The 144,179-nt window shown below is 41.4% G+C and overlaps 3 protein-coding genes, 1 long non-coding RNA gene and 1 pseudogene across 12 annotated transcripts; 2 read left to right on the top strand and 3 right to left on the bottom strand.

Annotated features, from left to right (window-relative positions):
* Window positions 1-5,144: 5,144 nt before the first annotated feature.
* LOC140634675 (uncharacterized) lies at window positions 5,145-7,807 on the bottom strand. Its single transcript, XR_012032069.1, has 2 exons — window positions 6,039-7,807; window positions 5,145-5,957 (listed from the first exon to the last, which is right to left on the bottom strand). It is a non-coding gene; the product is annotated as an uncharacterized lncRNA (long non-coding RNA).
* Window positions 7,808-11,198: 3,391 nt separating this feature from the next.
* MOCOS (molybdenum cofactor sulfurase) lies at window positions 11,199-64,644 on the bottom strand. 2 transcript variants are annotated; one of them, XM_072829308.1, is made up of 16 exons: window positions 64,471-64,644; window positions 57,892-57,981; window positions 53,915-53,981; window positions 52,044-52,422; window positions 51,781-51,929; window positions 49,576-49,652; window positions 47,165-47,364; window positions 41,840-41,956; window positions 39,848-40,306; window positions 33,819-33,981; window positions 27,952-28,030; window positions 26,680-26,801; window positions 21,622-21,727; window positions 18,357-18,495; window positions 13,676-13,780; window positions 11,199-11,390 (listed from the first exon to the last, which is right to left on the bottom strand). In XM_072829308.1, the coding sequence occupies exons 1-16, from the start codon at window positions 64,610-64,612 to the stop codon at window positions 11,259-11,261; spliced, it is 2,526 nt and encodes an 841-aa protein (XP_072685409.1). In that variant the 5' UTR covers window positions 64,613-64,644; the 3' UTR covers window positions 11,199-11,258. The 2 variants fall into 2 exon arrangements, with proteins under 2 accessions (XP_072685409.1, XP_072685408.1); XM_072829307.1 differs by having other exon boundaries at window positions 51,781-52,422.
* An 8,719-nt stretch (window positions 64,645-73,363) lies between these two features.
* On the bottom strand, window positions 73,364-122,011 carry ELP2 (elongator acetyltransferase complex subunit 2). Of its 8 annotated transcripts, none has more exons than XM_072829299.1 (22): window positions 121,812-122,011; window positions 119,148-119,226; window positions 114,779-114,849; window positions 110,611-110,767; window positions 110,121-110,198; window positions 108,297-108,361; window positions 107,439-107,505; window positions 106,801-106,941; window positions 104,749-104,844; window positions 103,211-103,311; window positions 102,879-103,010; window positions 99,267-99,416; window positions 96,291-96,479; window positions 94,054-94,123; window positions 92,792-92,887; window positions 92,585-92,642; window positions 91,717-91,789; window positions 83,606-83,798; window positions 81,905-82,026; window positions 80,012-80,145; window positions 79,352-79,465; window positions 73,364-74,612 (listed from the first exon to the last, which is right to left on the bottom strand). In XM_072829299.1, exons 1-22 carry the CDS (start codon window positions 121,947-121,949, stop codon window positions 74,456-74,458), a joined length of 2,481 nt encoding a protein of 826 aa, XP_072685400.1. In that variant the 5' UTR covers window positions 121,950-122,011; the 3' UTR covers window positions 73,364-74,455. The 8 variants fall into 8 exon arrangements, 7 of the variants coding, with proteins under 7 accessions (XP_072685400.1, XP_072685401.1, XP_072685406.1 ...); XM_072829300.1 differs by having other exon boundaries at window positions 94,054-94,120; XM_072829305.1 differs by having other exon boundaries at window positions 121,563-121,983.
* Window positions 106,125-106,498, top strand: LOC140634821 (protein LLP homolog pseudogene; annotated as a pseudogene).
* Window positions 122,012-122,158: 147 nt separating the features above from the next.
* SLC39A6 (solute carrier family 39 member 6) lies at window positions 122,159-143,367 on the top strand. The gene is made up of 10 exons (XM_072829306.1): window positions 122,159-122,792; window positions 124,665-125,399; window positions 127,141-127,324; window positions 128,128-128,297; window positions 129,548-129,766; window positions 134,918-135,023; window positions 137,775-138,152; window positions 139,414-139,494; window positions 140,652-140,842; window positions 142,153-143,367. The coding sequence occupies exons 2-10, from the start codon at window positions 124,674-124,676 to the stop codon at window positions 142,303-142,305; spliced, it is 2,208 nt and encodes a 735-aa protein (XP_072685407.1). The 5' UTR covers window positions 122,159-122,792; window positions 124,665-124,673; the 3' UTR covers window positions 142,306-143,367.
* The last annotated feature ends 812 nt before the right edge of the window (window positions 143,368-144,179 follow it).

Genomic DNA, 144,179 nt, shown 5'->3' with positions numbered 1-144,179 from the left:
GTAAAACAATATTTTATTTGTTCTTAGTTCTGTGGGTTAGCAATTTGGGCTGGGCTCAGCCGGGGTCACTCACACAGTTGCAGTCAGCTGGAAGCTTTACTGGGGCTGGTTGGACTAATAATAGCCTCTGTCTGAATCTAGTAATATGTGTGGGCTGTCAGTCTAGAGGACATCAGATGGTTCATCTCTCCTCCATGTGGCTTCTCACCCAGTAAGGTAGACCTGGCTTCTGCCCACGGGTGGTGTTAGCATGGCATTCTAAGAATTCAAAAGCAAAAGCTATAGGGTCTCTTGAGCCTTAAGAGCTTGTGCTATGTCCCTAAAGAACGCCTAGATATCAGAAACTGTTGTGGTCCACTCTGCAACAATCTAACACACATGATCTATAATTCTAGGTTGAAAATGACTTTCACTCAGAATTTTGAGGCATTGCTGCATTGTTGACTTTGAGAAAATTATCAGTTTATGTAACCTTTTCTTTTCTCTATATCTGGAAGACTTGGAACCTTCTCACTTATACACTGAAGTTTCATAATGAGTCACCTTGATATGAGTTCTTCTCCATTCATTTTATTGACACTTCCTTGGTATTTTCCACCTAGAAATCTGGTTCTTTGTTTTGTGGGAATGTTCTTGTTTCATGTCTTTGATCACTTTCTCTCCATAGTTTTCTCTGTTTGCTCTTTCTAGAACTCCTATTATTTGGATGTTGGACCACTAAATGGATCCTCTAATTTTCTTAACTTTCCCACTTGTTAATCTCTTTATTTTGTTCCACATTTTGAGGGATTTCCCTAACTATATGTTCCTTCTCTTTTACTGAATTTTTAATTACGGTGTTCATGTTTTTAATTTTCAGGAAATCTTTCTTGTTCTCTAATTTTCCTTTTTTTAAAGATTTTATTTATTTATTAATGAGAGACACAGAGAGAGAGGCAGAGACACGGGCAGAGGGAGAAGCAGGATCCATGCAGGGAACTTGAACTCGATCCCGTGACTCTGGGATCATGCCCTGACCTGAAGGCAGACACTCAACTGCTGAGCCAGCCAGGTGTCCCTCTAATTTTCCTTTTTAAAAGTATCATATTCTTGTTTGCAGGATTTCCCTGATACTATTTATTACATCTTCTTTAAAGTTTTATTTCATTGCATTGTTTATATGTTCTTTGAGGTGGGGTTTTTTTCCCCTTCTTACTTTCAGTCTTTTTATTTTGTAACAGAGGTCATTCTCAAATTCTTGTGATCCTCATCTGCTTGTTCATATTAAAAACTGCCAGAATGTGAACTGGTGCAGCCACTCTGGAAAACTGTGTGGAGGTTCCTCAAAGAGTTAAAAATAGATCTGCCCTATGACCCAGCAATTGCACTGCTTGGGATTTACCCCAAAGATACAGATGCAGTGAAACGCCGGGACACCTGCACCCCAATGTTTATAGCAGCAATGTCCACAATAGCCAAACTGTGGAAGGAGCTTCGGTGTCCATCGAAAGATGAATGGATAAAGAAGATGTGGTCTATGTATACAATGGAATATTACTCAGCCATTAGAAACAACAAATACCCACCATTTGCTTCGACGTGGATGGAACTGGAGGGTATTATGCTGAGTGAAATAAGTCAATAGGAGAAGGACAATCATTATATGGCCTCATTCATATGGGGAATATAAAAAATAGTGAAAGGGAATAAGGGGGAATGGATAAAAAATGAGTGGGAAATATCAGAAAGGGAGACAGAACATGAGAGACTCCTAACTCTGGGAAACAAACAAGGGGTGGTGGAAAGGGAGGTGGGCGGGGGGTGGGGGTGACTGGGTGACAGGCACTGAAGGGGCACTTGATAGGATGAGCACTGGGTGTTATGCTCTATGTTGGCAAATTGAACTCCAATTAAAAAAAAAAAGAAAAGTAAACATTAAAAAAATCAATAAATAAAAATTAAAAAATAAAACAAATAAAAACTGCCTGGAAGCTCTAGAGTATAGAAAAGACACTTTGCTTGGTGGGCTCCACTGTAGACCAAGCTGGTAGGCAAATGGCTTTTCCCTTGAGTATCTTTGGGTATTCTCTGGGGTATTTTACTTTATCCAGAAAAGTTCTTACCAGTACTTCCCTTGGCCCAGAGCAAGAGAAGCCCCTGCCTTAGGCTCTGTGCTTTAGAGGGCCTCCCTCTGCCCACCCCTCCCTAAAGGGCAAGTTCATGCCCACCTGGCTCTTCTCTCTCTAGATTGTTCTCCAGCCACCTGAGATCACAGAATTCCCTGCCCAAATGACACTGAATATATTTCTAAGGCCTGTGTGTGCTTTTTCCCTAGAGGCACCCCAAGGCCTGAGAAGAGGTTAAATAAAGGGTAGATGTTTGTTGTGGAGCATAGGCAAGGTTTAGCTGTATGGGATCAGGCGTCCACACATCTGGGGTTCGTGGTGCAGGACTGAGAAGAAAAAGGGTATAGGCTCTGGCTGGCAACCAGCCAGCTCTCTTCATGTCATCCTAGTCCTGTGCAGAGTGCCAAGGAGTCAGAATACTAAATTCATGTCTAAGTCCTTCTAAGTTGTTATAAAGGTATTTTTGTCAAAGTTGGTAGAACATATCTTACTTAACGTTTTGTTTGATTTATGAATTTGCAATATTTAGACATATGGCATATGGGCACCCATATGAACTTCGCCCAAGGGCCCTACATATGTTGAAAATGGACCTGCATCTTTCTGCCTCCTCACCTCACTTTCTGGGGTGCGTGGGGGAAGGGGTGGGGTTACTTGCTCACTCTGCAGAGTTTCCCTTATTCTCCCCACTTCCCATTGCTGGACACACTGCTACTTTCTCTAAACCCTGAAGCTACTCTGGCTGATATTCTTCAGACTATGCCTGCTGCCTCCTTGGAATGAACAAGTTGCCATAAACACAAGAGGCTACACCAAGGAAAACAACGGAGTATAGTTTTCATGTGATACACCTGGGAGCCCAAGACTAGGGAACCTGAAATGGCTGGGCCAGCATGCTATTGAAATACTACAGTTATAAATTAGTACATTTCTGGGCGCCTGGGGGGCTCAGTCGGTTAAGCATCTGCCTTCTGCTCAGGTCATGATCCTGGGGTCCTGGGATCCAGCTCCCAGACTCCCTGCTCAGCGGGGAATCTGCTTCTCCCTTTGCCTCCACTCCCCACCCCACCACCACCTTATGCTTGCTCTCTTGCTCGCACTCTCTCTCTCTCAAATAAGTAAATAAAACCTTTTTTAAAAAATAAAAATAAATTGGTACATTTCTATTGGAAAACGTTATGACTATACCTAGCAATATCTTCATAGTTATTGTCTTGGAATCCCACTCAGGTTTTTAGAGAATTAATTTAGCAGAAGCAAAAATAAATAAGTAAATACAGAAATAGCCATGTTTAAAAGCAGAGTATATTGCTGTCTTACTTATAAAATTAAAAACTGGAAACATCCTTCAATAGGGGCATATTTTAATTACTTATAATACATAACTGCAACTAGGCATCCACTTAACATTGTGAAAACCATTTTGAGGTATGCCAAATGTTTAGAGTACGAAAAGTGTGCACTGACTTCAGCCACTGGAAAGCAATTGTGCTTCAGGGGTAGAGGGTCGAATTTCCAATCCTTCTCCATAAGCTGACTTCATCTTTTCTGCTTAAAAAGTTTTAACTAGCTCCCTAGTTAGCCTTAAAAAAAAAAAAAAAAAAAAAAAAAACACAACAACAACAACAAACAAAAACCTGTATTTTACCAGACTGTGGATAAACGTGAGGTAATATTTCCTTGTCCCTCAGTAGGAGATGACAGAGTAACACTTTTTGATAACTACACATGAGTCTTAGTCCATTCTGGCTGCTATAACAAAATATTACAGGCTGGGTGGCCTATAAACAACAGAAATTTATTTCTTATAGTTTTGGAGGCTAGAAGTCAACGATCAAGGTGCTGGCAGGTTTGGTGTCTGGTGAGATCTTACTTGCTGGTCATACATGGCCATCTTCTCGCTGTGTCCTCACAGGGCAGATGGGGGAAGAAAGCTCTCTGAGGTCTCTTTTATAAGGGCACCAATCCTATTCACGAGGCTCTGTTCTCATGCTTCCAAAAGGCCTCCCTTCCTAATGCCATCACATTAGGGGTTAAGTTTCAACACATGAAAGGGGGGGATGGGCACAAAAGCATTCAGTCTATAGCAATACACTTCCTGCAACATCAGACACTAGCTGGGAAGGAAATCCGGGATCTTGGTCCCAACCAGAGCCTATAGTGTCCAGGGCGAGTCAATATCTCAGAGTGATGATGACACAATTTGTTTCCAGCCACAGGTGGGAGAGAAAAACCAGGACAGGTCCTTACGCGGCTATTTTAGAAAGTGAATAAAATGTGGTTTATCCTGTAAACTACAAAAAGCAGGAACAAAGCAGCCCTTGAGAGTTAGAGTGGTGCTCAGTTGCAGTGGGAAAGGAGAGCTGCAAGTAAACCAGGCAAAGGTGGATTCCTTGCAAAAGTCACAGGGCTTAAGCCTCTCATCTGCACAGATGCCTTCCAAAGCCCTTTCCTTTCACATGCATAGTAACGTCCCTTTTTGTGCCTATTTTTTTTTAAGGTTTTCTTAAGAATGATTTTTACATTGCTCAAGCTTCACGCACACAAAATCCGGATCTTCTATGAAGCCCAGTTTCTAGATATTAAAATAAGAGAGAGAGAGAGAGAGGCAGGTAGACAGAGATCTGCTTGACCAAACAGCCAATTCAAAGCAACGTACTTAAGGAGCACCCAGGTGGCTCAGTGGTTAAGTGTCTGCCTTCAGCTCAGGTCATGACCCAGGGTCCTGGATGGAGTCCCACATCAGGCTCCTCGCAGGGAGCCTGCTTCTCCCTCTGCCTATGTCTGTTGCCTCTCTCTGTGTGTCTCTCATGAATGAATAAATAAATAATCTTTAAAACAAACAAACAACAGGGATCCCTGGGTGGCGCAGCGGTTTGGCGCCTGCCTTTGGCCCAGGGCGCGATCCTGGAGACCTGGGATCGAATCCCACGTCGGGCTCCCTGTGCATGGAGCCTGCTTCTCCCTCTGCCTCTGTCTCTGCCTCTCTCTCTCTCTCTCTGTATGACTATCATAAAAAAATAAAAAATTAAAAACAACAACAACAACAAAAGCAGAGTATTTTTAAAAAGATCCTAAGAAAACAGGAGACTCCAAAAGAATGGTTGATGTCACATCAGTATGAAACTTAATCTGACCAAGAAATAATTCAGGAACTAACTTTTAGAGGATTCTAACGTCAATAATGAAAAGTTTCTCAGAGCTTCCACTAAAGCAAGCCAGGCTGAGAGAAACGGGCTAATGTTGGCCATCTTTTGGGATTTGCCCATCCAAGGTGAACTAGTTTTCAGCCTCCGTTAAGTAACAAAATCTGCAGTGACTGAAAGCTGCCACGTGGTGGTAGACGTGGCTTACTCAACACAATTACTTTGAGGCATGCGAAACACAAATGTTTCATTCTCAGATTTATGAAGTTTCGTGATTTTTCTCACTTTTCAGAGAAGGCTTAGCACTGTTCAACAGCTTGCTCATAAAGGATGAGGTTTGTTCTGACTTTATTTTGGGAGTTTGCAAGGTGAGATGCATAGAATTTAATTCTGTTAGCACAAAACAGGTGAATTGCAAAAAGAATGGCTAGAAAGCATCTGCCAGCTTTCTTTCTGCTTCCAGTTGTGCCCTGAACTCTCCCTGCAGTGAGAGGAGCCTTGGCTATTCTCAGAGATGTCAGGTGCACAGAGCTCTGCCTGCCTGGGGAAGGTTTTATCCACTGCCGGGCCCCCAGCAGGTGCCCTGCCTGGGAACATTCGAGTGCCCGCTGGTGTTCAGTTCTGGTGGGGGTCTCTGCATGTATTGGATCCTCGCAGCCTGTGCTCTCCTTGGCCACTCACCACTTCTCACCTGCATAAATAAAAGCTGAGAAAGGTGGAGCATATTAGTCCCAATGACTTCTTCTGAGTACAGCAAGATTCACTCTAAAGAGCAAAAGGCACTCACTGGAGTGGGCCTTGCAGGGCTTAACTTCTCTTGCTGCAGTTGCAAGTTTGAGGCAGGTTCCAAATGGTCTTTTCAAAAATAAAAATAATAATAAAATTAAATTAAAATTAAATTAAAAAATAAAAATAAAAACAAAATGGTGTTTTCATCTCTTTCTTTGCCAAAGGCCCTGGAGGCCAGAGATGCTTGTGAGTAGGAGTGGACATTCTGCTTTAGTCCGGACAGCTTTCTGTCACACAGAGGAGATGGCACTGTTCTGATCTTCTTTGCAGAGCATTCCCTTCCACTCTGCACTCCCCCAGACCAGCCCCCACACTCCCAGATGTGCCCCTGACCCTTGGACCTCCTTCAAAGCACTCTGGTCTGCTGATCCTCTGATATGAACCACCATGCTCACTGAGCATAGAACTGAGGCTTTTCCTTTCCTCACAATCACCATTCAGTGCAAGGGGAGGCATCACTAGCCACCACAGATCATGAATGGTACTTTTTTTGCTAATAATGTTTTTACTTGTATCAAATGCAAAATAATTTGTTTAATAAAGAACATGGCTTTCCTAACTTTACACACCAAGAAGCTAGAAAAAAAGCAAAAAAGCCCAAAGTTAGCAGATGGGGGGAAATAACAGACTAGAACCAGAATAAATGAAATAGAAAATAGAGAAACGGGCGCCTGGGTGGCTCAGTGGGTTAAGCCTCTATCTTAGGCTCAGGTGATGGTCGCAGGGTCCTGGGATGGACCCCTGAGTTGAGCTCCCTGCTCAGAGGGGGGTCTGCTTGTCCCTCTTCCTCTGCCCCTCCCCCTGCTTATGCTCTCTCTTTTCCTCCCCCAAATAAATACATAAAATCTTTTAAAAAAAGAAAATAGAGAAACACTAGAAAAAATCAACAAAACTAAGAGTTGGGGCTTTGAAAGGATAAACAAAATTGAAAAACCCTTCACTAGACTAAGGAAAAAACAGAGAAGACTCAAATATAAAATTAGAAGGAAAGAAGAATGATTACAACCAATGGCACAGAAATAAAATGGATCATCAAAGACTGCTATTAACAACTATACTCCAACAAAATGAATAGCCTGGAAGAAGTGAATAAATCCCTAGAAACATACACCTTAATGAGAGTAAATCATGAAGAAATATAAAGCCTGAACAGACCTATAAAAATATAGATATTTAATCAGTAATCAAAAAAACCTCTCAACAGAGAAAAACCCAAGACTAGATGGTTTCACTGGTAAATCTTAATATTTAAAAAGAATTAAAGCCAATTCTTTGCAAACTGCCCCCAAAAAATGAAGATGAGGGAGTTCTAAACTCATTTTATGACACCAGCATTACTCTTATCCAAGACAAATAAAGACACCACAAGAAAAGAAAACTATAGAACAATATCCCTAATGAATATAGATGTAAAATACCTCAACAAAATATTGGCAAAATGAATCCAAAAGCACATTAAAAGGATTATGCACCATGACCAAGTGGGATTTATCCCTTAAGTGGAAACATGGTTCAATATACAAAAATCAGTTAATGCAATATAGTAACAGAATAAAGTCTAAAAATCACATGATTATCTAAATAGATGCAGAAAAAGCATTTAATAAAATGCAACACCCTTTCATGATAAGAACTCTCAACAAACTAGGAATAGAAGGAACATGTATCAACACAGTTAAGGCCATATATGAAAAACCCACAGCTAAAATCATGTTCAATAGTGTGAAATTGAAAGTTTTTCCTCCAAGTTCAGGAACAAAGCAAGGATGCCCACACTTGCCACTTCCATTTAACACAGTCCTAGAAGGCCTGGCCAGAGCAATTGGGCAATAAAAAATTATAAAAGACAGCCAAATTGTAAAGGCAGAAGTAAAATTATCCCTGTTTAGAGATCACATGATACTATATAGAGAAAACCCTGAAGATTCCATTAAAAATCAATTAGAGTAAGTGAATTTAGTAAAGTTGCAGGATACAAAGTCAACATACAAAAATAGCTGCATTTCTATACTCTAAAAATAAACAATCTGAAAAGGAAGTTAGGAAAACAATTCTACTTACAATAGCACCAAAAAGAATAAAGTACTAGGGGGGCATCTGAGTGGCTCAGTCAGGTAAGCTTCTGCAGCTCAGGTCATGATCCCAGGATCCTGAGATGGAGCCCTGAGTCAGGGCTCTCACTCTCTCTCATTCTCTCTCTCTAATAATTTTTAAAAATCTTTTTTAAAAAAGAATAAAATACTTAGGAATAATATTTTTGAGAGAGAGAGAAGAAAAGAGAAATAGAGAGTGTGTGTGTGTGTGTGTATGTGTGTGTGTGTGAGCATGTGTGCATGCAAGGTGGGGGACGCAAAGGGAGAGGGAGAGAGAGAATCTCAACCAGACTCCATACTCACTGTGGAACCCAATGCAGGGCTCAATCTCACAACTGTGAGATCATGACCTGAGCTGAAATTGAAAGTCAGGGGATCCCTGGGTGGCGCAGCAGTTTGGCGCCTGCCTTTGGCCCAGGGTGCGATCCTGGAGACCCGGGATCAAATCCCACGTCGGGCTCCTGGTGCATGTAGCCTGCTTCTCCCTCTGCCTGTGTCTCTGCCTCTCTCTCTCTCTCTCTCTCTCTCTCTGACTATCATAAATAAATAAAAATTTAAAAAAAAAGTCAGACACTTAACTGACTGAGCCACCCAGGCACCCTAGGAATAATCTTAATTAAAGAGATGAATGATTGTACATTGAAAATGCAAAACAATGGTGAAAGGCATTAAAGAAAACACAAACAAACACACACACACACACAAAAGAAAAGAAAACACAAACAAATGGAAATGGATGTTTCCCATGTTGATGGATCAGGAGACTTAATATTGTTAAGATGCCACACTACCCAAAGCAATCTACAGATTCAATCCAATCTTTATCAAAAAATACTAACAGCATTTTTTTTGCAGAAATAAAAAAGCAATTATATCATTGATATGAAACCATAAAAGACCACAAATAGCCAAATCACTCCTGAAGGAGAACAAATCTAGAGGCTCCACACAGTATATCCTGATATTAAAAATATATTACAAAGCTACAGTAATTAAAGCAATAGGATACTGGCATAAAGACAGACATATGGGCTGATGGAACAGGACAGAAGACACAGAAATAAACCCACATGCCTACAGCCAACTGATGTTCAATACAGGTGCCAAGATATACAATGAGGAAAGGATAGTCTCTTCAACAAAGATGTTGGAAAAAGTAGATATCTAAATGCAAAAGAATAAAAGTGGGCCCTGATCTTACACCATAGACAAAAATCAACTCAAAATGGATTAAGAACTTAAACATAAGACCTTAAACTATAAAACTCCTAGAAAAAAAACATAGGGGCAAAGCTTCATGACACTGGTCTTGGCAGTGATTTCACAGATATCACATCAAAAACACAGGCAACAAAACAAAAAATGTTCAAGTGGGACTACATCAAATTAAAAAGCTTCTGCAAGGCAAAGGAAACAATCAAGAGTGAAAAGGCAATCTACAGAATGGAAGAAAATATTTGCAAACTGTATATTTGGTAATGGGTTAATCTTCAAAATAGATAAGGAACTCCTACAACTCAGTAGCAAAACAAAAAACTAATAACCTGATTTTAAAAAGGGTTGAGAACTTGAATAGACATTTCTCTTATTTTTTAAAAATTTTTTAAATTCCAGTATAGTTAACATACAGTGTTATATTAGTTTCAATTACACAATATAGCAATTCAACGATTCTGTACACTCCTCAGAGCTCATGACCATAAGTGTACTCTTAATCCCCTTCATCTATTTCACTCAACTCCCCCCACACCTCTCTTCTGGTAACCATCAGTTTGTTCTCTCTAGTTTAGATTCACAGAATCTAAGAGGTGATGGTGTTTGCCAGGGGCTGGTGGGAGGGGAAATAGGGAGTTACTAATCGACAGGCATAAAGTTTCAGTTAAGCAAGATGAGTAAGTTCTCAGAGATCTTCTATATAAATATTGTACCTACAGTCAACAATAATTATTGTACACATATTTGTGAAGAGGTTAGATTTCATGTTAATTGTTCTTACTACCATAAAATAATATCTTCTTTTTTAAAAAATGCAATTCAGGGTACCTGAGTAGCTCTGTTGGTTGTTTGCCTTCAGCTCAGGTCATGAACTTGGGGTCCTGAGATTGAGCCCCGTGTTGGACTCCCTGGTCAGTGGGGAGTATGCTTCTCTCTTTCCCATTACCCCTCCCCACTGCTCTCTGTCAAATAAATAAATAAAATCTTAAAAAAGAAAAGAGAAAAGCACCCAGAGATTCTTTCTAAAGACAAGATAACAGTGTGGAGAAATGGCAAAACAGACGTTCAGTATTCCCAGGGAGCTTCATTAAAGATCTCACCTAATTACTTCCAGTATGGAAAGAGATAAGTCACTAGGATAAAAGGTCCAGCATAGGGAATATAGTCAATGATATTGTAATAGTGTTGTACGGTGACAGATGGTAGCTACACTGGCGGTGAGCACAGTATAACATACAGGGTTGTTGAATCACTCTGTTGTACACCTGAAACTAACATTGTCTGTCAACTACACTTAATCTAAAAAAAAAAAAAAAAAGTAGTGATCAAAAAAAAGAGCAAGAGAGAATTATAATAGGAAAAAAAAAAAAAACCTCACCTGGGGCGCCTGAGTGGTTCAGATGGTTAAGTGTCTGCCTTTGGCTCAAGTCATGATCCCAGGGTCCTGGGATGGAGCTCCCTGCTGAGCAGGGAGTCTGCTTCTGTCTCTCTCTCTCTGTTCTCCCTCTGCTTCTGCTCTCTCTCTCTCTCTCTCTCAAATGAATAAATAAAAACAAAAAACAAAAAAAAAAAAAGAAAGAAAAAGAAAAAACCTCATCTAAATAAAGTTATCATACTTAAAACACATAGGGGAAGATTTCTGGGTGCAACCTAGTCCCTGTGCTGCATTTGCCTCATGGAAAGCACAGAGGCCTCAGAACATTCCCTCCCCCAGTGTGGCCAGTGCACACGGGAAGAGTAGGAGCTCCACAAAGCCCACAAGAGCTCTCTCTACCCTCAAGAGAACTCTCCTTGTTCAAAACATGGAGTTCTACTGAACCATGTGCCAATCTGAATAAAAGCAGACATCATTGTAAAAGAGAAACTTTAATTTATGCTGAAAAAACTTTTTAGGAGATAACATCCTGATGTTAGTCAGAAGCAGGTAAATCAGGGCATTCTGCATTTTCTTTCAACACAGGACACACCTGAGATCCTACAGACAGGAAACGTGGGGAGGATAAATCCAAAGACATATGCATCAGGTACACTCCGAAGTTCACCTGTGAATAAGACAGTGGCAACAAGCTCGATTATTTGAGCAGTTGAAATAATTCTGTAAATAATAATGTTCAACTAAAATCAAGACAAATATCAGGGATCCTGGGGGCTCAGCAGTTTAGCCGCTGCCTTCGGCCCAGGGCGTGATCCTGGAATCCTGGGATTGAGTCTCACATCAGGCTCCCTGCATGGAGCCTGCTTCTCCCTCTGCCTGTGTCTTTGCCTCTCTGTCTCTGTCCCTCTCTCTCTCTCTCTCTCTCTCTCTGTGTCTCTCATGAATAAATAAATAAAAATATTTTAAAAAATAAAATAAAATAAAGTCAAATCTTTAAAGACATGTCCGAGAATCCAGTGGGAAACAAGAATCCCAATTTCAGACACCAAGGATTCTCGTTTCAAATGTCCTTTCCTGGGCGCCTGGGCAGCTCATCAGTTAAGCATCCAACTCTTGATTTTCGCTCAGGTCATGATCTCAGGGTCATGAGATGGAGCCCTGAGTCAGGCTCTGTGTTAAGTGTGGACTCTGCTTGGGATTCTCTCTCTCCCTCTTCTTCTGCCTCTCCCTTCTCCCCACCCCCGTGATCTCTCTCTTAAAAATACATACATACAGGGCAGCCTGGCTGGCTCAGCGGTTTAGCACCACCTTCAGCCCAGGGCCTGATCCTGGAGACCCAGGATGGAGTCCCATGTCGGGCTCCCTGCATGGAGCCTGCTTCTCCCTCTGCCTTTGTCTCTCTCTCTCTCTCTAATAAATAAATAAAAAATCTTTAAAAAATACATATATATATACATACTATCCTCTCCTAATAGTCACCCCACACCTGTTTATTGCTGGACCCATTCTTTTTTCTCCTTCCTCTATACCCTGAGCTTCCAGTAGGAGGGCTTGCATCCTGCTCTTTGTTTTTCACCACTGTCAGGCCAGTTTCTGCTCTGTTCCCTGATGTAAAAACTATTTTGTGAAAATAATAGCAAAACTCTGTATTTTCTTGTTGTGATTTTTTTTTTTTATATCATGTAGGTTAAGTTCTCCAAACTCTCTAGGATAAAGATGGAAAGTCCACAATAAAGAGCTGTGTGAGTCTACTCAAAGTTTGCCATCAATGCAAGTGAGCCAAAAAGGACCTTTTGGAGCATGTGACATGCTCCCAGAGCTGTTCATTGCTGTGATAACATCAGCTGGACGCCCCCAATGTTCCAGGCCTCAGGCTAGAGGCTGAGGCCAAATTAATTCCTTAAGATTTGTGCACATGTGGGTGAAGGGTACACAAGAATTCTCTGTACTCTCTTTGCAATTTATCTGTAAATCTAAAATTATTCCAAAAATTATTTTAAAAAAGAAAAGATATGTGCACATGAGAATTACAGTGATTCTAAGAAGTATTATTTCCTTGCATGCCCACCATCCCCTCCCCTAGCACCCTTGGCATGGCAGGCCCAAGGTCCCCACACCCCCAGGGGAAATGACTTGCCTCACTGAGCACATAGACATGTTGGTAAAACACTCAAGTGCAGACCATATCTATCCTGTACCTGTAGGGAGACTGTGGCAATTACATACTGTAAACAAATCCCAGTTTTGGAGAAAGAACAAGTCCCAGTTTTGGAGAAACACAGGAAACAGTGCAGAACATTTTACTATGAGTTAACTTTCTAACTTACTATTGGAGAGAGATTAAATATTTACATTATTTCAGTTAACTTTCAAGAAATGCTCCATGCAGGCTGACTACTTACCTGGCTTCCTATAATTCTTGGGAAACAAAACCAGAAAGTACTAGCCTAGACACAGATCTTCCTAAAGAATCAATCTGTGAGAAATTCAGTTTCTATAATCTGGCCTCCACAAAAACAATATTTGGGCATATGAACCCTCAAGATGATTTACAGGCTTCTGAGAGTAGAATTTACTGAATTTGTGCAGCTCCACTACTTACCAGGGGGCATTTTACCCTCATGAGACATCCATGGAGAAGAAAATAATGATCAATACAAAAAAATTACTTTGCTTATTTCCTTATTTCTTATTTACACCCAATATCCCTTTAATGAAATTTGACAGCATCAAAAATACACATAATAAGACCCAAAATAGTAAGGAAGTGATAGAAAGGAAAAATAAGATGGGTCCGTGGATGAGGTCAGAACCTTAATGGTAGCCCATCAGCCTTAGGATGTGTCCCCACTTCTAAAACTTAACTCAGCACTATTACTCAGAACTACAGTTCTGGTGTGGATAATGAGCCAGGATCTTAAAACAGGTGCCATGGTTCACAATCATGCTTACCTTTCTCTCGCACCTCTCAGAAAGCTTTTGAAAAACATTTTGGTTTCGCTGCCCAGTTTGCTGGTCGATGCAGATCATCTGGCATCTGTGACAAGGCCCCGAAACCTGGGAGGTGAGAAGGGAAAAGAGAGTGTTGCCATGAAAATGACCAGACACTCCTGCTGTGCAGGTAGGAAGCTGAGTCCGGAAGACTGGTTGTAAGAGGTAGAGTCTCCAGCCCCACTCACAGAAATGCTCAATATTCTAACAGCAAGGAGCCAGAAAGTGGCACCTCCTCAGGTCATTGGTCATCTACTGAAAGGCTCCCACCTCAGGGCTTTGTAGAGAAAAAAAAGAGGGGTTGTGAATCTTGGATGGCTTTCAAATGAATCCTGGGGATCCTCCCAGGAAGAAAAGAAATAACTGATTGGAGGGGTAAAAGGGGAGAAGATCAATACCTACGGACACAGCACTGAGTCCTCTGAAAGAACCTTACAATGTCCATGCCCTTTGACCCAGAAATTTCAATCCTAGGAATTTCACCTAAGAAAAGAACCACAAGTACAAACACAGATTCACATACAAGGATCCTTCTCACATTACTTGTAGTAGGGGAAATCTGGGAGTGTCTTAAACATCAAAGAGTAGAAAAGGATGGCCACACTCCATGTATGTATCATGCAGGTATTAAAATTACCTCTATAAAGGGCTTTATTTTTTTTTAAGATTTTATTTATTTATTCATAACAGACAGAGAGAGAGAGGCAGAGACATAAGCAGAGGGAAAAGCAGGCTACCCACAGGTTGCCCCATGAGGGACTCAATCCTGAAAATCCGGGATCAGGCCCTGAGCCAAAGGCAGCTGCTCAACCGCTGAGCCACCCAGGCATCCGTATAAAGAGCTTTAAATGAAAGGGGAAATATTTACGTTTATAAGTGAAATAAGCAGGAAACAAAACATATATATATACACAGTGTTTTGACAGGGGTCATACCATATGGTAGAACTTCTATTCTGCTTGGTCTGCCATGAACATGAATTGCTTTAAAGCGAGAAAATCTCCCATAAGTGTTAACACAAAAAAAAGAAAGTATGCACTCAGCGGTGACAAGACGCTTCTTTTGTCTCACATATAAAAAGAGCAAAGGCACTTGATTTTCTCCTTTGCTCCTCTGCTCACCCATGGGCGCAAAGTAAGCACTGAAATCAGAAACAACTAAATCTGGATGTGTCTTGGCCTTTCCTATCCCTCGCTCCTGGCTGGTGGGCACTAAACCAGGGGAAGCGTGCCCTCACCGTGGTGCAGAAGTCAAGGTCCGCAGGCCTCCATAAGCAGCTGGAGTGCGCTGTACGGGCCTCCGCCCAGCACTTGCCTCAATACAGGGTAGACCTACGACCTCTCAAAGCCCTATTTCCTCATCCAGCCCCTTAGCTTGATTTGGTGATTTCTAAGATGTCAAGCCCAGGCCTGGCACTTAGTCATGCTCAAAAGTGGAAGCTCTCATTATAACACACAAGAATCCCCAATATGGAACAAGACTTCCAAAAGATCAGAACACTAAGCCCTCCAGAATCAAATACAGAACATTTTACCTTCTCTGCCTAGAACATTATGATTGCCAGGCCAGGCTCCCTCTGACTCTGCAGAGCCATGTCCCTCAGAATAGATGTCCCACAGAAGGGATGTCCCACCAGCCCCGGGCCCCAGCGGCCACCTGACAGACAACACTTGAAGTAAAAATCCTGTCACTTTGGTGAAAAGACTCTCTTAAGACAGTTTCTCAAGCTGGCAGAAGGAAAGATATTTTCCAGGCACTTTTTTCAAACACTAAGACAGAGAAATCAACTTTCTTACAAAACTGTAATTTTTGGGACGTCTGGGTGGCTCAGTGGTTGAGCATCTGCCTTCGGCTCAGGGCGTGGTCCCAGGGTTCTGGGATCAAGACCCATATCGAGCTTCCTGCGTGGAGCCTGCTTCTCCCTCTGCCTGTGTCTCTGCCTCTCTCTCTCTCTTTGTGTGTGTCTCTCATGAATAAATAAACAAAGTATTTTTTTAAAAAACACTGTAAATTTAAGCTTTTTTTTTCTAGTACTCTTATCCATTGGGATTGCAGAAAATTGTTTACTAGCATACAGGTTCTTTGAAAAATAACTCAAATGATACAGAAGCTTTAAGAAATGAGAAAGCACTTAGCAGTAGCCTCTCTATCCATCCTCAGAGGCAAAGGCCACTAACATGGCTGTAGGTCACTCCAGACTGCAGCTTATAGCTGGACACGACACCCCATGCACCTGCATAGCACACTCACTGCACTCTGAAAGACCACTGAGTTTCCTCCCTGTTGGCATCACTCCACAATACATCTTGGACATCCTTCCATGTCTGTACAGAGACGACCCCATCCCTGAGCTTTGCAATGTTCAGGATGGCTGGCATTCCTGGGAGGTGATGTTCTTCACTGTTCTACAAAGCCATATCAACAGTTTCTTAACTCTTTGCTGTTATCGATAATTTTGCAATAAAGGTCTTAATCCACATAACCCTCTTTGAGCTCTAACGTTTTTTGTTTTTGTTCTTTTTTTAGCATCAATCTCCCTAAATGTGACTCTAAAACCAACACATATCCAAGTTTCTATGACCTGATGATCCCCAGTGCTCTCTTTAGCACAGAGATGTGCTAAAGCTTTTTGCATTGCAACGGCCTCAGCCTGAGTATTAGCAACAGCAAACGTCTTTTAAGCATTTAGTTTTTGAAAGGCACAGTACTAACTATAGTTTATACTTTTTAGTGTCTGCACAGGACCACATTGTGTGAAGATAACATAATTTATTTAACCAGTTTCCCTTTTTGTGCATATGTAGGATAGCCTCCAATTCTTCATATTTAACATCATAAGCACTACAATAAGTTTGTAACATAGCTCTGCATACATGTATTACTGTATTTTGTGGAATAGATTGCTACCCGTGAAAGAATTGAGCCAAAGGGCAGGCAAAGTCTCACTCTTATTAATGAATGTTTATTAAGTGACCTAAAGAAAACAAAGCATCTCATAAAAGTATCTTAAAGAATCTTCCCTGTATGCACATCTCTGGGGGTACCTGAAGAGCCACAGTGCTATGGTTTCTGGGTGAGTTTCTGACAGTGACAACAAACTAGTTCTAGTTCTTTCGTTATCCTATTCTTTTCTTCCTTTATTTCTCCCTCCTCTTCATTTATCAAACAACATAGACTAGCACCTACTCAATATCAGGCAGGATACCTAAGAGCAAGTGTTTTAAAGACATGACAAGGACACAGCAACAGGAAATAAGAGGACATCAGGAGTCAGGGATAAGGGGGTGGGGGAGGCGGCAGTAAGGCTAGTGCCAGTGAGAAGTCTGTGGGAGTGAATGTCACAGAGAGAAGAGATTGTTTTTTTCAAGAGGGAGCAGCTGCCAGGATAAGAGGAAGTTTGGGGAGTTAAATGGATAAAAGAAGTTCTCTAGGACATTTTAGCGTCATGCAGATTGAATCACCCTCCACAACCTCAGACCTCTGACATTCTTCAAAAGATTTATTGTTTTAATTTACTGCTTTTCTGGATATTACAGTGGTGTCCCTTCCAAGTGCAGAGCCAGGACACAAGGTAGCCCAGTATAGTCATTATACCATTGATTAATAACACTACTATCAAAATAGTTTCATGCCCCCACTAAAGAACTGGGCACATTCTGTGCAGATGCCCTATCCTTCCGTCCCTAGCTATTCCTTATCTTTCCTGTCAATTCATTCTCTCAACAATTACTGAGCACTGACTCCCAGCCAGGACTGTTCTGGGCCCTAGAGGGACAGCAGGGAACAAAGCCTACTTAAGCCCCACCCTTGTATGCCCTGAAGGAATAAGCAGGTAGTATGCAGACTCAGAGTTTTTCAAGGAAGTGGTATCTGAGCAGAGGTCCTGAAGTGGTGGCAGGAAGAACATGCCAGGCCTAAGGGACAGCAGGGACAAAGGTGCTGAGACAGGACACTTGGCCTGTTTAGAGAGTGGAGAGAACGGTGGTATGGCAGGTAGGGGTGAGGGCTGGCAAGCTCGGAGAGGTTGGAGAGGTCAGAGGGCTCAGGGCTCTGAGGCCTTTACTGGCTCCAAGAAAGAATGCAGGTTTTAACCTAAGACTTCCTCACATCTTCCATGCCCATTGCACAATTTGGGGAGCTCAGAGCCTGGGGAGAGACAGCAAGCCATGGCTTTGCCTCTGACTACGAGCTCCTCCACAATAACCAGTGAGGCCAGAGGGCAGAGCGTGGGAAGAGGGTGGAGTGGCCATGGGCACTGAGGGACTGCTAGGCATCTGGGACCTTCTCCACCAGACAGCAGTAAAGTCCAACAGGTTTCAAGAGGATAAAGTTCTCATAGACACAGCATTCTAAGAAAACAGAATCTAAGCCTGAACATAGTGAGGGGGTGGAGGTGGCACTGAGCTTGCAATCACCTGTATGGGGCATATTCTCTCTGCCCCATGTGAAACTGACTGTTGCTGCCCTCGTGGGGAATAAACAACAGATCCTTCCCAGGGGAGTCCCAAAATGTAGATGTCAAAGGACTCTCCTTTAAGAGTCAAAGAGAGGCATTCCCGCCTACCACCACCCTGGCCTTAGATAAAGGTCAGTTTCCATTTGCAACCCTTGAGGAAGGGTAACTGAACTTCCCTCAACTCACCTGGAAACGCAAGGAACCAATAGAGATCTCATCCCACTTCTCTTCTTCAAAAGCCCTTGTTCCATTGGTAATAATATTGGCACGGAAACGTGAGATGAGGTCTTTCATTGGGAATAACTCCTCCTTTCCATTCTCATCACTGTTTAAGACATACCGAAGGGGGGGGGGGGTAAGTGAGGAGAAGTGGGTAAGTGCATTGTTTTATTTATTAAACATTTCTAGCACTTGATGCCTGACTTCATCAACTGCACTCTGGCCTGAGGCCTAGATGATCAGAATAAGCTTCTGCCATGAGTATAAGGCCAACAGACACCCATCTGTTTAATAGACCTTGATGGTGTCCCCTGGGAGATAGTCCCATCTCCATGAAGAGGCCTACTAGAGGCAGCACAAAGGTGAGTAGATCTTAGCAAAAAAGCTGAAGGATTCTAAAAACCAAGTGAACAGGGTCAAGTGAACAAACATCTATGAAAATACCAGTTCTATGAGGTGAGTCCAGACAAGGCATTTAAAGAGTGTCAATAGGCTTAGTTACCAAGGACCTAAAATGTTGCAAGACCTCATACTCTTTTTCTAATATCATAAAGCAACAGGTACCTATGGGAGGTTTTAGTATTTATTTCCTATAGAGAACAGACTGGTGGTTACAAGAAGCAGGCATGGGAGCAGTCGAAATGGGTAAAGGGAGTCAAAAGATACAAGCTTCCAGTGCTAAAATAAATACATCATGGAGATGTACAGCATGATGACTATAGTTGTTACTACTGTACTGCCTATTTGAAGATTGGTAAGAAAGAAAATCTTAAAAGTTCTCATCTCAAGGAAAAAATTTGTATGTGGTGACAGATGTTAATTTGACTTATTGTGGTGATCATTTGTTAATATATACAAATAGTGAATCATTATATTGTACATCTGAAGCTAATGTAATATTGTATGTCAATTATATGTCGATAAAAACAAATTTACTTCTTAACTTTTATCCTGTTTGCAGTTTTAACTAGCATATGCTATATTTGTAATTCTTGTTTACAATCTCTGCTTACTGACACAAGGCCCCATACAAGGGCTCTTGGCACCTCCATGCACCCCCTCCCCCAAGTGAAAAAGCACTGAAAAAAAGCATTTAAAAACTTCAGCAAAAGAACACATTGTATGATCCCATTATACTGGGTTCAAGAATAGGTGAGACTATCTCTGGTGAATGAAGGCAGAATAGTGATGACCTTTGATAAGGCTAAGAGGGGATACAAGGAAAGTTTCTGGTTTACTAGAAATGTTCTCTATTTGATCTGGGTGGTGGTTACATGGGCATATACATCTGTAAAAATTCATTGAGCTATGTCCTTATTATTTTCCTGCTTTGTTGTGCCTCAACAAAAAATAAATAAATTTTAAGTTGGGGGGGGGGGGATCCTTAAGTATGATTGAATTTTCCCTGGAAACAGAACTGAAAGTCTCTAGTGGAGGATACGGCTATATCTCAATTCCCTTCCAAATGGGGAATGGTGTGTGAAAAGCTGGGAGCCAGGAGAACCACCTCTAGCTTTGCCCCTATGTATAACTCCCATGACTGATGAACTGAGAACTACAGTTTCCTCATCTGAAATGCAAGAGCTAGTACTTTCCAGTCCTAAAATCCTTTGATTCTGGATTTACCCTCCAGGTTACAAACCTTTCTTTTGTCCTCTGTAAAAAGAAAAACTGTATGTTTAAAAGCTAATGTGGTCAGCATATATAACATAGAGTCCGTCAGATTTGAAAGTAGAACAGAGATACAGCAACCAGAGCCTCTAGCGACCCTCTCAGGTACTAGGCACAGGCTGGTCCTCTTACCTTCTCTGCCTACTTGCTGCTTGTCAGCCCAGCATTAAACCAACTGGTAGGAAACATGGTCCCCTCCTGGTAGGAACCAGGACTGCAGCAAGCCTGTCTCCATCTCCTAGTTTTCCACACCAAGAATCCTAGAAAACTGCTGACCTGCCCTCCCCAAGGGCTCTGAGTACCTGAAGAGAAGTGTCACTCTGTGCCAGGCTAGCTCAGTGAACACCCAGGGCCCATGCGCTTGGGCTCTTATGAACCCAAGGAGGGTGAGCTGGGCCACAGCCAGGGAACTGTGTTGTATGTTTTTGCCAATGACTATAAAGAGGAATTACTACAAACAGTCCATATTTGTCATTTTTATTAAGCTATATTTGTCCATGTTTGTGAGTATGCACACATGTGCCCAGGACCACATGGCATGTGAGAGTTACAGGATCCCTGGCTCATGGTGACAGGCATATACACACCCCTCCTAGCCTGTGGACCAGGGATGAGCAGTCCATCCAGCTCTCACAAAACAACGGGGTAATTCTTTTTGCCCTAATTGTCTGATTACCTTGAGACTTCAATTTCCTCTAAAGAACAATGAAGGGAGTTGAACTAATCCTTTCTAGAGCTGACCCGCTAATATGTCAGGGCCCTTGGAAGAGCACTGGATGGGAGCAGGCAGGCAGTCATGTCAGTTCTGTCTGATGATACAAACAAATAATATCTATAGTTACAATTTTAAAAGCTTTCATAATCACTCTTCTTTTCACTCAAAATGACTGTGGAAGTAGGGCAAAGCTCCTAGGGGACAGGGAGTAGTAGAGGGCAGGCAACGAAACTGGGTCAAGTTCAATTCAATTAGAGCAAATGTTAAGAGATGGAATGATTGGGGTGCCTGGGTGGCTCAGTCAGTTAAGTGTCTGCCTTCAGCTCAGGTCATGATCTCAGGGTCCTGGGACTGAGGCCTGTATCGGACTCTCTGCTCAGCCAATAACCTGCTTCTCCCTGCCCCTCTCCACTACTTATGCTTCTCTCTCACTCTCTCTCAAATAAATAACTAAAATTTTTAAGAAAGAGAGAGAGAAAGAGAGAAGGAGGGAGAGAGGAAGGAAGGAAGGAAGGAAGGAAGGAAGGAAGGAAGGAAGGAAGGAAGGAAGGAAGGAAGGAAGGAAGGAAGGGAGGAAGGAAGGGGAAAAGGAAAAGGAAAAGGAAAAGGAAAAGGAAAAGGAAAAGGAAAAGGAAAAGGAAGAAAGAAAATAAAAACTTAAAGTTAGGGTTGACTAAGCATCATGAAGGCATCAAGAGAGATGTGGGAACTGTACCTAAGGGCTTTGCAACTTCTTAGGGCCTCAGTCTCTCATCTAGACTCCATGACTCCCCAGGTAGGTGCCAGGCTCACTCCCAGAGTCAAGTGGTTACACATGTCTGCTATGCCCAAGGCAAAAGGTCTTACCTGGCATTTAATTGCTGCTGAAGCTCCAAAACACTGGATCTGTTTATCAGCAAGTACTGTGCTTCATTCACCAGAGAAAGGCTGGCTGTTGTACCAGCAGGCTGATCTAAAAGTGATGGAGTATTTTAAAAAGAAGTTGCAATATATGGAAATAATCTAAGTATCTATCGATAGATGAATGGATAAAGAAGATGTGAGATATACATATAATATTATATATATAGATATATATAATATTATTCAGCCACAAAAAAGAATGAAATCTTGGGGTACCTGGGTGGCGCAGTTTTTTAAGCATTCAACTCCTGATTCGGGCTCAAGTCATGATCTTGGTGCTATGAGACTGAGCCCTGCATCTCTCTGCTAGAGATTCTCTCCCACCCCCTCTACTTCTCCACCTGCTCACATTCTCTCTCTCTCAAATGAATAAATAAATAAATCTTAAAAAAAAAAAAAGAAAGAATGAAATCTTGCAGTTTCTGACAACATGGATGGAGCTTGAGGGCATCATGCTAAGTGAAATAAACCAGACAGAAACGCCATATGATCTCACTTATATGTGGAATCTAAAACAAATAAAAACAAAACAAAACAAAATAAAAAAACAAGCTCATAGTTACAGAGAATAGATTAGTGGTTACCAGAGGCATTGAGGAGTGGGAGCAAGATGGATGAAGGGAGTCAAAAGATAGAAGCTTCCAGTTGTAAAATAAATACATCATGGGGATGTAATGTACACCATGGTGACTGTAGTTAATAACACTGTACTGCATGTTTGAAAGTTGCTGAGAGTAAATCTTAAAAGTTCTCATCACAAGAAAAAAATGTGTAACTATATATGGTGACAGATGTTAACCAGACTTATAGTGGTGACCATTCCTCAATATATACAATATCGAATCGTTATGTTGTACATCTGAAACTAATATGTTATATGTCACTTATACCTCAATAAAAGTTTAAATTTAAAAAGAAGAGTTGTTTTCTTAGAATGCAAATGAATCATGCTTCCATTAGCTTGCATTTTTAAAAAGTAGAGACTATTTCTACAAGGGAAAAAAATAGTGCCCTGGAAATAATAAAAATGTTCCAAGCACATCTGGCTCAAACCTCCCAGAAACAGAAAGAAAATGAGCTCCTAGAATACTGTTAATAACCCAGAAAAAAAGTAATAATAAAATGCTGAAATTGGTCCAGCAAAGAAGACTTAGATGCAACATTTAGGGGAGAGATGAGAAGGAGACAGGGATGGGCTTCCCTAAGACAGTCGAAAGAAGGGCCTTGAGGAGAGCCACAGGCCCAGGAAGATCTTCTGAATCCAGTCAGGGATTTTTCTCCTTAGGAAAGTGTATGATATGGACTTTAGAAATAAATAGTACAGGGGCGACTGGGTGGCTCAGTTGGTTAAGCATCAAACTCTTGTTTTCAGCTCAGGTCATGATCTCAGGGTCATGAGATTGAGTCCTATGGCAAGGTCAGCTCTCAGCATGGAGTCTGCTTGAAATTCTCTCTCTCTCTCTCTCTCTCTCTCTCTCTCTCTCTACCCCTACCTCACCCAGGTGCATGCACATGTACATTCTCTGTCTCTAAAATAAAGAGAAGGAAGGAAGGAAGGAAGGAAGGAAGGAAGGAAGGAAGGAAGGAAGGAAGGAAGGAAGGAAGGAAGGAAGGAAGGAAAAAAGAAAGAAGAAAGAAAGAAAGAAAGAGAGAGAGAGAGAGAGAGAAAGAAAGAAAGAAAGAAAGAAAGAAAGAGAAAGAAAGAAAGAAAGTTAGTTTTAAAACTACTGAAGGAAAAAAGTAGAAAACTAGTAAAGGAAAATATCAAGTGTGCCCAGAACTGCTAGCAGCTTCTGTCAGCCATTTGTTGACTGGCCATCACTGTTCTTGCACAAGATGTTGAGAAAAAGAGTGAGCTGGGCTAAAACCTAGTTAGCTGTCTCCAAATCAAATTCATGGAACCCAGTACACAAAAATGGGTACTTTTATGAGAATTGCTTTCCATACCCTCTACTCCCATAGGTCGTCTTTGCTAAAATGGCTGTGTCAGGAAATGGGAGGTGGAATCCCAGCCCCCTCCACAAAGGCCCTTCTTGTAACTTGCAGGAGAAAGGCTCACTCACCTCTCCCAAGGTGCCTTGCCACTGGGGGCTAAACCTCTCCAGGGTAGAAAACAAAAACCCCATTCAAAGCCCTGGAGTCTGTGCAGAGAAAATAAAAGTCTCTAAAGCGCATATGAATGAGCCTCCTGTAGGTCAGACGGGTTCCTATTCCTCACTCTACACAAAACTGCCCAATCTAATTAAGCAGCCAAGTGCTGGATGATTCAAGTCATCCTAGTGTGAGATCCCTGTGCTTTGGTCATGTGCCTCAGAAGGAAGGTTTGAGTGACAGTGCATTAACCAAATCCCTTTCATCCCCAGCTTTGTATTGACTTAAATAAAGTTTTCCAGAGAAGAACCAGTCCTGAGCACCAGCTACTCTGGCCACAGGTGACAGTCATCTCGGATATGGGAATTAATTGGGAATTAATGGTGGGACGGGGGAAGGTCTGGCATCTCATTAAGAATTCTCATGAAGATTCTTTTTCAACAATGTTCTATTTATATTTATTAACTATTTTTCAAAATTTATGATTGCTTGTGTTGTTTTGATAAACCGTGTACTATTAAACACTCAACCTAGAAAAAAATCTAACACTTGGACTCTTATGATGACAGTAAACTTGAAAAATGTGTATACATTTCAATTTATATATTATTATAGTTTCAGATAAATATGACAGTGATAAAGAAGATTTTCAAACATGAAATATATAACACTAAAATAAAATTCGAAAAAAATAAAATTTCTGACCATTAAAAAGCAGTGTGCCCGTGTGTGTATGTGTGTGTGTGTGTGTATTTCTAATGGATACTCTTGAGAATCAAACCACTAAATACCGAGATTCTGTTGGACAGTTTATATGACAATGTAAAAATGTACAAGGGGGTAGTGTAACTCTAAAAAAGTTCCTCTCAGGTGTACTAACCTAAAAATGTTCCTAAGACCAGTGGCCTTGACCATCAGAGACGTCTCCACCATGAATGGCACCCTTGAAGTATATAGTATTCACAAGCTGACACTCCCTGGCACTGTATCTTGCCGGGGACAGACTTCCCTCTGCACCTACCTCTGCCTCACCCAGGTCCCCACCTCCCACTAGGACAGTCACTGCTACCTCCTGCCTGGCCCCTGTGCTTCCCTCACCTCCCTCTCTGATACAGCTTCCATGCCACACCAAGGTTGTCTTTCTAACACATGTGGCATCACGAAACTCATCAGCTTAGAGTTCTTCAGTGCCTGCCCCCAACCACAAGACAGTACTCACTGGCTCCTCAGCCAAACATTCATCTCTTCTCCCCAGCTCTGCCCCAAGGCTCCCCTACCCACATTCAACCCTCCCAAACCCTTCTCTGGGCCCATGAAATGCCAAGGCCTGCCATACTGTTCTCAACTCACCTTCCTGCCTCTTTTGGCCTACAAAACTCCTATCTCATGTTAAGATGCAGCTCCAAAGTTACCTCTTCCTTGAAGCCTTCCGTGATTCCCTCCAGGTGTAAAGGATGCCTCCCCCACACCCATGCCCTTTGCATAGACCTTTAACTGTGACCTTTCTGTTAGTGTCACTGTCTACTGGTAAGCCATTGCCTCTAAACTTAGGTCTCAAAAGACCACAACCATTGCTTTGTAATCTTGGCCAGCCTCCTGAAGACCCAGTTGAGCCCCAGGTGGACAGGAAGTATAGGAATTATGGAGATATTCCATCAGCTCATGTATATGGTGGCCCTCGTCCTGCCAAGCCCCACTCCTTGCATATCCCTACTCACAGAAGTGCCTATTTCTCTCTCCCTTTTCCCCATGTCTCTAAGCTTGCCCATGCCCAAACACTACCAGCCCACCCCCTCAATAAGATGAACATACATTTATTCCTCTTCTCCATCACACAGCAACTCAGATTGCTAAACAGCTTATGATATAACAAATTGTCAGCACTTGTAAAAGTGCAAATAGATTATATCCTCCAAATCCTCTCTCAATCATACATTTTAAGGGACTCATGGTTCACCTATGCAGGTCCCTAGACTCGGTCACTGGTCCCTATACTGTCAAAATGCTACTCGGATTTACAAGCCAGTCTCTCTGGGAGCTAATAACTAAGCCAGGTCATCCCTACACAAAATCAATATAGTGGCAATGACTCATCCATGCATTCATTCATCTGGTATTTATTGAGCAACTGCTATGTGCTAGATGCTGTTCTGAGCACTGGGGATGCAGCACTGAACAAAGCACACAAAAACTCCTGTCCTCTCAGAGCTTACAATCTATTGCAATCTCATAAACAGAATAACTGAGTAAAATGCATGGTCTATCGGATGTGAAAAGTACCACATAGAAAAATAAAACAGGGAATGAACTGGAGAGATTCAGGTAGAGGCTCTGGTTCTAAGGAAAGCAGTCAAGCAAGGCTTCCCTGAGAAGGTGACACTTGAGTAGACACCTGAAAATGATCTCTTCTTCCCACGTGATACTGTTAACTTTCAAACACTTTCTTCTTCTGCTGTCTCAATTCAGCTAACAACAGCTTTGGCAGGAAAAACTGTCAGCACTTTTACAAGTCGAAGGAGTTGAGGTCTACAGCAGTTGAGACATCATGAGGCTTAACATTTGCCAAGCTCTCAGAGCCATGTGGTGACAGAGTCAAGACTAGAAACCAGGTTTTCTCATTTCCACATACAGTCTGAGGACATAGCAAGTTACCAATGCTTGTAACCCAGTAAACCTGTGCTTCTAAACATGGAGGACTGAGACAGAGTGCTTGTCAGAGGTGAAGCAGCTGGCTGGAAGCCCACCTCCCCTCCTCAGGGTCATCCTGGAGACCACACGTGGTCCTGCAGACCACCCTGCTTTCTGTGCATGAGTAAGTCGCCCTGTAAATCCGTTTCATGGGCTGATTTTGATGTATGCCAGAGTAAACCCAAGCTCCTGTCACCTAAGAACCAACCCAAAATGTGATACCTTTGCCCTGTTTCTTTGCACTTCTTTGAAACTTTGAACTTTGTTTGATCAGTTGACATGGACGGCCAAAAAACCTTGACAACCAGCTTGAAATTTTTTCTCCACAATTATAAGTATTTACCCTGGAAAAATAAAAGGGAGGGGTGGTGAATATTACTTAGCATTCCTTTAATTTGATTTTTATTTGATTAAATAATAATCTAAATATCAAAAAAGTTGGGTTATAAAATATAATACAATATTATAAATATAATGTAATATAATACTGAACCATAGAGAGGAAAGCATTAAGTGACAGTGTGCTCAGGAAGCTGTGGGGATATGCTCAAAACATGGGAAGACCTGAAGTTTAGGGCTTGTGCAAAGCTTTCAGATCAGATAAAAGCTTTAGAAGTTCGTCTTGAAAGACCTTGTTTAATTATAGCTACTGAATACCATAGAGCTTAGAATTTGAGAGCTTCCAGAGCAGTATTTTGCTTTAAGAAGCCCTTGAACCCAGACATATGTTCTGGATTTTTACTATTGGCCTGACTAATATTTTCCCTCATAGCCAGACTACATGGAATAATGGGTTTGGTTTGTGAAAAGAATGCTATGCCTTTATGTTACCGATAGAAGTACATTTATTGATTTAGTTTTTTTCTTCTAGAGTCTTAGAGACTTTTTAAATTTAAAGCATTTAAATTTTTTAATTGTTCTAAAATCTACACAACACCAGAATTTATAATGCAAAATTGCTAATAACCTACATTGGGATTACAAGATAGAGTGTATGGAAAATCTAGCCTTAATTTTACCTGGATCAAATAGCTGCCTACCTGTGTCTGGAAAGGAAAGAGTAGAATGAAACCTCATTTAGTTACACTTTCTCTCTGGTGCTTTGAGAGATTGCAGGAAAGTCCATTTTCATTAATCTGAGCATTTATGGTTCTGAGCAAAAGAAGCCTAACTACCTCTTTATTAACCAGAAAACAGCATTTATCCCAAATGAAGCTAGATGAAATGTGCAACCAGGAATGAGCCTCATAAAGAAACAGCAGGTATCCCTAAATGGCTGCATTTCTCTCTATGCTGGCATCCTGAGGAAGGAGCATGCTTGGTAGGTTTGAAGAACAGCAGGAGGCAGTGTGCTCAGAGTGGAGCTCCTGAGAGGGAAAGGGCAGCCGACTGGATGAGGGGTATAGCTAAGGACGGATCTATAGGGCACTGCTCTCCTCCCCTGCTGTGTTACCTGCAGATGGACTGAGATCTTCACCTGCTACAGAGACTCACCTGTCTGCACAGACCTTGCTTTGGTAAATCTGAGCCTGTTCACCATCTTCTTCCAAGGGCACCTCTATAGGCTCCATCCCTAAAGAATAAAGGTTAGAGACAGATTTATCATCAGGCAAAAAGAACAACTATTGAAGTGAAAGTCCGTTATCATGAAATATACAAGAAGTGTAATGCCCTGGGAAATAGGTTGGATCAAACAGTTGGCCAGATCTTGGAAATCTCTTTATAACACACAATCTCTTTTGCATGATCATTACCACCAAAGAATATACATCAAACAGCCTTCTCATGGAAGACTCTGCACTTCGGAAGTCACATCCACAGTAGCTGGATCATGATAAATTCCTTAAAAGATTTCTCTAACTTTCGATGACTCCACATTCCAAGATCATTGTTCTCTAAACTACCTTAAGTCCTTTAGAAATAGGCAGGCTTGAGGGCTCACTCTGTAAAGATATCAGCATAGAGTGGTAATTCCCAATAGCTCCTGGGAATAAGCATCAATTTGGATTCCTGTACCAATCACTGTCATCTAGATAGATAGATAGATAGATAGATAGATAGATAGATAGATAGATAGATAGATGACAGATAGACTGACAGAAATAAAACTGTTGCCATGTCAGTGGGGCTGGGAAGTTTATTTTAATTGTTGCGTTTATCATGTATGAAGGAGTATATAGCATATGTATGCAACAGTTTTAAGAATAACAATAGTTAAAACTCATGTACCCATTACCCAGCTAAAGTGCTATTTATTTTTTAAATTAAATCAGAGTGAAATACATGGATGAAACAAGAAGAAACGGATCCAATTAAGAAGTGAAAGACCTTTGGTAAAGGCTGGAACTGCTGAGGCCCTCTGCTACTCTGTACTCCTTGTTCTCCATGAATCGTTGAGAGTACAGGGAAACATATGAAGCCAAAACACTCCAGTAGAATGTATGGTGGCCTCTACTCTGTGGACACTAAGGCAAGAGCTCCTCCTGTGTGATCCACCTGGCCCTCCAGCCCTCTCAGCACTGCTACTGGTCACAATGCTCACCAGTATGACCCAACCTGTTCCTTAGGCACCTGTCATGCACACCTGCATTCCTGACCATCTCAGCCCTCCTTATCACATAGGGCACAACACAGCACATCAAATGGGCATATCATGAGCTTCAGATCATGCCTGCTGTTCAGCCCGTCACAACAGGGCTTTCACAGAGACAAAGACAGAGATGCAACAATTTGATTACCAAGTTTTCCATGAACTATGTCCCCTGCTTGTCTGCACCTTACACATGCACAGCCCATTCCATACTCCTGTCCCTGTGTGGGGAAAGCCAGAAGAACTAATTCAGAATGTTCCCAAAGTTTGGAGAAGGGATGTGCTGCTCTGAGTAATTATAGATGCTGCTGTGTCAAAAGGGTGTGCATGGAAGAACAGTACGGTGCCAGGTATGCATCCACAGGGAAAAGCAGTAAAGTGAGCTTGGAACACTGGTTATGAGGAAGTCACCACAGCAAGGCAGACAGCATGTGGACAAGGGCACACAATGGGCAAGTGGCGCTGGGACTGTGCTCAGCCTCTTTCTATCCTTACACAGGCTCTAAATAAATCACTCAGGGTCTTTGGCCCTCAGTTGCTTTCTAAAGGTCACTGTAGGCCTCTGGTTAAGGCAACAAAATCTGGGACACATCCGTGAATTGAACTCAAGGGACCTGAACAAAGTTCATGGACAGTGAGTTCATTCCATATATACAAAAGCCCTGGGCTCAGCTCAGAGATACAAAGAAATAAAAGAGCCTGACCTCCAGACTCAAGATGCCTAAAATCTTTGGGAGTGCCAAGTCTCACACATGAAACCATTATAATGCCTTGTTTTATTGTTTATTATTCAGTTCATCCTGTCATGCATTGCAAAAGATGGGCTTACCCCACCCACAATACAAGAATCCTCAGCAAGTGAGCAGAATATCTGGTACATGGTAGGAAGGGACACCACACCACCTCACAAAGCACTGCTATTTTGGAGTGGAAGATATTGGGTATCTGTTTTCTTTCTCTCTCCCATTCTTTGCATCCTGGAATAAACCCTACTTATCCATGATATATATTTTTATGCTTCTGAGAATAGAAAGAAAGAGAAGCAATCTGCTCAATTCTTTTTATATATTAATGTCCTGGATACCTGAACTTAAATAAGAAAGCACAGTAAGGGCAGCTCAGGTGGCTCAGGGGTTTAGCACTGCCTTTGGCCCAAGGAGTGATCCTGGAGACCCAGGATGGAGTCCCTCATCGGGCTGCCTGCATGGAGCCTGTTTCTCCCTCTGCCTCTGTCTCTGCCTCTCTTTCTGTGTCTCTCATGAATAAATAAATAAAATCTTTAAAAAAAAAAAAAGAAAGAAAGCACAGTAAAAGAAAGTGATATATCAATCTCACTAATGAATAGTTACAAAAATACTAAACAAAATATTAGCAAACCAAATCCAACAATATATCAAAAAGCCATTGCCACCTACTGTTTCCCTCCCCTCAAGAGTCCAAGGATAATTTAGAACTAGACAATCTATGAATGTAAGACATCACACTAACAGACTATAGGAAAAAAAATATGATAACCAACAGATGCAGAAAAAGCATTCAGTAAGAATTGACTATTAGCCATCATTTGGCTACATAAGAAAAGAACTATTTCTATCAAATCTATCCAAAGCTTATAGTAAGAATCATTATTATTTTTGAAACTGTAAAAGTATTCTATTCAAATCAGTAATAAAGCAGGCTATCTTCCATCATTGCTCCAGCATCATACAAACAGGCTAAGCCAATGCAGTAAAAAAGAGAAAGAAGAGAAATACAAATTAGAAAGATAAGAAACTATCATTATTAGAAAATTATATGTCTATTTACACAGAATACGTGAGAAATCTTCAGACCAACTAGTAAAACTAACAGGAATTCAGAAAAAGTATGGGGAACACATAAATATATAAAAATCAAACATTTCTATATGTATTAATAACCAATTAAAATATTTAATCGAAAAAAAGATAGTATTAAAAATATTCCAATAAACCATTACAAAGCAGGGCACCTGCATGACTCAGTTGGTTAAGTGTGTGACTCTTGATTCCTGTTCAGGTCATGATCTCAGACTTGTGAAATTGAGCCCCGAGTCAGGTTTGGCACTGAACATGGAGCCTGCTGAAGATTCTCTCTCTCTCCCTCTCCCGCTGCTCTTTCTCTGTCTCAAAAATTCATTCATTCCTTCATTCATTCATTCATTTAAGAAAACCATTAGATAGCAAAAAAAAGTACAAAAGTCTCTGGAAAATATTAAAATTTAGAGCAATTAAAGAAGTTGTAAATCAAGAGAAACACCATTATAAATAAAACTCAATACTATGATAAAATTATTTGAAATTAATATATCATATTACAATCAAAATAGGATTACAAATATATGACTATAAATCATGCAATTTTGCAATCAAAATGCCAACAGGACACACCAATAAAAATATAGAGATTGTCAAAGTGGTTAGAAAGCATGAGCCAACTCTATGGTGGATATAGGAAACTCACTTTAAATCTAGTGATACAAAAACCACAATGAGATACCACCTCACCCCAGTGAGAATGGGCAAATTAACAAGGCAGGAAACAACAAATGTTGGAGAGGATGCGGAGAAAAGGGAACCCTCTTACACTGTTGGTGGGAATGTGAACTGGTGCAGCCACTCTGGAAAACTGTGTGGAGGTTTCTCAAACAGTTAAAAATAGACCTGCCCTACAACCCAGCAATTGCACTGTTGGGGATTTACCCCAAAGATACAAATGCAATGAAACGCCGGGACACCTGCACCCCGATGTTTATAGCAGCAATGGCCACGATAGCCAAACTGTGGAAGGAGCCTCGGTGTCCAACGAAAGATGAATGGATAAAGAAGATGTGGTTTATGTATACAATGGAATATTACTCAGCTATTAGAAATGACAAATACCCACCATTTGCTTCAACGTGGATGGAACTGGAGGGTATTATGCTGAGTGAAGTAAGTCAGTCGGAGAAGGACAAACATTATATGTTCTCATTCATTTGGGGAATATAAATAATAGTGAAAGGGAATATAAGGGAAGGGAAAAGAAATGTGTGGGAAATATCAGAAAGGGAGACAGAACGTAAAGACTGCTAACTCTGGGAAATGAACTAGGGGTGGTAGAAGGGGAGGAGGGCAGGGGTTGGGAGTGAATGGGTGACGGCACTAGGGGTTATTCTGTATGTTAATAAATTGAACACCAATAAAAAATAAATTAAAAAAAATAAATCTAGTGATACAGACAGATTAAAAGTAAAATGGAGCCACCAAGAAGATAAAAAGACAATCTAGGGACCCCTGGGTGGCTCAGTGGTTGAGTGTCTACCTTCAACTCAGGGTGTGATCCTGGGGTCACAGGATTGAATCCCATACCAGGCTCCCCACAGGGAGCCTGCTTCTCTTTCTGCATATGTCTTGTCTCTCCTCTCTGTATCTCTCATGAATAAATAAATAAGATAAAATCTTAAAAAAAAAGACAATCTACACAATGGGAGAAAAAATTTGAAAATCATAGATCTGAAAAAGGACTTGTACACAATATAGTAAAGACTCTTACAACTCAATAATTCAAAAATAAAGAAGCAAGGAATTTGAATAGATATTTTTCTAAAGAAGATATACAGATGACCAATAAACACAAGAAAAGATAGTCAACATCATTAGTCATTAAGGAAATATGAACCAAAGCCACAGAGGTACCACTACACACCCACTACAATGACTATTGAAAAACAACAATGGAAAATAACAGGTGTTGAGGACATGGAGAAATTAGAACCGCCGCACATTGTTGGTGGGAGTATAAAATGGCAATGCAACCACTTTGGAAATGTTCAACATACAGTTCCCACATGACCCAGCAATTCTACTCCCAGGTATATACCCAAGAGAATGGAAAACATATGGCCACCTGAAAACTTATACACAAATGTTCATAGCAGGATGATTTCTAAAAGCCAAAATGTGGAAACAATCTAAACATCTATCAACTACTAAATGGATTTTTCAAAATGGTATGTCCTTGCAAAGTAATATTATTCGACAATAGAGAGACCCTCAAAAACTTGTGCTAGGTGAAAAAAGCCAGTTGCGTATTACATGATTCCATTTTCACAAAACATCCAGAAGAGGCAAATCCATAGAAGCAGCAGATTACTGGTTGCCTGGGGCCAGGGATGAGACTGGTGATGGAGACTGACTACTAATGGGTATGACGTTTCTCTTTGATGGTCATGAAAATGTTCTAAAGTTGATTGTGGTGATGGTTGCCCAACCTCGTGAATGTACAAAAAAAATCTGACCTGGACACTTCCCACTAGCCACATTTCAGGGCTCAAGAGCCACATGTACCCAGTGGCTACCAATCTGGACAACAGAGATATTAAACATTTCCATCGTCACATAAAACTCCATTGGGCAGAGTTGATCTATACTTTTATATATTTGTTAGTTTATAACCCAAAAAAAACAAAAATGAAGAATTAAAGCTTGAGTATGTATTATGACAAGTGACTAAAATAAAGGGGATGCAAGTGAAAAGACATATTTCAAATTTTATACTTCTTTATTCCTGAGTCAACTGCCAGATCTTTACCTCTTTCCAGAAATGTCTCAAAACATAGGGAGCAAAACCTTTTTGTTGTCTCTTAACACCATTTCATGGACTTCAGGGTTATTTTAAGAGTTGGTAGAGGAAACCCCTTATTTTATTTTCTGAGGAGTACGAAAGCTACTCTTGACAGTGGATTTGTGAAAAATGAACCCAGTTTTCACACCTTTGGCTTTGAGGACCATGACCTTTTGCTGTAAGTCAATGAAGGGCTGAATCAGACAGAGCCGGGGCTCCTGCTTCTGACTGAGGCACACGCCGTTGTGGTTCACAACCATCCAGCTCCGGTCATACAGCAGCCCTTGATTCCCTAGAGGCCACGTGGTTACCTAAACACAAAGGAAAGCAGATTTTAGGGTAGGGCTCCTCAAAGGTGGCCTTTGCATTATTGCACAGTGGCTGCACAAGTACAGATGGACTTCATGGCCTCAGCACACACTCTTCCTTCAAGGAGGAAATGAAGGAAGAAAAGAAAGGAAAGCAAAGAAGACAATGCACAGGAGACAGTGTGAGAGCTAGATGTCTCCCATTTACCCTCCAGATCTACTTCCTACCCTTCTCTTCGAACTGTCTTTTAAATAGGCAATGTGTGTGCAACCAGCAACATTCAGAGTGCTCATGGAAAGTAAGTCTCACTCCACCCCAGCTCCCCTCCCCCCAGACTTCCATCCCTCTCACTTTCTGTCTATCCTTCCATAGTGGTGAATGTCTGTACAGGCATATCCTGATACTACAGACATATTTCTTGCATAAACTGTGGCTCTAGGCATGGCCATTGAGTTGAGCCACTTTAAGTATACATTTAAAGTGTATACACGTTTTCCTAAACTCTTCATATTTCTACAAATTTTAAAATATAAATTACACCCACTGCCCAGATCATTCTTGCATTCTAATACTATTCTCCAATAAAAAAGAACTGGGATTATTTGGAGAAATGGTTGATTCTAGGGCTGGGTCAGCAGCATCTGGTGATGGTAGAAAAGTAAGGAAGTACTCAAAAAGCAAAAAGATGGGAGCATGTCAAAGGGATGCAGTAGTCAACTGCATGGCAGCTGGCCAAAACTGGAACAATCTGAGCAAAAATAAGAATAGTGATGTAGTACTGTATTATAACCCAATATATAAAATAAATATTCATGAGTCAATACTGAAATAAATACATAATTGGATAAATAATAAATAAATATACAAATATATAAGAAAAGTTAAGTCTCCCACACAGAAAAACCTCAAATAATTGATGTAGATGCTCCCCCCTCAAGAAGGAGGAGTAGAACTCCTCACCCCTTACATGTGGGCTACTGACTTGCTTCCAAAGAGTTCAGTGTGGAAAGGGGGTGGAGGAGAAACTTTATAGTGAAGAAACCTGGAAAACACTCTCTCAACCAGATGATCAGGGTTAATTAACATCAGTAGTGGTAAGTCATGTTGATAGTATGTACTATGATATGATATTATATTATATTATATGATTTATGATATGATAAGAATAGCACTTTGTCTCTGTGTTCCTCCCCCCCACCAAAAAAAATCCTGTAACCCCAGTCTAATCATGAGAAAGACATCAAACAAACCCAAGTCAAAGGACATGCTAAAAATACCTGACCAGTACTCCTCAAAACTGTCAAGGTCATCAAGAACAAGGAAAGTCTGAGAAACCGGTACAGCCCACAGAAGCCTAAGGAGAGATGACCGCTAAATATGATAGGACATCCTGGATGAGATCCTGGAACAGAAAAAGGGCATTAGGGAAAAGCTAACAACATTTCAATGAAGCATGGCCAGGTCTTCACAGGGTTTTGTCCACAGCTGAGCTACTAACAGCACTGCATGCAACATCGCATGTACGGTAGTCCCATCAGCGAGGGCTCTTCTGGAATCCGCTCTCCATTGAAGAAAAGGCAAAGGCGAAAAAAAATGTTTTTGAAATAGTTACAAGACAGTCATTCTTGAACTAACTGTGAATCAATTTCAACCAATTGTCTTCCTCTGTGCACTCAATTCAGCTACCCAAAAGAACCTGGAAACTTCAATAGCAGGTAATAAAAGGAAGCAATTTTTAATCAAGGGGCATTTTGCGGTGAGTCTTCTGGTGAGGGACCTCAGGGAAGACAGAGGGAGGCACCATGGAAAGTGAAGGAGAGGAGCTGCAGGCACAGGGGGAGGCATAGAACTCAAGGAGGAAGAATGTCAAGGTAAGCTTCACCTCGAGCAGGGTAAGCCCTGTATTCAGGAGGTGGAAATGTCATGCAATGGGGGATGAAGGTATCCTGGATACTGACAGATCTGGGTTTAAATCCCACCTCAACTGTTAGTAGCTTTGAACAACTTCCCAACCTTACTCGGTCTTGGCTTTGTCACATGTCAGATGGACATTATTATCATTTCCTGCAGTACTGGCTAAAAGCTAAAATGAAATATAAAATGTAAAGCAACTAAAATATATTAGATGATCCATAGATGTTAATCCCTTTACCTCTCTCCCTTCAATTTTTCTCATGTATCAAATATCCTCCCCATACACTAGAGATGCCTCTGTTAGTACAACATTCAAGTTCTGCAATATTATGGTCTATATTAGCTTTTATGGGTAAGCCCAGAAACCACCATTATTTTTTATTCATTTTTAATTCATTTTTTTATTATTCATTATTATTTCTATAGGAAAGCCCAGAAACCACCATCATTATTTCTATAGGAAAACATGTTTTGAATGACAAATAACTTTTTAGAAGACAAGGTATTACTGGAAGACAATCTCCATGGTCTCTTGTTTCTGCATGTCTGTTTTAATGAGCAGAAGCACTAACTGCCCTTTTGTTCCAGACTACCTGAGTACGTTTGTATAGTGAACACAAGGAAATATAGTGAATTCAAGCCTCTGGGAAGAAGAGCAGGTTTGCTCACAGGCCAGTATTATAATGTCTTCCTCCTGAGCCACGACTAGGCACCTTTGCTCGTATCCCATTATGAGTCAGGTTCCCGGAGTGAGGGGTTCCTCAGCCACATGCACAGCATCAGCCAGGGCCCCTCTATAACCCCTCTTGGAACTTGGGGGGCACAGGGAAGCAACACAAACGTGAAGTTCATGCTGCCTGCTGAGTAATAAAGCCCTTTGTCTCTGACCCGGGAGTCTCATGTCTTTTGCCAGCATCGAGAACAGTTAGGCTAGCTGGTTAGCTTAAAAGGAGGGCAAGCTTACAAGGTTTGCCTCAGACTCTTCACAGTTCTTCACACCTATTTATTGAAATAGGTTTATAATTTTCTATCTTTTAATTTGCCATCTAAAAATCTAATGTGCTGGCTTCCCATTTCCTCCTTTCTTCTTCCTCTTCATCTGGGCCACCCTTCCAGCCAGTGTGCACATGCTGAGGAAGGGGGAAGCTGGCATGTGTGGGGCTGAGCTTTCAGCTGCTGTAGCTAGGGTTTGGTTACATAAGGAGGAGTTGAGCAAATAAGTATCTGGTGAAGATATGGAAGCCAGGTTTCTCACAGGAGATACAGTACGGGAAGGGGGATAAATAGAATAAACAATGTGGTGTCGGATTGAAAGGGGAGGTGTTAGTGGGAAACTGGGAGCATATCTAGCTGACAGGGATGGATAATAGGTTAAGAGATGATAGATAGATAGGTATAGAAATACAGATGTGTGTATGCATGCATGTATGCAGAATATCCCAAAAGTCTTAACACATACATATATGTGGTAGACAGAATAATGGTCTTTCTAAACATGTCCACATCCTAATCCCTGGTATTAGGCAAAAAGGAACTTGCAGGTGCGATTAAAGTTGAGGACCCTATGATGGGGAGATCTTCCTGGATTATCCAGGTGGGCCTGCCCTATTTCTCAGGCAGGGGACATACAGAATGAGCCTAGAACACATTATTGCACCAGAAAGTAAGAAAATACTCACAGAATGAAGGGAACATATCAAAAGGACACAGGAGCTGACCTGAAGGAGCTCCCACAGACCAAGTCTGCAGCAATTTAATCAAAATAAATACTGATAATGATGGATTGTAACTTTTGAGCAAAAAGCAGAATCCATGAGTTCATGCAGATTCAAAAAGAGAGAAGAATTAATGACTAATAAACATGGAAGAAGGAAAGCTCTATCCTACAACAGAATACCAACTAACAAATCTAAAAGGAATAATGGAATTTCTTAAATTACCATTTTGCAATCCTTATACCAACCATTGATTTGGCAAAAGTCATCAATAGATGCTAAATCTAGTGAATAAAAGTTTGACAAGGAACAAGATATTTCGGGACACCTGGGTGGCTCAGCAGTTGAGCATCTACCTTTAGCTCGGGGTGTGATCCCAAGTTGTGGGATCGAGTCCCACGTCAGGCTCCCTGCAGAGAGGCTGCTTCCCCCTCTGCTTATGTCTCTGCCTCTCTTTGTGTCTCTCAAGAATGAATAAATAAAAAAAATTTTTTTAAAAAGGAACAAGATATTTTCATATCCTCAAAGTATCTCTCCATAAAATAGGATTAATTACATATTAATGAATTTTACAGTAGAGAAACCTGGCAGACTCCATCTTAAGCAAATGATGACAGTTAATGTCACCAGCATTGGGACAAATGAATAGTGTGTCTTCTGGGATGCACTGAGAAAGCAGGGTATAACTCTGATGGAATTCCAGCCCAAAAATACAGAAATCACAAGGAAACCTCAGATAATACCATCACATTGCGGAGTAGGAGACCTTTGAGAGGTGAAAAGTCATGAGGGTAGAGTTGTCATGAATGTGATTAAAGATCTTATAAAAGAGGCCCCAGAGAGCTCCCTCGCCCCTCTGCACGTGAGGACACAGTGAGAAGAGGCTGTCTATGAACCAGGAAGCGAGCCCTCACTGGACACTGAATCCACCAGTGCAGACTTGCAGCCTCCAGAACCATAAGAAGTGTATGTTGTTTACAAGCCACACAGTTGATGGCACTTTGCTATAGTAGCCTGAATGGACTAAGACATCAATCCACCAAAATTCTATCTGGTGCACCCCACATCTTGCCTCATGGGCCCTTATCACTAGTGTGATTCTGTTCCCTTGGGTGGTGTTTGGTCTTGTATATGCTTCCCTTCTGAGATATTGCACTCTCTGATGGAAGGAACCATTTCCATCTTGCTCATCGCTGTAGACCAGGCGCTGGCCTAAGGCCTGGCAGATAGCAGGTGCTTGGTATACAGTTTTTGAATGAGCAGATAGATAGATGACCTTTAGCGGATCTTACTATCAGTGACCTTGCTGTAAGATGGGATGCTAATTCCCATAGGTATGTGGCTACCCTATGGGACATAACCAACCTGTGAAAATAAGAGTCCTGACACATGAGGGAAACAAGGACCCATCACCTTCCTCCATTTGGAAGTGAAAGTGAACTTGCTTGTTATGGTCTCGGCCTGGAGGACAGGCTCCCATCGGACCACCCTGAAAGGCAGTCCACATACAGCCCTAACCATGGGATATCTGACCAGGAACCAAAGAGCCTGCTATTCCAGAGGCCCAGGAGTCTTTCACCTGTGCCTGGGACTTAGGACACATACATGCAGATCATAGGAAGATAGCTTCAGTTTGTCCACAGCAGAGGTGTCAGGGCTAGCTGGCCTGCCAAAGCAGGCACCCCAGCCTCCCAACTCAAGTAACCAGCAGGCCGGCACATTTCAAGACATAACATAGTTCACATTCATAGGAAGGGCTAAGCAGAATGAGCACATAAAAGCACTGACCCAAGAAGTCAGCAGACCCAGGTTCAAATCTTTATCATTGATTACTGGGCAAAGTACTTAACCTCAATATCTATAAAATGGGGATTTTATTACCTTGTACCTCATATAGTTATTTTAAAGATAGAAAAAAAAGCATGTAAGATGCTTCAGCAGGGAATCAGCACACATTCGGTAAAAATTATGTCCATTATTATAGAGTAACTAGGTGTTCCCCATTCAGAAACAGGATCATCTCCAGTGTACCTCTAAGCAGAGCCATGTTCAAAAGTCAGCCCAAACCAAGAGAGGAAGAATGAGAATGACTCTTCACATATCACAATACTCTTAATATGATCTTGATTTTCTGCACACTTTGCTTTACTTTCTGTACTTTTTTCTTTATTTTATCAAAAAAAGTCATAAAGTAAACAACAAAAAAAAGCAATCTCTGTGCTGCAGTGAAAATCCTTACCTCAAATGCAGCACAGGATTTAATCGGGTAGAGGTAAAGGTTGGTGATGACATATGGCCCAAGGCCCCCATCCAGGACTCCAGCTGCTCTCTCTAAAGGGGTGTGCTGGGTTCCGGTGGTCATAGGCAGAGGTGAGTGCAAATCCGCTGCACCCACAGTGCTAGGCAAATCACTGCAAACCCCAGAGGCTATGGGAGCATCTTCCTGAGGTGAAGAACTACATCCATCCATGATGGCCGGAATGGCGTCCTGAGCCTCGCTCTCTGATGGGGCTCCAGCCTCTGCAGGCATGGTCTGAGGAAGAGGCTGGCCATCAGACTGGTGCAGTTGCATTGCTATGATGAACCTGAGAAAGGCCTGGGCATCCTCAACTGTAGACATATATCCAAAGGAAATCCTCACAGATCCTGTAGGCTGCCCATCTATGAGGTCCACGTCATCTCCACAGACATGACCAGCCTAAAATAAAAGGGCAGTAAGTCAGTGAGAGTGATGCATTCCTTATGGATAAATTGGAAATCATTTTGGAGAAAAAACTTAACCCAGGACAAGAAACTGCACCAGTAATACATGCTGTGTGCCTGAGCCACGATCTCCTAAGCACAAGGACTCCCTTGTGAATCTCACTTCGCCCAGGTGCAAATTGGGGTCAATACCAATGTCAATGGATCTTTCAAAAGTTTAAAAGAAAGACTGCATGGAAAGCATTTACCCAGAGCTGCACACCATGTCAACTCACAGACACATCAAGACAGACCAAAGTTTCAGAAATGTGATGGGTCAGCTTCTTGTTCTACCCACAGCTGAGTCAGTAGAAACATCTGCTAGCCACTCCCTTGAGCCTCTCAGAACCAAAGGCACCTGGGTGGCTCAGTTGGTTAATTGTCTGCCTTCAGCTTGGGTCATGATCTCAGGGTCCTGGGATGGAGCCCCATGAAGGCTCCCTGCTCAGTGGGGATCTTGCTTCTCCCTCTCCCTCTGCCTGCTGCTCCACCTGCTTGTGCTCTCTCTCTCTCTCTCTCTCTCTCTCTCTCTCTCTTTCTCTCTCATTCTCTGCCAAATATATAAATAAAATCTTTAAAATTTAATTTAAAAAAAAGAACCAAAGGGAGGGTCACATCCCTGAGAGAGCTGCCTTTGACAAGAAGGCAAAATAGAGATGCCCTCTCTGTGAATGAGCAGCCAAGGCCACTACAAAAGCCAAAGACAGGCCGGGTGCTCCTGCTGGAGGGCGGGGAGAGAAAGGCAGGAAGTCCCTGAGCCTCCTCTCCAAGTGGGGATGCTGGGTATCAGTCCCTGCTCAGGCCACCTGCCTGCCCCGGTGCTGAACCCAGGTCAGTCACTCAAAGAGCTGAGGTCCCAACACTCCACAGCATCAAATATTCTATCTAGAACTGCATCTGTTTCTGTACCAGGGCATCCTCCTCTCTCTTTAAATAAAGTCCAGTCCATGGTTAGTTGGGATCTAGTGTATACAATAGTTAGTGACAACCAAAAGAAACTCAAGTTAGAAATGATTCCAAAATAAATAAGTGCTCTTTGCCACCCGAACTATTCTTATGAAATGGCTTAAAACACTAGCTGTACCCTGAAGTGAAAAACCTCAGCCTAGGGCAGAGGTAGGGAGGGAGAGGATTCTGAGAGAGTCAGAACAGCCCCTGGAAGAGTTTCTCTCCTTACCCAGAGATGAGCTAACTCTAGGATAGGACTGGACTAGCTAAGAGCCCTCTGTATGTACAAGCACATTCTCACATACGCTTGCCCCATATTAAGACCCATCTTCTGCCTTTACATTTTTCCCCTCAAAGTAAAAAATGACTGCCAGAGAGGTACTATGTTTTCTCTTTTTGTGGACCCCTTTTCCTTTGCACTTCCACAGAGTGGGCTCGGAGAAATGAGCCCAGCCCACAGAACCAGCTCTGACCCCAGACATGAGACCAGCCTCCAGGGTGGTTGGAGAGGCCACCATTGGACATGACCAGCATTACCAACCTGAAGATGCTTCTTGACCATCTCATCGCTTATCCCCAGGTGCCTCTGGCAGGCCCCAGTGTTACAGAAGCAGCCAGTTCGCACGTGGATGTTGTAAAGACTGGCCATTTTATCCACCTGTGGGTTCAATGTGACATGAAACCAGTGTTACAGATGTCCAGTTTTAGTCTGACTGCCTGGGAGAGAGTTTCAGATCAAAATGTGGACCTCTCTTCCCTAACAATAAAATGAAAATTTGAGCTTGGAATTTTGCTTTGAAGTGCCATGATCTATCATGGGTTTACTAAACACATTTTATAAAATGTCACTGAGAATTAAAGTTTATGCAGTTGGCTCATAATGTATGCCTGAGAAAACCGAAAATATCCAATTCAGTCCAAACTCCAAGTTTGCAGAGCTCACATTTCAACAAACAATACTATTAAAAATGGCACAGAAGATTTGAATAGACATTTTTCCAAAGAAGACATACAAATGGCCAAGAGATACATGAAAAGATGTTCAACATCACTCATCATCAGGGAAATGCAAATCAAAGCAACAATGAGATATCACTCACATCTATTATAACAGTTATGATTGAGATAACAAGCAATAACAAGTGTTGGAAATAACGTGGAGAGAGAGAACCCTTGTTCACTGTTGGTGGGAATGTAAATTGCTGTAGCCACTACGGAAAATAGTATGAAGGTTCCTCAAAAATTAAAAATAGAAGTACCACAGGGCCCAGCAACCCTACTTCTGAGTATTTATCTGAAGAAAATGAAAATATTATCTTGAAATGATACTTGCCTCCTCATGTTCATTGCAGCATTATTTATAATAGCCAATGAAACAACTTTAGTATCCATCAAAGGATGAATGGATAAAGAAAACTGGAATACACACACACACACACTGGAATATTTTTAAATCATAAAAAAATAAGGAAATCCTATCATCTGTGACATCATGGATGGACCTTGAGGACATGATACTAAATGAAATAAGTTAGACATAGAAAGATAACTATATGATATCATTTATATGTGGAACCAAAAAAAAAAAAAAAACCTCAAACTCATAGATACAGAGAACAGATTGGTGGCTGCCAGACGTAGGGGGTGGACAAAAAGGGTAAAGGTGGTCAAAAGGTACAAACTCCTGGTTACAATATAAATAAGTCTTAGTAATGTCATGTACAACATGGCAACTATAGTTGATGATTCTTCGTTATATGTATTTGAAAGAGAATAAATCTCTTTAAGAGAATAAATCTTGAAAACTGTCATCACAAGAAAAAAATCTGTAACTATGTATGTTGATGAATGTTAGGTAGACTTACTGCAGTAATTACCCTGCATTATATACATATATCAAATAATTATGTTGTATACCTAAAACTTATACAACATATGTCAATTTTATCTCAATTTTTTAAAATAATAAATTATTTTTTTAAAGAGCCCACATCTGCCAAGGGGGTTCACAAGAATAAAATCTGAGTGGCTGGGATGGGGGACAGGTCCTTGGCATCTTCTGCCACAGGGTTGATCACAGGGCAGTCCCCAGCTGACCCACCACTCAGAGCCTCCCTGTCTAGGTTCACAGCCTGGGTTACAAACATTACTGTGTTGACACTGTGTATTATCAATTTGCTTTCTATAATGTCCCTTACTTTGGGTTGAATCACAGAACTTCTGTTCCTTCCAGAAGTGCCAAGGCTCTTTCCTGTCTCCCAAAGGCTCTGGGAGGCGAACTGCATTCACCCAGTGCTCAAAAGTAGGGCTAGCATGGGGGATATTTGCCCAGCCCTTCCCGCTGTGAGTCAAGGGCTGCATTCTTCCAAGTATCTAGGAGCCCACTGAGGGTCCTCTAAGCCCTGGTGACTCCTGCTAAACCCAGGAAAGTCACCTAACTGCATTCAGGAAAACAAACACATTTTGCCCAGCTGGGCAAATCTTTGAAACTTTTCTCCCTGGGAATTCACATTGTAGGATGGCCAGAGCCAGCCAGGGGCAATACAGCACTCTGCAGCTCACTACACAGCCAGCAAACATTCCCGGCCATGCTGCGCACAGCAGTGGTGACTCCCACACTGCTGAAACCATGGCTGTCTTCACTTCAGCTGTCTCCCCTAGACTGTCAGAGTGAGAAGTCCTTCCCTGGATTGAACTGAGGGGCCTCAGGAAAACATCTCTGTTCCTTTATCCTGGGCAAATATAGCTCAGTGACGTGCAAGACAACTAATGAAATCCAGGCATTCCCTGACTCTCTGAGTTGAGACCTGGCAGGACCGCTGGGTCTGGCCAACTCCATCTCCAGGTGGCCTCCATTCAAAGGGCAGCTGTTAGGAAGTTCCCTCACTGCCCCACCCCAACTCCTGCCAACTGGAATGAGAAGTCCCCTGTGCCCACCCCACATTCACTGTTCCAGTTACCAATGCCATGAAACAAGCCACCAAACTTGGTGGAATAAAATAATAACCACTTTATTGTGCTCGGAGCTACAGAAGGTCAGGAATCCGGAAAGAGCACAGAGGAGATGCTTGACTCTTTTCCATGATTTCCCGAGTCTCAGCTGGGAAGACTCCAAGGCTGGGAGTGACGTGGTGTCTGGGATTTGGAATCATCTGGAGACTTACTTATGCATGTGTGTGTCTGGCCTCCCAGCCAGGAGGGCTCAAAACAGGACTGTCACAATAGGGCCTGTGCTTGGCCTCCTGACATGGCTTGGCTTCCTCAGAGCATGGCAGCCTCAGGGTAGAACTTCTTACATGGTAACATGGGGCCCAAAAAGTGGATGCCCCAAGGAATAATGCTTTCTACCACACAGCCTTCCCTTCTGTAGCATTCTTCTGGTTGTGGGCAAGTCGTAAATCCACCAAGATTCAAGAAGAGAGAGGGGCCCCCACCTAGAGGAGGATCTGGGTACAACAGGCTGTTTGGGCCACAATTAACCCTCCTCCAATTTCCCATCATGAAGTAGTCCCCTTTTACCTTGAGCCTTGTGGAATCCCTGCCTGTGCCTGGCCAGGTGAAGGATTTGGTTTTGGTGGCAGGATGAGCACTGTATCCAGAGAGGGCGAGAAAGTAGCCTGAGCACAGAACAACATGGGAGCCTCCCCACCCAGGAGCTTGCATGCTCACTGTTTATTGAGCACTTGCTTCCCCGTGGGCCCCGTGCTCAGGCATTCTATATGATATCTCATTTAATCCTCAGAGCAACACTATGAGCAGGGTTCCTTGTTCTCCCCATTTCATGGAGACTTGGAGAGTTTATACTAACTTGCCCAAGCTCACAGCGCCAACAAAAGGCAGTCAGAATCTGAACCTGCATTCTTAACCACTAAGTAGAGTGACTTCTGCAGAGGGGAGAATGGAATTAGGAGGCCTGGCTATAAAAAATGAGAACCCCAAAGCTTCTTACGGAAAGCTAAATTCTTTGAAAAGCTTCAGAAGTTCTTTTGAAATCTCCTGAAAAGAGCTATACTCAGCCATGAAATCATCCGTTCTTTCTGAAGGCCACTGAAATCCCTATGGAATTCCTACACAGAGAAGTGGCCCAGGGAAACCAAGCTGGGCTTTACCAAGCCAGCAAAGCTGGCCACGCCTCGGCCACGGATCCACTCATGTAACAAGCTTCCTCTATAAACACACAGAGGAAGAAACTCGTCCAGGGTCCAGCCTCCAGGAATGAGTCCTGGTGAAGTCAGCAGGACACCTAGACAGGTAGCTCTCTCCGTTACTCCCCACCAGACTGCTCCTCTCTTCCAAGCTTCTCTGGCCAAATGAGGCATTCTCTCCCTGCTCTGCCTGACACAGCATACTTCATGGTCACCTGTCTGTCCTCCTCCATACCTCACAGGAAATACAAACTTATTTAGGTCCACGAATGAAACTTACTTTACCAATCATCTAGAACAGTGTGTTTAAGAAAGCATACTCCTGATGCATTTTCCATCACCTGGAAAGCATTTAAAATCACACACTTCTGAGGCACCCCAGGTGGCTCAGCTAGTTGAACATCTGCCTTCAGCTTGGGTCATGATCCCAAGGTCCTGAGATTGAGTCCATCATCGGGCTCCCTGCTCAGTGGGGAGTCTGCTTCTCCCTCTCCCTCTGCCCCTGCTCCCTGCTTGTACTCTCCTGCGTGCTCTCTCTCTCACTCTAGTGTGCTCTCAAATAAAATCTTTTTTAAAAAATTGCATACTTCTTAGTGACATTGGGCTGCCAGTGCATTACTAAAGGAGAGTCTGCACAGTAAACCTACCCAAGAGAGAACCTATAGTTAGAGTGTCTACTCCCGGATACCAGTAAGGATTGACATATCCCCAGAAGAATATTTCTCAGCTTTGTTCCTCAGCTAGTTTATGGCTATTGAGAAGAGAGGGGGTTATGATTCCTTGAGAAATGGATTTTGTTTGAGAAATTCTGCATTTAACAAAGGTTAATGGGGATTGTGGCTTTCAAAGGAAAACTTATCTGACCTTTGAACCTGCTCCTCACAGAGCTGCTCCAGGAACTCACACTCTGGGAAGGGCCTTAGGCTGCCCATCCCTGCCAGTCTGTGACACCCTCTCTGATGACCGTCTACCACTGTGTCTGAGTGCTTGATATGACTCTGGACATTTTAATGGACTGAGCAGTGACCAGCTTACTCAGTTATGGCAAGGAGCCAAGTATTTCCTAATACTGCACTGCAGAGTACAGAGTACATCTGCACAAACTGTTTTATAATCAAACTACTAAATCCTTTGATCTCATAGTATGCATGAACTACGACAGAAATAAGGACTTTTGTGATACTAAGGACATCATTTCTACTTGTTATAAAGGAGTTCTGAATTCCAAGCCACATGCAAATACATGGTGGTCAAAGGACCACGTTTTGTGTGATGCCAGGATCCGATCTGATGTATCACCGGGGCCACCATGCTAAATAGACATGGGATGACTATTCTGTAGACAGAATACACTGCTTTTCTGTCTACACTCTTTTAGGATGTCTTCCCTTGTTAGGATGTCTTCCCTTGTTGGCAAGCTGTCGGCTGCCCCCTTCCACTGCGATCAAAGACTCCGCCCCTCCCTCCTTGCACTTGAAATTGACAATTTCTGGCTGAAAAAACTAAACATCCACACCTGTTAGAACTGCATGGAAAGGAGAGTAGGGAGCCTGTAAGGAAGCGCTGGGGCGTCTCCAACCATGCCCAGGCTGCCCTTTGCACAGCGGCTGCAAGCCCCCAAGGACCCGCACAGCAGTACAGTTCAGGGCTTCAGAAGGCAGCAGAGTGCCAGAGAAGAGTGTCTCTTGTGAACGAGTACTGGAGGTGATGAGGAGACCCACCTGGGAGTAACCAATGATGTTCCCACTGTGGTCGAGCACATTAAAATTGATGATGGGACCCTGCTCCTCCGGGCTGCTGAATTCAGAGTCACTGTAAATCCGCACCACAGGGGCTCCGTCAGGGTACCGGAGAGCAGACAGGGCAGTGTAGGTGTACTGCGCCAAGGTAAAGGTGTGCTGCTTTATATTCTCCATTCCACCTCAAAAGCGATTGCAAAATGTCAGAGAGAAACATGAACTTCACGTGCAATTCACTCACTCATTTTTAAGAAAAGATCATTTTAACCAGCAAAGCTGGAGCTCAGATCAATGATTCTAAATACTGGTAGATGCTGTGTGATACTGTCCATATGGTTATGCATAGGTGTGGAGAACTAAACACCTTCTGTTGCTGTTCTGTGGAATCTTCCATAGGAATTCTTGTCATCCTTCTTTTTTCTTTCTTTTTTTTTTTTTAATTTAGACCTTTGGGTTACAGATGGCACAGATACACAATTTTATTTTTATTATTATTTTAAATTTTTTTTTAATTTTATTTTTAAGTCATCTCTATACCCAATGTGGGGCTCAAACTCACAACCCTGAGATCCAGAGTCACATGCTCCACTGACTGAGCCAGCCAGGTCACAGTTTTATCTTTAAAAGTATCAGGGGAGGGGATCCCTGGATAGCTCAGCAGTTTAGCACCTGCCTTTGGCCCGGGCATGATCCTGGAGTCCTGGGATCGAGTTCCATATCGGGCTCCCGGCAGGGAGCCTCCTTCTCCCTCCTCCTGTGTCTCTGCCTCTCTCTCTCTATGTCTATCATAAATAAATAAATCTTTTTAAAAATAAATAAATAAATGTATCAGGGGATAAGATAAATAGATAGATAGATAGATAAATAAATAAATAAATAAATAAATAAATAGTATCGGGTGGTTTTGCTGGTTTTTTTTTTTTTAATGTCTAAAGCATTTTAACATTATCCAAATCGATTAGGGATACATGTTACAACATGGATGAACCTTGAAAACATGTGAAATAAGCCAGACAAAAGAGCAGATAATGTATTATTCCTCTTATCTAAGTGCCTAGAATACGCAAATTCATACAAGCAGAAAGGAGACTTGAGATTACTTGGGGCTGGGGCAAGGGGAAGGGGGCAGCCTGTTGAATGGGTAGAGTTTTAGTTTGGGATGATGCAGAAGTCCTGGAGCCAGTCGGTGGTGGATGGTGGCATACCAATGTAAGCACACTTAATGCCCCTGAAACGTACACTTACTTAAGTTGGCCAAAATGGTGCATTTTGTGTTACAGATAGTTCAGCACATTTTTTCCCAAAGAAGCGATAAAGTAGGAATAACCAGGGTTTGCTTTATTGTGGAACTGATATGGTCAGTCTGTTTTCAGTTCAGAGGTGTCCCTGCCCCCATCAGACCTGCAGCTTGCAGTTTGGGTGTCTATTAATATCTTTCCTTGGAAAAGTGCTCATATCTCAATACTTGTCTTTATTGTCTTTTCTTTGTCTTGGATGGTGTACACTCTCTGCATTACCATCAGGACTCCCCTCCACTCCTGTGAATCCTGTCTGCCCCCAGCTCAGGCCAAGAACCTGAAGAGTCCCGTTACGGTGGCAAGAGAGAGAGAAAGGAAGGACTACCTAATCATTAAGCCACATCCCTGCTTCACCACAACTCCATTTCCATATGGATGGTCCAAGCAGTACCACCCAGTTCTAGAACCTCAGCCTCTGGAGGAGTGCCCAGGAGCACAACAGGATGAACTCTCTGTGTGTCAGCCTACTGTGAGGGTCCTCCACCTGCCCACACACCCCAAACATTTGCCAGGAAAGAAAACCTGCATCACTGCAAATGCCAACAACAGAGACAGTGGTTGGGGCTCAGGGTTAGGCATTATTATGGTCTAGGTGGACATCTCAGCCATCTCAATTATTAGGTCCCAGGGAAGGCATTTAACCTCTCTAAATATTAGCTCCTCATGAGCAAAGTGGGCTCATCATATAGCTCCCCAGTGTGACAGGAGGGAGGACCCAGAAAGGTAGCAGCTGAATAAGGTCTCAGGATCTGTAACCAGTCCTAGTTTGGGGACCAAGGATGGCTCCTCTGCTCCTGTGAAGCTACTAATCTCCTGGTTTGGAATAATCTCCTACTTGTGAAAATGTTCTTTTAACTGACACACACACACACACACACACACACAGCACCTCAGCCTCTTGCTCTTGCCTCAGAAGTCATTCTGAAGTTCTTCAGGATAAGCTTCAACTGCATTCAGGGTACAGCTCCCAAGTGCCAGCCGCTCACACAGACCGTACGTCCTTACCTACCTTATCTAAACCGCACCCATTCCAAGGCTCCCTCAAGGACGCAGGTGACAGGAGCAAATTCCACATAGATAAAAGGGTCCACTGACCTGTGAGGCGCTCTAGGGCATCGAATCCATGTTTTAGTGCTATCACGTCAAGGAAGGAGATGGTGCCATCTTCAAACCTGTAACAGGGTTGAGGGGAACAAGGTCAAGCTGTGGCCAACATCTCCATGTGCATTTTGTGGCATGCAACAAGGTTTTGACTCTAGTCTTGGCTATAATCGATGAATACCTCTGCTGTCTTATAAACCACTGCTCTCCCAGTCAGGATAGACGGATTTACACACAGAGACGGATGGGGCCGGTTCTGGCCCTGACTCGCTCACTGGGGGTGCTTCCTTGGGATCGGATGGCCATGGTGACAAAGGACCCTAAAAGACAGTCACCGCCTCGAGAAATGCTATCCTGCCCCCGTGAAGATTTTGACAAGACCCCAAGCGCCACGGGCTCTTAAAACGCTGCCCTTGGCCCCAAGGGAACCCCGCTGGCAAGGCGTCGGTTGGGTGTGATCAACGCGCTCGGAAGTCTAGGATGCCAACCTGCGGAACCACAGGCTTCGGGGTACATTAGGAGGCTCCCGATACAGCACACATGCCCCTCCTGGATTATCAGGGTGTTCACGATCGTCGCATTCTGTGATTTCTCATCTAGCCAAAATATTCATCAAATCTCTACTGCCCACACACTGCGCGCCAGGCACCATCCTCGGTGCCCTTCTGGTGCTTCCCTTGTCCTGAGGCACAGAAACAAGGGACGACACGCGACAGGTAAGCAACACGCCAGCGGGTGACAGTGCACTGAGGATGCAGAAGGATCATTTTTGAAACAGCAGAGTTCACAGAGGGAAAGGGCGTCGCAGGCAGAGGCCGCAGGGAACACCCCGAGCGGGCGGAAGCGGGCGGAAGCGGGCACGCGTCCTGAACGGCAGGGACGTCAGCGCGTCGTCGGCGCGTCAGTGCTGCGTCAGTGCGTCAGTGCGTCAGTGCTGCGTCGGTGCGGCTGGGCGCGAGTGCGCATGAGCGGGGAGCCAGCGGGGGCGCGGGACGGTGGTGGGCGGCAAGTCGGAGGACGCCGGCGGTGGGGAGGTGGGGAGGCTGACGCGTGGCTGCAGGGCTCAGGGCAGAGAGCAGGGGCGGGATGCGGACCCAGAGCCTGACAGGCAGAGTCCGGGGGGGGGGCCCGGAGGCAGGAGGTGTCAGCGAGCACTGGCCTGAGGATGGGGACGGCAGCCTCTGCGAGCCCACCTGTGGGTGACGGAAGCAAGTTGAAGCTTTCAGGGGAAATGCTCTGCTTTGTATTTTAAGATTCTAGAGATGAGGTCTGCTCAGAATACTGTTACTGCAATGTTGATTTCTTTATAAAACCGATGTGTTAATGATAGCCGTGAATCAATTATGTGAACCAACAATTAATGAATCAACTGGGTTGTTTTCATTTCTGTTTGTTTGTTTAAAGATTTTATTTGGGGGCAGCCCAGGTGGCTCCAGCAGTTTAGCGCCTGCCTTTGGCCCAGGGCCTGATCCTGGAGACCTGGGATCGAGTCCCATGTCAGGCTCCTTGCATGGCGCCTGCTTCTTCCTCTGCCTGTGTCTCTGCTTCTCTCTCTCCTCTCTGCGTATTCTCAGAAATAAATAAATAAAATCTTTAAAAAAAAAAAAAAAAAGATTTTATTTGGGCAGCCCCGGGTGGCTCAGTGGCTCAGCGGTTCAGCGCCGCCTTCCTCCCAGGGCGTGACCCTGGAGACCCGGGATCGAGTCCTGCATCGGGCTCCCTGCGTGGAGCCTGCTTCTCCCTCTGCCTGTGTCTCTGTCTGTCTCTGTCTCTCTCTCTCTGTGTCTCTCATGAATAAATAAATAAATCTTTTAAAATATAATAACCAGTTGTGCCATCAATATGCACGCAATCTTGTTCCAAACAATGCCATCTTTTAAAATGACTGCTTGAGTAAACCGTTGTACCTCTTGCCTGTGCTCTGGGAAAAGGCCTGGTGGCCTATCTTCCTTCCTCTCCTGAGAGTCTTTCACCTCTCCTGCTTGCAGCCCTTGTACCCTCATAGCTATGGAGAAGCCCCCAAGTGGGGGTCCAGTTCACTAAGCCACCTGGGGCACACTCCAGCCGGCCTCCATCCACTCCACTCCAGCCCTCCAACCCCAGTGGCCCAGTTGGGTCCCTTGCACAACCCTATAGGTGACGCGGGCCAGAACCCCTGCCTTGCTGAACTCCAGTCAGCCACTCCCACAGAGAGGTTACCTTTCAGCCACCGAGCTTCTTGGGATGTAGAAGTCTTCTCCTGCCAGGTACGCAGCAGCTGTGCCCCCTCCAAAGTAGGTTTTCCTCAGCAGAGGAGCCACACGATTATTCACCAGCAGGGCACCCAGGCCAGTGGGGAATCCAAAGAGCTTATAGAAGGAGAGGGGGACAAAGTCGGCCTGGTGGACCGACAGGTCCAAAGGTGAGGTGCTCACATAGGAGGCTGCATCGAGCAGCACGAACCACTTGCCAGGCACACTCACAGGGCACATCCGCCCAGCCTTGACCTCTCCTATCCAGGACAGGGGGTACCTGGTCCCGGAAAAGTTACTCTGCGCGGGGTAACAGAAGAGATGCGGAAGCTGGCAGTCAGGGTCACTGGCGGCAGCGGCCCGTCTCTCTGCCAACCGCATGTCCTCTGGCCTGACTGGGATGGAAGTGACGTTCATGGCCGTGGTGACCTTCCTCATGCCCACCACGGAGGTATGGCTGTCAGTGAGGTAACAGAACCGGCTCCCGCTGCACTCCGGGCCTGGGGACACCCACGGGAAGGCCTCCGCCACCAGTTTAAGAGCAGCCGTGCTCCCTGCTGTGAAAATCACACTGTAGTCCTCTGAGGAGGTGTGGAAGTGCGCCAGAATCCTGGAAGAAGCATAGCATCATGCCAATCCATGGTCTCAATAGTGTCAAATGTTCAGGGGTAGCTGTATTTGACCTCTCGCTCTCCCTTTATATTTAGGGAAAAACCCAGATCAGCTTTGCCACAATTACAAAGTTAGGGTAGGGGCAGAGCAAGCAGCAGGAAGAGATGACAAACCGGTTCAAGCTGGCAAGAGCAGCTCTGCCTCCCATGTCCCCACCCTCAATGGATAAGATAAAAATCCTGGGGCAGGATGCCTGGGTGGCTCAGCGGTTTAATGCCTGCCTTTGGCCCAGGGAGTGATCTGGGAGCTCCAGGAGTCCCACGTTGGGCTCCCAGCATGGAGCCTGCTCCTCCCTCTGACTATGTCTCTGTCTCTGTCTCTGTCTCTGTCTCTTCCTCATGAACAAATAAAATCCTTTAAAAAAAAATCCATGGGGCACCTGGGTAGCTGTCTATTGAGCATTTGATTCCTTTTTTTTTTTCCTTTTTTAAAGATTTTATTTATTTATTTCAGAGAGAGAGTACACAAGCATGAGTAGGAGGTGGGGTGCAGCAGAGGGAGAAGCAGGCTCCCCACTAAGCAGGGAGACCAATACAGGCTTGGCTCCATCCCAGGACCCTGGGATCACAACCTGGGCTGAAGGCAGATGCTTAACTGACTGAGCCACCCAGGCACCCGGAGCATCCAACTCTTGATTTCAGCTTAGGTCATGATCTTAGGGTTGTGAGATCAAGCCCTGAGTCAAACTCCATGCTCAATGGGGAGTCTGCTTGGGATTCTCTTTCTCCTTTCCCACCCCTGTCTCCCCCTGTGCTCATGTGCTCTCTATCTCCTTCTCTCTCTCAAATAAATGAATAAATAAATCTTTTTTAAAAAAGATAAAAATCCACAACAACCTCAACCCTAGAAAATACTCTCTCCTTGGACCACTCTCCTTGGTTCAGCTCTATTGCAGCAAGTTTTAAGTCACCAACTTGTTTCATGGTGCTTTTAAAATTGGCAGCCCAGCTTCCCTTTTAAATTGGAAATAACTTGTTATATTGATTCAAGCAACTTCAGGCACTACTTGGAAATTACTAAAAAGGAATATTACACATGGAGAAAAGGGGGGATGGATAAAACAAGATGCCCAATGAAACATGAAAGCCCAAAGAAAATGTTTTTCTTCTCTCTGAAAATGAGACTTAGGAAATTGGGTCCCTCCTGGTCATTCTGGCCCTCAGGCACTCTGGCATCAGCCTGAAGCTGCACACAACAGCTGTGCACACCTCAGGGCCACCCACCTGTGCTTCAGATCAGCCCTGCTCTGTACCTACTCACTCACACCTTCCCATCCCCTGCCCCTGATATTTGTCACTGTTCATGTGATCATTTACCCAAATGCGATCTTCCTGAAACCAACTCAGAGCCTTTGTGGGATGCAGTGGGTGGTAGGGAAGAAATCCATCCACCTGGGAGTGCCCACTCAGGCTGGCATCTCTGCCACTCACCTGTAGCGCACGTGTTCCACGGTTTCGTGGGTGAGCTTGCTGCTGATATTCTGGCTGTGAGGATTACCTGGCAGGTTACAGAGACAAAGCCATCAAGTCACTACTTATGTTTCTCCTCTTGTGTTCCTCCAAAACCCTCTCTTTTGGTTTCTCAAAAATTTAAGCATACAATTACTATATGACCCAGCCATGCCACTCCGATTCACTCAAGAGAAATGAAAACACATGTCCACACAAAGATTCATGCACAGAAATGTTCAAAGGGAGGTTTATTGGTAAAGCCAAATTCTGGGAACAACATGAATGTCCATCAACTGATCAGCAGAAAGACAAGATGTTGTATATCCACACAACTGGAAAGTATTCACAACAAAAAGGGAACAATCTACTGGCTATGTCATGAATGAACCTCAAAAACATGCTAAGAGGTCACAGATTGTTTGATTCCATTTATATGAAATGTCCAGCAAAGGCAATTGTATAGAAAGATATTCAGAAAGTAATGGATTAGTGGTTGCCTGGGACTGAGGGGGTAACAGGGATGAATTATAAATAGGCATCAGAGGGGCAGCCCCGGTGGCTCAGCGGTTTAGCGCCGCCTGCAGCCCAGGGTGTGATCCTGGAGACCCAGGATGGAGTCCCAAGTTCCACGTCGGGCTCCCTGCATGGATCCTGCTTCTCCCTCTGCCTGTGTCTCTGCCTCTCTCTCTCTCTCTCTCTCTCTCTCTCTGTGTGTATTCTCATGAATAAATAAATAAAATCTTTAAAAAAATAAATAGGCATCAGAGATCTTATGGAGGAATGAAAATGTCCTTAATGATTTGTTTTTTTAATATTTTGTTAATTTTTCATGAGAGACGCAGAGAGAAAGAGAGAGAGGCAGAGACACAGGCAGAGGGAGAAGCAGGCTCCAGGCAGGGAGCCTGACATGGGACTCGATCCCAGGTCTCCAGGATCACGCCCTGGGCTGAAGGCAGCGCTAAACCACTGAGCCACCAGGGCTGCCCCTAAATGATTTATAGTGATAGTAGCATCACTTGGTAGTTACTAAAATCACTAAATTGTACATTTGAAATAGATGAATTGTATAATATGTAAAACATAACTTGATTTTTAAAATACTTTTTTAAACAAACAAACCAACCCCTGCCCCCCACTAGTAGAACAAGATGGGATTGGGAAGAGCATTCTGGAGATGGAAGTCAGCTCATTGGCAGCCAGGCCAATGCTAGAACCTTTCTTGCAAGTTCCCTGACAGGTGGTTCTGATCAGTAATCCCAGGGAAGCAAGAACACATCCTCAGGAGGCTGCCCCTTCCCCAGCCATGAGACAGAGCCATGAACACCACTTCATCTAAATCCCCCTCTCTTGGGATCCCTGGGTGGCGCAGCGGTTTGGCGCCTGCCTTTGGCCCAGGGCGCGATCCTGGAGACCCGGGATTGAATCCCACGTCGGGCTCCCAGTGCATGGAGCCTGCTTCTCCCTCTGCCTGTGTCTCTGCCTCTCTCTCTCTGTGTGTGACTATCATAAATAAATAAATTAAAAAAAAAAATAAATCCCCCTCTCTTGCCCTGTGTTCATACTCCTGCTCCTGGCCTTGTTCCCGCAGAAACACATCTAATTCCTCCAAATATGTGAAGGCGGCCATCACATCTCCCCTTAGCCCAGGCTCAAAGCTAACATCTCTACTAATTTCACTTGTCAATTTCTAGTTTATCTTCCCTCCTTCCATCTCCCCTGAGTGGGTCCCGAAGTATCATTACCTCCCTCAAAACACAGCCCCCCAGGTGAGGACACAGACCTCTCCAGGGGCTGGACATGCAGGAGCCAGGCACAAGCACTTCTCAGGAGCAGGACTACATGTGCACGCTAACGCAGTCTTGACTTTTTTTGTTTGTTCATTTGTTTTCTCATTTCATGTTTCTACCATGCCGTCTGGTCACACTGGATTTCTGGCCACTGAAGCTACCACTATTCCTTTTCCATAAGCACCAGTAACCTGTGAGACTTGGTACTTACCCGAATAGCCTCTCAACACTCTAGTTTTTAGCTCAGCACCACCTCCAGTCTAGATTCTGTCACCGTGCCCACAGTTAAAACTCTTGCAAAGAGTTAGAGAAGATTTGCGGATCTCTTTGCAAATCATGGATTAAAGTCAAGATAAGGACCCTCACTGGCATCTCCTCTAGAAACTTTTCTCTAGATTTAAATATCTGCTGGCTGCCCAGGATCATATTGGGGCATGATAGGATTGTCATGAACTGGGCAGCCCCAGTGGCGCAGCGGTTTAGCGCCGCCTGTAGCCTGGGGTGTGATCCTGGGGACCCGGGATCAAGTCCCACATCAGGCTTCCTGCATGGAGCCTGCTTCTCCCTCCGCCTGTGTCTCTGCTACTCTCTTCGCTCTCTCTGAATGAATGAATAAATAAATCTTTGAAAAAAAAAAAAAAAAGGATTGTCATGAACTGAGGGAGTCTGGTGAAGACCAAGGCCTTGCGCTCTGGAGCCCAAATGCCTGGAGATCCAGATCCCCCAGCCCCAGCACTTCCTGACTGAGTGGCCTCCGGTTAGCTCCCTATCCTCTCTGGGGCCCAGGAGTGAGAACAGAACCTGTACCTTAGCTTGTTGGATAGCAGCACCTGTACACTAGTTTGCTGGGAGAGCAGAGGGGGCCGGTGGAGATAAAGTGTCTGGAGCAACCGAATATGGTTTCTAGAGGAAACATCAAACTCCTCAGAGCGCCCTCAATGCCCCTACCTCTCCATTCAGGCCCCCTGCACTCTCCTCCCCTTCTCTGCACTCCGGAGCTAATTCCTGGACCCACTAATGGGTCTTGGTTCATGCTATTACCTCTGCCTGGAATACCCTTCTCCCTCTCTTCTCCATGTGAATTCCTGCTCATCCTCCAGGATCCACCCCACTCCTAAAACAGCTTTTTCTGACACTCAAATGGCCAATGCTGTGGCTCTGAAGCCACACCCCACCACGGTATCAGGGCCTTGTGTTCATAGCCCTTCATATAGCTGGTCATTTACATTTATATTGGAGCTCACAGGATTAGGTCCTGTGTACTAGGTCACAGCCCACGAAGGCAGAGGCAGTGCTTCCTTTGTCTTCATGTTAGCCCCATGCCCCCAATACCAAAGTGGCCCAACAAACACTTATGGAGTGAAAGAATGAGGGTGCCTGGATGGTGTAGTCGATTAAGCATCCAACTCTTGGTTTCGACTCAGGTATGATCTCTCAGAGACATGAGATCAAGCCCCATGTAAGGCTCCTCACTCAGTGCAGAGTATGCTTGAGTTTCTCTCTCTCTCCCTCTGCCCCTCCTGCCTGTGTTCTTGCTCTCTCTCTGACTCTCAAATAAATAAATACATCTTTAAAAAAAAAAAAAAGGGGGGGATCCCTGGGTGGCGCAGCGGTTTGGCGCCTGCCTTTGGCCCAGGGCGCGATCCTGGTAGACCCGGGATCGAATCCCACGTCGGGCTCCCAGTGCATGGAGCCTGCTTCTCCCTCTGCCTGTGTCTCTGCACCTCTCTCTCTCTCTGTGACTATCATAAATAAAAAAAAAAATAAATTAAAATAAAAATAAATTAAAAAAAAATAAAAAAAATAAAAAAATAAAGGAGTGAATGTCCTTCCTGCCACCCTACCCTCTGCACTGCACTGTCCCCCAGGGTCATACTGCTGTCAAACACAGCACCTTTGTACTTCTGTGCCCTTCTGACATTGACCCGTTCTTCTGGAAGTAAATTGTGTCCCTGAGCCAATTCTTCCTAATCCTGGCAGCGCATGTATTATAGGGACTGACCTTTGGGCTTCCTTGACCACCCGCCCACCCCACGGGGCCTATTCAGTGCTACATGCTCAGCACAGTCCTGGTCTATTAATCCAACATTTGGTAAGCAGAGATATATCAGCTGAATGTAGTTGGCTCCTATTCAATGCAAAAGTCAGCTTTGGTGTGTTGTTCTTTACCATAAACATTTTCCATGAGATCATTAGTGAAGCTTGTGAGCTGACTCTGGGGAAACAACGTGGCTCCTGCATGGTCAAGGTAGACAGTTCCTGAAAGAAAACACAGAATAAAGCTGTGGTTGTTTTTCAGAGGTATTCTACTTATATTATCAGGATCTGGTCTGGGTGAGCTTGAGCAGTGGGACCACCAGGCTACTGATTTCTCCCAGCCTCTTGATAGGAGCTTCTTAATCCAAATAGTAAGCATGAGCAATGGAAGATTGCACTCTCCTGTGTAATCAACTTTAGTGCCCGGAGCAAGGCTGCCTGATTAACCAGCTCTTTTGCAAAACCAGGAACAGTATCCCACACACAGGAGGAGCCCAACAGACATTTGTCATTAATGACGGTAAAGTAATTTCACACGGATGACTCACTTCCTACCCAGGATTTCCTTGCTGCTTCCCCGGCGGTTGGTCGAGCTCTGAGTCTGCTTTCCCACAGTGAATTCGCCATCCCTCGACCCTGGACCAGTTCTGAGAGCTTTGGAAAATACTAGGATTGTAAACGATCTTCCTAGCCTCTTTCATAAACAGAGATATAGGCAAATTTAGATGAGAGGGAAATGCTGAGGTTTTCCCATCAGATGGTGGAGACCAGAAGGTTGGATAACTCACTGTGTGGGTGAAGGTGCTGGAAAAGAGGCCTGCTGGGACATGGCTGGTTGGAGGCTACACTGATACAGTTTCTTTATGGATAGTAGTTTGTCAATATGGGTTACACTTTCAAATGCAAATCCACAGGGCACCTGGGTGGCACAGTTGGTTAAGTGTCCAACTCTTTTTGAGCTCAGGTCATGATCTCAGGGTCGTGGGATCAAGTCCTGCATGGGTCTCCAAACTCAGCAGGGAATCTGCTTAAGATTCTATCTCCTTCTCCCACTGCCCCTCCCCCATTTTCTCTCTCTCTCTCCCAAATAAATAAGTAAATCTTTAAAAAAGAAAAGAAAATGCAAACCCTCCTTGACCCAGCAATCCCTCTTCTAAGAATTCACCTTATAAATCCCCGTGGTTTGTGAAATGGCCTGCACATGAGGACACTTAGTGCAGCATTGTCTGCAGTAGCCAGAAACTGGAAATGACTTAAATGTCCATGAACATGTGTTTAAAATAAAGAATTCTTGTACCTCCATCTAGTACTTTTTAAGTACTGACATGGAGTAAACCCTAAGATAACACTTTTGAGAACATACAGTGTGAATATTCATTCCTCCTTTCATTCACTTAAATGGGTTTTTTTCTGTTGTTTTGTGAAGAATGGATTTTTTTTTTGTTTCTTGTGTAACAGCTTTATTGAGATATAATTCCCATACCATAACATTCACCCTTTTAGTGGTGCTTTTAGCAGATCCATAAAGTTGTGCAACCATCACCATTATCTAATTTTTGAACAATTTCATTCATCCCAAAAAGGGAGCCCATACCCACTGCCAATCACTCCCCAATCTACCCAGCCCCAGCCCCTGGCAATCACTAATCTACTTTCTGTCTACAGATTTGTGGATTCTGGGCATTTCACATAAATGAAATTATATACTATGTGACCTTTTGTGTCTGCCTTCTTCCACTTAGCATCCATATTTTCATGTCATTCATTTTTATGACTGAATAATATTCTACTGTATGGACGCACTACATTTTGTTTATCCATTCATCCAATGATAAACCTGTGGGTGGTTTCTATTTTTTGCCTGCTATAAGTAATGCTGCAATGACTATTTATGTGCAAGTTTTTATGGGGACATCTGTTTTCTCCCATTCGGTCAGTTGTCCTTTTTTGGTGGCATCCATTGAAGCATAAAAGTTTTTAGTTTTGATGAAGTCCAATTTTTCTATTTCGGTTGTTACTGTTGCTTGTAATTTTAGTGACATAAGAAACCATTCCTAATTCAAGGTCCTGATGATTATTGCTTATGCTTTCTTCTAAGAGTTTTATATTTTTAGCTCTTGTATTTCGGACTTTAGTCCATTTTTAGTTAAAATTTTTAAAGATTTTAGTTATTTATTCATGAGAGACACAGAGAGAAAGGCAGAGACATAGGCAGAGGAAGAAGCAAGCTCCCTTTGGGGAGCCTCATGCAGGACTTGATCCCAGGATCCTGGGATCATGCCCTGAGCCAAAGGCAGATGCTCAACCACTGAGCCACCCAAGTGCCTCATTTTTTTTTTTTCAGTTAATTTTCAAATACAGTGTGAGGTAGGGGTCTACCTTCATTCTTTTGTGTGTGGATACCAGCTGCCCCCACACTATTTGTTGAAGAGACTATTCTTTCCTCTATTGAATAGTCTTGGCCTTCTGTTAAAAAGCAATTGACCATAGATGTGTGGGTTTATTTCAGACTTACAATTCTACTCCATTGTTTCATGCATCTGTCCTCATACCACATTGTCTTGATTACTGTAACTTTATATAAATTTTACTTACTTTACTTTTATGGGAAGTGTGAGGCCTTCAACTTTGTTCCCTCCCAAGGTTGCTTTGGCTAGTTGGGTCCCTCCCATCTCTATATGAATTTTAGGATCAATTTGTCAATTGCTGCAAAAAGGTACCTGGGATTTTGGTTGGAATGACATTCAATCTGCAGATCAGTTTCGGGGGTATTGTCATGTTAGCAATACTTAGTCTTCAAATTCATGAATATAGGATGTCTTTCCATTAATTTAATCTTCCTTTATTTCTTTCTTTCAATGACATGTTGTAGTCTTCAGTGTTTGCTTTCTACTTCTTTTGATAAATTTATTTCTATGTATTTTATTCTTTATGAAGCTTTCCTTTATTTAATTTTCATAGCTTTTCTTACTAGTGTATAGAAATCAGGTTGATATTTGTATATTGAGCTTCTATCCTGTAACCTTGCTGAGCTTGTTTTTTAGTTCTAATAGTTTTAAATGTGGATTCTTTAGGATTTTTTTATATACAAGGTTATGTTATCCACAAATAGAAATGTTTTCCAATCTGGGTGACTTTTGTTCCATTTTCTTGCCTAATTGTCCTGGTTAGAACCCTTAGTATGATGTTGAATAGCAGTGGTGAGACCAGACATCCTTGTCTTATTCCTGATCTTAGAAACAAAGCTGTCAGTCTTTTGCCAGTAAGTATGATATTAGCGGTGGATTTCTTGAAGATAGCCTTTATCAGGCCAATTAAGTTTCCTTTTATTTCCTTGTTTATTGTATTTTTACATTCAAGAAATGTTTATTGAGTAATTACTGTGTGCCAGGCACTATTCTAAGTGGTAGAGACACAACAGTAGATAAAAAAAGCTGGAGGGATCCCTGGGTGGCGCAGTGGTTTGGCGCCTGCCTTTGGCCCAGGGCGCGATCCTGGAGACCCGGGATCGAATCCCACGTCGGGCTCCCGGTACATGGAGCCTGCTTCTCCCTCTGCCTGTGTCTCTGCCTCTCTCTCTCTCTCTCTCTGTGACTATCATAAATAAATAAAAATTAAAAAAAAAGCTGGTATGATAGTGACAGAGAAAGACCATAAACAAATAAATGTAAACTGTGTCAGTTAACAGATGTTATGTCTCAATTACGTGATAAAAAAACTGTACACACTCATATAAATATAGACAACAACTAAAAAGAGACACAGGACACAAGTGGCAGGAGCTGACCCTGGGGCAGCCACCATGGCTGTGGCTAGAGTGAGAGGGGGCTCCCTGGCCCTTTACCGTCCTTTGGCACCTTTGGAATGCTGTGTAAAGATACTACCTAACCCAAAAAAATTAGTTTTAGAATAACGTTCTCTTTAACTGAAGATTCAGAAATACAAATGCACCATACCAAAAGACAGGCTTCTGTCTAGGTACACATCAGGGAGATGCTTTTGTGAAGCCCCGGTGAACATGTGAAACCTAAGGGGTTCCCAAGGAGCACCACGTGTCTTGCCCACAGTCTTCTGCAGGGCCAGGAAGACTTTTGGGAGAAGGCTACTTTGGCCTTTGGTCCAGTAGTTAATTTTGCAAAACCAGTCAGCCCTGTTAGATTAGCTAGAGATCTGAGAAGCCAGCTAGCACCGTGGTTAACAGTGCAGAATCCAAGTCAGCCAACCTGACTGAATTTTGCTCTACCACTAGCCACTCTGGATCCCTGTTCCTTCACCTGCAGATGGGATGCGGGTTAAAAGAGTCTGTAAACAGAGCCCAGTTTAGTGCTTGGCATATAGTAACACCCACTGAGATTTGACTGTTATTAGAAGAAGCAAGCAAACGACCCCAAAACCCACTGGTATTGGGTCTTCAAGAAGGAAATTCCAGGGTCTCTTCTAGACCTTGCCTCTTCAGTTCTCAGTTCTATACAGGTGAGTGGCTATCCATCAGTGCTCTGAGACTTCAAGAACCATTTGTACCACATCTGAAAATTCAATATGCTCCTTTCACCAAGACAAGGGAATTCCCAACCAATTGGTTAGGCAAAATGTTTCAGCATTTAAAGATTAAGCATGTAATTATCTAGAGCTACCACGTAACCGAAAAACTCTCCAGCCTGCACAAAAACTATGAGGAGAAGGAGGAAGGGGAAAAGAAGAGGAGATGAAGGTTATGTTATTTTGTTTTGTTTGTTTTTCCCTGATCTGTGAGAGAAAAAAAGTGCATGCTTATGTTCCAAGACTCCCAGCCATGGAAGGGGTGGGTTTAATTCACAAAATTCTACTTGAACTATTAATGTAGAGGAAATGCTGGGAACTTGCACTAGGTAGATAGATAGATAGATAGATAGATAGATAGATAGATAGATAGATGATAGAATACAAAACAGTAGATTTTTTTTTAAAGATTTTATTCATTTATTCATGAGAGACACAGACAGAGAGGCAAGAGACACAGGTAGAGAGAGAAGCAAGCTCCCTGCAGGATCCCGATGTGGGACTCAATCCCAGGACCCCAGGATCACGCCCTGAGCCAAAGGCAGACACTCAACCACTGAGTCACCCAGGTGTCCCAATATGGTAGATTTTAAAGGGGCTCTGAAGCCTGGGATCCTGGCTATCACATCTAAATTTTACATTTAAGGGAAAAGGTGCTGCTCTCTGAGGGACACAAGTAAACAAGTACGGGCCCAGAACATACTTCTACTTCCCCAGGGTAGTCTTCAGGGGAGAGGTCAGCCAGTGATGGGTGTGAGGGACCAGAGCCGGAGGGATTAGGAGATTAAGCAGGTGTGGTGCAGAAATAATTATGGGCTGCACCAAAACAGCCTCTAAACTTTCTTCAAAAGAATGGGGAGCCTCCTTCCCTCCCTCCACCTCTGTGGGTGTTCATTGTCCCAGTCTACTCCTAGGGTGGAAATTTCCGTAATACAAACTTTCAGGGACAGCAGGCAGAAGCATCGGGGTGAGGTGCCGTCTCCTCCAGGTGGATGTGCCACTAGGAAGAATGGGCAGTTGGTAGGGAGGAGCCAGAAGGCCCGCGGTCTCCCTCCCGAGGTCCCTACTGAGGTACAGACAGGAGACGCACAGAGCGGAGGCCACAGCCCTGAAAGCCCTCCAAGAGGAAAAACCAGTCACTCTCCCAAACTGGAGAAAGTGACTCAAAAGAGCTGAAATCAGCTACCCGATTAATGAAATATCACGCCAGGGTGGCTGTTGCGCCACAAGCAAGGAAGCAGTCACCAGTTAGTTGCTCACTGCGGCAGAATGAGTACGAGTCAACTCCGGCCGCCACCACCGAGCCCACTTCACCTGCGCGCCCTCCCGGCCCCGCCCGCCGCGGTTCTGAGGCTCGAGGCCGCCCCTCACTTGAGGTCCCTTAAAAGAGCGAGTCCCTACACAGTCCCCACAGGGGCGGGAGCCCTCTCGCCCTGCAGCAAGGATGAAGCTCGACTTAAAATTCGACCAGCCTGTTCCGTCCTGCGGAAACCCAAGGGATGTGATCCCGGCCTTGTGTCCAGTTTACAGGCTCGCCCTGCCCCGAAAGCTCAAAGTGCCCGTTTTGCGAATGGGAGGCGCCCGGCGAGCTAGAGCTCGGAGGCAGTATTCCGGCTGCACGCCGGAGAAAACTGAGGCTTCGCAAATGAAAGATGCGTGTGAGCTCAGTCTCCAGAGCCTCTGGGTCGCCACGGCGCGCCCCCCGCCCGGCGCCCTGGCCACCCGCGCGCTGCACCTGTTCGCGGGCGGGCGGGCGGGCGGGCGAGCGCCCCAACAGCCGCGGCGGCAGGACATCCCCGCATTTTGCAACCCTAGCTCCGACCTTTAGAGCAAGCCTGGGCCAAAGGAACGAATCCTAAGGCCGGCCCGCGGTGGGCGAGTAGGAGCAGGTGAGTAAGGAGTAAGGTAGGGACGAGGCTGGTCCTGCACCGCGGGAAAAGCCCAAGGAGCTAGATCGCAGGAAATCTGGGCTGCAGGTGGGACCTCGGGGAGCCGGGTCCACGAAGCGGATGCGTGGACACGTCTCTCCAGGTCTTTCGGTCCAAATGTATCCCAAATAAGGTGAGCCGCTCCCACCTAGAGCCAAAGCTCCTTCCACCCCAGTTCCAGAACCCGCGCGCCCGCCGGGTCCTCCCTGCCGGGTCCGCCCGCACAGGTGCCCGCCAGCCTCACCTGCCAGGCGGCCGAATTCGCGCTGGCGCAGCTCCCGCAGGCTGCGCGGCCCATAGCCGTAGGGGAGCGGCCGCTCGCTCGACTCCCGGAACCGCGCGAAGGCCAGCAGCTCGGGCCCCGGCGGCGCAGCCCCCCCGGCCATGCCTCGCGCCGTCCCGGCCGCCGGGCGGGGGAGATGCCGACGCGGCCGCAGCGACGCCTCCGCGCCCGCCGTCCCGGGCCGCACCTCCCGGCCCTCGGCGGGCACCGGGTCCGCGGCCGGGGGCGGCGCCTCTGCGGGCGGCCCAGCGAGCCAGGGGCGCTGACGCACGGAGTTTCACTTTCTGCGGCCCTTTTCCTGGGGCGGGGCCCGTTTTTGTGATCTCTCTGAACAGCGTCCCCGGGGAGCCCACGGAGAGGCCCCCGAGGACCCGCGGAGCACGACGAGTCTGGGGCAGAGGCAGCGCGCGGCTCTCCGCTGCTCCGCATCCTGACCCTTGTCGCCTTGGCGTTTGCAAGGAGACTCGCCTTGCTGCCCCCCCGCTGCCGTGTGTCTGAGGCAAAGTGTGGAAGAGGAAGAAGGACTGGGGCTCCAGGGGGTTGTTTAGTAGCCTCTCAGCGGTTGCGCTCCATCGAAGCCGTAGCTCGGTTGCGACTCCGACCAGAGGGCCTCCTGCGCTCTGCCCTTGGACCTGCGGCCGGGGTGCCCGAGCCAGGGCGGCTCTGACCCGGGGCACCGCTGCCTCATACTGAGCGGCAGGCCAGGCCCAGGCGTCGGAAGCGCGGCGCAGGTGCGGGAGCGAGTGGGCAGGTGCACAAGGTGGGGCCCGGCACGAGGATGGGAGGGAGAACTCGGGTGCGATCCCAGGGTGGGGACCCGCTTCGGAGGATGGAAGGAAAGGTGACCAGGTAGTGGAGGCCTAGGTGAGGTGCCTGGTGTGGAACCAAGTTAGGGGGCTTAGCGCAGAACCTGCAGTGAAGAGGCACCAAGCGCTGGGAGCCAGGTGAAGGGACTCAGGAGTGGGCCAAGTAGAGCGACCCACCCAAGGAGGGGTGGACCCCTGGCTTCCGAAGCATACCATGGTCCTCGGAGGTGGGAAGGGCGCCCATGGCACAAGTTCACCGCCTGCGCCCCAGCCAGGCTGGCTGCAGCCTGTGCAGGTGCCGCACGCCCTTGCGATGCGTGATGACGTATGTACCCTATGTACCCCGCAGATCCCTGGGCCCAGCCTCTGCCTGCATAAAAAGCAGCCCGAGGGCTGCAGCTTGGCTCAGCTCGAGAGCTGCCGGAGGGCCATGCACAGTGTTGCCCCTCCTGGCCCGGCCCAGCCCCTGAATATTAGGTTGCATTGGGGGTGTAGGGGGGTCTATAAGGGCCCTGGCCAGAGGTTCCTCATTCTGGGGCTAGAGCTGAGGGGGCAGAATCCTGGCACGCCCTGTGCTGAGGGGGCCTCTGCCTGCAGACAGCCCCAGCTCATCCTTACTGCCAGATCCACAGGTCCTTACTGGTCAAGCATTCATACTTGTTCTGGAACGAACATATTCATGAACGAATGCCCAAATTTGCTCATTGGCATCACTGACCACCGCCAGCCCCTTCTGCCTACACTTGGAGCTAGAACCTTGGGCACTGGTGGCATCTTCACCTCTCTCCACTGTACTCTCCTGAAATGTGACTTCTGGCAATAACGGCAAGAGCAGGTACCGCCCTGGGCACCTGTATGCCGTTACCTGTACTCATTATTCCACACTTAAGTAAGCAGATCCATGAGGTGGCTCTTACAGGTGGAGAAGCTAAGTCACAGAGATGTGCAGTGACTTGGTCAAGAGCACACAGCTAGAAGACGGACAAGTCAGCACGTGTGAAGTCAGTTTCCAGTGACCAATTCCAGCTAAATGCGTCCAGCAGCCTCTCTGGTGCAAGCCTCTATGGGCCTCAGGGCCTCGGTTTTCCCGTATCTAAGTTGGGAGAGGGCTGGTCACCCCAAAGACTGTTTGGTGACTGTGCCACTCACCCCTACTTTTATTATCCTACTTCCCAGAGAGGATCCCCTCTAGGCCAGGCTTTTCAGGCATATATTTGCATGAATTGCCTGGAAGCCTATTAAAATGCAGATTCCGATTCTTCAAGCTTGGGGTAGGGCCTGAGGTTCTGAGTCTCTAAGGAGCCTGGGTGATGCTGTCACTCAGGTCCAAGAACTGCACTCCGAGGAGTGAGGGCCTTTCATATTTCCCTAGGAACGTAAGGAGTACCTACCTCTGCTCAAGGTGTTCTGTTGGCCAAGTAACAAATCCCAGATCTGCAAGGGGGCTGCTTTCCAACAAGTTTGCCTAGTGAATTATCTGAATGGGCCAACTCAGTGCAGAACTCCTTTTTTAAAATTTATTTTTAGTTGTGGTAAAATATACATAAAATTTACCGACTTAGCCATTTTTAAGAGTACGGTTCAGTAGTGTTAAGTATATTCACACTGTGTGCAACCATTCTCCAGGAACTCTACCCATCTTGCAAAACTGAAACTGTATCCAGGAAACAACTTCCCATTCCCGCCGCCCCCACCCCCACCCTTCTATTTTCTGTCTCTGTAAATTTGGCTACATTAGTGAAATCATATAATATTTGTCTTTCTGTGACTGGCTTATTTCACTTGCATAACGTTCTCAAGATTCATCCATATTGCAGCATGTGTCAGAATTTCCTTCTTTTTTAAAATGGAATAATATTCCATTGTGTGTATATACCACATTTTACGTATCCATTCATCTATTGATGGGACATTTGGATTACTTCCACCTCTTGGCTTTTGTGAATAGTGCTGCTATGAACATGAGTACCTTTGAGACTCTACTTTCAGTTCCTTTGGATATAGAACCAGAAGTGGGATTGCTGAATCATGTGGTAGTTCTAATTTTTGAGGAACCGCCATACTGCTTTCCACTAGCAGCTGCACCATTTTGCATTACAACAGTACACAGGGGTTCCAATGTCTCCTCGTTCTCACCAACACTTATTTTTCTATTGTTTCTTTATAGAAATCATTCTACTGGGTGTGAAGTGACATCTCATTCTGGTTTTAATGTGCACTTCCCTAATGATTGGTGGTGTTGAGCATCTTTTCCTATGCTTTTTGGACATTTGTATGTCTTCTTTGGAGAAATGTCTATTCAAATCCTTTGAATTCATTTTTCAATTCGTTTTTTTTTTAATTGTTGAGTTGTAGAAATATATATTCTGAAATTAACCCCTTATCAGGTAATAATTAGCAATATTTTCTCCCATCCTATAGATGGCCTTTTCACTTTAATTGTATCCTTTTAGGTACAGCTCAAAATTCTTGAACTACCATTCGGTCAAGAAATATCTTTAAGTTCCGGACTCTGCCCAGGGCACCACATACTCAGGAGGATGGGAAGCAATTGTGCCTATGGAGCCATGCAGGGAAATGAGCTATTGAACATCTAGCCACTAGGCCATGTGGCCTGAGCACTGTCCCACCACTCCAAGAAGGAGGTGTAGAATTGCAGGGGAGTGGAAAGGAGCTACTTCCAACCAGGGAGTTCAGGGAAGGCACCCCAAAGGAGCAAGCCTTTGACCTGGGCCATAGCAATGTGTCTGTGAAGGGAGGGAAAGTAGTGGGGGATGCCAGAAGGCTCAGCCTCTAATTGGCACCCTCAAATTTATTCACCAAGATTCCCCAGGGGTCTCCTGACAGAGACATCAGAAATCAGATTGCCCATTCTTACCCTGCCTAAAGCAGAAACTCCTGCCCCCATGAGTGAAATGCCTTCCATGTGTTTTCAGTGGGTTCCTGCCTGCCACTGCCTTGTCTGACCTGGTCCACTGCTGACCCTGGAGCTTTTAGGGCCTGAGCTGGTCCATGCTGAGGTCCCAAGAAGCTAGCTTCTGCACCCAAAGTCTAGAGCTTCGTAGGGAAAGTTCTTCAGCTCCTACTTATGGCCCTCTCTCAACATGGAACTAGGAAAAATATGTACCTACAGGTCAGATTGGGCAGACATGAGAGACAGCCCTGATTCTGTACTTAAAATCTCTCTCACTGGGTGAGGCTTTGTCCCTGGTCCAGCTCACCGAGCTTGGATGATAAATCGCCCAAACCCTTGCTCCCATGTTAACAGACTTCTAGAAGACCCCATCCCCAGGGTTCCCTGGCCATGGACTCCATTTGCAAAAACCTCCACTCTACAGAATGTATTCTTCATTCACTCAGCAAAAGTTGTATGAGTACTTCTCAGAATTAAAGTCTATAGTGGTTGCGGAAGACACGGTAGGTTTGGGGGCAGATTTTGGAAGGCTGTAAATCAAGCTAAAGGAACTACGATTTCATTCTGAACATTTCTGAGCACAAAAGTGTTCCCAAGAGGTGATTTAGGTAGATCTAATGGGCACGACTGCGTGGGGAGAATGGGCAGTAGAGAGACCAGCTACAACCTCCTGCAACCCCCAGGCTTGAGTCACAGAGATGCAAGTGGGCACTGGCAGGGGTGTCATCCAGTGTTCACTGGGGAGCTGCTCCCTGTGAGGAACACACTCGGTCTGGGAAGATAGCAGTCAGTACAGCAGCCTGTGTGCCTGAGAGGCCCCCAGGGAAGAAGACAAGTCTGCAGCTAGATTACTCCTTCTACACCACACAGTGCTGGAGAAGGGAGCTCCCAAGAGATTGAGGCTGTAAAGGAGAAAGCCTCCCCAGCCTGGTGCTTCTCTAAAGAGAAGGTGAGAGAGGGAGGGCAGCATCCCACGTGCAAATGCTGGAGATACGAAAAGGCTCAGAAAATTACAGAAGCACGACCCTGAAGGAGGCTGGAGCACAGGCTGTGGTTGTGCAGGGATAAGGGGTGGGAGGACAGGGAGTGAGGAAAGGGAGTGGGCCAAACTCTGCAGCCCCAAGTGTCAGGAAGGTGCCAGGGAGTCCTGACAGGAGAGTGGCTGTGTCAAAGGTGTGTCTGACACCCCAACAGCACTGAGGCAAGTAGGGAGGCTGCCCAGAAGTCCTAGTGAGGAGCAGGGAGGGCCCAGATGGTACAGAAATGAAGGAATTCAGAGACAAATGGGGTAGAGGGAGGACTGGCTTAGGCAACACTGTTGGAGTGGGTGCCTTGGTGGATGCAGGGAGGAGGGGACTCAGGCACAGGGAGACAAGACAGTTCAGGACATCTAAGTGCAGGTTGGGGCTCAGGAAGGTCAGTGTCAGGAGCTGGAGACTCAACTCATGGGAGAGGCTTCTGAAAAGGTTACATTACAATGGTCAAGTCTTAAATGGTGATGAAGATAGAGGTTTTCCTACTGGCTAACCCCAACCGAGGCCTCTTGATCCTGGAAGTATTTGGGGACTGCCATTATGATGGATCAAATTTCCTGCCAAGCCGCTGGGATGGAGGGTGAGTGTTTCAGAGGCTAAATCTGGTTTCCACAGTGGATTTATTGCTTCCTGTTAGGGTTAAATGCATCCTTCCCTAACAATGAGAACTTGCTAGCCGAGATAATCTGACACCTGAGAAATGAGCAGAGTCTGCACAGCAGGAGGAGGAGAGACAGCAATGGAGCAGGTTTCTCTCCAAAGCCTGAAGAAGTAGAAGTTCTGGGAGAAACAACTTAAAAGCAGTGGAAAGATCAGAAACTCCAGGAAGCTCCCTCCCCTACAGGGACACAAGACCTTTTCTGTGAATAGAAGCTAAAAGGGCAGTTTGGAATCATGAACAAGGCTCCATTATATCTAAATCCATAATGTACAAAACAAAACCCTGCCAGTACTGGGCGGACCACAGAAGTGACAGGATGGGTGGATGGGGCGGGGATGGAGTGGGATTTTCCTGAGCCTGTTTTCTGGAGGTTTCAGCTTCTTCCTATGTTCATTCAGGCGCAGGTCCACTGGGCAAGCCCACCTCCTTCTTGGTCTCTTCTGCATTGACACCTTCCCTCCAGTTCTTTGCCACCAACCCCTTTAGGCCACGGAGGCAGGGGAAGGATCGGATACCAATTATTCTATTTACTGCCTAGTGGATTACATTGGATAATCCTTCCTCCACCAGCCAGCCATCTGTGTTGTCAAATTTACTCATCCTTAAACTCAGCAAATATTTGACAATACACTGTTAGACACACTGTGCTAGATGCTGTGGAGAGAAGAAAACAAATCTGATGCCCCATGTTTAGGCTTTAGTAGGCTTGTATAGTGGGATTTCATTGGTTGCCTATCCAGCACCCACTGCCCTTCTGACTTTGCTTTGGAAAACTACCTCACATAGAACAGTCGTGTGGTCCTAATGGGAGGAACCCTGCCTCCAGCTCCAGAGTAATCCATGGCTCTTGCCACATCAGATAGGCCTAAACTAATCAGTGTGGTTCCCTCCCACCCCACCACACCCTCCCCATCCCCACTGCCCACCATGATTAGTTCAGGAAGTTCAGGTCAGATAAAGTTCAGGATTTAATGTTTATTTCCTTTGATATAAGGCAAGGAAATCTACAACATCAACAGCTGCTTTCACCCATAGGGGAGGGCAGCCTTGGAAGAAAGCTGACCCATGGAGACCAGCTGAGAGAAGTAGAGAAAGGGGCACAGAGCCCTGATGAAACTATATCTGAACTTTGTCCTACCACTGTTTTTTTTCAGTTATGTGAGCTTATAATTCCCTGTATCATTTTGAGACAAACTTTCTTACCAGAGAAAGAATCTGAGTGACATAATGGAAGATATATGTAAATAAAAGGGAATGAGAAATGCCACAAAAAAATGGTAATAAAATACCATGAAATTCAGAGAAAGGAAAGAATACTTGAAACAAGGGGATTAATAAAGGCTCTACGGAGGTGATATGAGCAGAGCTTTATTTAACTCAAACAGTTGGTATCTTTTGATGTATTTCCAGATCCCGAACTAGCGTTTTTCATGTGCTGGCTCATTTAATCCTGAAAACAATGCTACAAGGTGGTTGGTTTTTACAAAATGAGACTAACATTTGTTTTCTTCCAGAACAAAGCGCCTCAATTCCCAGCTGAACAGATGGCTCCTGCAATAAAAATTTTATTTCTTAGTTTCTCTTTCAGTAGAGCACAAGACTAAATTGTGGCCAAGGAGATTAAACAGAACTGTGTGGACTTCCAAGAAGCTTTTTTAAAGCTAGGGACAAGCCTTTCCTTCCTGTTGGTTGGAATGCCAAGATCATGGCAGGAGGCCAAGCAGCCATGCTGGATTGTGAGGAAGTCACACACTGAGGATCGCAGACAACAAAGAAAAACAGCCTTGGTCCCTGATCATGTTGAGGAGTCTCCATGCCCATCCTGGTCTGCCTACCTTGATTCCTTTCTTTTTTTCTTTTTAGAGAAAGAGAGCACACAGGGAGGGGCAGAAACAGGGAAAGAATCTTAAGCAGGCTCCACACCCAGCGTAGGGAGCCTGACACAGGGCCCAATCCCACGACCCTGAGATTATGACCTGAGTTGAAATCAAGAGTTGGACATTTCACTGATCGGGCCACCCAAGCACCTCTACCTTGATTCCTTTTGAGAGAAAACTTCCACCTTGCATAGGCCAGAAAGAACATCCGGATTTTCCTTCACACACAGCCAAATGGAAGTCAGACTGACCCACTAGTATTATCTCCATGTAGATGTGTGGGGAAACGCTTACTCACATTTATTGCCAGCATGAGCCTGGATTAAACGTGCTTCTGATTCTTTAAGTCTAGGTTCCAACTCCATTTAGGGGGCCTTGAGAAACACATGGGTCTGTACAAAAGTAGTTCACAGAAGGCCTGGAATTCCTTAAACCACTCAGGATTTTGTGGTGGTCAGAATTTCTAATTTAAAAGAGAGAATGAGTCTGTCCTTGCATTTTATTCCTGAATTTGCAGTTTCCTTCCAATTCCCGCATTCGTCCTTTGGGATCCATAACCAATTCTGCTTCCTCTTATTTGGCTTTGTGCTGTCCAAGATTAAAATGTACTCAGAACAACCCAATAACTTCTCCCCCCCATCTAGGAAAGTTGTACAGGTCAGAAGATAGCAACTGCTTAGGCTGGCACTTGGCATCAATCTGAACTCTAATGCTGTGAATCAGGCAGAGATGTGAGAGATCAGGGAAGAGGGAAAGGCAGGTCAGGGACTCTGAAATACTCTGGAGCAAAGTTCCAAGAGTCCCTTTCTGCTTTAGATATGATGAACAATGTGGTTCATGATATGATATGGTCAAAGGGTGTGCTCCTTTAGCAGATTAAGAGGCATGTAAAATTACAGCATATGTGTATGAATTACAATGTAGACTGCCCCAGTGTACAGTAAGTCCTTTGAACACTTACTGAATTACTCAGGTAGTTACTGAGAAAGATGCTTCAGTACCACACACGAAAACTAATACAAACCCAACTGACAAATTAAAACAATAACCATGAATTCAGTCTGAGACAAGGTCTATTTTCAGGGAACTTTAGGAAATTGAGTTCTGTGCTTGAAAATGTTCTAAAACACCAAGTTAGTTCAATCAATCTGCTCCGGAATCCCACACGGATGGGATCCAAACAAATCCCTGTGTGCCAAATGGGGGTGAAAACTCACATCCTTTAGCTGGTAAAGGAACCCGTACTTTAGGGCATCCTGGTTTCTGAGGTTGAGAACTCAGACTCTCATTGCTTTGGTGTAGACATGCACACACGTGCTTGAGGGTGTAAGACAAGTTTATACAGACTCAGTAGCCTAGAACTGCACAGTCCAAATATGGATGGCCACTAGTGACATGTGGCTAGTACATACTGAGATAGGCTCTAAGGGTAAAATACCTCAACAATCTTTAATGTTGTATATGTGAAATGATACTATTTTGGATATACTGGGTTAAAAGAGGTCACTAAAATAAATTTTACCTGTTTAACTTTTATTACATAACTACCAGAAAACTTTAAATTACTTAAGTAGCTCAGATTATTTATTTCTAGAAATACTGGATAGTGTCAGTCTAGAAATCTCGATTTAGACAAAATATCTCAATTCCTTTGGAAGCAAAATGTCACATTAGATAATGGCAAACTCCAATGAAGAAAATCCTCACCACCACCCCCCTTCAGCATATTTATTATTCACAGTATTCATTTCACTGCCAATTTGTCAGATGACTCTGGATCAGAGGAAATCTCCATTCTCATGCCAGTTTTCATCATACCCCTCCCCCAGAGCTTAAATTCCCTCCACCCAACTCCCAAAGTTCCCGACTCTCATGACCCATGTCCCAAACTTCAGCTGGCACACCCAACATTCTGTTTGAAGCATCTTCTTCCCTCTGCTCCCACTATGTACTCACCCTGGGGGACATCCTTTCTCTCATAACTCATGTATGTGACTTCACATCAATTCAGGTGATTCAGACACAACTCTACTTTTCAGGTCCTACATCTATCAGTGTAAATGTCAGGATAGTCTGCTTTAAGTCAAACTGTAAAAGAATCTATGTACTTTTAAATACAAGGAAGAATTGACTACAGTTCAAATTCACAAGTGCCTGCCAAATTCCTAGAATGGTGGGTGTGTACTGGAAGAAAGGGTCAAGACCACACAAAGTGTGGTCTCTACACAAATTGTTAAAATAAAAATTGGGTAATCTGGGTTTTATCTTTTTTTATTTTCCATGTCCTCTCTTTGAAGAGGGCAATAAATAATGAAATGTCCCAAAGAAGCGCATATGAAAAGGCCCAAAACAACGCATAATTAGGCAAATTCAGTCATGAAGAAAGAAGGAACAGAGGTTAACTTGGGACACATGAATGCAGGTCTGAATCCCTCAAAGTGTGGGCCAAGTTCTGAGGGTGTGTACATATATACATCTGTGAGAAAAGAGTCTGCAGTTTTCATGAGATTTCAAAGGGTCTGTGACCCAATAAGAACTACTGCTATAGGGCTTAAAAAGAAACTAGATAAAATTACAAGGTAAAGAAAGACATCTATTTACAGGATAAATATTTTAAGACGCCAATGACCACATGCCAATAGTTATTAACCCCATCACAGTACACATCTGTTAACTTTGTATATTTTCACAGTGTGATCTTCACCACAACTTGCAAAGTGTAACCACTCGGTGCCTTCTGCTTCATTCTGTTCAGTTTTTCCATTACAATTCTTCCAGCATAATTTTTTGATAGCAAGCATATGTCTTTGGCTAAAACAAAGATAGAAAAATCATGAAAGGAATGTATGCTAGGACTACAAAATATTTACCCTATGTATTAATTTCATTTATATGCCCTTGTTATTAATGTCAACATGAATGGAAGTCAAAATCTGAAAAATCAAAATGTAAAGGTCTTACAAAAAGCAGAATCAGACCTATAAATACAGAGAACAAACTAATGGTTTCCAAAGGGGCAGGGGTGGAGGGTTGGACAGAATGGATGAGAAACAGATACACACTTCCATTATGGAATGAATAAGTCACGAGAATAAAAAGCATCATATAAGGAATACAGTCAATGATGCCCTCATAGTGACTGACAGGACAGATGGCAGTTACACTTGGGGTAAACACAGCATAACGTGTAAATATGTCAAATCACTAAGTTGTACACCTGAAACCAATGTAATACTCTATGTCAACTATACTCAAGAAAAAAATTATTATAAAAATTCAAAAGTACAGGTTTTAAAATGTCATCACTAATACTTTAGCAATTTTATTCTAAACCCAAAAATATCTTAACTCTATTTACTTAAAACCCTAAATATCTTACTGACAAAGGACACTACCAAAAAGAGCAAGAAATAGACAATGAATTCCTGTCAAATCTTGTTTGAATAAGTGTATTTCATAAAATGGTTATTAAAATCAGTTTTTCAAATAACATTACTAAAGGTATTTCTTTTTTAAAGAATTCCAACTTGCAACATATTCTAAATATTTTATTCTTTTGACATCCCTGTGATATTGATAGACTCATGTTTTTACTGCTGGATAAGTAAAATAACAAAAGATTTAATAAACTGCCCAATGAAACAATCTTGGTCTCCAACATGACCTCCAACTGCATGACCCTGGGCAAGACACTCTTATTAATGCCCCCTCAACCCCATTGCAGGCCTAGAATGATACCAAACAAACACTGTCAAATCCCTATGAAAATTTAATACCCTATAAATTTAACCTGCAAATTAGACCTCCAAACCAAAGAGGAATAAAGTTAAAAACTTAAGTAGATTTTAAGGCAGTAAACCCTGAAAACAATACCTGTGCACACAAATTATACTTTCAGATGTTGAGAGCCCCACACATCACCAGATGCACTCTCAGAATGAAAGGCAGGAATGAAATATAACCTTGAGGTAATGAAACACATTTTAAAAATGGGCATACCAGAATCTATGTAACCACATGACTGTGAGGCCTTGCAAATGACCATAATGGAGGTTACACACACTTCAACAATGCTACTGTACATAGTGTTTCCTGAAATTTTCTTATAGGCAATGCTTCCATACTATGCAGGCGATGACCTGAACACTATCTTCAGTGACAGTACATCTGTGCATTTGACTCTGGTTACTGAAGGGAGTCAAGACTTATATGGAAATGAACTTTATAAATAGAATCAATGCCACACTTTAAAAAAAAGTGATGAAATGAGTACAATTATAAAAGATATGATAATTGGCTTTCTTGTATCACTAGTAAGCTGGTCCTGAACACAATCTCTAAAGATAAGTTCCAAAAATATTTTAAGTCACACCAACATCACTAGCATCTCATTTGTTATCAATAATATTAAAGAGCTCACATTTCATGAGAGGAATGGTTTGAAGTAGTGACATTACTGAAAGAAATACATGTAGTACAGTTGACCCTTAACACAGATTTGAACTGCATGGGTCTACTTATACACGGATTTTTTTCAATACATACAGTACAGTACCATAAATGTATTTTCTCTTACAATTTCTTAGCAACATTTTTTTTCTCTAGCTTATTTTATTCAAACACAGTGCTAAATACATATAACATACAAAATAGGGGCTAATCCACTGCTTATGTTATTACTAAGGCTTCTAGTCAACAGAAGGCTGTTAGAAATTAAGCTTTGTGGAGTCAAAAGGTATAAACCTCTAACTCCCACTGTTCAAGGACCAATTGCATACTGCTCCCCTTGGGAGCTACTTTGAGGAGTACTTATTTTGTTATTTTAAGTCTTAACATGGTGGGTTTGGGTAATATTCCCCTTAAATCTAGCATGTTAATAGATCATATTTAGAAGACAGGAGTTTGAGGAGCCAACCTTAAAGGCAGTATTTGGTTGTACTTACCTTTATATCTCATTATGAGCATAAACTTTGATTTGAAAGATACTGAAATTTGGTAACTGGGATATTAACAATGCAAATAGTATAATGTGGTTAAGTCAGGGATTATTTCTTATAAATCTAACACATCATAATGACTTAAAAAAAAATCTTGAAATAAAAAATACAAATTCTGTACATGTCCCCTTGCCTTGCTGTCTCAGGGCCTTCCTACCAGTATTCCACATTCAGGACCTGCAGAAGAGAATGAGCACCATGGGTAGGGCAAGCTGAAAGGAAGAAGGCAAGGGAGGGAGCCCAGGAAGAGAGAAAATTTCAAATTCCTAGAATATGGAATATCATACTGAAGTACTTACCTCTTCAGTAAGCAACAGCATGAACTCATTCTTTCTTTTTTTAAAATATTTTATTTATTTGGCAAAGAGAGCATACAAGTAGGCAGACCAGGAGGGAGAGGGAGATACAGGCTTTCCGCTGAGCAGAGAGCTTGATGTGGGGCTTGATCCCAGGACCCTGGGATCATGACCTGAGCCCAAGGCAGACACTTAACTGACTGAGCCACCAAGGTGCCCCCAACATGAACTGTTTCAATTGCTAAAACCACCATCAGAGGTGGGAGAGAAGCCAAAAGGGCAGCAGGAACAAAGATTACATTTTAACCAATACAATTATTACCAGTACTAACATGCTTTGCCAACAAGGAGACAAACTCTCCTGGATGAAATATCTTGTAAAAGACATCTGCTCACAGGTCTCTCTCTCCACCAACCCATCACTTTCATCATGATACTGTCACTTGGAATTTTGACATTCTATTTTGAACAGTTCAGATATATGAAGGTTGAAGAATTCTAAAAAAAAGTCTGACAGAATGAGGTTAGTGACTTTTCAATTATTCAGATATTTTTAAAGAATAATTTGGGTTAAAAATTAGATTAAAAAAGGATCCTGCTACCTAAGTGAGTGATAGTAGGGAGAAGGCTGTAAATGACAGGTGCTCTAAGCCAGCGCAGGAGGCAAAAGCCCAGGCGCAGGGCATGAGGCTCAGGGAGCATCTTGTGCTAGAAAGCAGTCATGTGGCTTTGAAGTGCACTTGACCGTTTGCTCCAACATGGGTTCTAAGCTGAAGTGTTCAAACACAAGATGAGGATACCAAAACACAATCTCTAATATTTCAAAAAATCACCAATACTTTTAATCCAATTTTACTACAAATCTACTATAATCACATTCTAAACATCATTATAAAAATCACTTTCATCTCAAATGCGTTGTCTATAAAGATAGTATTATGCAAACAAGCAATCTGTTCAAGTAAACTTTTAAAAAACCTGGTGTGGGGACACCAGGGTGGCTTAGTGGCTTAGCGCCGGCCTTCGGCCCAGGGCATGATCCTGGAATACTGGGATTGAGTCCCATGTCAGGCTCCCTGCATGGAGCCTGCTTCTCCCTCTGCCTATGTCTCTGCTTCTCTCTCTCTGTCTCTCATGAATAAATAAATAAAATCTTTAAAACAAAACAAAACAACAACCTGGTGCAATAGTAAGAAACATCAATCTCAAGAGACTACCACAGTACCACTTGGTGGTAAGCACCATGAAGAGAGATTTATGTCCCTCTCCATGTAAATATGGCATAAAATTGCCCGTAAAGACAAATACTCTATGATTTCACTTATATATTGAATCTTTAAAAAATGAAAACAAGGGCAGACCCAGTGGCTCAGCGGTTTAGCGCCACCTTCGGCCCAGGGTATGATCCCGGAGACCTGGGATCAAGTCCCACGTCGGGCTCCCTGCGTGGAGCCTGCTTCTCCCTCTGCCTGTGTCTCTGCCCCCCCACCACCGTCTCTATGAATAAATAAATAAAATCTTAAAAAAAAAAAAGGAAAACAAAAAAAAAAAAAAAGGAAAGAAAAAAGAAAACAAAAACTCACAGGAAAAGAGATCAGATTTATGGTTACCAGATACAAAGAGTAGGAGAGAGGGAATCAGAGGAAGGTGGTTAAAACATACAAACTCCCAGTTATAAGACAAGTACTAGAGATGTAATGTACGACATGATGACTACAGCTGACACTGCTGGATGACGGACAGGGAAGTTAAGAGAGTAAATCCTAGAGTTCTCATTAGGGGAGACATTTTTTCCTTTATTCTTTTCTTTTTTCCCTTTTTATTGTATCTCTAAAAGTAAATGGATGTAAGGTGAACATAGTGTAGTAACATTTCACAACGTATGTAAATCCTGCTGTAGACCATAAACTTATAGCCATATGTATTGATTACTTTCCAATAAAACTCGAGAAAAACTGCCACTAAAAACTAGATGCCAAGGACGTCTGGGTGGCTCAGTTGGGTTAAGTGGAGCCTATCTGGTCCCTGCTCAGTGGGGAATCTGCTCCCTCTCCCTCCACTAAGCCTTACCTTACTCTTGCATGTGCGTGCACTCTCTCTCAAATAAATAAATCTTAAAAAAAAAAAAAAAAAAGATCTACAAAAGAGCAACTTATTTTTAAAAATAAAAACTCAATGCTTGATAACAAATACAATTATAATTTGCATATTTATAACAAAATCTAATGTGATGAATGTGAAAATAGTAAGAAAATACCTTTGACTTGTTTCTACACAGTGGGTCCAGTCATTTATTTCTGGAACTTGATCAGTCTTTTTCCAGGTATATAAACAAACCTTTCCACACTCTAATCCTACTGCAACAATGTATCTGTTTTTAAGGGAGAGGAGAAAAGACTGATTAATTACATGAATTTCTGTTATCTCTGTCATCACTCTAAGGGAAGGCAAGTTCTTTACCTGTTTCCAACTGTCCATGGCTTACAAAAGGCTTTGTTTAAAAATGCCAGCTGAGGAGAGAGTGCACTGCTTCTACTGTGCCCTCATGGAACTTCTCTCCATCATGGGTGCTCAAAGTTTTCCCTCTGTTCTCTGCTGGCAAAGCCCATAAACCAGTGTTTCCCTGGCTGGCTGCAGGCGCTCCCGTTCTACTGAAGACACTTGTTACCAAGAAAGCACCAAGGTTCTAAATTTGGTGACATAAGAACCTTTGAGCCACACTCCCAATCCCCATTTTCTCCACTCTGAATATCATCGAGTTTGGATGATTTAACAATTCTTATAAGAAACCTAAGCATTATGAAAAAATAGCAACTCAGAAGCTATGAAAAAGCACAAATCAAAGTATGAGAGAGCTACATACTAAGGAATCAAGTCTTAACAAATATGTAAAACAAAGCCCCACTTGGAGACTGACCTTTGGGAAAGGTTAAGCAGGGGGCAGACACTGACTGCTGTCACTGCCCCGCCCACATCCAGGACAGAGGAGCAGGGGCCAATGCTGTGCTCCACAGAGTCATCACTGGAGTCGCACTCACCCCACACAACCACCTAATAGAGACAGATCAAACTCTGTGAAGCTTTCTCTTTGCAAGGTTTCCAGCAATGCATCAAGAGTATCAGTGGCACAGATAATGCAAAATATTCACTCTAACGTTTAGAAAAATGCCTCATCAACATTTGTGGATGATGTTCCAGGATTTCAGGTATTTCAGGCATCAGAGAGAAGCCACAGTGTAGCAGACACAAGTCTGTGAGACCTCAAATACCTAAGTGTGCTGGTCCCAGATGGACTGCCCCTGCCCAGAGACTGGAGATTATCTAGCATGCTCTTTGATACTCAGGAAACCAGTTCTGATCCAGGGAGAGTCTATCGGTCACATCTTCACCAGGAGGCTCATCCTGCACGTCTCTAAGAAGTTACCACACAATGCATGGGGACCTATCAAACCTATCTTCCTCTATACCACCGAGTCGCTCAGGGAAACAAGTCAGCAGTCAAGAGCACCTAACCATGATGCTACCCTGTGTAAAAAATGGTGTTTCCCTGGAAGCTCATGCCTCCAGGGGGTGTGACTGGTCCCTAAGAAACAGAGAGCAGTGAAGCAGATGACACTTGTAAAATCCAGACCAAAGCAAGACTCCAAGCAGAAGCCTCTGACCAACTAAACAGAAGTGCATTTCTGAGAATGTGTGGTGGATGACACTTTGTCCATTTCAGTCCCGACACACCCCTGAGAGCCACAGCTGGAGCATGCACTACAGCGAGACTGCAGAGGGCAGAGAAGCCCCGCTTCCTCAGCAGCCAGCAGCGCACAGCAAGGGAAGGGGCAGGGAAGAAATGAATAGGCAAATGGACACAAGTGAACATCTAAGAGAAACAGGTTTAGAGGATGACATTTCAGTGATTCACTGAGTGACAAGGCAAGAGCTAGCCCTCTGCTAAGGAGATTTGGACCATGACAAACTGATGAAGGCAGGAAGAGGAAAGGAAACGCTCAACTGCCTCACCACCTCTGGTCCGCAGGCACTGCAGAAAAAGGAAAGGGCATTAAAGAGTGTGAGAACAGGAGGGACCAGAGGCCAGGGTGAGGGCAGTAGTCAAGAACATACACCTAACTAACTTTTTTTGATTTTTTCAAAGCTTGGGAAACACACCCACCCACATACACAAACTGCTTCCTCCACTGAATGAAAAGGCAGTAATTATCTAATGTAGAAAAATTAATTCATAAATGTATGAAAAAGAAAAGCAGCGACTGTTTTCCCCCGTAGATCCCCTCCACCCCCTCCTGCTCTCCTAGTTGGTTAGTCTTGAAACCATTTTATTCACCACTTCTCTCCTGCTGGGGTCATCTGAGGAACATCATGTGTCTGAAAGGTTTTCTTCTCAGTATTTGATATTTCAGAGAAATGTATTTATAGAATTTAGCACAAAAAGCCTTTTTATGCATGCATATGAAAAACACAGAAGAGGGCAGCTCCAGTGGCTCAGTGGTTTAGTGCCACCTTCAGCCCAGGGTGTGATCCTGGAGACCTGGGATGGAGTCCCATGTTGGGCTCCCTGCATGGAGCCTGCTTCTCCCTCTCCCTCTGCCTCTGCCTCTGCGTGTGTGTGTGTGTGTGTGTGTGTGTGTGTGTGTGTCTCATGAATGAATAAATAAAATCTTAAAAAAAACAATAACAACACAGAAGAGAATATACAGATTTTTAAAAAATAAGATCAGAAAGTCAGGATTATATGTTTTCTATCCAAATACACCTGTAGTATTATTTTACATTTGAAAACTACTAAGTTTAAAAAAATTACCTTTTTGTCCCGACTTCCAGTGAAGAAATACTTGCTATCAGGACTCCAATCACAAGACCAAATAATTCTACTGTGCACAGCAGTTACTTTGTTGGTAAAGGCAAAGAGGCTAAAAACTGGGTCTGAAAGAAACACCATACACATGACTCACAAAGCAGAGTTGTCTTTATCTGTAGAAACCTATGGTTATGTGCCATATCCATCAAGCCCTTTAGCTATCAATTTATTCATGTGGACTTTTGCAACACACTAGGCAGCTGGCCCTCACCAGAAGGCTATAGGCACACAGTTACTCTCCCAGGAGGGAAAGCTCTCTAGTGACATCTTCCAGGTGCTTAACTAAAATTTAACTTATGCCCATGAGAGAAGCCTGAGCAATTTAACTTTACTCAGGAAGTGGCCAGATTTACACATATGGATAAAAGAGTAATGCACTCTTCAATAATGGAAACAAAAACAAAAACAAAAACAAAAACAAATGAATGAAAACTTTAAAAAAATCTTTGCCCTGGAGCGCCTGCGTGGCTCAGTAGGTGAAGCATCTGCCTTTGGCTCAGGTCACAGAGCCCCACATCTGGCTCCCTGCTCAGTTGGTAGTCTGCTCCTCCCTTTACCTCTGCCTACTAACTTCTCCTGCTTGTTTTCTCCTTGGTAATCTGTCAAGTGAATAAATAAAATCTTAAAAAACAGGGATGCCTGGGTGGCTCAATGGTTGAGCGTCTGCCTTTAGCCCAGGGCCTGATCCTGGAGACCCGGAATCGAGTCCCACATCGGGCTCCCTGCATGGAGCCTGCTTCTCCCTCTGCCTTTGTCTCTGCCTCTCTTCTCTCTGTGTCTCTCATGAATAAATAAAAAAAAAATCTTAAAAAAAAAACAAAAAACAACCTTTTCCCTTTTAAGATTTAAATGTAAGATAACTACTAGCCCTCAGGGGGACTAAACCTAAAACATATAATTACTTATGAAGAGGGAAGAGGAATATATCTATTAACCATAATCCATAAAGATACAATACATTAATGGATATATCATTAGTTTCACATCAACTTTTTATAAAGTAAAAGCTGCGTGTTAGGAAATCACTAGTTGCAAAAGAAATCAATCTGTTCTAATATGTACTGTTTAATATGTGTCAGTCTAAAATACAAGAAACTAAGAGACTAGGAATACCACAAGATCAAACTGCATGCAAGTTATATCAATGGAAAAATTAAAACAATTACACAACATGAAGATATATTAAACACTCTTTAGACTTTACCCAAAGAAACCAGGGTAAGAGAAATAGGCTATGCTCCAACAACACAAAGGTTTGTTGTTGGTTTTTTTTTTTCCCTTTGTTTTTAATTAATGCCAGAATATGCCACTCATTCAGTTTTATGCTGGCATTCTGAAACAATCCACAAAATCCATATTTTTTAGATTTCTGTTTCTTTTAACGGAGATGTCTGAATACTTGCCATCTTGACTATATAATCACAAGAAGTCAACTCAAAGATCACTGTGTTTAAATCTTATAAGGAAGGTCAAGTCTTCCTCAGAATACAACTATGAAAGATTTCATGAAAGTGAGACTGTGGCCTTCACCCTGGTATTACTTCTACTCCTCTTCAACTAGTAGCTCCTCACTAGATAAAATAGTAGTAGATAAAATGGACATATGTGTTTCACTAGTAATTTTCCAACTGGAAGCTGTTTTACCTAACTCAGGTGAGATTGTGTCCTGCCTTTTCCACAATGACCAGGTTCGATCTCTGGAAACAGCTAGTAAGAACTTGTCGTTAGGTGAGAAGGCCATCTGTGTGACAGTCAAACTGTGAAAAACTAAATTCTGCACCTGTTTCCAAGATGTAGTGTTCCAAAGAATGATGGCTGCATGCTCTTTCTTAGCTGCCTGGAGGACAGAGATGAAACAAGCAATTTAAGTAGAAATAAACTGGAAAAAAACCCACATTAAAAATAAATAATATATTGTTTCTATGGGTATGTTTTATTTATATGTATAAATGAGGAAAAAATTCAGAGCAGGTACATACTACAAGCAGGTGTAATCTCCTGGAAGAAGAAGACTGGGATTAGCATAGGTAACTCATCAGAAACTGACACAGTCATCACAATATTTCAATGTTTTATAAGAAGAATACCTTTGTGTATTAATTTGTAATTAAGAGTTTAGAAACTTTCACTTCTGGTCAATATGATGGAGGACTGGGGACTGGACTGACTCTTGTGTGAAATAACTAAAAACAAAAAACAAAAAACAAAACAGACATAGTGCCTGGAAATAACAGCACTCCAAAATACGAGGTAGCTGGCAACAAAGAACACTCATCTCTGGGACAAAATGAATTTGACTGGGAGAAAAAAAAACGAACCTCACTGAACTCTGTGACAACTTCAAACAGCTAAAGAAGTGTAACTAGAGTCTCCACAAAGGAAGAAAAGAAAAAATGCTTAAAAAGATAATTGCCGAAAAATTTCCAAATGTGATAAAAACAATAAACCTACAGATCCAAGAAGTTCAATAAAACCCAAAACATGAAGAAAATTATATAGAAAATAATCACATTGTTTACAACCAGCAATAAAAAATAAAATTGCAGTTGGAGGGGAAAAGCCCACCACCAAGAAACAAAAAAATTACAGCAAATTCCTATCAGAAACAATGCAAAAAAAAAAAAAGGAGCTCCATTGTTAAAGTACTGAGAGGAAAACCAACAGTATCTTACCCACTATAAAAATCATTATTGAAAAATGAGGGAGAGACAGAGTCTGTCAGACAGGCAGCTCAAAAAATTCAGGACCAGCAGAAATACATTACCAGGAATGTTAAAGAATATCCTTTAGGCAGAAAGAAACTGGTATCTGCTGGAAAATTTTTTATTTATATCTCTTCAAAAGATAACTGACTGATCACGGGGATCCCTGGGTGGCTCAGAGGTTCGGCGCCTGACTCTGGCCCAGGGTTTGATTTTGGAGTCCCAGGATCGAGTCCCGAATCGGGCTCCTGGCATGGAGCCCACTTCTCCCTCTGCCTGTGTTTCTCTCTCTCTCTTCCTCTCTCTCTATGTCTATCATGGATAAATAAATAAAATCTTGAGGAATTTCTCTGAAGAAGTAAAGTGTCCAACAAAACCACAGTAGGGGGAAACAGAAGTATACTTCTGTGAAGTTCCTAAATCATTCATGAAACAGTGCAACATTACTTGAAGGCAGACTGTGGCAAATTACAGATGTACACTATGAAATGAAAGACAACCAATAAAATTACACAGTAGTTATATCTACTAACCAAACAAAAGAAATAAAACACTCATAAGAAGTAATCAATTAACCCAAAGTAAGTAAAATGAAAAAAAAGAAAGGATGGAACAAATAGAAAACAAAATAGCAAGATGACAGATTTAAATCTAAGCATATTATTTATTACATTAAGGGACACCTGGGTGGCCCAGTCAGTTGAGCATCTCCCTTCTGCTCAAGTCATTATCTCAGGGTCCTGGGATCAAGCCCCACATCAGGCTCTCTGCTTAGCAGGGAGTCTACCTCTCCCTCTCACTCTGCACTCTCTCTTTCTCAAATAAATAAATAAAATCTGTATTTAAAAAAAAATCTCTAATTAAAAATTATATCTCATGTTTTTTTTTAAAGTAAATGGCCTCACAATTGCCACTATTAAAATGGAAGATTATCAAGATGAATAAAAAAGTAAGATCCAACTGTATGCTGTCTTTAAGAAACCCACTTGAAAAAAAAAAAAGGAAACAAATAGCTGAAGAGTACAAGGGTGGAAAAAAGATACATAATTCAAGCACTTCTCAAAAGAAAGCTGGAGTGGGTATATTAACATTGGACAACATAGATTTGAGAGCACAACATATGGCCAGAAATAAAGAGGATCATTCCATAATGATAAACTAGTCAATTAATCAAGAGAACGTAACAAATCATAAATGTTTTAATAGCAGAGCTCCAAAATATAAAAACTGATTGAAAAACAAGTATTAAAAGATAAGCCCACAACCATATAGATCTCAAAAAGCTACTCTCAATAAAACTCAAAAGTATCGAGACATAACACTATCAACCAATCTGACATAATTCACATTTTCAGAACACTCCACCTAACAGAAAGAGAATTCACATCCTTTATTTTTTTTTTAAAGATATTATTTATTTATTCATGAGAGACACAGGCAGAGGGAGAAGCAGGCTCCATGCAGGGAGTCCAATGTGGGACTCGATCCCAGGACTCCAGGATCATGCCCTGGGCAGAAGACAGGCACTAAACCGCTGCCACCCAGGGATCCCGAATCCACATCCTTTTTAACTGAACATGGAAATTTACCATGTTCCAAGATTACCAAGATTAAATTTCAAAGGATTCAAATCATACTATGTTTTCTGACCATAAAGAAATTAAATTAGAAATCAGTAACAGAAAGATATTTGGAAAACACTCAGTATAAGGAAACTAAATAATAAATCTCAAAATAACCTATAGGTAAAAAGACAAAATCAAGAGAAATTTAAAAATATTTTTAGTGAAAATGAACAGAACTATCAAAACTTACAGGATGCCTCAAAAATAATACTTAGAGGGACACGTGGGTGGCTCAGTGGTTGAGTATCTGCCTTTGGCTCAGGGCGTGATCTCAGGTCCTTGGATCAAGTCCCACATCAGGCTCCTTGCAGGGACCCTGCTTCTCCTTCTGCCTATGTCTCTGCCTCTCTGTTTCTCATGAATAAATAAATAAAATCTTTAAAAAAAAGCTTTTTAAAAAACAAATTAATAATAATACTTAGAAAATTATAGCACTCAACATCTGTATTAGAAAGATCTGAAATCGGGATCCCTGGGTGGCGCAGCGGTTTGGCGCCTGCCTTTGGCCCAGGGCGCGATCCTGGAGACCCAGGATCAAATCCCACGTCGAGCTCCCGGTGCATGGAGCCTGCTTCTCCCTCTGCCTATGTCTCTGCCTCTCTCTCTCTCTCTCTGACTATCATAAATAAAAAAATAAAAAATTATAGAAAGATCTGAAATCAATGGCTTCAGCTTTAGCCTTATTAAACTAGAAACAGTAGAGGAAATGAAATCTAAGAAAAAAAACCAGCAAAAAATCAATGAAACAGAAACAAGAACAGCAGCAGAGGAAAATCCACAAAACCAAAAAGCTGGTTATTTGAAAATACCAAAAAAATAATTATTTTCCCGATTAATTCTCAGAAAGCTCTCCACCCCAAAAAAAGGTATGAGAGAGAAGACACAAATTGCTGATAACAGTTGTAAGAAAGATGACATCTGGGGCACCTGGGTGACTCAGTTGATTAAGTACCTGCCTTCAGTTCAAGTTATGATCACAGGGTTCCTGGGATCGAGCCCCATGTCCAGCTCCCTGCTCAGCAGAGAGTCTGCTTCCCCCCTCTCCCTCTGCGCCTTGGCTTGTGTTCTCTCCATCTTACTACCTTCTCAAGTAAAAAAATAAAATCTTTAAAACAAAACAAAAAAAAAAACAAAGGTAACATCACCAGATATTCTTTCAATATTAAAAGGGACAAATTTTCTGAAAAATACAAACTACCAAAGTGCACTCAAGAAAAGCTACACAGTCCTATATCTATTAAAGATATTATATTTCTAGTTAAAAACTTTGCCACAAAGAAAACTCCAGGATTGGTTGGCTTACTGGGGATTTTTCTCAAAAATTTAAAAAGATAGTAATACAAATTCTACACAAACTCTTCCAGAAAATTGCAGAGGAAGAAATATTTCTAAGAGGTTAATATTACTCTGAAACCAAAACCATATAAAGAAAACTATATTTCAAAAAAATAAAAATAAAAAAAGAAAACTATATTTCAATATCCATCATATATTATATACAAAAGTTTAACAAAATTTTAGAAAAATTAGTCCAACAGTATATAAAATGATAATGTACTATAAACAGGTGGGGTTTGGTTCCAGGAATGTGACGTTGGTTTATTATTTTAAAAATCCGTGTAATTCACCATATTAATAAACTGAAAAGGGGAAACCATATGATCATATCAACAGATGAAGAAAAAATACTTAACAAAATCTATCTTCCATTCCTGATATAAACTCTCTGCAGAGGCACCTGGGTGGCTCAGTCAGTTGAGGATCTGCCTCTGGCTCATGAGGGTCATAATCCTGGGGTCCTGGGATCGAGTCCCATGTCAGGCTCCCTGCTCAGTGAGCAACCTGCTTCTCCCTCTCCCCTGCCCCTGCTCACGTTCTCTCTCTTGCTCACTCTCTCTCTCAAATAAATACAAATCTTTAAAAAAAAAAACAAACAAAAACAAAACAAAACAAAACCTCTCTGCAAACTAGAAATTGGAGGCAACCTGAGAGAGAAGAATCACAAAAAAGTCTATAGCAAACATCACCTGTAATGGACAAAGAAGGAATCCTGAGGTGAGGAATTAGGCCAAGGATTTCTGCTATTACTATACCATTTCTATCCAACATTAAGACATGCATATGAGGAAGGAAATTTCTTTACTCATAGGCAACATAAGAATCTATGTGGAAATGCTATAGCATGTATAATAAAGGTACAAATTTAGAAAGCTCCCAGGATGTAAGATCAATATACAAAAAGCAAGGAAAAGATACAAAATATTTGAAATAAGGGTAAATCTGACAGAATTGCCTAAGACCTGACACTGAAAACTACAAAACAAACATTCCTAATAGTAAGATGTTAACAATGGGAAAATTGGGTGAGATAAAACTATATATTATCTCCGCAACATTTTGTTAAATCTACCATCATTCTAAAATAAAATGTTTACTGGGACGCCTGGGTGGCTCAGTGGTTGAGCGTCTGCCTTCGGCTCAGGGTGTGATCCTGGAGTTCTGGGATCAAGTCCTGCATCAGGCTCCCCGCAGGGAGCTTGCTTCTCCTTCTCCCTATGTCTCTGCCTCCTTGTGTCTCTGATGAATAATAAAATATTTAAATAAAATGTTTACTTTAAAAAATCATCCTGAGAAATTAAAGACCTAAATAAATGAGACAGTGCATTTGCATGTCAAAAAACCCAATATTGTTATAATCTCCTCCAAATAACTTTGAAAAGTAAGAAGAGAATTGGTTCCTGATTTCAAGACCTATTACAAAAAGCTACAGCTATTAAAAGAATGTGGTACTGCATCAACATAAGAAAAAAAGATGAACAGAAGAAAATAAAAGTGTAGAAAAAGACTCATACATATATAGACAGGTGATTTCTAGCAAAGGTGCAAAAGGCAGTAAATAAAAGAGTAGTCTTTTCAACAAATAATGATGGTACAATTGGATACTGACATGCAAAAAAAACCAACTTTAACCTAAATTCCAGGCCAAATGCAAAGAATGCAAGAATTAAAGATGTAAACATAAAACTTAAAATCTACAAAACTCCTAGAACAAAATGTAGCAGATCTTTGTGACCTTCAGTTAGGCAAAGATTCCTTAGACATTACACAAAAAGCACACAACCCAATACAGAAAAAAAACTGGTAAATCAGACTTCACCAAAACATATAACTTCTGCTCTTTGAAAAACACAGTTAGGGAAATGAGGACAAGTCATTGGGAATAATTATCTAAATAGCATTTATCTGATAGTTGTATCCAGTGTATATAAAGAACTTTCCCAAATTCAGTAGTGGAAAAACAATTGCTATAAAGAAATGGGCAGAAGATTTGAAGATACTTCATCAAAGAAGAGATACAGATGGAAAATTAGCACATAAAAAGATGCTCAACAACACTGGTCTTGTGGAAAATGCAAATTACAATCACGAGATGTTACCCACCAAACTGAATAGTTAAAAAGATTGACCGTGGAGTACAAAATATTGATAAGGGTGTGAAGCTACTCAAAGTCCCTCTGCTGGTGGGAACTGCAAAATGGTACAACCACTTTGGAAAATAGATTGGCAGTTTCTTTTTTTAAGATTTTATTTATTTATTCCTGAGCTGGAAGGAAGGAAGGAAGGAAGGAAGGAAGGAAGGAAGGAAGGAAGGAAGGAAGGAAGGAAGGAAGGAAGGAAATACGGCATGATTCCACTTATATAAATTTTAGAAGATACAAACTACTCTATCATGACAGGAAACAGATTAGTGGTTTCCTAGGGATGAGGCAGCAGAGGGTAAGAAGGAGCAGGGAAGAGGACTTACCAAGGGACAAAGGAAATAATCTAGGGTTGATGGCTATGTCTATTATCTTACTTGTGGTCGTGATTTCACAGGTATAAACAAACATGTTAAAACTTATCAAACTGTTCACTTTCAACACGCAACTTATAGTATGCTACTAACACCCAAATAAAATTGCTAAAAATGTTAGTTTCAAAGAAAGATACATCTAATCATCTGCTTTACCAAAGAAAACCAAATATGTGGCTGGCATCTTCAAGAAACCCAGCTACCTTCAGGTAAATCTGCAGATTTAAACTTTCCAAGCCACACTAACATCCACATCGCTTTTCTATTGTTTATTTAAATATAAAATACACAGAACAAGTATACAAATAACAAAAAGAAAGCTGCACATTTTTGCTATAAAAGCAAGACCATTTGAAAAGGAAAAATAATCAATTATATGACCAACAGTGCCCAAAAGCTAAAAACAAATAAGCTGCTCAATAGAAGCATGGCTTTTCCTGATACCACACTCCATTCTTTCCACAGGCCCCTGCCACCAAGGAAGTATTCTCAGTACCATCCTCACAGAGGGACAAGCAAAGGACATAAGGCAGGAGGGGTATATTGATACTTATGACGCCTCACAATATAGGCCAACAGCAAGAAGCTGCAGAAAGAGCAGGGACAGAGGAGCCTAGCCACATAGGCAGCTCGCATTATCACGTTTAAAACAAGTAAATGAATTTTAGAAAATGTAGAGAAATATGTAGATCTCAGACCTTTCAGACAATCCTCCATATACACTGGCTCCTTCCACAGAGTATGAATATATGGATAAATACTGAATTTTAAGTTTGGGATCATTCTCCCAGGCAAAAGCTTGAAGAGCACTATTCCACAGTGCCATGTGCTAGTGAGCAGGCACCACCCTGCCTCACCCTGGCGTAGGCTGAGGGACTCCATTCACTTCAGTCGATACCACATCTGTTCCTGGAGAAACTCAAATGGAGCAGAGGGCTCCTTCTCCTTTCCCTGTGTCTTCAGGGCTCCCAATTATTTCAATTTATTTATTATCTTTTTAGGTCACTTAGAAACATCTGATTAAATACATCAGGCAAGGGACTCCTGGGTGGTTCAGCGGTTAGCGCCTGCCTTCAGCCCAGGGCACAAGCCTGGAGTCCTCGGATCGAGTCCCGCATCGGGCTCCCTGCAGAGCCTGCTTCTCCCTCTGCCTGGTCTCTGCCTCTGTGTCTCTCATGAATAAATAAATAAAATCTTTAAAAAAAATAAATAAATCGGGCATACATCAACTTAAACCAAGTATTTAAAAACAAAAGTGTGTGGCTCAAACAGATTTAAAATCCAACTGCAGGCTTTATTTTATTTCTCTTTATGTAAGCTCTACACACTCAACATGGGGCTTGAACTCACCATCCCGATATTAGGAGTCACATGGTCTACTAACTGAGGTAGCCAGGTGCCCCTCAATTGCAAGATTTTGAAGGGAAAGAAGGGAAATGAGATTGAGAAAGTAAGTTCAGAAAAAAGTAGGTCCCAGTGGCCTTTCACGGAGCATTCTGCCTCTATTACCACAACTTTTAAGAGCCTGAGGACTCAAATAACATGTCACCAAGTAGAATAAAAAAAATTCCCTACCTTACATGCTGAGGCAAGCAGAGTCTTTGAATTGCTACAAGCAACACAAAATATTTCATAACCATGTCCATATCTAAAATTTTAAAAAAAATGCATGATCCCTTTATTAGTATATATACTTATTTTCATGCTGCAAAGTTTTAACATGTGAAAAGAACATCAATCTCCGTAACATACAATTCTTTTAGGGACATTACATTTCTGTCTAGGCAAGCATTTAGGGTAAAAAACAGAGAGACTGGGAAACAGGCCAGCTTCCTAAAAGTGCTACAACTTATTCAAACAATTAGATTAAAATACATTTCACACCTCCACCCCCACCAGCCAATACAACAAATAAATCCAGGAAAGGTTTTGATGGAAAAACACCCAAGGGAAAAAAACAAAAAACAGAATAATAAATCTTAGAAGTCCTTTTGAAAAAGGGAAAGAAATGGGGCACCTGGGTGGCTCAGTTGATTAAGCATCTGCCTTTAGCTCAGGTCACAATCTCAGGGTCCTGGGATCAAGCCCCACAGTGGGCTCTTTGATCAGGAGGGAGTTGGTTTCTCCCTTTCACTCTCCCTCTGTGCTATCCCTCTCTCTCAAATAAATAAGTAAAATCATTAAAAAAAAAAAAAAAAAGTAAAAGAGATATAATGCTATGTCTCTACTTTAAAAACAAAGACCAATAAAAATCTAGTAAATACACAGTAATATAAAAATCTATGTGAAGTTTGATTCTTGTCCCTTATCCACTAAAGATTTTTAGATGGGGGGACAATATAAGTAACAAGAAAGCAAAGGAGAAAATCAAGTTGTGGGGAGAAAAAAAAAATTACAAGTTATGACAGAATCAGACCAAATAGATTTGCACAGTTTAACTTACAGTTTTTGAACTTCAGGCCATAAAGTATTCTGCAGAAGATGATCCTCAGTGGGAGGTTCTATAATAAACGTATAGCACTGGAATTATTTTTTTTCTGATTTCATGCAAATGAGTGAATTCTACAGCACTTACTTAGGTCAACAGTGACAGGTATCATACTATGTGTACTAATGACTCTTATTAAACCACCTTTTTACCATTTCTTACCAGTAAGTATGGAAGGTTGAAAGGCCACTGGTTGATACTCGAAACTGGTACTAGTTAATAGTTCCTCTTCATCAGAAGGCTGAGAGGCTATATCTCCTAGTGTAAATGAAACACATCAACATCATGAATATAGCCCCTATATGTATATGTCTTGTACATGTCCCAATATCACAACCATCAGAAAGCAGTGGCACTTCAAAGTACTAATTGTACTTCAAAGATGCATCACTGTGATTCCAAAGCCAAGGGTATTTCCATTACTTCAATATCTTCCAAATTCCAAATGTGTTCCTTGAAGCACCAGTCAATTCCACGGATTCTTTTTTCTTTCTTTTTTGTTTTTTAAGATTCTATTTATCCATTCATAGAGAAACAGAGAGAGAGGCAGAGACACAGGCAGAGGGAGAAGCAGGCTCCATGCAGGGAGCCCAACATGGGACTCGATCCTGGGTCTCCAGGAGGCGCTAAACCGCTGCTGCGCCACCAGGGCTGCCCAGAATCCTTTTTTCTTTGACCTAACATTTCCCAAACTTTTAAAAAAATCAGATTCTTCAGGCCACCCATATTAACATGTGGTATTCAAAAAAAAACGTGGTAGTGGTAGTGCTCTATGAAACACACTTTGTGAAAGCTGTACCTATTTCAGGGTCTATATATGGCCAAAGTATTTATTATGAAATGTCTGATGGAGAAAGCAGACAAATGTGTTGTGATTTAAAAAAAAAAAATCAGGGCACCTAAGGGGTGCAGTCGGTGAAGTGTCTGCCTTTGGCTCAGGTCATGATCTCAGGGTCCTGGGATCAAGCCTCCTATTGGGCTCTCTGCTCAGTAGGGAGTCGGCTTTTCCCTCTTCCTCTATATCTCTCTTGCTTTCACTCTCTCAAATAAATAAAATCTAAGAAAAAAAAAATCAGGGGTGCCTGGGTGGCACAAGCAGTTAAGTGGCCACCTCTTGTATTGGCAGCTTGGGTTGTAATTTCAGGGTCATGGCATCAAGCCCCACGTCAGGATCCATGCTCAGTTTGGAATCTGCTTAAGACCTCTCTCTCCCTCTGCCTCCAGCTCACTCTCTCTAAAATAAATAAATAAACCTTTAAAAAATTTTTTTAAATCAGTAATGAACATGAAGTACATATTATCCAAGTGTTTAACTAGATTATTTATTTATTTATTCATTCATTCATTCATTCATTCATTTATTTTTATAACTAGATTTTAAACACCACTATGGATTCAAAACTTTTGGACACTAAAAGCCTTACCTTGAAAGACAGCTTTATTTGATAACCCCAAGGCAGGGACTGTAGCTCCTTCTGGAAGATCACTGTCCTGCTGGAATAAAAAGTATGATACATGTTTTAAATACTAGAAGTTACTACTACACCTCAGGCACACAAAAATGTCATGCTCATAAATGCAGAGGAGCAATTTAAAGATCACATTGAGTGGATATCTGCCCACACTTCCATTTTCTAAACCAACAGATGCAATGCTAAGCAATTACTCTCTGAAGACAGGCTGCAGTTAACCCCCAACGTTCTACACCCAATCCATAAAGTCCAGCATCCTTTCTTCCATGAGCTCATCAAACTCTAACAGTTCAGTGAGTTTCAGAGTCTGAGAAGGCATGCACTGGTCTGGTTTCTAGCAAAGAATAGGCTGAAAATGGCATGCATGGGGCTCTACTTCCAAGAGTCTCCCAAAAATATCCTAATGATACTCCTGCAAACATGACCATTTCCTAAAAAAGCACGGAGTATTTTCATGAAACATATTTAAATAACTCGGTATCTTTAAAAAAAATTTTAGAGTACTGTCTGAAGTGCCAATAATCTATTTATACTATGCAATTTACATCAAATTAAAAGAAACTATATGCTAACTATAAAAATTGGCACATGTCCAGATGATAAGAGCATTTCTTACAATTCAGACTTTAATATACAAAGGCTGGAACTCAACACAAACATGAGCAATGGGAACTTAAGCCTTCATCAGGAACAACAGTCCAGGATATAAGAGACAGCATGCTTTATTTCAGACACCAAGAACAACAAACCAGCATGAAAAAGAGAAGCAAGAAGCATTCCTACAAACTTGTCCCCACATTCAGAATGGGAACAAAACCCAAAGTACAGCAAGAAGCTTTCCGGTCTAGGCAATTTCTGTATCTTAGGACACAGAATTGACTGTTTACCTGGACTAAGGCTTTCATGGAATCCCAAAACCACATTTCAACCCCTACAATTGAGAGATCCTGAAACTAACTGCCCTTCCACCCCTGCAGCTCTATATAATAATCCCAATCAAGAGTTCCTTTTTAATCTCATTCCCATTGTCTATTATGATTAGAAACAAGCAGAATAGAATCTTAAATCTTCTCATCATCAGGAAAGCCTATGTATACTGAGGTGCCCAGTATACAGTCAAGGAAATTTAGTTGGAAAGTTTATTTCAAATGACTCATTTTCTTCTTCTTCAGTCTTATCCAGACTGGTGTTAGCTGCCCTGCTTTCAGTCTCCAGGCTCAAATGTATCCTGGTCTCACATAATACTTTCTACACCAAAGTACTTTTCAGAACCTTCTTTGGTTAGAGGACCTCCTTCCCCCCGCCAACAGAGCCCCCCAGTCTAATTGTGCCTGCCTCCCAAGGTCCTCCAGCACTTGGACTTTCTCCCATTCTCTCCATTTCCCTGGCTATACTACTCTTCATTTGAATAGCTATGGCTACCCCGATGCTCACTCGCTCACTCCCTCTCCCTTCCTTCCCCCTTCTCCCTACACTTATCCTTTTAAATCTCAGAACCAAATCTGTGACCCAACTCTCAGTGAAGAACCATATGAGGCTCACACTTCTGTGTAACACAACTATCTTCCTAATTTCATAACTTTGAAATTAATTACTTTATAATTTTTATAATTTATATATCATTGGTCTCACCTAATAATTCCAAGTACTTCAACTCCACTGCTCCCTATCCCTAACCTACAGCTACATGGAAATCTTGAAAGTATGGCCTACTATATATTGTTTTATTTTAAGTACCTGTCACAGTGATGATACATGGCTCCTGCCTTGACATAATGTAATTCTTCACAGTGTCTCAGGCTACCTTTTAAAGATATTTCTGGTTTTAACATTTAAATTATTGTATGCCACAGTGTGCAAAAAAGGTTGTCAAGCCAATAACATGATTTGACTTCCTTTCTAGCAATGAGCTTCCTTTACAGATTTAAGCAAAAAATTTCTTAAATGAAGGGGATCCCTGAGTGGCTCAGCGATTTGGTGCCTGCCTTCCATCCAGGGAGTGATCCTGGAGTCCTGGGATCGAGTCCCACGTTGGGCTCCCTGCATGGAGCCTGCTTCTCCCTCTGTCTGTGTCTCTGCCTCTTTCTTTCTCTCTCTCTCTCATGAATAAATAAATAAAATCTTAAAAACAAATTTTTTCTTAAATGAAGTGCATGGATTTAAGCTGAAACATTTAGAAGAATACTCACATTATAAAGCACAAGATTCATAGACTGGCCTGTAATGGCACAAAAATTTTCCACAAAATTCCGAGGTGCAGAAAATACCCGAAGAACTTTTTCATCTGCTCCAGATACAAACTGAAACCGATTAATCATTGCCAAACATTTCAGGTCATATCCATGTATCTGAGGCCTGGCAATTTCATGCCAAGTCACCTGGGTATTAAAATAGGATAAACAAAAATGATCATACATTTCAAAATCAAATTCTTTTTTTTTTAAGATTTTATTTATTTATTCATGAGAGACAGACAGAGAGAGAGAGAGATAGAGAGAGAGAGGCAGAGACACAGGCAGAGAGAAAAGCAGGCTCCATGCAGGGAGCCCAATGTGGGACTCCATCTTGGGACTCCAGGGTCGTGCCTGGAGCCGAAGGCAGGTGCTTAACCACTGAGTCACCCAGGCATCCCTCAAATTCATTTCAACAAGCAAAATATGAGATGCAAAATCATTTATTATGCCATGGAAATATGACCACAGAGCAGATTCATCTGTGTTGTGTTTATTGATAATTCAATCCTTTTGGTTACTGAGTATATTCCCTTGTATAGATATGTGTATATTATGTGTATATACATACACATACATAAGCTTGTTGATCCATTCACATACCAACAGACATTTAGGTTGTTTCCAGTTTTTGTCTTTTTTTTTTTTTAAAGATTTTTTATTTATTTATTCATGAGAGAGAGAGAGAAAGAGGCAGAGACACAGGCAGAGGGAGAAGCAGACTCCATGCAGGGAGCCCGATGTGGGACTTGATCCTGGGACTCCGGGATCACACCTCAAGCCAAAGGAAGACCCTCAACCACCAAGCCACCCAGGCATCCCTCCAGTTTTTGTCTTTTACTGAAAAAGCAGTTGTGAACATTTCTGTAGAAACCTTTCTTTGCATGGCCATGGGCTTCTGTTTTTCTTGGGTAAATACCACCTATAAGTAAAATGGCTAAATCATATCATAGATGCATATTTAAATTTTTAAGAAACTGCCAAATTATTTCCCAAAGACATTATGTTTTACAATCCCATCAGCAGGGCAGCTCTGGTGGCGCAGCGGTTTGGAGCCACCTAGAGCCTGGGGTGTGATCCTGGGGACCCTGGATTGAGTCCCACATCGGGCTCCCTGCGTGGAGCCTGCTTCTCCCTCTGCCTGTGTCTCTGCCTCTCTCTCAATCTGTGTGTCTCTCATGAATAAATAAATAAAATCTTAAAAAAAACAAAACAAAACAAACAAAAAACAATCCCATCAACAGTAGAGGAGAGTGCCAGCCGCCTGCTTCCTCACCAAAACTTGGTATAGTCAATCTTTTACTTTAATCACTCTGATAGGTGTGTAATGGTTCCTCATTGTAGTTTTACTCTGCATTTCCCTAATGACTATGGGGTTGAGGATCCTTTCCTGTCCTTATTTCCTTATATCTTCTTTGGAGAAGTATCCGTTCAAATCTTTTGTCTTTTTTTTTTTTAATAGGATTGTTTTGTTTTCCTATTACTGAGTTCTAAGGCATTCTTTATATACCCTGGATATAAATCCCTTACCAGAGATGTACTTGGTAAATACTTTCTCCCAGTTTGTGACTGGTCTTCTCATTTTCCTGACAGTATCTTTCAAGGAGCAAAAATTCTACATTTTGGTGAAGTCCAACTTATCCATTTTTTAGTGGATGATTAATAAACAACAGCTGAACTATACTGGTAACAAGTCACAAAGAGCCATAGAAAAGCACTACAGGGATGACTGGGTGGCTCAGCAGTTGAGCTTTTGCCTTTGGCTCAGGGCTTGATCCCAGGTGTGGGATCGAGTCCCACATTGGGCTCCCTGAGAGAAGCATGCTTCTCTGTCTGCCTATGTCTCTGCCTTTCTCTGTGTGTCTCTCATGAATGAATAAGTAAAATCTTGAAAGAAAGAAAGAAAGAAAGAAAGAAAGAGAGAGAGAGAGAGAGAGAGAGAAAGAAAGAAAGAAAGAAAGAAAGAAAGAAAGAAAGAAAGAAAGAAAAGAACTGTAAATCATTTGCTTTGTTTTTTAATGGACTCTAGTATTGCTCCCAATGTCTTCAACTCTATAATCTGAATCTACCGCTGCTACTAAAGTACTAATATAAGTGGCAGATTTCGCTTGTTTTCAAGGACTGACTTGTAGTCAGTTCCAAGAATTTCTGTCAGAAATTGAAACTGAGGGGGCGCCTTGGTGGCTCAGTTGTTTAAGTGTCTGCCTTCAGCTCAGGTCATGATCGACCCTGAGTCAGGGTCCCTGCTCAGCAAGTAGTCTGCTTCTCCCTCTCCGTTTGCCCCTCCCCCCAACTCATGCTCGCTCCCTCTTTCGCTCACAAATAAAAAAAAATCTTAAAAAAAAAGAAAAGAAACAAACTGAAACTGAGTACACAGGCTTTCTCTACCACATAGCACAGTTCAATGGCTTGCCAGTGGTAAAGTCTGGTTGTAATTTTTTGAGCTCAGGACCAAGACTGAAAAGTTTATTAAACAAAAACTGCCCTCAATCACTATTACCTAACACTATATGACTTTAGAAATTAGTTTCCACTGCAAACTTGACAGCATTTCCTAATGAATTAAACCTAAAATTATAAGGGATAAGTTAACTTTTATGTAGAACAAAAGTAAATTTTGAAAACTGACACTTAAATTGTCTGAATTGTAAAAAGTATATGTATGTTTAAGTTCTTAAGAAAACATCAAACGTTTTCCTAACTGGCTGTATCGTTTTGCACTCCTATGAACAAAGTATAAAAGCTTGGGCCACTCTGCATCCTTACCACCACTCCTTACTGTCAGTACTTTTCACTTCAGCCATTCTATATAGTCTGTAGAAGCACATCACGGTTTTCACTTGCATTTCCATAGTGCCTAACAATGTTGCCCCCCCTTTCACGCACTCAAGGGTGTTTTTTAAAGTACATCAGTCAAGTAGGAAGACATTTCACCTGTGATTGGTCTTTTCTCTTCCATGGAGCAAAAAGTCGAGTTGTCTGGTCAGTACCAACAGTGATGATAAACTCTCCTTGAGGATCCCACATTAGGTCTTGGACACCATCAAAGTGTCCTGAAATAACAATCTCTGGAGTCCACTCTCTCTGCAATGAAAGTACTCATGACACATCAAAATAATCAGAGATCACTGCTACTCAAAATCAAGTCTGATAATGATAATGCCTTCTGCCCTCAGGGTTAATGATGGAAAACACTGATGTCCCAAGCAAGGTGAAAAACTTAAAAAACAAGATTGGATCTTAAGGCATTAATCCTGGGAAATTCCCCTCAATTCAGCATTTACTGAAAGCCTCCTAGAAGTTAGATACTATTTAACTTTTCTTTGCCTCAAAGAACTCTTCTAGAAGAGTTACCAAGCTTGTACGGCTGTTACGAGAATTAAATGAATGAATTTATATTTGTAAAATATGCAGAACAATGCTGGCACATAATACGTATTATTTGTGTATTTTTGTTTAAACTACATAATAAAGAGTATTATGTAAAATGAATCAGCAGATTCTGAGTGTGTGCCTGATTGGCTTAAATTTTTTTAAGTTTTTAAAATTTATTTTAGAGACAGGAGACAGAAAGTATACGTGTACAAGAGAGAGAGGCAGAGGGAGAGGTACAAAGAATCTCAAGCACTCTGCACCGAGCACAGAACTTGATGTGGGGCTCGATCTCAAGATACTGAAATTAGGATCTGAGCCTAAACCAAAAGTTGGATGCTTAACCAACTGCGCCACTCAGGTGCCCTGATAGCTTTCTTTATCAAGTAAAAGGAGCTACAGGTATACAGAATAGAGGCTGAATCGAACCTAGCTGGCCCACCTCTTGAGGGAGCCTGTACCAGCAACCATGTGAATAGAGACAATCAAGTAACAGAAAATGTCCTATGTCTGGTCCACACAGCATCTTTTTGAACCACCTCAAGTAGTAGTAAAACAATCTTTAGAGTAAAATTAGACTTGTATAAATAGCTAAAAGGTCACTCAAAGCAAAGTATGATGAAATCAGTGATTAAGCTAAGCTATATTATTTTCTGGTAAAAAAAAAATTAAACAGTTGTGACTAAGAAATGCTATTAATTTCTTCTGTGACATAAAAACTGATTCTAAAGTTAGCACTAATGGGAGTTTTCAAAAAGCTCTGAACAAAGGGCAGCACTTTTGGACTATCAGTACAGTTTTCCACTATAACAGTCCTGAATTGCAGTGTTTGTTTTTAAAATCAGCCTCAATTGTAACAAATGTGCCACTCTGGTGTGGGAGGCTATGCACATGGGTGCAAGAGGGTGTACTGGAACTCTCTGTACTTTCTGCTCAATTTTTCTGTGAACCTAAAACTTCTTTAAAAATAAAGTCTATAAAGTCTATTTTTTTTAAAGTCACTTTAAATACTTGGTAAGCAGTTATTATAAATCTGAAGTCAAATTATAAGTTCCCTGAATTCTGTCTTGTGGCTTGAGGTTTTTTGTTTTTTTTTTTTTAACTCATCTGACACTTTTTTTTCTATGAAGGCCCTCAAAAACTAAAACTGAAATATGACTCAAAGGAGCTTCAAGTTAAGAAAAAAATTTATCCTAAAAAATATCTTATTTAAAAGTGCCTTAGGGACACCTGGGTGACTCAGTTAAGCATCCTCCAACTCCTGATTTTGGCTCAGGTCATGATCTCCAGGTCATGGGATTAAGCCTCACTTTGGGCTTCACATTCAGCAAGGAGTCGCTTGGAATTCTCTTCTTCTCCCTCTTTCCCTCCCACACATGCATACACACGTGCACACGTGCTCTAATAAATTTAAAAATCTAAAACAGGTGCCTTAGCTGATGATTCCCTGGTCATTTCTTTCTTTCTTTTTTTTTTTTTTTAAGATTTTATGTATTTATTCGCGAGAGACAGAGACAGAGGCAGAGACATAGAGGGAGAAGCAGGCTCCTGATGCAGGACTCAATCCCAGGACCCCGAGAGATCACTACCTGAGCCAAAGGCAGACACTCAACCACTGAGCCACCCAGGTGCCCAACCCTGGTTCATTTCATAGCAAAAACAATCCTTCTGTTTTTCAAAGTGTATGTATGGTTGATACACAATATTACATTAGTTTCAGGTGTACAACATAGTGATTCAATATATCTACACATTACACTATGCTCACCACTGATGTAGCTACTGTCACCATAAACACTATTATAATATCATGACTATAACTCCTTCTGTGCCTTTTATTCCCATGACTTAATTCCATAATTGGAAGCCTGTACCTCCCATTCCCCTTCACCTACTTGGCCCAACTCCCACTCCTCTTTCCCCTCTAGCAACCATCAATTTGTTCTCTGTGTATACAGGTCTGATTCCTTACTAGTAGAAACAATCTTGAAGGTCAACTTCAAATGGAAAATATAAGGGAAAGACTAAATCACTCCATGCACCGAGAAGTCAAATCTTCATAGATGGATGATACAACTATTACAAAGGCCATCAACTAAAGATTATACAAATCCATGAGCTTTTATTTTATAAAGTAACCCATGAGATGCACATTCGGAATCTACTGACTCACATTTCACTCAATGCTCTTCTCTCATTTATATACTTGGTTTGAAATATATTAACATACTGTCCCACATGTGTGTCAGACCCCGTTTTTCATACTGTACAAATATGAACTCACTGAAGCACCACAAAAACCCTATTAGTAGGAGCTATTTCCATCCACATTTCACAGAGGAGGAACCTGAGACCAGAGGTCAGGCAATGCCCTCGAGGATACAGGGCCAGTAAATGCTGGGGCCAGGCTCTGAACCCAGGCTATCTAGTTCCCAGGCCTGTGCTCTTAGTTACTGTTCCTGCAATCCCATTTCCCAAATCCAAAGAAGTAGACCAGAAGCAAATGAGAAAGAGATGGAATAATGATGAGAGGCAGACACATGATTAGAAGATTACTTCACTTTGAGAAGAGACTATTATTAAAAAAGATGTAAAAAGAGCCCAGGATTTAGAGGACCATTTAAAATTACACTTATCAAAAAAATAAATAAAAATAAATAAATAAAATAAAATTACACTTATCAACAGCCCTGTGAGCATTAATATATTCCTTCACAAAATAACAGATGGTCTTATTGCCCTTTTGTCAATCATTCATTAGTAATTATCTATGGAGCACCCAACTGTCCACGGGAAAACCAAATTATGTTATTTCCTTTAAGAAGACAGGGAAGCTAAACATTTTAGGAAACATTCCCATCAAAAAATGCATAGAGTTTAAAGGCAGAGCTTAAAATTTATACAGCTTAGAGTTCACTTATGTAGAAAGTTTACCTATGTACAAATTTCAGAACCTCAACAATGATGGACAAATGAATACTTTATGCCTTAGAAGAGCTTTAAGTTTCTTAGTATAACTACAGTATTAATGTCTATAATAAGAAATGATGTCATTTGAACTTAAGCACATCTACTATGTTTCTGCAAAGTATTATAAGTGTGTAACATAACTTATCTAGGTTTCACTTCACTCTATTTGATCACAAATGCTTTATTTAAATATGCTTTTCTTACTGGGTTAGTCACATTCTGTTTCCAAAGGTGTAATGCTCCATGGAAAGCATGAGCGATGATCATGGAACCATCTTCATTAAACTGGCAATCATAAAATCCCAGAGTATTTCCACCTACTTCACCTACTCGGACCTATGCAATAATAGAAAATAATATGTAATCAATATTCCACACTTCACACAGTAGAAATCACAGATTTCAGAGATTGTTATGTTCCCTCTTATTTAGCATATATAAAGAGTAAACATTTGCATCTCCAGGAATACAAACTTGGGAGTTAACTACTGTTTATTAAACCCAATTTCCTGTTCCTTAAATATTCACATGTTTACCTGTTCTAGCCAAACTCCTGACTCTTCATCTGGAGCCCAGAGGATCATGGTTTTATCCATTGAGGCAGACAACAATCTCATTGGCTGCTGGAGAATACCATCTAAAGAATAAAAGCAAATGCTTTAAAGTGACCAACAAGCATTATGTTTATAGATTACTAGAAAAACATGATATGAGTACTCCAAGAACATTCACTTGCAGCATTACTATAGCCAAACTTTGGAAACACTACATAAATCTACCATTAGAAGAACAGATGAATGAGTTGTGGTATATTTAGATAATGGAGTATTATACTTTAATAAAAATTAGAGCGATATGAATCAACATGGATAGATCTCCAAACATGTCAAGTTAAAAGGCAAGTTGTAAGAGGAGAGTATATATTGATGCCAGGTTTTAACAGCTGTAAAACAATACTGTTTGGGGCTATATAAATGTGTAGCATAAGTATAAAAATACTCATGACAATGATATGCAGTGAATTCAGTCCTGTAGTTGCCCTAAGAGAAGAACGGAGGGGGAAAAGGTTCAGGAAAGAATACACAGGGGTCCCTCGATACCAACAATATACATATATTTTTAACTACAACAAATATGGCAATATTTGGCAAATATGGCAATACTAATATAACAATATTAATAACAATTGAATGGTGATTACATTCATATTCATTATTCATATTTTCTACTCTTGTCTTGGAGAATAAGCTGGGGGAGGAATGTGAGGCTTATGCCTTATTCAGCTCTACACCACAGCGCCAGCTTTAGTATGCAAACATCACTTCACAAATGGGAGATTGAGGGCAAAAGAAAGGGACAGAGAGTCTTATTTTTTCATAAATGTTGCATCCCAGTATTATGCCAACTTTTTTATTTCCAGGGACAAAGGTTCCAGTGAAGTTGGAAGTTGGCTTAAAAGTCAATTTCTCTTATATCCCATAATGACTAGATGAAAAGTTTTAAGAGACTTAAAATGGGAGTGGTGGTTTCAGCATCAGGGCAGCATTCACACTTTTCCCACTCAGGAGTTTAAGTTTCAATGGAATTGACTGTCCAGCAGAACATGTCCAACAGCTGCAGTTTTATACTTTGCCAACTTAAAAATGTATTTCAGGGAATCCCTAGATGGCTCAGCGGTTTAGCGCCTGCCTTCAGCCCAGGGCGTGGTCCTGGAGTCCTGGGATCGAGTCCCACATCAGGCTCCCTGCATAGAGCCTGCTTCTCCCTCTGCCTGTGTCTCTGCCTCTCTGTGTCTCTCATGAATAAATAAAATCTTTAAAAAAAAATGTATTTCAGATTTTATTTTTTATAATTTTTTTTTTAAAGATTTTAAGTAACCTCTACACTCAGCATGGGGCCCAAACTTACAACCTCATGATCAAGAATTGCATGTTCTATTGACTGAGTCAGCCAGGCTCCTCATTCGAGATTTTTAATCACACTGGGGGCAGGGGGGGGGGGCGGGGAGCCACCACTTCATTCTGTACATGAGATTTACCTGAAATGAGAGATACATATACGGCTTTTCCCCTACCTTTGTAGAATGAAGGCTGCCAATGAACTGCATTTACCCAGTTTTCATGACCAGCCAGTACAGTCTCCAGAGTAATTGCAAATGCTATTTTAACACCTATAACAAAAATGACATTTTCTTTTCTCAAAGCCCTTCTAAAAAGAATTTTTAAAACCAAATTGTACAATTACATACCCTCCTTCAAAAATCTGAACATGATTTAGATTCAACAAAAAATAAATTAATTTTATCCACTGTTCAAAATTACAAAGAAAAAAGTTCTAAAGATATATAAATTTTTCCCTCAAGTTTTTCTATCTAATCATAAATACATGCTAAGGAATATGTTCAATTTTAAAAGTGTTCAGGAACAACTACTCTTACATTGCAATTAAAAAGCAAAACCAGACATGTCAGCTTTCCTTGCTCTCCACACTATCAATGTGTAATAACCTAATACTATTTTTAAGAAACTTAGCTTAAATACAGAAATAGAGGAAGTCAAATCAGTATTGTGACTGTTCAAATAAAATAATTGATAAAAATATCACAAAAATTTCTTACTTGGGATTAGCTAGCTACTCATAACACACTGATTAAGGATTTTTTGGTTCTCCCCATAAAACGATGTTACAAAATCCCAACCCTAATGGGCTTTAAAAAACAGAGTAATAACAAGGAAGAGTATTCCTAGGTAAACAACGCTCACTGAGGGCTAACTTTATAATTTAGTTGAATACTCAAAAATATTTCCTTCAAATACAACATTCCAGCAGGATCTATCATGCAGGGGGACTGTTCTGACTCCAGACAGTAAGAAAATCAGAATTACATATACCACTGAAGTATAGTGCTTTGGCATGTCTCTTATTCAGTAAAGGTATAGATAATTCTCTTTATTCCTTTAGATCTTCCTATGCTAACGCTGAAAATTTGGCATCATTTTACAAATTAATTTACTAAGAAAATATTAAACATTTTCAGCAATTTTTAAAAATCTTACTAGTATGGTTAGGAAGAAAAATAAATCTCATATATGAAAAATAACATCCTCAAATAAAACCTTTTTTAAAAAAACGTATAGGGGGATCCCTGGGTGGCGCAGCGGTTTGGCGCCTGCCTTTGGCCCAGGGCGCGATCCTGGAGACCCGGGATCGAGTCCCACATCGGGCTCCCGGTGCATGGAGCCTGCTTCTCCCTCTGCCTATGTCTCTGCCTCTCTCCCTCTCTCTCTCTCTCTCTCTCTCTGTGTGTGTGTGACTATCATAAATAAATAAAAATTAAAAAAAACAAAAAACAAAAAAAAAACAAAAAAAAAACGTATAGGCAGTGGCTTCCGGTCAGCGTGGCTTGTGTGCAGTGTCTGGTCTCCAAGTTTCCCGCTTCCCAGGTAACATATGGCTAAAAGCTTACAGAGTAAGTGGAAAAGGAAGATGCAGAAAAGAGAAAAAAGAATGCCCCAAAGGAACTCAGCAAACTTAAAAAAGTATTCTTAAAATAGATAGTGATGTTTTAATGAAAGATGTTCAAGAGATAGCAACTGTGGTGGTACCCAAACATTGTCAAGAGCAAACTCAGTGTGTAGTACAAGATGAAAAAAGATGACATGAAAATAGAGACTGAAATTAAGAGAAACAAAAAGAGCCTTCTAGACCAGCATGGACAGTATCCCATATAGATGAACCAAAGGCAAAGGAAAAGGCTGAAGGTAAAGCAAGAAAAAGGGAAGGGGAAAAGCAAAGCCAAAGCAGCAAAGGCAGCGAACACCTGAAAAATCCTACGCGGGACTGGTCTTTGATTAGAATGTGTACATGGATTTCAGCTTTACCAAATGAAACCTTGGTTTTCATATTTAACTTGGCCTTGCTCTTCAATTCAAACCCAAATTAACTCCTCAAATTTGTTTTGGGAGCTTGAATGTTTTTTTGATGAATGAAAAAATAAAAAATAAATTTTTAAATGTATCTGATCTGATACTGATACTTCTGAAAAAATAACCTTCACACAGGTGTGTAGTGAAACAGATGAATGAGCTAGGAAGCTGTTACATTAAATATTTTCATTATTACTCACTTTCATTTTCTATTGTAAAAGTATTTTCCTTCAGTTTTATATTATCATCATCTTGAGTTTCTAAAGATGTTGATTTTATATACAGCCTCCATATTCGTATCAGGCAATCTTGTGAACAGCTTGCTAGGAAAAGATCTCTACCTAATAAAACAACAAATGTTATATATTTTTAAACATTATATTCTTAAATTTAGTTATAAGATTTTTCTCCTCTACAATATGGTGATCTCTAGATTTCCTGAAAAACTGAGACTTTGCTTCCCTACTCTTCATTCATTTGACCTATAATCTTTTTTAGTAACATTAGCAAATATACATACAATGCTAATAAATGGTTACAACATGCAGCATTTTTTTTTTTTTTTAACATGCAGCATTCTTATACAGTCTATAAGATTCTACAAAGAACTCAAGAAATGTCTGCATGGGTAATAGTCAGCTAGTGTCCTGTTTAAAACATCAATTTCACCCTCTATCACCCCAATTAATAGATAACAAAGGGGTAAGTATCTTCTAATAGAGACAATAGAAAAATATCACGTAAAAAGAAAACATTAAATGAAACCTAAGAAGCTCCTTTTCTGAAAGATCCACACACTTGCTCCATTATATGTACTTCAGCAAGATTTCATACTGACCAAAGGTTGCCCATTCCACGCCTCTTATCCAATCCTCATGTCCACAGAGAAAAAGCACTTTCTGAAACTAGTAAGATAACAAAAATCATAGGCTTGATGTGAGAATTTAGTATTTTCATGTATATCAGTGATTTCATTGGGATCACAGCCAGTCCTAACACACCTAATGGTTTTTTATTTTTAAATTGGGAACACTATCTGATCAGATAGAAGATAGAGGTCTCATTTGGGAATGAAAAAAATCTCATAATCATTTAACTCATCTAGGTAGATAAGATAGTATCTATAGACCTTAAATACTCTAAATGTTTGTCAGATAAACTGACATGCGCTGTCCTATAGAAAAAAGTTGGTTGGCTGGACATTCACAACCATTTTAAACTTTCTTATAGAATGCAAAGAAACAGGTATTTCCATTATTAAATAAATAAGCCTGAAGTTAATCTCTTTTCTGCAACTTCCCTCCTCTAATTTAACCACTCAATGTATAGGTAAAGCTCAGAACAACAAATAAACACCGCCAGGGGAATTTCACCATAAGTTATACTTATTTAAAATTTACAGAAAAAGAAAAAAGAAAACGAAAATCTACTACCCCACATATTCCTCCTGTCCTTCCCCCATCTAATGACCTGTTTCTCACCTAACAACTCTGGACCACATGGCCAAGGCAGCACTTACTTGGTGTCCACAGTGTAAAGCTGTCTTAAGAGAGGACTGTCAAAAAAGATTCTCCTTTTGGATTATTTTGGTTTAGATTAGAACAACCCTAAAATTCTACAATCTGGAAATAGTCTGTTTTAAGATGTATAATTAAGCAGAACATAATTCTAGTATCTTAATGAAATCATTAATTACCTGGTCATTTTGTTGAACGAATAAGTGAATCTTGCAGTCATCATCGCCACATGCTAATATTGGTACTGGAAGAATAAAAAAGCTTTACTGTAAATGTTCCATCACATGTTATTACCACCAATGCTGGATTCTTTATTGGGTAAAGAATCCAGGCTTCTATTTTCCACACCCTGAACAAATAAATTGAAAGTCCTCAATAAATGTCAATAAGAATAAAATGAACACTCTAAAATGTTCTATTAAATGGCTCCTTGGCAAAGAATGACTACTAATTAACCGAGAGTCCTTTCCTCCATCATGTGTCATTTATGATAGAATTAGTGGTGAAAAGAGAAACACAAGAAGCAAGTTGGGAGCATTTCATCAAGCCAACCAGAAGATTAATCCAAAAAGTTGTTAGCCCAACTGAGTGAGAAAATATAAGAGCTATGAGCCTAGCATCACAGCTAATGCACAAAAACTTAAGGGTATGTTTGTTACTTGAAGCACCTTACATTTTGTTTGAGATTTCAACAGTAAAACCAAATTCATAAAGCATGTAGAGAATAAAGTAAAAGGGCATTGTAATTATTAAGGGCATGTAATTATTATGCAATTTAAAGTTGCTAAGAGAGTAGATCTTTTTTTTTTTTTCTTTTTTTTTTTAAGAAGAGTAGATCTTAAAAGTTCTCATCACAAGGAAAAAAAATTCTGTAACTATGTATGGTCAGGGATGTTAATCACCTACTGTACTGACATACTCATTTCTCAACATATAAAAAGACTGAATCATGTTGTACACTTAAAACTAATATATCACTTATACCTCAATTTGTTAAAAAAAAAAAAGCACATGGTTAAAATGCTATGAAAGATGAGGCTATAAAAAATTAATTCATTTTACCAAAGGACAGCAAATAAAATGACTTCTTCTAAGTAAATGTAAATATAAGTGTGCTTTTCAAAGATTTTCTCAGTTTAAATCAAGCAAAAAACAAACCCCAGTCACATGACTTCAGTGTGGATGGGAAGAAAACTAAATTCTCTGTTATAAAGCCAGAATGTATGAATTCCTCCTACTGGGAAGCCCTCACACAAAGTGGGAGCATCACATGAAACCGCAGAGTAGCAGTTCCTGCTACAGAGGGCACCAGAGACTGACAGTTACCAGGCCTGCCTTTCTGCGCTAGCTATGTTCTCCAGGCAACTTAGGTGGTAGAGATGGACCGACTCACAGGCCATAAACTTTGTGGAGGATAATCAAAGGTACAGACAGACGGGTTTCAGAGTATAAAGGGAAAGTTTCCTATTGGGAAATTTTAAGTGGTCTCGAGCAAATGGTCATTATGCAAGATGTGAAAAGGCTCTCATCTTCACAGATTCATAGGGTCCATCTTCAGTATTTTTTCTACTTATCCTAGACCTTCACCTTCAGAGAGTTAATTTTCCCAAATAAGACCTATAAATGTTGATATCTGATAGATAACAGTATCAATACCAAGTACATATTAACTGACTTAAATTTTCAACAGTTATCAAAATTCTTAGCAGCTTCCTTTAATTTTATGTACAAAGATCATTTGAATACTGAAAACCAAAGTAAACTTCTAGTCATAGCATAAGGTACATAGTAGTAGAATCACTGTTTCAGGTGTACACCTGAAACTAAAGTTAACATTTTGTCAACTATACTTTAATTCTTTTAAAAAGTATATTACCCATGTTTCAACTTGTTTCATGAAAACACTTAGATATGAAATTAAGACCCAATGTTTCTTTTAGGTTCTGCTTGTATGGAGATAAAAATATACTGCTGTTTTAATGTGTATTCAGCAGGGTACTCACCATTAGTATTAGGCAAATAAGATAAAGAGAGAGCCAGAGTGAATCCATTTCCAAAGTTCAAGGTCTGAAGGCACATTACTAAGAAATAATAAAAAAAATCATGAACAACTAACTTTGAGCTTATCTACCTGAAAAGGTAGAGTAGCATCAATACAGCCCTGGGTGCAGGATGGGATGAGAGAGGTCAATCCTGGGACCCCAGTGACCATGTCAATTTAAATGATCAACTTTAAAAAAAATTTTTATTTAAATTCAATTAATTAACATATTACTGGTTTCAGAGGTAGAGGTCAGTGATTCATCAGTCTTATAGAATACCCAGCACTCATTACATCACATGCCTTCCTTAATGTTCACCAGTATATGATCAGCTTTTAACAACATTACAGAGAACAAAAGGACTTAAAACACTTGAAAATGGTATGTATGTTCTTCTGTCATTCATTTGACAATTACTACTTCGTTTGGATTATAGTGTCTCTAAACCTACCTTCTGAACCCTTTACAGACCATATTCGAACGGTAGAATCTGAAGCTGCAGAAACTATCAATGTATGTAATTCAACATCTGATGCCCTCCTCTGGTAAAGAGCATGCACTGCATAAACAGGTCCTTCATGGCCTTGAAGATGGATAGCTTTTAAAAGCTGTATCAGAAAGAATGGACAAAAATATGTGATAAAAAAGGAATTAAGAGTTCCATCTTTATTCAACTAAAATCACAGAATTAAAGGTACAGTTAAAATGCCTGACACAGAAATACATTCTTTCAAATTGAAGAGAATGTAAACTTCAGAGATGGTCTGACCACAGTAAGGACACATAGACCTACACAGTCTTTGACACAGCAATTTCCCATCTACTCTGAGGGCAGCCCCAGTGGCCCAGCGGTTTAGCACCACCTTCAGCCCAGGGCGTGATCCGGGAGACCGGGGATCAAGTCCCACGTCAGGTTCCCTGCATGGAGCCTGTTTCTCCCTCTGCCTGTGTCTCTGCCTCTCTGTCTCTCTCTCTGTCCCTCATGAATAAATAAAATCTTAAAAAAAAAAAAAATCTACTCTGAGATGCTACCTACATTAGTGTAACAAATAATAAAAGACAAATGCAGAAAGACATTCATCCACACTCTTTATAATAGTGAAAAATTCCAATCAACTTAAAATTTCTAAAAGGAACTGGTTAAATTATCATAGGCATACACTGTAGCCAATAAAAAAGATAACAGAGAAAGACAATCACAACATTGATATTTTTGAAGACTACAACCAGCTTTGTGGAATGTTCCTTCTTTTGTAGTGTGATATTTCCTAATGATATTATATTCTGGTTATACATTTTGACATCATTACTATCCACTAGCATTACATTAGACAATACATTTATGTCACTCAGTCCCAGTTTTAGTGATGTTAACTTTGATATTGTAGTAGAGGTAGTGTCTGCCAGGTTTTTTCACTGTGAAGTTAATTTTTTTGGTGATACTATGTGAGATCATACTTTGGAATTGGGTAATCTATTCTCCATCTAACTTTTACCAAGTACTTTTAGCATACACTCATGATACTTGCCTGAATCCGGTACAGCGAGAACATGAAAAAAATCACAAATGGAACTAGGAAATCCCATCTACCTGCCTGCCATGCAAGATTATTCCCTGTGGTATCATTTCTGCTATTTTAGGTATACTTTTTAGAGTTCGAAATGTGTGAGATGTCTTCTGTAATCTGCTGTCTACTGAAATAGAAAAGCCCCTTCAACACCTGCTCAAAAAAAAAAAAACACCTGCTCAGTTGTTTTCTGAATTAAGCAAAACTCTGGCACTCAAGATGATGATTAACAGTTATGTATTAGGATCTGTACGTTAACTTAGTATAATCATTGACCTTGGGCTTCTTTAAAAACTCATTTTTAAAAACTCAAGTACAGTATAATCTCTTTTAAAGATTTTTTTTTTTTTTACTCATGATAGACATGGGGGGGGCGGGGGCAGAGACACAGGCAAAGGGAGAAGCAGGCTCCATGCCGGGAGCCAGACGCAGGACTCAACCCCGGGACTCCAGGATCGCACCCTGGGTCAAAGGCAGGCACTAAACCACTGAGCCACCCAGGGATCCCCAGTATAATCTCTTTTATGTATAATTATACAGACAAAATAGACACCTAGAATAATGGTCATTAGAATGTTATTAATTCTGTTGAGGTTTCATAATTCCTTTTTTATACTTTTCTATATTTAAACTTTTTTTACATGAGTCTGTATCATTACTCCCTAAAAAATTAAATCTTTTGAAATTACTCAGCTTACATTTTTAAGCAGGATTATATATCTACCATCAGATAATTTGAAAAACAAAAGAAACCTCTCAAGTGCACCAGCTTGTTAATAAACAATACTTAATCGTTGGAGGTGCAAATCTCTCATTATACCAGTTTAGGATTATTTCCTTTTATCAGAAGTCAAAGTGTGTTGAGCACCTGTATACATGGAAATGCGTATGAAAAGGAACCTGTAAGCCTCTTAAGGTTTCCATGTGTGGACCCTTCCCCCTAAATCCTCTTATTTCATTCATCCCCTTTTAGGAGTTTAACCCTCCTGCTGTCCTCCACCCTATCTGGCCTCACATTCTCTTCTGGCTTCTAAGTTTGCTGTCTGCCATGAGATACTTGCTCAAGTACAGTCCTCTCTATTGACAGAAGTATAAGGCAACACTGAGGAAAGAGTTTTGCAAGGGTCACCTCAAAAATCTCAAAAATGAGTGCTCAAATCAATCTTTGGATTCCTCTGCCAAGATCAATCCATACAGGAGTTAAGTTTGCTACACCCCTCTCTGCTCTTATTTCAAGTCTAGGTGCTTTCAATATCGCCACCTCCACACCTATCCTCTCCTTCTGAGGACAAGTCTGGATATCTGGCCAGTAATTCAAGTGACAGGTCTACAAGTAAATTCCACATCTTCCTTCCTACTTCCTTATTTTTTCTTTGTAGAAGCACCTTTCTTCCAGGACCTGAAAACAGAATCCCACTATTTTTAATTACTCACTCCCCTGATACCAGCTCCTACCCCTTTGATAACTAGTCAATGTCAAAATCATCTTCCCTTCAAAAACACATCCCACCACTTTCTTCATATTTTTTCCTACTTTAATTTGGCACACTGCTGTCAGATTAGTCTTCTTTGACATTCGTATTCTTCTGCTTAGAAATCATCAATGACTACCAAATGCCTGCTAATAAAGCAAACTCTTAAAGGTGATATTCACATTCCCACACGATCTTCTATTATACTTTACTGCCTACAATGAATTGCCTAGGAACGTTTCCAAAACTATGTCATTCAGAGTTACAAAGAATGCTAAGAGATTAAAAGAAAAAATAAAAAGTTCAGACTTGAAAGAAATTTGGCAAATGCTAGTTAAACGAAGATACATTCGTCCATGTCAGAACTCTACAGGGTTTTCACTATACTCATGGTACACTGGGACTCTCTAAAAAAAAGTATAGGATTTATACTTTAGGTATATATACCAAAAGTATTTCCCAACCTTGATTTGCCAGACTCCTTTTTTCATGTTAACTTCTTGAAAGATGAATAATTCTCTGAATAAACTTTAGAGAAGCCTGTCCTAAAGACATCTTAGGCTTTGGTTAAGACTGGATACTTCTGAGCAGGCGATCTCCTTTATCACCTGAGCTTTGTTATTTATGCCAGTCTTCCTACCAGGACTTCTAGCCACCTGAGCTTTGTTATTTATACCAGTCTTCCTACCAGGACTTCTAGCCCCTTAAATTCCTCCCAAGGAAATTATCCCTACCCAACTCAAAGGCCACTTCTTAAAACTCCACTGCACTGGGATCCCTGGGTGGCTCAATGGTTTGGTGCCTGCCTTTGGCCCTGGGAGTGGTCCTGGAGTCCCGGGATCAAGTCCCGCCATCAGGTTCCCTGCATGGAGCCTGCTTCTCCCTCTGTCTGTGTCTCTGTCTCTCTCTCTCTTTCTCATGAATAAATAAATAAAATCTTTAATAAAGCAAAACAAAACAAAAACAAACCTCTACTGCACTCACAGCATCATGGTTGTGGTACAGCAAGTCAGAGCACATATTCATGGAGCTACCCTTGTACTTTAGCTATTTAAGTTCCTTTTTTCCTTCAAAACCATGTACATGAATTATAAACAGGATTCTATCTCATCTTCATCTTCTGCACGACAGATGTCCAAATGTCTAACATGCTTTTAATCTTTGCTTACAACTAGAAATGACCTAGTGTTCATCAATAGAGATCCATCCATACTCAGCACTGCATATCATAACATTACTCAGAATTATGTAAAGCTATAATCCACATGGTAACATCTTTCCTATGAACATGGGCAGTATTAATTTTTGCTATCACTGAAAACAGAACAGCCCCTGTAAGTGCAGTCTGAAAACCATTCCAAAATGATGGAAATTAACAGAAATGAATAACAGTCATATGAATACAGGAGAAAATATTAGAGGAAAGATACAGGGCATGTGAAGTATAGAAGATATAGGATCTGGATTACTGATAAAAATGAAGCAACTTCATAAAAGAACACAGTAGCTATAAGGAAAAGAGCTGAAAAATAAAAGCAGATACAAGTCATTTCTTATAACTATAAACATGTCTACTCACCTGATTATTCTCTATTTCCCAGTGAATCACTTGATTATCAGATCCTCCAGAAACTAATTCAGTAGAAGGAGCTAGAAAAAATTATATTTCCATAAATATTTTTTCCCTAGCTATTTTGAAAATTTTCAAAGCTACAGAAAGGATACAAGAAAACTCATACACCCCTTATCTAGACTTACCACTGTTAACATTTTGCCACATTTATGTAACATCTTTATCTATATCTATATATATCTATATATATATATATAGATATATATAGACCTCTTTGTTTATGACAAACCATTTAAAAATAAATTGCAGGGATGCCTGGTGGCTCAGTGGTTAAGGGTCTGCCTTCAGCTCAGGGCATGTTCCTGGAGTCCCAGGATCAAGTCTCACATAAGGCTCCCTGCATGAAGCCTGCTTCTCCCTCTGTCTACATCTCTGCCTCTCTCTCTGTGCCTCTAATAAATAAATAAAATATTTTTTTAAATTAAATAAATAAAAATAAATTGCAGATATCAAGACCCCTGACTCTCAAAAACTTTATCATCTATCTTACTAGATTTGGAACACTGCCCTACATTCCTGCAATACAATTATCATATTCAACAGTTTTAACAGTTGATACAGTATCATTAATGTGACATACAGTCCATACTAAAATTGCCCCAAGTGGTTCCAGTACCGTCTTTTATAACTTTTTAAAATTCTGAATCTAGGGAAGCCTGGGTGGCTCAGTAGTTGAGCTTCTGCCTTCAGCACAGGGCATGATCCTGGAGTTGCGAGATCGAGTCCCACATCAGGCTCCTGCAGGGAGCCTGCTTCTCCCTCTGCCTATGTCTCTGCCTCTCTCTCTCTCTCTCTCATGAATAAATAAATAAATAAATATTTAAAAATAAAAATAAAATAAAATTCTGAATCTAAGGACCACACAGTATTTAGTTGTCATATCTTCTTAGTCTCCTGCAATTTAGAATAGTTTCCCAGTCCCCCCTTTTTGCAACAATGAGAAGTCCTAGCCAGTTGTTTTGAAGAACGACCCTCAATCTGAATATATCTGATTGTTTCCTCATGTAAGATTCAGTCTAAACACTTTTGGCAGGAATAACATGTAAGACATTATAGTCAGCTGCTGCTACCAAGTAAATGACCTATTTTTGAAATAAGACAAATATTTTAAAGTAGCTATTTTAACCACTTACAACTTCTTGTTGATAACAGAAGGAGTAACAACCAAAAGGGGAAGAAATAATCAAATAGAATTTGGGTTTGTATTTTCCATTGGTTTGTTTCTTCTGGCCTATGTGCTAGATACTTAGGGGAAGCAGTTGGGAGATTGTCTAAAGGATATTGGATTTGTAGTCAGAAGTCCCAGGTTCATGTCCTAATTCTACTGCCAGCCAGCTGTGATTCTGGGCTTTAATCTCTTCATACATCACAGAAATTAAGCCATTTAACTACATGATTTGGGAAATTACTATAAGGTAGAGAAAAGTAATGTGTTAAAAATCAGTTTAAAAATATGAAACGGTGGGGCACCTAGGTAGCTCAGTGGTTGACTGTCTGCCTTTGTCTTAAGTCGTGATCCCAAGGTTCTGGGATTGAGTCTCACATCAGACTGCCTGCAGGGAGCCTGCTTCTCCCTCTGTCTATGTCTGTCTTTCTCGCTGTGTCTTTCATGAATAAATAAAAAAATCCTTAAAAAAAAAAAAAAAAGATACGGGGCAGCCCCGGTGGCGCAGCGGTTTAGTGCCGCCTGCAGCCTGGGGTGTTATCCGGAGATTGAGTCCCACGTCAGGCTTCCTATGTGGAGCCTGCTTCTCTCTCTGCCTGTGTCTCTGCCTCTCTCTCTCTCTCTGTGTGTCTCTATGAATAAATAAACAAAATCTTAAAAAAAAAAAAAAAAAAGATACTTTTTTTTTTTTTTTTTTTTTTTTTTTTTTAATTTTAAGTAGGCTCCACAACCAACATGGGACTTGATCTCACAACCCTGAGATCAAGAGTCACATGCTCTACTGGCTGAGCCAGTCAGGCACCCCCGAAAATATAAAATGGTATCATTAAAATTTTATATGTCACTAATACTTGGGTTAGAAAAAAATGTTAATTATTTGGTGATACAGCCTTCATCTTAGAGGAAATCAAATGTAATACTTATAGATTACAGTGAAACACAAGCAGTTCATTTTATGTAACCTCACTTTTAAAGCTTTTATTTTTATTTATTTATTTTATTTATGATAGTCACACACAGAGAGAGAGAGAGAGAGAGGCAGAGACACAGGCAGAGGGAGAAGCAGGCTCCATGCACCGGGAGCCCGACATGGGATTCAATCCCGGGTCTCCAGGATCGCGCCCTGGGCCAAAGGCAGGCGCCAAACCGCTGTGCCACCCAGCGATCCCTCACTTTTAAAGGGAAGATAAAACCAAATTAATATTTTATAATAAATCCCTATACTGAAATTCAAGGAGTCTTTGATGTCATTTGGTGGCAATTAATATAATTACTATTGTGCTTAATATCTGCACCAACAGCCACTCTTTCTACTATTTAATGATTTTTACTGACCTAACGTGACTAATTTTGCATTACCAACTGAAATAAGTAGCTTACTAAAATTTTTTTTTTAATGTCACAAATAAAGTTACAGCAAAGTCTTACTCGTTCAGGAAACTCTACATTTGCACATGGCTCAGAATGCTCTCAATAAATGTTTATGGAAAATAAAATTAATTCAGTCCATAAGAATACCATAGGGGTGTGTGTGTATACATGATGTTTGAAGAAATTCCATAGGATTTCAGAAGCACCATTTTAAAACCAAAATGATAATTAAAAACTTTTTTTTTTTTAATTTATTTATGATAGAGAGAGAGAGAGAGAGAGAGAGAGAGGCAGAGACACAGGCAGAGGGAGAAGCAGGCTCCATGCAGGGAGCCCGACGTGGGACTCGATCCCGGGTCTCCAGGATTGTGCCCTGGGCCAAAGGCAGGCGCCAAACCGCTGCGCCACCCAGGGATCCCTAAAAACTCTTTAGTCACAGAATCTTAGAGATAAAAGAGACCTAGAGATAATCTAGTCCAGTAATTCTCAAATTTTCTGTTATCAATATTCCTTTACACCCTTAAAATTTTTTGAGAACCCAAAAAACTTTTGTTTATATGGACTATATGCACCAATATCAACCACATTAGAAATTAAACCAGAAATTTGAAAATTACTTTATTAGTTTATTTAAAAATGATGATGAACTCCATCACGCTAACATAAAAAAACATCTGCAGGGAGTGATGGAGGGAATCTTTATATTTTCCAAAATAAAAAATGGAAAGAGAGGCACTATTTTATATTTCTGCAAATATGTTTAACATCTGATTTTATTAGAATACAACTGGATTTTCAGATCTGCTTCTGTATTAAATCTGTTGCAGGGGGATCCCTGGGTGGCTCAGCAGTTTAGCGCCTGCCTTTGACCCAGGGCGTGATCCTGGAGTCCTGGTATTGAGTCCCGCATCAGGCTCCTGGCATGCAGCCTGCTTCTCCCTCTGCCTGTATCTCTGCCCCTCTCTCTATGTCTATCATGAATAAATAAAATCTTTCAAATAAATAAATAAATAAATAAATAAATCTGTTGCAATATGCCACCATATACTTGAGACAGGATGACAGGATGAGAATGAAAGTTTTGAGTAACTTCTGTTATTCTGAAAATAATTTTGACTTCACAAGTGTTGCAAACCTCTAAGGTCACCTGATCAAGTCTAAGCATTTATTTTTTAGGTATTACTACAATGTAAACTGGGGTAAACAGAGATGCAATGTCCCGCCTAAAAAAGCAATAGCTGGGGGATCCCTGGGTGGCACAGCGGTTTGGCGCCTGCCTTTGGCCCGGGGCACGATCCTGGAGACCCGGGATCGAACCCCATGTCGGGCTCCCTGCATGGAGCCTGCTTCTCCCTCTGCCTGTGTCTCTGCCTCTGTCTCTCTCTCTGTGTGACTATCATGAATAAATAAATAAAATCTTTAAAAAAAAAAAAAAAAAAAGCAATAGCTGGTATGTGGCAGAGATAGATCTCAAGCCAAATCCTCTGAATCCCAGCCTGTACCCCAACACAGGCCCTGTTTACAGGCTTTTAGGTCAAAAACTGTGGGTGATGGAGAGGGTCTAGCCATAGTCAGGGGCTGCCTCACCCTGGGCACTGCTGTGTCATTCATAATTTCTATAAAGTACAGGTCAGATGTTTCCCTGGGCATACCATTTTTCTTCTGCTTTCCAAATGCATATCAGATAAGCTAATGTTAAGACAAGTGATGAAAAGAAAAATTACTAATCATACATTATCAGAAAATAAGATCAGCATTAACAACCAGATTGATACTTACAACCATCTTGTTTACAAATCCACTGTATGCAATTGACTCGAGCAGTGTGACCATTCAGGTTGGTAACAACAATTCTTTTCTTTAGAGAAGAAAACATCAGTAAATTACAATTTATCCCATAGATAAATTAATAAATTAATAAAAGTCAGGTATCAGTGGTTTTGATGCTAATAAAAAGTTCAGGATTACTTCAAACCGAATCACCTTCCGTAATTTATAAACTTTAAATTATAAACTCTCCATTCACTCCAACATGTGCCTGCCTTTTCCACCACTCCACACTCCCCTCTATGTCCTGTGCTCTTAGCACACTGAGCTCCCAGGTCTTCATCTGCTAGCTCCTGTTAAACACCTCCATCCTCTCTACTGGAGAGCTTGTCTACATCCCAGGCTAGACAAGGTAACTCTTCCTTGAGCTCCCACAGGTCTACTTCTACCATGCTTACACCAACCCGAGAGCTGTATTGACCCAAAAAACCCTTCAATAGAGGAATTCATGATTACTGGATTCAAATTCATGGCTCAACTTTGCAGGTATTGGGTCCTTCAGCCCTAATGATATAAAGTTACCTAGCTATAACTAAGGTCCTCAGGTACCAGCTCCTTTCAAGGCCTACAGCCAAGTTCCCAGCAGCCCCTGAGACTTTCATTTCAGCAAAATCCCTCCACACTTGGGCTTTCTTTACTTCTCACACTGCTTAAGTTAACTCTGTGACTACAGTGCCTTCCTCTTTAGACTCCTTTCTCTACTGCCAATAACATTAGCTTTCTATCTGCTTATATGCAACTGAAATTCTCAAGACTGATTAAAAAGTATGCACATGTAAATGTGCAAAAAAACTAGTGTATTTCACACATAAATTACTTGAAATTGTGGAACAATTCATAGTATTTCACTGTCTCTCTCACCAGATTAAGAATTCCCCGATGGAAAAAAAAAAAAAGAACTCCCTGATGGGCAGGAATAATATGTTACCTCTTTTCTTTGTGTCATCACCACCAGTCCAGGGCTAGCCCATAGAGGGTCCTCAAAAATTTGCTGAATATCACTCCAAAACTTTATTTTTGCATCTGATATGCTCTTATTTCAATAATTAATTAAGTGTCCAAACAGTAAATATCTAACAAAACAAACTACTTTTTAGGCCCAATATACTTTTTGGTAACTTAAAATTCCCTAACATGGCCACAAATACATTAATTGGCTGCAGAACCACAGGCTTCTCCAGCTGAGTCAGCCTTTGATTCGGTAAAGTTTACCCTTGGTGTTCATGCTTTCAGTTGCCAGTAAGAATGCATGACAATAATAGGAAAACAAGCTTGCCAAGTAAGCTCAAGATACAAATGAGGGGATCCCTGTGTGGCTTAGGGGTTTGGTCCCTGCCTTTGGCCAGGGGTGTGATCCTGGAGATCTGGGATAGAGTCCCACATCAGGCTCCCTGCATGGAGCCTGCTTCTCCCTCTGCCTGTGTCTCTGCCTCTCTCTCTCTCTCTCTCTCTCTCTCTCTCTCTGTGTCTCTCATAAATAGATAAAATCTTAAAAAAAAAAAAAAAAAAGATACGGAAAATGAATACAACCATTTCATATACAAATCTGAGTATAAAAAGGTTATGAGAATAATGGGATTTTTAATCAAATTAATAAGCAGTACAAGAAATACAAATAGCTATTTCCAGCATGGCATTTTCATTTCTATCACTTTGAGAGGCAACACTAACTGTATGGTCCAAAATTAGACAATGAGAATGGAATCACAACAACTCTGGGAAGAATGCAAAAACCGTCACTTGAAAAGTTAGGTAAAACAGCAAGAAAAAAAAAAATCAACTGAATGGATGAAGTTCAAGGAATGTGCAAGTCCTGCCTTGTAACTAAAGCTTAGGATTCCTAACCCTTTTGACCTTTACCCCAATGATGCCTTCCTTAAAATGTCTATTCCCGGGCGGGGGGTTGGGGTGACTGGGTGAGCGGACGCTGAGGGGGGCGCAGTGGACGGGATGAGCACTGGGTGTTACGCTATATGTTGGCATATCGAGCTCCAATAAAAAAATATATATATGGGATCCCTCGGTGGCTCAGCGGTTTGGCGCCTGCCTTTGGCCCAGGGCGCGATCCTGGCTGGGGTCCCGGGTTCGAGTCCCGCGTCGGGCTCCCTGCATGGAGCCTGCTTCTCCCTCTGCCTGTGTCTCTGCCCCTGTCTCTCTCTCTCTCTCTCTCTCTAGGTCTATCACGGATAAATAAATAAGTAAATAAATAAATCTTCAAAAAATATGTATATACACAAATAGTAATAAAAATAAAATAAACATGAAAAAAAAGTCTATTTCCAAAGCCGAAATGCAAGTGGTATTTCTTTGAAACCCAATACAAGCTTATTAAATAATTCTGAAGGAAACACAGAAATGAGGAAGCACCTGTGACTACGGCTTTCATCCAGACCCAAACTGCAAATCCTTTAAAACTCAAACTGGTCAACACCACGACAGTTCCCAGGGAAGGCTGCAGAGGCGGCTGTGTTTCCGGCGGGGTTACGTGGGGCGCCAGGCCAGGCCCCGGTGGCCCCAGGCTGCCAGGCGAGCCAGCGGCCGAGGAAGTCCCGCGCGCGCAGCCTCCCGCCGCTCGGACCGAGCGAGCGCCCCAGGGCGTCGGGCCTCTTCTCTCACCTGAGGGTCGTACAGCACCACGGAACAGGACGTGCCGAAGGCCAAAAGTCCTCCGGGCCCGGAGCTCCAGCTCAGGGCTCCCCGCACCCGGTTTGGGCAGCAAAACACGTGAGACACCTCCAGCACCGGCGCTCCCATGTCGCCGGCGGGGCCGCGGCCGAGAGCGGGGCGCGCACTTCCGGCCCCGGGGCGGAACTTCTCGCCCGGCCGCCTCTCGCGCGGGTGCCACTCGCACCGCGTTTCCGAGGCGGCCGGGGGCGGGGCGGAGGCGGCCGCGCCCCCCGCCGGGCCCGCCCCCTCGCCCGGCGCCGGTGGGCCTCGCCTCCCGAGCGCGGCTCGCGGCTCCGTGGCGGGCGCTGACCCAGCGCGGGAGCACAGCGTCCGTCCCGGGAATGAGGGCCTCGCTGGAGTAGCCGGGGCCCTTCCCCCGGGGCCCGTGTGCCACGGCTCGTGTGCTGCTCAGGAACGTCCCGCGGCCTCTCACGGCCAGGCTCCCAGGGCGGGGTGGCGGAGCCTGAGGACACAGCCGCGGAGGGCCCCCGGCTAGCTGGGGTCGGCGCTCGGGGCCCGCTCTGGCCGCGCCTTCGCCCCTCCCCGCTGCTGCGAGCCCCCTGGCACCGGCGAACAGACGGACACGCGGATCCGCCGCTCGCGGACGGGGTCCCGGGTCGCACTGCGCATGCCCCGCAGTCATGGCCGGCGGGGGCGGTGGTTCGCGGCGGCGCGCTGCGCGCGGCGGTAATTAGTAATTGTCCTCCTGCTCCCGGGAGGCGAGGCGAGGCGCGTGGGGCGCGGCTTCCCCGTGGCTGCGCGGCGGCACCCCGGCCGAGGGGCAGCCGGGCCGATGGGACCGCAGCCTCTCCGCGCCCTGTAGAGGTTCCCCAGAGAGAACCACGGACCGGTTCCGAACCCTCCGGACCGCCCGCGGGGCACCGAGCCGGCGCGCGGGGCCGGGCCGCGGGACGGCGAGGCCGCGGAGAGGTGAGTCCCGCAGCTTCGGGAGGGGACAGTGGAGGCCCGGCTTGCGCGGGCATGGTTGGGCTTCGGGGTCCGGCGAAGGAAGGACTTTAGGAGGAAGCAGTCTGTCCGGTTCACCTCCCATTCGAAGAAGGTACTGGCGTGCTTAAAAATAAAAAGCCTTTGGAAGCAGTTTCGTGTCCTCTTTCCCGTTTTCTCCACTCGCCCCTTTTTCCAGGCCCTTGCCCTTCGGCTTTCTTTTTTCTTCCGCACATGCTGATTTGCCGGGAAGAGAAGATCGCCCGGTCCGCGACCGCCCTAAGCATCCTCCCTGGAGAAAAGCGTGGAGCTTCCCGCTGAACCATCCGTCTGTGTCCGTCCCCACCCACCCCGCTCCTTGCCTCTCTCTCTCTCTCCTACGAATGATTTCTTAATCTTTCTCTTCTGCATATTATTAACTGAATTACCAAAACTTCGGGCCCTGAAAATTCTTCTTTCAGGAGACTAGCCCTGTGGTAGTCATACTTCTATTTTCCAGGGCTCCCGGGATGATAAGCAGCAGTGTGCAACAAATGACAGTTAAGGAGCACCTGCACAGGCATTCGTTCGTGTGGTTTCTCAAGTCATCCGTCACATATGTATCATTACCAGCTTTTCCAGGTGCAGGAAACAGCTGAAAGTCGTACATCTAGGTTGCCCCGTCCTTGCTCCCTAGCTCCGGAACCCAACCCCTAGCTTCTTCGGCTGAAGGCAGGTGAATTTGGTCACAATCACGTCCTTCGCTGGTGCTAGACATCTGCGGGGTCCTGAGATATCAGTTCATCCACTTATCTGGACTATAACTTCTGTATTTAACTGAGCTCTGTTTTTCAAGACTCACCTTGGTATTTTTATACATGTAAAATGGGCTCTTTATTTTTTTTACTCTTTTAAAGGTCTTATTTTTAAGTAATCTCTGCACTCAGTGTGGGCTCAAACCTACAACCCCAATATCAGGACCCCCAAGCTCCACTGACTGAGCCAGCCAGGCACCCCAAGGCTCAACCTGATTCTTCTCTTTGGAGTGTAGGCCTCTGGTTCCAAACACTATTGTGTGGATGAGTGATGATAGTCTGTGATAAAATTTTCACTGTTTTACAGCTACATAAGAATGATACAGTTTTTTTTTAGGAAGTTTAATTTACTTCAAAGGGTGTTATTTTGCAGTCATTCAAGAGAATGAGATCAATATAAGAACCGACCCAAAAAGTGTCATTTGTTGAGTGGGGGGAAAAAGGATCCCGGTTGTGTGAAGGAAAAAGGACACATCTACTTGAGTATGCATAGAAAACATCCTAAGGGATATACAAGAGAGTGACAAAACTAGGTACCTTTGAGGAGTGGGATGCGGGGAAGAGGCCTCAAATTAATTTGTACATAGTTAAAAAAAAGTTTCAAAGGTGAATTATTTTGATATTACCATTTCTACTTTTTTATATATTAAAAGATTATCCTATGAACAATGATGATGGGGGGCTAGTTGCGTTTTGTGTTGAATCCTTGTTCTTACCTGATGATCCCTTTTGAGGGTCCACAGAGCAGTAATAAGTTGCCAAGTATGGCTGTGACCACATGAATATCCAATTTCTGAATTACTGTTAATTTGCAGTGCTAATTATGGTCTCAGCACTCAACTATCCTATAGTTGTTGCACGTGTTTTAGCAATGCAAGGGTAGAGGAGCCTAGGACTCTTCATATTTCCTTTATATATGTAATTCTTTATATTTTCACATGTAGTACTACACAGTCACACTAAATGATGCTCTGTAAACCTTGATTAGTATTGATTTTCAGCATAAGATTTCTTAATTTGTTTTAAAAGTGAAGGCAAGAATATTTTTTTTTGTCTTCTCTAGGAAGGTGCAATGGCGAGGAATTTATCTGTAATCTTGATTCTGACCTTCACCCTGTCAGTCACAAATCCCCTTCATGAACTAGAACCAGCAACTGCTTTCCCTCAGACCACTGAGAAAATTATTACAAATTGGGAATCTGGCATTAACGTTGACTTGGCAGTTACCACACGACGACATCATCTACAGCAGCTTTTCCACCGCTATGGAGAAAATAATTCCTTGTCAGTCGAAGGATTCAGAAAATTGCTTCAGAATATAGGCATAGATAAGGTTAAAAAAATCCATATACACCATGACCATGACCATCACTCCGACCATGATCACCACTCTCACCGTAATCATGCTGCTTCCAATAAAAATAATCGGAAAGCTCTTTGTCCAGACCATGAATCTGATAGTTTGGGTAAGGATCCCAGAAACAGCCAGGGGAAAGGATCTCACCGATCAGAGCATGCCAATGGTAAAAGGAATGTTTTAATCAAGGATGGTGTTACTGCTAGTGAAGTGACCTCAACTGTGTATAATGCTGTCTCTGAAGGAACTCACTTTCTAGAGACAATAGACACTCCAAAACCTGGAAAACTTTTCCCCAAAGATGTGAGCAGTTCCACACCACCCAGTATCACAGAAAAAAGCCGAGTGAGCCGGCTGACCAGTAAGAAAACAAATGAATCTGTGAGTGAGCCCAGAAAAGGCTTTATGTATTCCAGAAACACAAATGAGAATACTCAGGAGGTAAGATGAATGCTTTTCGTTATGCCTGCTTGTTTGTCCATCACCTTTTACCTTTAGTTGCACGGAGTATATAGTAAAAATGATGACGTTATTGAAAAGAGACGTTATTTCTTCTTATCCAGACACTTGGCCCAAAGGCCCTTGTCCCTGCTATGTTGTAAACCTTTCTGATACAAAATTTGGGGGATCATTTTTTGGTAAGAATGTTGCTGGCAGCTGAAACTATTTTCTAGTATGATATTTAAAATGCATGTGGAAAGCAGTAATCAAGGTTAGTTTTGGATAAAGTCTTTTTTTTTTTTTTTTTGGATAAAGTCTTTAAAAGGTGAATATTGTTAATGAAAAGTAGAAAACGAGATAAAAAAAGCAGGAGTTAGAATCCCATGTTTTAGGGAAAGGTGTGGTTGAAGGCACAAAAGAAGGCATGAAGAACAATAGTGTTACCTTTTTGGAAGAGAAATCTCAATGACTTATGGAGTGCTGAAACTGGAGCAGCTACCAAGTATCATGTGCTAGACAATCTAAAAGTCTGGGCAGCGGGATCCCTGGGTGGCGCAGCGGTTTGGCGCCTGCCTTTGGCCCAGGGCGCGATCCTGGAGACCCGGGATCGAATCCCACATCGGGCTCCCAGTGCATGGAGCCTGCTTCTCCCTCTGCCTGTGTCTCTGCCTCTCTCTCTGTGACTGTCATAAATAAAAAAAAAAAACCTTAAAAAATAAAAAAATAAAAAAAATAAAAGTCTGGGCAGGGAGGTTCTGAATTCATATGTTGTTCCTAGACTAGACATCCAGACTGTACACAGTTTTCCTTGGCTGAGAGATGTCAAGAACAAGGAATTAGTTGGTATGTATTAATAGGCAGAACTTAAAGAGTTCTTCATTCAAGTCATTTTAGGACTGTACCAATTCCTAAATAATCCTAACGGTCATTCCCATTGTGACACCAGTAATAAAGTTTTTCCTGAGTAGTTTTGGCCAAGAACTATGAGAATTTAAAATAACTTTACAGAAGATGAGAAACAGGTGCTACTGCCAATTTTTTTTTCTTTTTTTTTTGGGGGGGGGGGGTAAAAAGGGAAGCTTAGATTACCTAGAGGGGATTCTCTTCAAACTAAGCTTGTCATCTAATTAAGCTGTTGAAATAGCTGCCTGCTGGTACAAGTTTGTTTTATTAACCAGTCTTGCCCTCCACAAGAGTAATTTACCTAATTTAATATTCTCTCGTAGGTATTTTGCCAGGTTTATAGAGTTTGCCAAGTGTACAGACCTGATCTAAGTATTGCAAGTATAGTCATTGCTGGAAGAGTGACGTGTCTTGGGCTTGTTTAGGCCACATAGGGTAGCGTTGGTACTAAAACAACGTATTTCTCAATCTCTAATGAACTCCATTTCAAAATTAAAGCTCATTTCCTTAATAGGTTTATACAATGAGTTAACAGGCTTGTGAATGTCCATTTATCCTCAAGGTTATTCCACTCGGGGCTTTCTGTCTAGATTAGTAGCAATTTAACTGCTTCCCCCAAGAAGAAACAGGCAGAAGAGGTGGGATATCACCATTGTGACATAGTATCTCAAGGGAACTTGAGGCAAGTTCCGAAGTACTCAAGACAAAAGTTGGTTTTAATGCATTAGCTTGAAAAAATAAAGTAGCTTCAGTATGGAAAGGGTATTGGTTGTATCATCAGACAACTTTTTTGGATTGGTATGCTTCTTGGTAATTTTCACTGCTTTGTTTCTTGCAGTGTTTCAATGCGTCAAAGTTGCTTACATCTCATGGCATGGGCATCCAGACTATGCTGAATGCAACGGAGTTCAACTATCTCTGCCCAGCCATCATCAATCAAATTGACGCTAGATCATGTCTGATACATACAACAAGTGAAAAGAAAGCTGAAATTCCTCCAAAGACCTATTCTTTACAAATAGGTAGAGTTGCCTTTTTTTTATATAAAAATAATTTCAAGTAGGTAAGTTTATGCTGCACTTTTCCTTACATTTACATCAAGCTATTCATTTTTTAGTATAATTCCAAGTATCTTCATTGTTCTCTGCCTTGAATGTGAAGAAAGCAGGCCGGTTAGCCTTGCCTTCAGAAAAAAAACAAAAGAGATTATAACTGAGGCCATCCCACAGGAGATCAGGGCCTCTAAAATTTGGGCATCTTATATGTTGTCACACTGTTTCAGAAGGTCAAAGTTAATACCCACTGTTTAGGAGCCTAATTCTGGCATGTTCTTATTAATAAATGAAACTAGGATAAGTTCTGCTATAGTGTAGACCCGTGTTACTCAAAAACTATGGTAAATAAATAATTGCTTTGTTTACTGAGGAAATTATTGAATTCTCGGTTTCTTTCATTCTTCTTTTATTTTCCTTTTTTTAAAAAAAAAAAACTCTTCTCAAAAAAAAAAAAACAAAAACAAAAAACTCTTCTCTCTTCCATAATTTAACTATATGGGAGTCCACTTCCCAAATCATCTAGAGTTCATCATTGGTAACCATTTTCTCTTCTCACTCCCATCTGAAGAACTTTCCACCAGACTTCTGCTCTTTACCAGGAGGGTTCAGTCAGATTGTTCATTTGTTGCCAGCACCAGATTTCTTGGTTATTGCTCTATTGCCACAGCCCCATTCACTGAGTTGCCACTTGCTTTGACAAGTTGCTTTATGCCACTCTTTTAAAGCTTATCAATTGTATAATTTTTCTGTTGCTGTGTTTTATTTGACAGCCTGGGTTGGTGGCTTCATAGCCATTTCCATCATCAGTTTCCTGTCTTTGCTTGGCGTTATCTTAGTGCCTCTCATGAATCGGGTGTTTTTCAAATTTCTCCTAAGTTTCCTTGTGGCACTGGCCGTTGGGACATTGAGTGGTGATGCTTTTTTACACCTCCTTCCACATGTAAGTACAGTCATTTGTCCTACTAGTATATTTTGTTCAGTGAAAAACATTAATATGTTTTTGGTTTGTATTAGAATTCTTCGTATTGATATAAAAGGTTCAAAGTTTGATTTAGAAGAATTGAGTTTAGAATATATTTGGTAAAAAAAAAAAAAAAGAATATATTTGGTGACTAAAAGCTGTATTTTTGTGCTAGGCCTTAACATATGTTTGTGGTTTGTTTGTTTTTTGCTTTTTTCTTTAAGAGAATTTACTAAATACAGATTAACTTTCTGGACCCAATTAATAAAAAGACAGATTCTGCTCAGATAGTATTACTGTGACAGATTGCAACAACATGAATTATCTGCTTATATTAGTGTAATTGCCGCAGAAATAAAAACTGATTCTCTACTCAAGAAATGAGTTTTCCTGTAGAGTTGGATTTATGTGTGTAACTAGAGATTCACACTCACTGACACGAGTAAATTCTAAAATAACTTGAGTAAAGTTTATTTAAGAGCCCCATTAAAAACCTCAGATCAAGTATTTGGATCTCCTCTTTTAAGTTTCCCTTAAAGGTTTACAGGTAAGCGGGGAAAAGAAATCATTCTTAGAGCTCTACATATCTCATCATGTTCCATTCTGTAGTGAAAAAATGTTTTGCCATGATAAGCTCCTTGGGCCCCACTGGTATTCAGGAATACCTGCTGCATCAACCAGCCTGTGTAGAGTGTATCCTGTAGCCACCCCCATCTCAATCCTGTTGGTGTGCTCCACGTCCCCTTCCCTGACATGCCATGGTGTTAGTTCCCCCGTGGACAGCTGGGGTGGTGTACCCGACCTCAGATACCTGCCAGGGCCCAGGGCACAGATTCAGCATCTTGTAAGCACAGTGACAGGACTAATATGGGCTTTTTCAGTTTGGAGTATAAACAGTAAACACTGCCCATTAAGTCTAGCAGTTCCCTGTTACTTGTGGCCATGTTGACTTTTCAAACATTGAAAATACCTGCTACCTGTGTGAGAGTCATTAGGGAACATATCTGGCTTCACACTAAACAAATGCATGCCATTAAGTGCCTTAGCACTTGATACGTTAAGCTAGCAGCACATGAGTCATTTTAATGTATTAAACTTGCCCTCAGCACTGAAGTATCCCATTAATTGCCTAATTCCGAATGGTTTCATATTTGACTTATTGCTTACCCAATTTTTCTGACATGTATGAAACTAATGAATTTATGAAACACATACTGTTTTTCCTGTAGTCTCACGCAAGTCACCACCATAGTCACAGCCATGAAGAATCTGCAATGGAAATGAAGAGAGGGCCACTTTTCAGTCATCTGTCTTCTCAAAACATAGAAGAAAGTACCTATTTTGATTCCACATGGAAGGGTCTCACAGCTCTGGGTGGCTTATATTTCATGTTTCTTGTTGAACATGTACTCACGTTGATCAAGCAATTTAAAGATAAAAAGAAAAAGGTAAGAAAAAAGTACTGTGTACCTCTATGCATCAGACATTTACGTGAGTGGTATTCTTTTTTTTTTTTTTTTTTTTAAAGATTTTATTTTATTTAATCATGAGAGATACAGAGCAGGAGAGAGAGAGGCAGAGACACAGGCAGAGGGAGAAGCAGGCTCCATGCAGGGAGCCCAATGTGGGACTCGATCCCGGATCTCCAGGATCACGCCCTGGGCTGCAGGCAGCCCTAAACTGCTGCGCCACCCGGGCTGCCCCGTGAGTGGTATTCTAACTAGACTGTTAGCTGAGTTTGTCCAGTGGTATGATCTTCATTCAAGAGGGTTTCAGTACCCTGAGATAATTTTGTTCCCAGAGGCATTCATGGAGAGCTATTCTCTATCTCAATAATCCTGGAGTTCTCTATTTTCAGTATTCCCTTCAGACTCTTGAGAGGCTAAGAATGGCAAAGGATAAACATCTGTGTAAGAGCAAAAAAGGCACAAGCAGAGTCCTCAAAGTCTGAAGCATCATGATTATGGCCTTGATGGTGGTGATGGTTTCTTGGGTATATATACCCAAATTCATTGATATATGTGTGTGTGTGTGTATATATATATGTATATATATATACACATTAAGTATGTACACCTTTTTTTTGTCAGTCACCCCTCAGTAAAGTGTTGTGGGTATTTTTGTTTGAGTGGAGTTTTTTTGTTGTTGTTTTTTATTTTTTCTTAAATAGGCTCCATCCCCAGGGTGGAGCCTAACATTGAGGCTTGAACTCACAACACTGAGATCAAGACCTGAGCTGAGATCAAGAGTTGGACACTTGGGGATCCCTGGGTGGCGCAGCGGTTTGGCGCCTGCCTTTGGCCCAGGGCGTGATCCTGGAGACCTGGGATCGAATCCCACATGAGGCTCCCGTTCCATGGAGCCTGCTTCTCCCTCTGCCTGTGTCTCTGCCTCTCTCTCTCTCTCTCTCTCTCTCTCTCTCTCTCTGTGACTATCATAAATAAATAAAAATTAAAAAAAAAAAAAAAAAAAAAGAGTTGGACACTTAACTGACTGAGCCACCCAAGTGTCCCTATGTGTTTTGTTTTTTAAAGAAGTATTGTGGATACCTTGTTGGTATTGGTAGTTATGAATAACTGTTGTGCTTAACTTTAATGTTTCACCCAGTAGCTGAATATTCTGTTGTCTTTCAGAAGGCTTGTGACTTTCAAAGTCTTGTCCTTAGCAAATTGCTGCCAGAAAATAGTATGAAGCCAAACCGTGGGCTTTTTATTTCTGGTAAAAACACCCCATGAAAAAAAAAATTAAAATTAAAAAATTTTAAAAAATTTTAAAAACACCCCATGAGTCACCTATGAATATCTGCCCCCTTTTGAACTGATGTGACCAGGCAAGCCAATCAAAAGACTGTCCTAATGGGAATTCTTAAAAAGGATATGTACACATCTTAAACGTTTTAATTTAAAACATTTGTACATTCATATTCTGGTCATTTGATGGTGACCAAGATTTTCTCTGACTCAGAGTTCTATATGATCATTTCTTTTCTGTAGCCATGCTCCTTCATCTACAATCTCCAATTTTGGTTTCTCTCAAATTGAACAAGAGGTTACACACTTGGAAAGCTATTTGAGAGTAGAATCTAGGCTTTATAAATTTTATGCAACAACTTGTCTTTGAATCTTTCAAAAGCATTCAGCTTAAGTTTTCATAGAAACAACTATTCTCACCATCATTTCACTGTTCATATGTAATTAAATTGTGCAATTAACAGTAAACAAGCCTAACTGGCCTGAAGGGGTTTGAAAACAAACGTAGTTGGTTCTTCCGGAGCACGGAGCTCACTGTGAGAAACAAGTGCATGTGCGAACAGGAGAGTTGCCTCCTTTTCCATCCTATGAATATTTGCCCTTAAGGATTTGACATTCACTAAAACCTCAAGTTACAAATTTTGAACTTTCTCTTTTCTGAACCTAAAGTTAGAGGAAAGAAGTGAAATAAGAATAACTTATTCTTTTTTTCTTTTTAAGATCTTTTAAATTTATTTTTGTGAGAGAGAAAGAGCATGAGCAGGGGAAGGAGCAGAGGGAGAAGCAGATTCCTTGCTGAGCAGGGAGCCCAACAGGGGACTGATCCCAGGACCATGAGCTCATGACCTGAGCCAAAGGCAGATGCTTAACTGACTGAGCCACCCAGGCGCCCTAGTTTATTCATTCTTAATCTAAGGAGTCATCTTCCATGTTCCCGTCATCCCAGTTGCTTCACTTGGACTGATTTGAGGGTATATCCTACTTGTTTACATTCTCTGGAATTCTTTCCTTAAAAAAACAAATGATCCTTTTTAGTTTTCTTTTGGTGGAGGTTTGGAGATTTGTTTGTTTTACTCTATCTCTAGTTCACATGCCGTCATTTCTTTAACATGGTCGTTTCAATTTATTTTTCAGATTTTACCTTAAGCTTTTCTTAAGCTTTTAAGAAGCAGACTCTATTATTTAATACAGAACGATTTTTTTCAAACTCTAGGTTATAACTTAGTTGTGAAATCATTCTTCTGTCATGACCAGTGTTTTTAAAGGCAGCAGTAATAATACAGTATGTTTTACTATATATGCATACTTTGACTTATAGTCAAAGAGGTTTGATGATCTCTTTTCTAAAATAATTTCGACTGAAAAAAAATAAAATAAAATAAAATAAAATAAAATAATTTCGACTGGAATATAAGCTCCTAAGAGCCAGGACCTCTACTATATCTCCAATGCCTAGAGTAGCATCTGGCACATGATAGATAGTTAACAAATATTTGTTGAATATATAAGAAACATTAAATGGCAAGTAAGCATAGGTTCTATACAGACTTCCCACAGGAGTTTTGCAAATGTTACTTGTTCTCTTCCTTTTTAGAATATATTGACTTTATCTTTTGTTAGAGGTGTCCAGATCTTAGCATTACTCATTCAACAATTTTAAATTACATTTGTTCTCTCAAAAAGAACAAAAACTCTTCCTTATATGATGAGTGTTGAGAACTTCTTCAGCCTTGTAACAGTACCTAGGATTTCCCTTAAGATATCTATTCTGTACCCCTAAGAGATTCCATGTATCATACCATTTATGTCAATCTGAAATCTCTATATTCAAATTAGGGTTACATCTCATACTTGATATAGATAGTTGGACTTTTATAATAAATTCAGCCTCAAAAGCTTTTTTTCTACCAGTGAAGGTTATTGCTCACACTCGGAAGCTCAAGTCATCTATGATATCTCCCTTGTCCTCATATCCAAGCTAGTTTTAGTGAATACGTCCAGAGCCTTTCCATTTCTCTCCGTTCTTGCTATCATTCTAGTCTAAGCCATGCTTATCTCCTACCTGGGTGATAGCAGCCCCTTCCAGCTGTCCTGTCTACAGTGTTTTATTGTTTTCTTCTCCCAGTTCAGAGAAGAGCAAAATGATTTCTTTAAATGGAAATCTGATGGAAGTTGTACCCGATCATTGAAAATCCTTCCTTCAGCAACTTCCTGATATTTATAGCACAAAGTCCACACTTTTAACTTAGTTTGCTTTGTCTCAGTCTTCTTCTGCCACCTGGCCTCTAGCCCCCTGTCTCTGACCTACTAAGCCCCAACCACCTTGCACTCCTTTCATTTCTGGGGTGTGACTGGCCCCTTCATATTAAGAGCCTTCCAATGTGCTATTCTCCCTACCTGGGACCCACCTCTCTACCACCCACCCTACCCTCCCCCACAAACTCCTGCTTATCTCTAGGTCTTGGTGTAAGGATCACTTTCTCAAGGAATCCTGTCCTGGGACTTAGTTAGGTCTTGTTATACACACTCTTATAGCACTATGTGTTTTTACTTTGTAAAACATACTAAAAATAACAATCAAAGAATTATTTAATCATTATATCTGTAAAGCCTCCCTCCCTGTGGATGATAATCTTCATGAAAATGGACACTATGTGTATCCTGTTCTACATTATATTGCCAGTACTCAGCAGAGGGAACAATATAGATCCCCAATACTTATAAAATGAAAGAATTGGTTAAGCTATAAGTGCTAGGGAGAGTCCTTGCCCAACAAGAAAGAAAGTGTTAACTGAAGTGATATAAAATATCCTAAATTTATTGTCATAAGTATTGAAGTACTTTCTCTGTTTAAGGAACTAAGCTAGGAGTAGGTATAGAGATGTGTCCGTGTGCTTGCCTTTAAGATCTCTTATAATCTAAGAATGTACAGATATTTTATATGCTATCAGAGCTAGAATGAAATCTTGGGTCTGGTGGTGATTTTTTAAGTAATTGAAAAGTACTGCAAATAAGAAATATATTACTTGTGTGACCGTTTTCATCATTTTGAGTATTATTTTTTGTGTAAATAAATCATGCACAGGCACCATTGTTCAAACGGTGACCTTTATGCTTGGGCTCAGAGATAAGGACTGTATCTCAAGCATGGTATTCAGGTGGTTAAAAAACCTAGTGATAAATTTGAGGCTAACTACTAGAGATTTGTTTAAAAAAAGAAAGCTTGTTAATGGTGTTTTATTATAGGAAAAGTATTTTAGTTTTAATAGCAAACACCTAATCAGTGTCAGGGTATAGTTTTAGGTTATAAAAAGTATGCGAAGTATATGGGTTTCAGTGTCCAAAAGAGGGATGGAAAGAACCAAGCAATTGGTTAGCAGGTCACTAAATGCTGCAGAAAATATCTCTAGTTGGTTCTAAATTGATAACCTGCGGCAGAGTTCAATTTTAATATGCATATGAATCATCCAGGCATCTAATTAAAATCCCTGTGCTAATTCATTAGGTCTGAGGTGTGGCCCAAGATTGTTCATTTCTAACAGGCTCCCAGAGCACACTTAAGGTAGATGACGTAGGGGACATTGAAAAAGATGAATATGTAATATTGCAACATTTCTTAATGCTAAAGCCTTGATGCTTCATCTTCCTGAGCAGTTTTTATGCCTAAAACATAGGACGAGGTGCTGTGTAAATTAACTACAGGCCCTGCCTGCCCTTGGATGATTTTCATCCCAATAAAGGTTTGTTACCTGTTGTCTTTCTCTGGATCTTTTGCTTAGCTCTTTGTTTACAGTTGTACACATAAACATATCAATGATTTTAAAGTGTTGCTTTCCCTTGTCATTTTAGAATCAGAAAAAACCTGAAACTGATGATGATGTGGAGATTAAGAAGCAGCTGTCCAAGTATGAATCTCAACTTTCAACAAATGAGGAGAAAGTAGATGCAGAGGATCGTAAGTCTTAATAAATCTGAGGGCTAGAGGAAGTTTAATGCTCTGTGGTTTGCAGGCAGCTTGGACTATCAGGAGGAGAGAGGACCTGTTCCTTTTTAAATTTTTTTTTTATTTTTCAACTTTTGAAATATGTCATACCTTTTCTTTTTCATTGCCAGTAAGTTGTTTATATTATATTTACATTTATTCTATGATTTTTTTATTTTGAATTCAGACATACAGAAAAGTTTCAAGAATAATACAAAGAACTTTGTATTATTCTTGTATTATACTGGGGGATGTATCTTTCATACATCCCCCAGTTATTTTACCTACCCTTATTCTATTTCTTTCTCTCTTTCTCTGAGTATATATACATACACTTTTTTGCTAAACCATTTGAAAGTAAGTTACAAATGAGATGTCTCTTTATCCTCAAATGCTCAGTATATGTTTCCTAAGAAAAAGCACATTGTCTTTTTTTTTTTTTTTTAAGATTTTATTTATTTATTCATGAGAGACAGAGAGGCAGAGACATAAGCAGAGGGAGAAGCAGGTACCCTGCTTCTACCCTATGGGGAGCCCGATGCATGACTCAATCCCAGGACCCTGGGATCACGACCTGAGCCAAAGGCAGATGCTCAACCACTGAGCCACCCGGTGCCCTGAGGGCATTATTTTATATAACCACGGTTCAGTTACTGAAATCAGGAAATTAATTTTGATACCATGTTGTTGTCTAGTCTCTAGACCACATTGGTTTTTTCCAGTTGTCTTATGATTCCTTTATATTTTCCCTCCACTGAAAAAAAAAAAAAGGTCCAGAGTATAGTCCAGAATCAAATGTTGCATCAAGTTGCCCCTCATTTGGGGTGTTTCTAATCTTTTTATGACTAGATTGATCATTTGGGGCAGAAATAACCACAATGTGATACTGTATCTTTTTCAGTGATATATTGTGCCACTTGACACGATGATTCATTGTCATTGTAAAGTTATTATTTTTCCTATAACTTGACTGTTAGCTTGGCATTTCTTACGGGACAGATTGAGTTAAGATTAAAATTTTATTTTTATTTTTTATTTTTTATTTTTTTAAGATTAAAATTTTAAACTAAACTCCTCGCCATTACCTTCATGGTCCGACCCTACCCTCTACTCTCTCCCATTGTTCATTGTGTACAGTCTCACTGGCCTTCTTTTCATTCTGTGAGCACACCAGGTTTATCTCTGAGCCTTGTTCTGTTTGGAACCCTCCTATCAGATCTTCACATAAATTCCTGCTCCCATCATTTGGGGGTCAGAGACCTTCCCTGGTCACCCAAAGACAAAGGTCTCCCAGTTATTGTCCTTCACATTACCCTTTTCTGTTTTTGTCCATGCTTTCCAGTGCCTTATAGGACCTTATTTGCATATGAGTTTCTTTATGAAATGTGGCTGTCACCCCACAAGAACATAACTTGCTTGAAGTTAGAGATTTTGTCATGCTTCCTTCCATCCTCAGTTCCCAGCAGGTACTTGGCTAGAGTAAGTACTCACTAGATAGTTGCCAACTAACAAGGGAGAAAAACTGCTTCGTTGCTACTGTCTACTTGTACAGTTTCCTGTCCACATTTTGTTTTTTAACATACTTTTTTCTCTAAAAAGTGAGTAAAGTGTTCTTGCACTTCTTGTGTCTATTCTTCAACCTTTTTAATGGAGTCCAGTGAAATATATAACAGTGAGAGGGAATAGCTGCCCTGGAACTGGACCACAATGTCAGCAATATTCCCAAGAAAAGTGTGATCAGTGGACAGGGCAAAGGGAAAAAACAAAACGTTTTGTTGCAATTTACTTTTCTTTGCACAAGTAGATGATAAATGCTCTTTGGTGATCATTGTATTTCAAATGTTTGTTTTTCCTTGAAATTTGCCCTCAAAAAAGAAGTTGGAGGACAGAATTATACATGCTTTTTATTTCCAATTTTCAGTATTTTTCTTAAGTGTTTTTCTAAAATAAGTATGTGCTGCTTTTATAAGGAAAAAAGTCATATTTCCAAGTGTAAGGCAGATATTACACTGTATGGTAACTAAATGGAGTTTAAATTAAAACTTGATGGGCAGCCTGGGTGGTTTAGCGGTTTAGCACTGCCTTCAGCCCAGTGCGGGATCCTGGAGACCCAGAACCGAGTCCCACGTCGGGCTCCCTGCATGAGGCCTGCTTCTCCCTCTGCCTGTGTCTCTGCCTCTCTTTCTCTCTGTCTCTCATGAATAAATAAATAAAGTCTTTAAAAATAAAATAAAATAAAACTTGAGGGGCACCTGGGTTGCTCAGTCAGTTAAGCATCTGCCTTCAGCTCAGGTCATGATCCCAGAGTCCTGGGATCAAGTCCTGAGCAGGGAGCCTGCTTCTCCCTCTCTCTCTGCCACTCCCCCTGCTTGTGCTCGCTCGCTCTCTTTCTCTGTCAAATAAATCAAATCTTAAATAAACAAATAAATAAAAACTTGAAAAAGGAAAAATATAAGGAGGCAGAAGAAATCAAGGGGGAATCTTGAGGGTAGTTATTGCGGGTTAAAGTTGAAAATCCATTCTTAATATGTGAGACCATTACTAAAATGCATTAAAACCTGTTGGTGTTTTACATTAGCAATACTCTGTTTAGTTCTGCAAGTGAGAAACTTGCCACGCTCTAAGTTATTTTTTGAGTTTGTCAATGGTTATGTTTGAAATGTGTCCAAGCACATTAACAAAGCCTTCTGACTTTGACCCAATGTCCGTTATGTTTATACCTAGGACCTGAAGGCTATTTACGAGCAGACTCACAGGAGCCCTCCCACTTTGATTCTCAGCAGCCAGCAATCTTGGAAGAAGAAGAGGTCATGATAGCTCATGCTCATCCACAAGAGGTCTATAATGAATATGTACCCCGAGGGTGCAAGAATAAATGCCATTCGCATTTTCATGATACACTCGGCCAATCAGATGATCTCATTCACCACCATCATGACTACCATCATATTCTGCATCACCACCACCACCAAAACCACCACCCCCATAGTCACAGTCAGCGCTACTCTCGGGAGGAGCTGAAGGATGCCGGCATCGCCACGTTGGCCTGGATGGTGATCATGGGTGACGGTCTGCACAATTTCAGCGATGGCCTCGCAATTGGTATGTCTCTACATGTTTGCTTCCTGTTGGCTGACTCTGAAAATGTCATGTGAAACCACCATTCCACTTTCAACAAAGAATAGGGCAACTGTGATAAAGCTAATTACTTCTAAGATTATCAGAATGTTATTTCTTCTGTAGCTACTTTGACAATGAAGTACTCAATAAACGTTAGATAAGATTAAGTGCTACAAACTGCCTACCCCATTACGTAAGCAGTAACTGAAAAGTTGTTTTTAGTTTGTAGTCTTACAATCAAGCTCTAAGATGTATGGAGCATCTGGTTTTTGGGGGTTTGTTTTTTTGTTTGTTTATTTTTACATTAAAGTTCCCTTATCTGCAATATAAACAATATTAAGGTACAAGATGCTTTTGTTCATCATGTTTTATATTGAAGGAATCTTGGCATATCTGATAAATTCAGTTACCAAAAAATTATCATTCTACAATATGAATAGAGAGTTTTTGCTATTAAATTGTTCTATCATGATCAAGAGATAGTAGAATACTTAAAAATTGTAGTAACTTGGTGCTGGAAGGAGCAGTGGAAATAGTTACAAGTTAGGCAGCTGTGACCTGGCAAGGTGAACCACTTGTCCAAGAAGGCAGTGCTATTTTATAGCCAGGCAGAGAAGAGCCCAGGCCTTGGCTCCTGGAAACCTGGTGCCCTTCTTTCTCTATGTACTGTGCACAGCAGAAGCAACAAAGGAGGACATGCAAATGCTTGGTCAGACTTTGTAAGCAGCAATCAGTTAGTTTTATATAGTGTTTACTTTTAAAATGGAGAGAACTATTTGTCTTAGACTTTCCTTATTGACAGTGAAAGAATAAATGTAAACAAGTCTAATTACATAGTGAATTCTTCGGAGACCAGTGAAATATATTTGTACTCTTGACTGCTGCATTTTCTTCTAAACCTTTTAAATCTTTTTTTTTTTTTTTTAACATAAATGTTTTATGTGATAGCAATTACTTCTCAGGTCTGTGATAAGATTCTCTAATCACTCTGAAGCATAGTGGAACTTTCACTTCTAAATCATATCTGCTTGTGATCCACTGGGAAATCAAAACCTAATTGAATGTAATCTAGCGTTACTTGTAAAGAAGATGCAGAGTGCAGCTGAGAAAGTTCTGTTAATTCAAGACCAGAATATAATTCACTTCTTTTATCTCATTTTGTATGCTGGTAAGATTTAAAAAACAACAACAAAACACCCACAAAATAATGTAGCCAAACTTTCTCTGATTGATTTTTACCCAGGGGCTGCTTTTACTGAAGGTTTGTCAAGTGGTTTAAGTACTTCTGTTGCTGTGTTTTGTCACGAGTTGCCTCATGAATTAGGTAAGGGAACCACATAAACAGTATTTTCCAGGGGGATGACGTATCCTAGTGTCACTGGCTTTTGCTATTGATAGTTCCAGCAAGCTTCCTCATAATTTTTATACCTTCTACTAACCTAGCCAGCTTTCTTTTCTTACTGAGTATGTTTGTTCCCACCAGAACTCTGCTGCTATAAGTATGATTACACAGTTGCCCCTGGGGGATTACCAGAGAGATACCTGGGCCTCTTCTCATCCTCTTACCCTACCAAATGCCTTCTTATACCAGCATACTGGTGACATCAGTGATCATTATCTTCATATCTACAATATGAATAAGACTACACCAATCAAATTTCCCATTAACAGACATTGGCAAAGAGATCTCATTTAAAGGAGAGAGACATGGGCAAATTGTGTTTTTAATATTTTTCTCCTGTCACCAGGACTTAAAAACCTTCCCAGAGTTGTTCTAGATCCCAGTTCGTGTCGTTTTTCTCCTTAAAGATAGATACATATTTGCACACACCTGTGAGGCCATTTTCAATTTTGTTCCTTGGCATGTGTTCTACCATTCAGAAACCTCTCATCTACCTGATGGATGCTTATAATCCTCAACATCTTGTTTATGTTCCACATTCTAGATCCTTCATATGCCATGAAGCCTCTCTTAGCTATTCTCAATTTCTCTTTTTATCCTTTTATAACTAGAGCACTAGACTCTCTAGCTCTTAATTATAAATTGCCTTTGCCATTTGCTGATCATTTCATGTGTGTTCTCTATCCTCCTCTTCTTTATGCCCGATTATAAGCCTGTTGAAGACAGTGCAAGATCACAAATTTTAATAAGTTCATAGTATTTATCATTCATTGACAGAGTGGGAGCCTTAAAAAAAAACTTTGGCTAAAAATACCTTAATTTATAGAGCTGTTAGGGTGACTTACATTACTACTGTTATCCCTGGGTAATTTTTTTTTATATTTTTTATTTTTTTTATTTTATTTATTTTTATTTTTTTATTTTTATTTTTATTTTTATTTTTTTATCCCTGGATAATTTTTAAGTTACTTTTTTTTTCCTCAAAAAAATTAGAGAATTTCTTAAATTGGGAAGTTTCTTGGGTATCTGAAAAGTGACTTTTTTCATTATTTTGTCCACTGTTTTGTTTTCTGTTAAAGGTGACTTTGCTGTTTTACTAAAGGCTGGCATGACTGTTAAGCAGGCTGTTCTTTATAATGCTTTGTCAGCTATGCTGGCATATCTTGGAATGGCAACAGGAATCTTCATTGGTCATTATGCTGAAAATGTTTCTATGTGGATATTTGCACTTACTGCTGGCTTATTCATGTATGTTGCTCTGGTTGATATGGTAAGTTTTTAAGAAGTCTAATTACAGTGTTGACTAACAAATAGGGAAAATGATCAGTGAAACCTCTTAAAAAAAAAAAAAAAGATTTGAGACAGAGAGAGAATGCCAGGGTGGAGGGCAGAGCATAGGGAGAGAATCTCAACAGACTTCCCACTGAGTGCTGAGCATACTCAGGGCCCAATCCCAGGACCCAGAGATCACAGTCTTAGCCAAAACCAAGCTTAACTGATGGAGCCACCCAGACACCCTGTGAAACCTCATTTTTAAAAAGGCTTTAGTGGGGCAGCCCTGGTGGCTCAGTGGTTTAGCACCACCTTCAGCCCAGGGTGTGGGATCCTGGAGACCCAGGATTGAGTCCCATGTCAGGTTCCCTGCATGGAACCTGCTTCTCCCTCTGCCTGTGTCTCTGCCTCTCTCTCTGTCTCTCATGAATAAATTAAAAAAAAAAAAATCTTTAAAAAGTCTTTAGGGCAGGCCTGGCTGGCTCAGTCAGTGGAGCATGCAACTCTTGATCTCAGGGTTGTGAGTTCAAGTCCCACATTGGGCGTAGAGCTTACTTTTAAAATAAATTAATTAAAATTTTAAAAAGGCATTAGAGTAAATGCAGTAATGATAAGTGAGTCTGTATAAGTTAGCATAGAAAATACAGGTTCTTTGGAGTTTATCTTTTTGGATTGTTAATCACAAGCACATCTATCCTGCCTAATATAAGTTCAGGATACACAAAAATATGTGCCCTTTTCTGATGAGAGTAGAATCTCAGTAATCAGGCATTTGATTGTGTATAGATTTTTCAGAAACCCAGCACAAGCCTTGTATTGTTGACATACTGTGTGTATACTTCAGAATGCTCATAATTTCCTTACTGATAGACAAAGGAGTTACTTCTTTTTGTCACCAAAGTCTGCGTAACAATCCCAGTCAGTCTGATTAAAATTTTATTTTATATGTAAAGTTTCCATATCTCTGAACTTAGGTAAGCCACATGTTAGTGTTTGGTTCAGCTACAGTCAGTAACTAAAGCAGAGTAATCAATACAGATCTTCGTTTTATAGTGAAGCAAACTGGACGAATATAAGTTTTGACCAATTGAGCATACTGTGAATAATCATTGTTAATTAAACTGGTGGGAAATACTGTGTGACATTATTAGCTAGAGTCAGTGTGTATATGGTCCTGTTTTAAGGGGTTGTCTCTATATCCATCTACAAATAGAGCTAATATTACTGCCCTGTAAATTCTTCTAAAAACTAATCTGTGGTTCTGAAAACTTAAATGTTGCTCTTTTTTTTTTTTTTTTTTTCTTTAAGGTACCTGAGATGCTGCACAATGATGCTAGTGACCATGGATGTAGCCGCTGGGGATATTTCTTTTTACAGAATGCTGGGATACTTTTGGGTTTTGGAATTATGTTGCTTATTTCCATATTTGAACATAAAATTGTGTTTCGTATAAATTTCTAGTTAGGGCGTAAATGCTAGAGTAGTTTAGAAAAATATTGCTGTCTGTAGTTTGAATAGGTCATAGGGAGATGAGAGTTCATATGCTGTGATATGCAGCCTTTACGGTTAGTGGATTTCGTGATTTTTTTTATTGAATATTTCCATTTGTTACACTTACAAGGTCAGTTATGGTGGTAACACAAAGGTACGTTTTAATATTTAAGTTATTCTATTTTGGGAATATGAGCTATATGTGCAATTTACCAATTTTACCAGTTTATTGTATAAACAAGAGATTTGGCATGACATATTCTGTATATTTCAGGAAAAATGTCTTTAATGCTTTTTCTAGAACTAATTTAACACAGTAAGCCCCATGCTGGATGTCAAGCCTCTGAAGAACTGTTGGCATTTAAGAATAAGGATACACAGAAAGCCTGAGATACCAATAAAGCTCGTACTGAATTTTAGCTAAGAAATAGAAAAAGAGAAGAATCTGTAAGAATTAAGAAGCCACAGATTTCTTAATTAAACTAAGTCACAAAATTGGCTACAAAATAGGGAAAATCTAAATTAAAAAGGCAATATTAGTAAAGTATAGAGTACATTCATAAAACATTCTTGTCAAAGTAAAATAACCCACAGTGAGCACTTTTTACTAATTTAGTTGTAAATTTAACTTTGTAAAATAGAGAAGTCTAAGTATTTTTAATGAATTCAAGCAACATATAGCTTAACGAAGAAATCGGAATGTTAAAATATTTCTGTGGAGTTATACCAGATGAGTATGAGTAAGTCTATGTATGACCAGAAAACTTAGATATTGAATGTTCTGGTTATCTGATTTACCAAATGTCAGCATATTTGAACTTTGAGATAGGCAAGGACATTAAAACCATATTGAGTATAATTTGACTCCTTGGATTCAGAAAGTATTTTGGTATCTTTCAGTGCTTCAGTGTTGTCATAATGAGCAATTATCATTTTTATATGTAGTACTTTAGACATACTAGGGCTGTCTGTGGCATTCTCTAGATGTTGCTTTTCTACAAAATAAATTCCCCATGTCATCTTGATATCAAATATATGATTTCTTTTTTTTAACCTTCATAACTATTTGTAAGCATACAGCTCATATTATTTTTAAGCATATTGACTCTGTTGTGCAGTAGATCTCCAGAACCTTTTCATCTTGCAGAACCAGATCTCTATATCCATTAAACAATTTATTTCCTCCTCCCACAGCCCCTCATAACCACCATTTTATTTTCCGTCTCTGAATTTGAGATGTCTGATTTTCTTAAGTATCATCCAGATTATAGTATACTTATCAATTCACTTATATTATTGGGTGGCATTCCTCAGTTTTAAATTCTATACCACAAAGACACTTAAAAAAAAATTAACCCACAATTTGTTCCAACCTGCCCCTAATTTTTCTTATATAACAACCAGAGCCTTAAGCTTGAGAAGAAGCATAGATACCCTACATTCTAAAGAGAATCAGAAAAAAAAAAAAAAAAATGGCCAAGGCCCATATCCCACTGCGGGGCTACTGAGAGTCAACTGGACCAGCATTTCTATTCCCCAGCCAAATGAAAGGGATGGATATGGGTAACAGGAGAACTTGGATTGAGGGTACTTTAAAGGATGACATGAAGCATCTCCACTAGATGAATTACTCTGCTTCAGAATCCTACCCACAGACCTACCTCACTGCTGAGATCAGTGCAAGATGAGGAAGTTCTGGAAGAGCTGGAAATGTCCCTTGAATTTGAGGAACACAGACTTGACTTATCACAGATTCTGAAGGTGGAAGAACTGTACCAACCCACAAAACAGAATGAACTGGAAAGATAGTTACCACTCAAGCGTGAACTAGGTAGTGGAGACAT

Source organism: Canis lupus, chromosome 6, assembly GCF_048164855.1.
Source record: "Canis lupus baileyi chromosome 6, mCanLup2.hap1, whole genome shotgun sequence".
NCBI lineage: Eukaryota > Metazoa > Chordata > Mammalia > Carnivora > Canidae > Canis > Canis lupus.
This window is presented reverse-complemented; position numbering and strand designations above follow the sequence as displayed.

Bases quoted from the DNA above. Each gene is read 5' to 3' on its own strand.
- MOCOS (XM_072829307.1), bottom strand. From the start codon at position 64,612: ATGGCCGGGGGGGCTGCGCCGCCGGGGCCCGAGCTGCTGGCCTTCGCG. The intron at 57,982-64,470 runs GTGAGGCTGGCG...GTTTTCTTTCAG, and splicing joins CGAATTCGGCCGCCTGGCAG to GAACTGTCTACCTTGACCAT. The intron at 26,802-27,951 runs GTGAGTCTCTGT...TTATTTTTCCAG, and splicing joins AGCAAGGTCTGTGCAGACAG to GGTAAATACTTATAATTGTG.
- ELP2 (XM_072829299.1), bottom strand. From the start codon at position 121,949: ATGGGAGCGCCGGTGCTGGAGGTGTCTCACGTGTTTTGCTGCCCAAAC. The intron at 103,312-104,748 runs GTAGGGGAAAAG...TTTATTCTTTAG, and splicing joins GCAGCCTTCATTCTACAAAG to ATGGTATTCTCCAGCAGCCA. The intron at 99,417-102,878 runs GTAAGAAAAGCA...CTTTCATTGCAG, and splicing joins AACAGAATGTGACTAACCCA to AGAGAGTGGACTCCAGAGAT.
- SLC39A6 (XM_072829306.1), top strand. From the start codon at position 124,674: ATGGCGAGGAATTTATCTGTAATCTTGATTCTGACCTTCACCCTGTCA. The intron at 125,400-127,140 runs GTAAGATGAATG...TGTTTCTTGCAG, and splicing joins CAAATGAGAATACTCAGGAG to TGTTTCAATGCGTCAAAGTT. The intron at 135,024-137,774 runs GTAAGTCTTAAT...GTTTATACCTAG, and splicing joins GAAAGTAGATGCAGAGGATC to GACCTGAAGGCTATTTACGA.